We start from the raw sequence: 144,179 nt of genomic DNA, 5'->3' as shown, positions 1-144,179 counted from the left end.
GCTTCGGTGCACGTCGTGTTGTAGTAATTTGGCCAAGTCCTGCAGTGGTGATGTAATAGAGTTTAGTTTTACCTGATGCTTTACTGTGTTCTTTTGGGATGATTGCACTTAAGCTTAGACAGAGTCTAGCTGAGGGAGGTAGCAGTTCTTAGTCTTTGGCATGCTTTTGTGTTGCGCTGGGCTGTTTTGCTCCTGGAGGGAGGTGGTGTTTCAGTAGACTTAAACCCCTGGTTGCTGGGGTGCTCAGTAGTAGTTTTTTAGGTGCGTTGTGATGGGTGTTGTTATGTTTCATGTACCTGAACACTGGTTCATTTGATGCAATGGAACCGGGGAGGATGTCTTCCTGAGAATCTAAAAAAAAAGGTGATCTTTCCGGAAGTTAAAGGTTCACATATATATCATCTTGTGATCAAATAGCTGAATACAAATAAATTGCGAACATATATGATATATTTATGATTTTTCATATTCTTCATTTTTGAAAAGATATTATTATAACATATATTTGTGTGGCAATTTATGCAATTTTCTAAGTTAATATTTAAAGTAGATATTATTTATGGCTTCTATACCATTTAACATTGCAAACTATGCAATTATTTATTAAATTGCTAAATATATTTTTATTAAAACTACCGATAAATTTTTGGTGCGACATACCCATTGCTAAATTTCTAGGTCCACCACCTTACGGGCTAGCGTGTATACGGGCGTGGAACTTAATTATGGATGGCATGCAGGGCTGTCTCTTGCATATATTCCATAGCGGTACAGGCAGAAACAAACTCCTCTTTCCTTTTGACGCAGATGGAATTGGAAAGCTCCACGCGATGCCTTAGGAACTGCCGTGATCGATGCGAACTCTACCCGTGATGTGTATGGAATTTCCCTCTCCCGCCGGCTGTTGTGTCGGACTTGAGTTCGTTACCGAGTATAATTGATAGGTCCGGTCCACTATATATATACGTGTTGTATATAACCCTTCAGAATCTTATATATATGAGAAGGCTTGAGAAGATAGGTCATACTAATTGTGCTTTGCGTATGTGCCGCTGCTTGGATCGCTCTCGGCCAAAACCCAAGAGTATCCCGATTCAAATCGATGGAGGATTCCGCCCGCGCTATCTCGGCGACGTATCTCCAGGATGATCAGGTCGACGAGGCTGAGGCCCAGGCTGAGTGTTGCTTGGATCTAGGCACGTTCTGCGAGCAGGTCCGCGTGCAGATGGAAAAGGTTGAACTGAGTTTGGTCTCCGCAGACACAGAACAAGAGAAACGGAGGCAAATTTCCCGGTTGCAATCCATCGTCGGTACAATCACGCACTTCTGTGCAGCCTACACGGAGACGGTGGAGGTGGCAAAGACCAAGGAGATGGATAGAGAGGAGAAAGTAGAAGGAGAATCGGTGATGAGCAGCCACAAATTCTCCACGGCGACAAAGGAGATGGAGCAAGAGACGAGCGTCACTGTACGAGTCCGGGAAGACGCGGCGACTAACCGAGAAAAACTAGCCACGGATACGTTGTCCAAGTCCGAGCATAGCGACGATGACGAGTACTCCTACGAGGAGGCGGCGTTCGCTCGCTTCCGTGCGGGATGGGAGCGTGCACACGGTGACAACAAAAGCATCTTCGAAGACCTCAGTGAGTAAACATGCATGCACACATCTTCTTTGCTTTTCTTAATTAGTAAATGTAACCTGTAACGCACAATCTCTCTGAATTCGAAGATAAAAACAAGCAGGAATACATAAAATCCGAAAATTAAAATGACACATAATAAGAAGGTGAAAACAAACATGCATGGTTTTGCATTTAGCATTGCCGGGCTTTGCCGTGTACCGCAAGATCACGGCGAAGGGTGCCCGGAACACGGCAAAGAGTACACGTCATAGATTCCTACGATAAAGGTTTCTTTGCCGTGTGTTTTAGATACGGACATGGCAACAGTTTTTGTAGACATTGCCATGATTAGATCTTTGTTGTGTGTTTTCTCCCCCAACAGGCATGACAGAGAAGCGCTTTGCCGTGTTCCGCGGTATCTGACGCATGGCAATGTGTGATTTTTTCATGTAGTGTAGCACTTGTTTTATACTCGCTGATCATGAATACCCAAGCTCAGAAAAACCGTTACAAGAATAGTTCCTGACATGCTTCTGCGTACCATCACGGTACAAGGACTGTTCGAACAATTGTTGTTACAAGGATGCAGAGATCGTATAAAAACTCATCACTTATTAGAGAAAAAGAGCATATATTAATATCGCGGAGATAAAAAAGCCCATCACTTGTGAGAAGGAGATACAGGATAGAGAATTGGGAGAGAGAGAGAAAGAAGATGTAGGGAGGAATCAGGCTGGGTTTGGGGCTGCATGCAATCGTGCGAGGGGATGCTTGTAATTACAAAAAATAGTGAGGCGCTCATCGTTGAAGCTATATGAACCTTTGGATTCACATGGTTTCACGGCATAGAACAAATGTTTCTTCCTTTGCATGTCGTTTAGAATTACTCACAAGTGAGTAGGTTAACTTTAGTGTAGCTATTAGTTTGCTTTTATAACACATCCATGCTAATTCCCTACTTAATTGGTGCTACATATATTGCATGCAGCGTTAATTAGTCCTATGCTGTTTACACACTGCACGCCGGGATTCATGCCAATAGATGCTGTCATTCCCAAGACCGTGCAGGTATGCTCCATCAAAATTACTGACTTGAAACACTTCAACTGGCCCCTACAAGTGTACGGCGTGGTTGCTGCCCGAGATGCTGTGGATCAGCGTCGCAACCCCATATTTCTTTGTCCAAGGGATGACTGCCAAATCCTAAGCGAATCGGTATGTTATACAACTCTTACTATACTATTCAGTTTTTCTCTTTCTTTCAATGATATCCTGTAATGAAATTTATCATGATCATGATTGCAGTATCCGTTTTTGCACCTGACTGGCCCAGTCCGTGCCATTGTGTCCGAGGAACCAGTTGACATCGAAATCCAGTTGGTAGTGAAGGGCACAACAGCAGCTGAAGATAGGGCATTGATCAGCTATGCATTCTTGTATGAAGGTAATAACGGTGGTGCTAGGGTGCGTACCAGCACCATTGAGAAGTACTCCTGCACACTTGAGTTGTGTACTCAACAGGTTATCCGTTCTGTTCAAGCCATCATTTTCGGTCTTCGCATTGTTGATGTGAACTCGATGCCTGAGTATGGTTTCAAGGTCCTCTGCTCAACACGGACTCAAAGCATCAATGAGCCTCCGGAAGTTGTGTTGTTTGATTCGAAAGTCGGAAGAAAGTATGCAATGAAAAATGGTTTTCTCAATCTGTCAAGGCAAGTCGTTTCTGTAGAGATGCGTGGGAAGTTGAAGCTAACTGTTCAAGCTTATTCAGAGTCTGGAGACGTTGCTGCAGAGTCTCATGTTCTGGTGGACCCCAAGAGATGCAACACAACTCATCATGAACTGCATTTTGGAGGCTTGAAGGTTGACTTCACGGTTGCATGGTCTTTACTGGTTGACGATGAGGACGCGATATTGATCAATGGGATGGCCGACCCCTTTTCATTGTTGCCCCCAATGCACCCCTCTATTGCTAGTTTACTGAAGTAGATAGTTAGTAAATTCTACTTTATGGATTACCATATATAACGTACTTTGTTATTCCTCCGGGGTATTGGTTCGAGCTAATTACACCGGAAGTACACCATCTTGTAGCTAATGTGATAGTTTGGTCCAACAACTTGCAAACTGTGAGACCGCCGTCCAGCAAGTTTCGAAATTCGTGATGGTTTGGTCCTGGCTAATCAGAAGGCGACGCGTGGATGCCAGCTGGCCAATGGAAACGCACGCTGCTGGGCCAGGTGGTTTTTGTCGCGCGTGGATGGTTTTGCACTTAGCCCCCCGGTCGGCCCGAACCATCGCCGATGCCCCCGCCCCTGCGCTGATTTAGGCAGCTTCCTTGTTCTTCTCCGCGCCGTCCAGCTTTGCTCCCTGTCGTCTCCGCGCCGCCGTGAGAAACTGTCGCGCTGCCGTCACTCCGCCGGAGCTGCGCGAGCGGATGTGGAACGAGGATCCACCTCCCTACGGTATGCTATTCCTCGAGTCCCTCCTCTGTCTCCCTGTGCCTTGTATTCGCCGCCTGTACCGTAGCGCCCGTCGACGCCATGGATTCGGAGGTCCGTCAAATCCATCGTCGACTTATTGCGTCATGGGCCCCGTAGAAGCACCATCGTCGACTTGTTCAAGAGCAGTTGATAGGAGTCAAATCCGTGGGTTGCATTGGCCATTTGTAGCCGAGTTTTTGCGGAAGAACATGGCATTGTTTTCGTTCAATATGAGAATCAAAAGCACCATTGCTGCATATTGTGTGTTGTTTAGCTTAGTTTAACCCCTGTGCATGGAGTAGAATCAAAAAGTTTCAAAATTATGTTCGTTTGTATATTCCTTAACTCTGAATTTTATGACTGCAAGTGTTACATGCTCTATCTGATTGTATTTGTTTGCCAATCTTTGTGTGTGCATGAGATAGCATTAATTTATCATTGTTTGATTTTCAGTGGTGCATAATGTAACTGGTTCAGGGTACTTCACTTTAGAAGTATGCCACAATGGATTTTTCTGTGGATTGGGAGAAAGGTTGCAGTATGTTGATGATACAGTTTCAGTGTTTGATTATCTTAGTGCTCATAGTTGGTCCAACTTAGTACTTGATGAAATTCTGGGAATGCTTGGCTGTTTGAGGGATCATAAAGTACATGTGTATTGGTTGTTTCCTGGAAAAAATCTGAAAGATGGTTTGCTACCAATTGTCAGTGATGCAGACATGAATGAGATGAGGAATGCAGCTGCTACTGATAACACTCTGGTGATATTTGTGGATCACACAAATTTTCTTGGAACTATTAGGGCTGAGATTGTGAGGCAAAATATTGCAAGAGCAGCAATCACAAGACCAGCTCCAACAGTTGCTAGTCCAACTCCATCAGTTGCTAGACCAGCTTCATCTGGTGCAAGACCTGCTCTATCTGAAGCATCACTTGTAGCTGTTGAGACAATTGAGCAAGAAACTGTGGCTGATTTGGATGATGACTCTGACAGTGGAAGTGACTTTGAGATATATGACAGTGACTATGATGCAGAGGAAGGAGATGATGATCTGTTCATTGATAATGTTGACAGCAGTGTGAATGACAACAATGAGAGAGTTGTGTTTGTACAAACTGAAAATAAAGATGCACTAGATGATAGAGACCTCCATTTGGTAGATGATGAAAGGCAGCAGCTGCAGCTAAAGTTTAAGGAATTCAATCCAGAGGTTGACATGGATTCTCTTGTATTTAAAATAGGGATGAAGTTTGCAGACATAGAGGAGGTTAGACAAGCAGTCAATGCATACAGCATCAGGAACAGAGTGAAGATAAGGAAAATAAAAAATAACAGAGCAAGAGTTCATGCAGTTTGTGATGAAGGGTGTCCATGGTTTCTCAAGGTTGGCACTGATTTTCAGAGATCAGGTGGTTTTGTGGTAACTGCTTATGAAGATGAGCACAGGTGTGAGAGAGTCTATGAAATGAGGGCACTTACTGCTAGGTTTCTATACAAGAAGTTCATTGATGAATTCAGGGACAACCAAAAAATGGATCTGCAAACATTTGCTGCTAAGGTGCAAAGAGAGTTCAACATGTGCCCTGACAGGTGAAAGCTTGGAAGAGCAAGAAAAGAAGCTCTGCTGGAAATCCATGGCAATGAGGAAGCACAATTCAGTGTACTAAGGGATTATGGCCAAGAGCTAAAGAGAGCTAATCCAGGAAGCACATTCTTTCTATCAACTAATTCTGTCAAAGATCCAAGCAGTGGCATTGTCAAGGAACATTTGGCAACAATGTATTGGTCTTATGATGGCTGCAAAAGAGGTTTTCTCAGTGGATGCAGGACACTAATTTGCATTGATGGTTGCCACATTAAGACAAGGTACAAGGGAGTACTGTTAACTGCAGTTGGCATTGACCCAAATGTCTGCATTTTCCCCATTGCTATGGGCATGGTTGAGGTAGAATGCACAAGTGCATGGGAGTGGTTTCTGACAACCTTGAGGGATGATTTGAACATTAGTAACACATCTTGTTGGACTATAATGAGTGATAGGCAGAAGGGATTGATTAATGCAGTTCAGAAGGTTTTCCCTGATGCTGAGCATAGATTCTGTGTTAGGCATATGATTCAAAATTTCCAGAAGGCAGGCCAAGAGGAGAGACACTTAAGAATGACATGTGGGCAATTGCTAGATCAACCAACATTGCAAAATGGCAAGCAAATATGGACAAACTGAAAGTGGACAGTGAGGAAGCATATGAGTGGGTAGAAGAACTTCAACCAAACACTTGGATCAAGGCATTTTTCTCAGATTTTTGCAAGTGTGACATGCTGCTGAATAACCACTCTGAAGTTTTCAACAGCTATATATTGGCAGCTAGAGAAAATCCTGTGTTGTCAATGCTTGACATGCTTTTCCACAAGCAGATGCAGAGAAACTTGTCCAAATAGATGGATGCAGCAAAATGGCATGGAAGGATCTGTCCTAAAATTAAGAAGAAAATGGACAAGTTAACTGAATGGAGTTTGAACTGCATTGTTAAAGCAGCAGGAAATCAACTATTCTCTGTCCAATCTCATGAGCTGGAAAGAAGTTACTGTGTTGACCTGAAGGGGAAAACATGTGATTGTAGAAGATGGCAATTAATAGGTATACCATGTCATCATGCCATTGCTTGTTGCAGAACAGATAGGAAAAATCTTGAAACCCTTGTGCACAGTTGTTACACTGTTGATACATACAAGAGAGCATATAGCTTCAACTTGGTCCCACTTAGAGGAAGAGTATTCTGGGAAAAAGTCAGTGCACCAGTTGTGCATCCACCTCTATTCACAAAGGTTATGGGTAGACCCAAGAAAAACAGAAGAAAGGCACCAGAAGAGAAGATGAAAAATGGAGTAAAAGTATTTACCAAAACTGGTGTGACAATCCATTGCTCTATGGGAAAGCTGATCATAACAAGAGAGGGCACCTGAAATTTGTGCAAGATAAAGTGCAACAACAACAGGATGGAATTATCCAGGAAGATGAAGACTATGACATCCCAGAAATTATCCAGGTTAGGAACAACAACACACTTTATTGCATAACACAATTACAGAACACACTTTATTACACATGCTTATACAAGCTACAGTCTACTTCTTCCCTGCCTTCTTGACCTTCCTGAACCATTTCTTCACTGCCTTCCTCACCTTGCAAAGCACAATGGAAGCAGTAACTTCCTTTTCTATTGTTGGAGGAACAAGTGCATGCAGGTACTGCCCATCCAGTGCCCTCTCCAGTTGTTCAAGTGGAAGGAAGTCATCTGAACAAATGTTCTAGTTCCTTGCCTCCCTAGGATGCATGCCATGCACTCTTCTTGGCAGCTCAGACATTTCTGGCTGTTCAGGTCGACAAGCCCTTCTAATTTGACCTGGAAAGCTTGGAGTTGGCAAAGCCATGACTTGTGTTCTGACCACACACTCACCAAGCTTCTCCAAAGCAACAACAGCTTCCTGCTCCCTAGCACTTCTAGTCCTAGCATGTGCTAACTCCCACTCCCTAGCACTTCTCCTATGGTAGATGATACGTCTCCGACGTATCGATAATTTCTTATGTTCCATGCCACATTATTGATGATATCTACATGTTTTATGCATACTTTATGTCATATTTATGCATTTTCCGGCACTAACCTATTAACGAGATGCCGAAGAGCCGATTCTTGTTTCTGCTGTTTTTGGTTTCAGAAATCCTAGTAAGGAAATATTCTCAGAATTGGACGAAATCAACGCCCAGGGGCCTATTTTCACACGAAGCTTCCAGAAGACCGAAGGAGTCGCGAAGTGGGGCCACGAGGTGGCCAAACAGTAGGGCAGCGCGGCCTGGCCCTTGGCCGCGCCGGCCTGTTGTGTGGGGCCCTCGTGTGGCCCCCTGACCTATCTCCTCCGCCTACTTATAGCCTTCGTCGCGAAACCCCCAGTACCGAGAGCCACGATACGGAAAACCTTCCAGAGACGCCGCCGCCGCCAATCCCATCTCGGGGGATTCAGGAGATCGCCTCCGGCACCCTGCCGGAGAGGGGAATCATCTCCCGGAGGACTCTTCACCGCCATGGTCGCCTCCGGAGTGATGAGTGAGTAGTTCACCCCTGGACTATGGGTCCATAGCAGTAGCTAGATGGTCGTCTGATACGTCTCCGACGTATCGATAATTTCTTGTGTTCCATGCCACATTATTGATGATATCTACATGTTTTATGCACACTTTATGTCATATTCGTGCATTTTCTGGAACTAACCTATTAACAAGATGCCGAAGAGCCAGTTGCTGTTTTCTGCTGTTTTTGGTTTCAGAAATCCTAGTAACGAAATATTCTCGGAATTGGACGAAATCAACGCCCAGGGTCCTATTTTGCCACGAAGCTTCCAGAAGACCGAAGAGGAGACGAAGTGGGGCCACGAGGTGGCCACACCATAGGGCGGCGCGGCCTGGCCCTTGGCCGCGCCGACCTGTAGTGTGGGGCCCTCGTGTGGCCCCCTGACCTGCCCTTCCGCCTACTTAAAGCCTCCGTCGCGAAACCCCCAGTACCGAGAGCCACGATACGGAAAACCTTCCAGAGACGCCGCCGCCGCCAATCCCATCTCGGGGGATTCAGGAGATCGCCTCCGGCACCCTGCCGGAGAGGGGATTCATCTCCCGGAGGACTCTACGCCGCCATGGTCGCCTCCGGAGTGATGAGTGAGTAGTCTACCCCTGCACTATGGGTCCATAGCAGTAGCTAGATGGTTGTCTTCTCCCCATTGTGCTTCATTGTCCGATGAATAGAGAATACTTGTTATGTTGATTATCAAAGTTATGTCTATGTGTTGTTTATGATCTTGCATGCTCTCCGTTATTAGTAGATGCTCTGGCCAAGTTGATGCTAGTAACTCCAAGAGGGAGTATTTATGCTCGATAGTGGGTTCATGTCTCCGTGAATCTGGAGGAGTGACAAGAACCTCTAAGGTTATGGATGTGATGTTGCCACTAGGGATAAAACATTGGTGCTATGTTTGAGGATGTAGTCACTGATTACATTACGCGCAATACTTAATGCAATTGTCTGTTGTTAGCAACTTAATACTGGAGGGGGTTCGGATGATAACCTGAAGGTGGACTTTTTAGGCATAGATGCATGCTGGATAGCGGTCTATGTACTTTGTCGTAATGCCCAATTAAATCTCACAATACTCATCATAATATGTACGTGCATGGTTATGCCCTCTTTATTTGTCAATTGCCCAACTGTAATTTGTTCACCCAACATGATATTTATCTTATGGGAGAGACACCTCTAGTGAACTGTGGACCCCGGTCCAATTCTCTATACTGAAATACAATCTACTGCAATACTGTTTTACTGTTCTCTGCAAACAATCATCTTCCACATAATACGGTTAATCCTTTGTTACAGCAAGCCGATGAGATTGACAACCTCACTGTTTCGTTGGGGCAAAGTACTTTGGTTGTGTTGTGCAGGTTCCACGTTGGCGCCGGAATCTCTGGTGTTGCGCCGCACTACATCCCGCCGCCATCAACCTTCAACGTGCTTCTTGACTCCTACTGGTTTGATTAAACCTTGGTTTCTTACTGAGGGAAACTTGCCGCTGTGCGCATCACACCTTCCTCTTGGGGTTCCCAACGGACGTGTCAACCACACGCATCAAGCAAATTTCTGGCGCCGTTGCCGGGGAGATCAAGACACGCTGCAAGAGGAGTCTCCACTTCCCAATCTCTTTACTTTGTTTTTGTCTTGCTTTATTTTATTTACTACTTTGTTTGCTGCACTAAATCAAAATACAAAAAATTAGTTGCTAGTTTTACTTTATTTGCTATCTTGTTTGCTATATCAAAAACACAAAAAAATTAGTTACTTGCATTTACTTATTTCATCATGTTTCCTTTCAATTTTACTGTAATAGATATACCGGTTGGACAAGGGTCTATAATTGGAAGAGATAATATAGAAGAATTTTTCACCCATGTTAGTATGCATGAAGACCTTAAAGATATACCCCTTGCAAAAGCTGTCCCTACTTATGAAGATGCCTCTGTTTGTTTGGTACGCATGATGGAGGCTAGATTTATTAGTCTCAACCCCATGATACAACATATGTTTCTTACACTTTCTGATATGGAGAGGGGAGAGAAGAGAGATTTCGTTCTAAAAGTCCTAGTGCGAGAATTTGAGGATATAGCCAAAGAAGCTAGAAAAGTTTTTAGTAAGCATGAAAGGCTTGGTATGATCACCGATTTTAAAAGAATACTTGAAAAGATGGATATGGATAGAATTAAGCACACTAATAATGTTAATGATGGTGGGGAGATTAAAGCACCAATACCTTGTAAGCTCCTAGCAATGCATGAAGCTCTAGATGATAATTATGCTTGGCTTGTTCCTGAAAATTTGTTTGATGAGAGTAGCAAGCCCAAGACTAATGAAAAGGGAGCCTCTGAAACTTATGTATCCAAAATACAATGCATGGTTGAGAAAACTCCGAACCCCGCAGTTGATGCTTCGTCTCTTGATAATACTTGATATACACTTTCTGCGCCTAGCTGAAAGGCGTTAAACAAAAGCGCTTATGGGAGACAACCCATGATTTTACTACAGTACTTTTATTTTATATTTGAGTCTTGGAAGTTGTTACTACTGTAGAAACCTCTCCTTATCTTAGTTTTGTGCATTGTTGTGCCAAGTAAAGTCGTTGATAGTAAGGTTCATGCTAGATTTGGATTACTGCGCAGAAACAGATTTCTTTGCTGTCACGAATCTGGGCCTAATTCTCTGTAGGTAACTCAGAAAATTATGCCAATTTACGTGAGTGATCCTCAGTTATGTACGCAACTTTCATTCAATTTGAGCATTTTCATTTGAGCAAGTCTGGTGCCTCTTAGAAATTCGTCTTTACGAACTGTTCTGTTTTGACAGATTCTGTCTTTTATTTCGCATTGCCTGTTTTGCTATGCTTGATGGATTTTTCGATTCCATTAACTTTCAGTAGCTTTGTGCAATGTCCAGAAGTGTAAAGAATGATTGTGTTACCTCTGAACATGTAAATTTTGATTGTGCACTAACCCTCTAATGAGTTGTTTTGAGTTTGGTGTGGAGGAAGTTTTCAAGGATCAAGAGAGGAGGATGATAAAATATGATCAAGGAGAGTAAAAGCTCTAAGCTTGGGGATGCCCCGGTGGTTCACCCCTGCATATTTCAAGAATACTCAAGCGTCTAAACTTGGGGATGCCCAAGGCATCCCCTTCTTCATCGACAACATTATCAGGTTCCTCTAGTGAAACTATATTTTTATTCCATCACATCTTATGTACTTTGCTTGGAGCGTCGGTTTGTTTTTGTTTTTGTTTTTGTTTGAATAAAATGGATCCTAGCATTCATTTGTGGGAGAGAGACACGCTCCGCTGTTGCATATGGACAAATATGACCTTAGGCTTTACTCATAATGTTCATGGCGAAGGTTGAATCTTCTTCGTTAAATTGTTATATGGTTGGAAACGGGAAATGCTACATGTAGTAATTGCTAAAATGTCTTGGATAATGTGATACTTGGCAATTGTTGTGCTCATGTTTAAGCTCTTGCATCATATACTTTGCACCTATTAATGAAGAAATACATAGAGCTTGCTAAAATTTGGTTTGCATAATTGGTCTCTCTAAGGTCTAGATAATTTCTAGTAAAGAGTTTGAACAACAAGGAAGACGGTGTAGAGTCTTATAATATTTACAATATGTCTTTTATGTGAGTTTTGCTGCACCGGTTCGTCCTTGTGTTTGTTTCAAATAGCCTTGCTAGCCTAAGCCTTGTATCGAGAGGGAATACTTCTCATGCATCCAAAATCCTTGAGCCAACCACTATGCCATTTGTGTCCACCATACCTACCTACTACATGGTATTTCTCCGCCATTCCAAAGTAAATTGCTTGAGTGCTACCTTTAAACAATTCAAAATTTATTACCTCTGATTTGTGTCAATGTTTTATAGCTCATGAGGAAGTATGTGGTGTTTATCTTTCAATCTTGTTGGGCAACTTTCACCAATGGACTAGTGGCTTCATCCGCATATCCACTAATTTTGCAAAAAGAGCTGGCAATGGGATTCCCAGTCCCAAATTAATTAACAAAAATAGACACTCCTCCATGGTATGTGATTGTTGGACGGCACCCGAAGGATTCGGTTAGCCATGGCTTGAGAAAGCAAAGGTGGGGAGGAGTGTCATCATAATAAAACTAAAATAAAAAGGCACTCCTTCATGGTATGAGATTGTTGGCAGGCACCCGAGGATTCGGTTAGCCATGGTTTGTGAAAGAAAGGTTGGAAGGAGTGCCACACAAAAATAAAATAAAATGGGAGCCGCTCTTTGAAGGTTTGTCTAGCAAGGGGGTTAGAGTGCCCACTACCATTCGTTGACAACAACAAACACCTCTCAAAACTTTACTTTTATGGTCTCTATATGTTTTCAAAAATCAAAGCTCTAGCACAAATATAGCAATCGATGCTTTCCTCTTTGAAGGACCGTTCTTTTACTTTTATGTTGAGTCAGTTCACCTATTTCTCTACATCTCAAGAAGCAAACACTTGTGTGAACTGTGCATTGATTCCTACATACTTGCATATTGCACTTGTTATATTGCTTTGCATTGACAACTATCCATGAGATATGCATGTTACAAGTTCAAAGCAACCGCTGAAACTTAATCTTCCTTTGTGTTGCTTCAATGCCCTTACTTTGAATTATTGCTTTATGAGTTAACTCTTATGCAAGACTTATTGATGCTTGTCTTGAAGTACTATTCATAAAAAGTCTTTGCTATATGATTCATTTGTTTACTCATTGCATTATCATTGTTTTGATCGCTGCATTCATTACATGTGCTTACAATAGTATGATCAAGGTTATGATGGCATGTCACTCCAGAAATTATCTTTGTTATCGTTTACCTGCTCGGGACGAGCAGAAACTAAGCTTGGGGATGTTGATACGTCTCCGATGTATCGATAATTTCTTATGTTCCATGCCACATTATTGATGATATCTACATGTTTTATGCATACTTTATGTCATATTTATGCATTTTCCGGCACTAACCTATTAACGAGATGCCGAAGAGCCAGTTGATGTTTTCTGCTGTTTTTGGTTTCAGAAATCCTAGTAAGGAAATATTCTCGGAATTGGACGAAATCAACGCCCAGGGGCCTATTTTCACACGAAGCTTCCAGAAGACCGAAGGAGTCACGAAGTGGGGCCACGAGGTGGCCAAACAGTAGGGCGGCGCGGCCTGGCCCTTGGCCGCGCCGGCCTGTTGTGTGGGGCCCTCGTGTGGCCCCCTGACCTATCTCCTCCGCCTACTTATAGCCTTCGTCGCGAAACCCCCAATACCGAGAGCCACGATACGGAAAACCTTCCAGAGACGCCGCCGCCGCCAATCCCATCTCGGGGGATTCAGGAGATCGCCTCCGGCACCCTGCCGGAGAGGGGAATCATCTCCCGGAGGACTCTTCACCGCCATGGTCGCCTCCGGAGTGATGAGTGAGTAGTTCACCCCTGGACTATGGGTCCATAGCAGTAGCTAGATGGTCGTCTTCTCCTAATTGTGCTTCATTGTCGGATCTTGTGAGCTGCCTAACATGATCAAGACCATCTATCTGTAATGCTATATGTTGTGTTTGTTGGGATCCGATGGATAGAGAATACTATGCTATGTTGATTATCAATCTATTACGTATGTGTTGTTTATGATCTTGCATGCTCTCCGTTATTAGTAGAGGCTCTGGCCAAGTTTTTACTCTTAACTCCAAGAGGGAGTATTTATGCTCGATAGTGGGTTCATGCCTCCATTAAATCTGGGACAGTGACAGAAAGTTCTAAGGTTGTGGATGTGCTGTTGCCACTAGGGATAAAACATCGATGCTATGTCCGAGGATGTAGTTATTGATTACATTACGCACCATACTTAATGCAATTGTCTGTTGTTTGCAACTTAATACTGGAAGGGGTTCGGATGATAACCTGAAGGTGGACTTTTTAGGCATAGATGCATGCTGGATAGCGGTCTATGTACTTTGTCGTAATGCCCAATTAAATCTCACAATACTCATCATATCATGTATGTGCATTGTCATGCCCTCTCTATTTGTCAATTGCCCAACTGTAATTTGTTCACCCAACATGCTTATTCTTGTGGGAGAGACACCACTAGTGAACTGTGGACCCCGGTCCATTCTTTTAATCGAATACAATCTACTGCAATACTTGTTCTACTGTTTTCTGCAAACAATCATCATCCACACTATACATCTAATCCTTTGTTACAGCAAGCCGGTGAGATTGACAACCTCACTGTTTCGTTGGGGCAAAGTACTTTGGTTGTGTTGTGCAGGTTCCACGTTGGCGCCGGAATCCCTGGTGTTGCGTCGCACTACATCTCGCCGCCATCAACCTTCAACGTGCTTCTTGGCTCCTACTGGTTCGATAAACCTTGGTTTCTTACTGAGGAAAAACTTGCCGTTGTACGCATCACACCTTCCTCTTGGGGTTCCCAACGGACGCGTGCTGTACGCGTATCAGTAGACTATGTCATTAGGTTGTGTACTGCTAACAGTCGACCTTCTCCTATGGTACACTATGTCTTCTGTGGTATCCATTGCTTGTATTGCTAACAACACATCAGCAGGTGCTATTTATATGGAAACTAGGTAGGTAGAAAACAACCAAATTCACAAGTTAACAGTAACATTGGCAGGAGATTCACTTTAAAATCACCCTTGTGTCATTTCATGGTCATTCACTTGGTTGTCATTGCATAGTCATTCAGCAGGTTGGCCTTGCATGCTTTTTATGGTTCCTAGGTTGCCTTTGCCAAGCTCTTACCATTTTGTCTTAATCTCTGCAGAGCATATTCCCCCAAGCACTTGACCCACGACTAGACCCTTCCAATACACTGGACAACATGGTGTATATGATGGGCCAAGAGGTATACAAATTAATTTTCTGCAACTGTCTCCAGTGAATAATTCATGACAGTTAATTAACTGTAAAATGGAAAATGCAGGCAGCAAACAATGTACCACCTGCTAGAGTGCAACAACCACTACCAGAGAGTGCTTTTGTGGTAGAAGCTAGAGAAAGCATCCCTGTAGGAAGGCACAATTTAACTACAGCAACAAGAAGAGGAAGAGCAGCAACTGCAACAAGGGGAAGGGGTGCATCAACTCAGCAAGAAAGAGGAAGAGGAAGGGGGAGAAGTGCTGACACAGGAAGAGCAACAAGTGGAAGGGGAACATCAACTGATGAACAAAGAGGAAGAGGAAGGGGGAGATCTACATGTGCTACCAGAAAAAGATTAGCTGAAGCAAGCACAAGTGGAACTGCACACCAAGTTGCCAGAGGAAGATCAAGAAGAGGCTATGCAACAGGCCTTGGCAGTGTGTACTACATGTGTTTTGGTGATGACAGGATTGACCTCAATGCATTTCCAGACTTGAATGAAGAAATCAGTGCAGATGACAATGCACATGAGATGCCATTGAGTCAAAATGCACCATCCACAGCTGACAACTAGCAGCACATGACATTGCTTCATTTATGCACTGAACAATGCATGAGATGAACTTGTTTTCTGGTTATTTACTGAACAATGCATATGACATTGCTTCATTTATGTACTGAACAATGCATGACAAGTTGATTTGGTAGACAGTACTGTAATTGAATGAACACAATTTGAGTAAGCAGCCAACCTCAAGGAAATTTTATTTCATCATATAAACAGTACAAGTTGACTCAATGAAAGCCCTTCATCAAAGCAGAAAGAACATACAAGGCTACACAACTAGCTACAATTATGAGAAACAAGAACTCTCTCCTATCTCTACTTCTAAGCTCCTCCCTATGTTCTATTTGCATAGCCTTCTTCCCTGCCTTCCTCTTCCTTACTTCATCCTCTAATTCATTCAATCTCATTAAAAGGAGCATATTTTCTTCCTCAATTTCCCTCACATTCAACCTTCTATGCTGCACCTGGTTTACATCTTCTATTTTATCCTACAAAACAACAATTTGCTCTAGATTTTCAGACAACAAGTGAGATAAATTGCAAGGAAATTGCCCAAAACAGAGCAATGCAGATGATTCACGGCGAACAGAGAGAAATTACCAGCGTCCTTGTGCTCGACGGCGTCCTCCTCGGCGATGCCTGGTAGTACACGACGGAGGTCTCCTTCCACTCCTCCTCCGCCCACGTGCTTCCGCCACCGCCACCGCCGGCATCGACGGCCGACGCGCCCCCTATCGGCGCCATCGCCTCCGGTGACCTTGCAGACAACTCCCCCTCTCCGCCTCCAAGCGCTCCCTCGCCCAGCCTCCGCCACTACGCCACCCAACACTACGTCGCGATGGCCGTGCAAATCGCCGCCGCCGTCGCCGTCTACGACCTAGGGTTGGGGACGAAATAGAGAAGCAACAGGGGATGGACCAAAACACGGTGCAACAATTTCCCAGGGGGTATTAGCAAAACCATGCACGCGCGACAAAAACCACCTGGCCATCCACGCGTCGCCTTCTGATTGGCCAGGACCAAACCATCACGCAATTCCAAAGATCCTGGACGGCGGTCTCACGGTTCGCAAGTTGTTGGACCAAACTATCACATTACGTACAAGATGGTGTACTTCCGGTGTAATTAGCTCTTCCTATCCTATCTAGTGTACTATGGGCAGTACCATTTGTAATGTTACCATTAGTGATGGTAAAAATAAGAGCAGTTTCATTCATCTGTCAAACTCTATAGAATGGAAAAAATGGAAATAGTGATTATAAGTACATATCTTGATGATGTTGGTGCCAAACAAAGGTTGACCAAACAGTGAAAAAAATGTAACCATGTCTCCATTCCTATTTGATCTTGCATGTGAAGCAGCTACGTTCATTCATCATACATTTTTCATTTGGATTGTGGGAGACATGACACTCATTCATCATCATCGATGGATGAACATAATTCTATCTCTATAGTTTATATTTCAAGAGGGCGGACCAACCATAGAGCCGTTATAATTATTACTTAGTCGGCGACAATCAGACGGGTATTCCACGCCGAAATACAGTGGCCGCAAATAACTTTGTTTGAATTATGAACAAGCCACCAATTATGTCCAAATTATATGTAATCCACATTTATCACCGATGTAAGCTGCTAGCCTGCTGTATGCATATTTGCGCTCCCCAGCTACGATTACCATTTTAGAGCACAGCATGGTACATGTCGAGCTGCATAAAGCAAAGGCAATATACTGAGTCGTGCATGTGGGCTGCACTGACTGAAATAGGCAAACCTATCATATCTTGCGTTTTATGGAGCAAATCATGGAGATAGGAAACGGTCGTCCGGTTGGGTGACTCTGTCCCATGGTACTACTACTCACATGCATCACTGTGAAGCAAAAGGTGGAGACTGAAATGAGGATGGAATGGTGAAAAGATGCAGCATATGGATCTATATTCATGTTAAGTTTCGCTGAAAATCTATATATTTTATGTCATGTGAACACATGATAAAAAAAAATATTGTTATTTCATGGAAGGACTTTGCGAACACATAAAACATAAAATATATGTGCGAATTTTTTTCATTTTTTTAATATTTTATACTAAGTTAAAAATTTATTTCAAATACTAGAAATATATGCTCCGGGTGCCAAAATAATAAGTAAAAAAGAGCAACGTCCGCTCCAGCTGCTGTGTGCCTGCCAGGCCCACACTCCACCATATATTCTCACCACCTTCCCCAGCAGACGCACTACTCGATCCGCTCCCCTCCCATAACCATGGCTAAGAAGCTCATCCCCTTCCTCCTCACGCTCGCCCTCGTTGCCGCCAGCGCCAGCACCGAGCGCGCCGACGCCTGGGACGACGACCTGCCTCAGCGACAGGATGCCATGGCGGAGGCCGTCAAGGTCTTCTCCGGCTACAACCCGGCGAGCACCGACCCCGAGGCGCTCAAGCGGGCGGTGGCCACGGTGAACGGCGCGATGGCGCCGCTGCGGCCCATCTTCAAGGCCATCAGCAAGATGCCCGTGAGCACCGCCGCCGAAGTCCGCGCAAAGGAGGAGGCGCGCGCCGCGGCGAACGAGCTGCTCACGCGCCACCTCGGCCAGCTGCTGCCCGGCGGATCCGTCAAGATCAGCAACGAGCTGTAGCTTTGCATCATGCTGGTTTCCAAGTAGTAGATTGTTGGCTCAGGGCCTATGCATTTAGTTTCCCTAATTATGCCGCTTGTTCGTGGTCGGCCGAGGATGTAAGCGCGCGCTAGCTATTCCTCTGTGTTCGTTGTTATCCTTTGTTCTTCTGTCTTCAGTTAATGGATCTACAATTAGGTTTCTTTTCCTACGGCACTACTTGAGATGCTTAAATCAATTGAGTTGCTCAAGGAGATTCGAACATTGTGGTTTTACCATCAAAGCCGCTATGCTTTCGACTGATCTGTAGCATTATTGTACTGTATAGATCCTACGATTTCTTGCGGAGAGATAAGATCGATGCATTATCGAATACACATCCCAGTCTCGCACATAAATTAACAATTTCTAAATTCGAACCGCCATTTTGTTAGGTCCGGTGACGGAAATCCCGGTAACGGCAACAATGCTTCCACTAATCTATAATATCTACTCTAAATAGGAGCAACCCACTAAGTTGATTTCTCTCAACATGCAAGTATGCCACCTCATTGAGCATCTCAACCAATCCTGGTATGGCATGTGTGGCCAAATCTGCCACATCACCGAAATAACTATCCCACTTTGATTTTTCTCTCTCAATGGTGAGGCCCCGTCACCACATGTTTATTTATTTCTTTAGCCCTTCGTCTCCAAGTAGTCCACCTGATTTTTTGCTCGCTCCTCCAAAATCAATTCCCACTTCCCACACTCCTCAGCTGCTGCGGTGCTCCTTTAAACATCGTCTCTTACTATTCCTATGCTTCATACCATAAATATTGCTCTTTCTGAAAATGCCAGCGGTCCAATTTGAGTAAACCTTAGCAGCGATTAGACCAGACACCGATGGTGGCCATGGCTGCTAATGCGCAGGGACGAGAGGCAGAAAGCTGGAAGAACAGGGGGGCATCATCTTTGTCCTTGGCGGTTGGTACCACTGTTCTCCATTCATGCGCAACCAAGGCGGGTGTTGACCTCTGATTCCATCTACTTCTCCATCTTCATTACGCTCTCTATTTTCTCTGCGAGGGCTAGCATGACTGGCGGCTGACTTGAAGCTTCATTCCTCTTTCAAGTATATAGGTCAGTTTTTATCTTCTACGTAGCTGCGCGGAATGTCACATGCTTTAGCATGGTCCAAGGAATTCCACAGGAGGAGATGCAGATTTGCCCTAAGCTACCGTATGCGCCTTGCACTTTTTCGGGTTTCGTGGCTGCAGGTTAGATCGCGCAAGAAGTCTATCAGCGAGGGTCTTTTCTTTCGCTTCTCCGTGCTAATTCCGATCTGTGTAGTGTTCAGTTGATCTATGATTAACCAATCTTGTCTCATACTTTTAGCTTGCCAGGTGCTTGATAAAATTCTAATGTGAATTCACTTGCCTTCGTGCATTAAAATATTAAGATAAATGTTGCCCTTGACGTGGGCATTCGTGCATGTGCGTCCATAATAAATGCATTGCTCCCCTTGATGCAGGTTTTCTTTTCATCGTTGCAGTTGCAGGTCACGCGGTCGAAAGAGAAAATTTGAAAAAGTAACCAGCTACTGTACCTGCTATTGCGTACAACCATTGATTCTTTGAAATCAGCCCTAAAGCTGCCTCGACAATAGGTCTAGAAATAGTTTTCTTTTTACTCATGTTTCTGCTCAGCTCTAATGTGTAAAGCTATCCATTTTTTGTCCTTTCATTTGTCTCTTTTCTAAAATGCAGTTTGATGTGTTTTTACGGCACTTCATTTCACTAAAAAGGGTCCAGCTGCAACGCGCTGGGTTTCATCTAGTTCACATAATGAACCAAACTAATGGAAAAACATCGCCAAACTTGCCATCTCGCCCAACATAATTTCGCGCGGCTCAAATTCACCAAGAGGCACTTAATTTGTTGACAAGAACCTTGCATCTGATATGGGAGACGAGGCTCGTGAGGGGAGGAGCAGAGCAGGCGCGAGAGTGGATACAGTGATGGGGCTAGCTTGGTAGGTTGTATGTACGTGTCGACCTCTCATCTTTTGCACTGACACACTGTACCATCGTATCGTCGTCACAAAAATAAAACCGAATCATATACTGACGCACTGACGATTTGGAAACTACGCCCCGGACAGGGTTGGATTGCACAACCGCCTTCTTCTAGTTCGTACTCTTGAACAAAATATCTCGTGGATTACGAAATTTCGCTTTAGAGTCCCATGAAGCGCTTTATATTTTCGATATTTAAAACCACGATTTCAATGTTTCAAACAATTCTAAAAGAAATTCTAGACATGGATAATGCATGATATACTCTATACTACATACAAAATTTAAACCCGGATACCATATATTCTGGGCATAAACAAAATGAAAAAATATGATAGATTTTAGAGGTTCAAATTGTTTGTACTATTCACCACTTTGGATGTCAGATTTTTATCAGTTTTTGCAGCCCAAAATACATGGTATTTTTTAGTGTTGCTAGATTAATTTATTTCCACAGCTAGAGTTATTTACTCACCACCTCCTTTATCAAATACAACAAAGTTATTTGCCTACTTTTTAAAACTTGAAATCATCATTTTTGAACAGTTCAAAAAAAAACTCGGTATCGCTCGTGATCCAAAAATCCGCACCCGATGGATTATTGCTATATAGCTTCCTCCTATCGTCCCTAGCTACTGTTTGGATTATTTCAGGACATAGGCAAGACTTGACCTGATGTATCCCGAGAGCCAATAATACTATCCCTCCAAGGATGCACACACGGGCAGCTCTAGAGGGCACGGACCCCGTATGAATAAGCCCCCAAGTCCGGAACCCCTAGCTGCCGCCTTTGGCGCGTTGTGGTAGCGGTGCCCTGCCACGGAAGGTGCGGGGAGAGGAGAGCACGCCCCTTTGCTCCTTCCGGGCGCACAGAGATGGAAAAATGGGGGATGGCATGGTGAAAGAATCCAGCCTATCTGGCTAGCCAGGCGAGGTGGTGTTGAGCTGCCAAGTGCCTAGACCGTTGGTGGTGGAGGCGATTGCAGGTTTGTGCAACGAAGCCAGGCTAGATCTAGCCTTGGGGGCCCAATTTGGGTGCAATGGCCCTATCTAGGCATAGCATGCACTACGACATACGTGACATTAGAAGACGCTCATTCGGTGATGATCCAGCTAAAAAAACATCATAATCGAATAATCGTTATATAATGTCTTGTAGTGAGGTCCTTACCATCGCAAAGATGGAGCAGTCCTATGATACATCAACATGGCCTGGATGATGACGACATGGTGTGACTTCGGCCATGCACTATCATCATGTGCCAAGGCGTTGCCAGTGGTGGTAGGTGTGGCAAACTGGCAACGTCAGGGACACTCTGGTGCTGCTCCGCCAATGTGTGGTGCGCTGGCTGGTAGGCATGGTCGGACGTGGAAACGAGGGCAGTGTAACGGTAATGACCACTGACTGGGTTTTCCAGCTTCAGCGGGTGAGGTTACCGGAGAAAGGCACACTGTAGGCTTTTATGGAGCCATTGCCGGCAGACGTGCCCTTATTGGAGGCGTCTACGGAGCATCCCTCTGATAAGTGCATTTTTAGCATGTTTTTACATCATTATTTTATCAAGATATGATTGAGTAGTGTTAGAATTTTTGTATTTCACCGCGCTACCATGCCCTTTTATGCTTGTCTACACAGGATCTCAAAAATAATAAGTTAATAATGATATATCAATGAAAACTATCATTTTCTGGCATATTGACGTGAAAGAAATCATTATTGCAATTAATCATGCACCTGGGCGAAAGAACAATGTGAGGACAACTTCCAGTGGTTTTAACGGACATCGGTACGGTCAAGGCCCGCATGTACTACCTTCCAGAAGCACCGCCTCATCAAATACTTTCACCCCGAGATCAGACACACACAGCTCCACAAAACAGAGAAACACCACCCCAGATCAGATCTCAAGAAGGAACTTGGACAAGACAAGATCTGGGCTGCTACGTGGATCCTTGGAGGACAAGGCATCATCCCCTTCATCATCATCAACCGATGCACCTTCACCATCATCATTCTCGGACCATAGTTGTAATATTGATTGCCATTGTGGATTTGTATTCGAATTCGTTTCATTTCTTTAATTCCCTCCATAAGATTATGATAATGTTCTTGATTGTCTCCATATGTGAGTAGTCCTATTAGTTCATGGGGAGATGGAGAAACCCTAGCATGAATATGAGATGAATCTATGATGATCTATGGTTTTAAGTATTAATGTGTGTTTGTTTTCTCTCTTGATATTATGTGTTGTGCACCATGTAATATATGGCTTATGGTCTTGAGAAGGGAACTACTCTTTGAAGTGCGGTAAAGTGAATGGCGGAAAGTGATACTACCGTATCGGCGCTATAAGACATGAATAAGGGGGGTAAGAGGGATTCACATTTTTTAAAGCTTATATCGATAACCGCGGGGTAAACCCCTTAATAGCAATAGTCAATATGTGGCTTGCAGATGGCTAGCTACTTTGGTTATTTAGAGATGCGATGACCGATGGCTTTCTGGGTGCATGATACGTCACAAGCGTATCTATTTTTGATGCTCCATGATTATTTTACACCAATTGCTATGTGTTTTGTTTACACTTCATGGCATTTTTATGCATTTTCGGGAACTGACCTATTAACAAGATGCCACAGTGCCAGCTCATGTTTTCTGTTGTTTCTGTATTTCAGAAAAGTTATACAGGAAATATTCTCGGATTGGACGAACCAAAATCCAAACCTTCTATTTTTCTCAACACGAAGACGGAGTCCAGAGCAGAGACGGAGCAGGGCCATGAGGCGGCCGCACCATGCCTAGGCACGAACACCCCTCGGACGTCCACCGACCTCACCCTTTCGCCTATAAATCGACATCCTCGGTAAAACCCCAGAGACCCGAGCCTCCATCCACGAAAAGTTCCGCCGCCACCAGCGTCAACCCTAGTTCGGGAGAGTTTTGAAGCTCTTCCCGGCACCCTGCCGGAGAGGGATATCATCATCGGAGGCCGCTTCATCACCATGCCCGCCTCCGAAGTGATGTGTGAGTAGTTCATCCCTGGACTACGGGTCCATAGCAGTAGATGGTTGTCTTCTCCTCCTTATGCCTCATGTTTAGATCTTGTGAGATGCCTATCATGATCAAGATCATCCTTATGTAATGCTACATGTTGTGTTTGCTGGGATCCAACGAATATTGAATATTATGATTGAGATTGATTATGATATGTTGTATATGTTATTTGTGATCTTGCATGCTCTCCGTTGCTAGTAGATGCTCTGGCCAAGTATGTGCTTGTGACTCCAAGAGGGAGTATTTATGGTCGATAGTGGGTTCATGCCCTAGTAATCTGGGAGAGTGACAATAACTTCTAAGGTTGTAGATGTGCTATTGCTACTAGGGAGAAAACAACAATGCTTTATCCAAGGATAATTCTATTGTTTACTTTACACACTTTACTTAATGCAATAATATGTTGCTTGCAACTTAATACTGAAAGGGGTGCAGATGCTAACCTGAAGGTGGATTATTATTCATATATGTAGTTGGATTACAGTTTATGAATCATGTTGTAATGCCCAAATGAATCTCATAGTAATCATATTGTCATGTATGGTCTTTATTCTGTCAATTTCCCATCTGTAATTTGTTTACCCAGCATGTTATCTATCTTTATGGAGAGATACCTCTAGTGAATAATGGACCCCGGTCCTTTCTTTTACACTGATAAACCATCTACTGTAAACACATGTTATGTTTCTTTACTACAAGCATTGTTCTCTTTTCATTGCAAACAAACATCTCTTTCCACATTATACATCTAATCTTTTGTTTTCAGCAAAACTGGTGAGATTGACAACCTCACTATAAGTTGGGGTAAAGTATTGTGGTTGTGTTGTGTGCAGGTTCCACGTTGTTGCTGGCATCGGTAGTGCGCCCTGCCAACGTCAGCTAGCAACAACCTTCAGAAGTGATTTCTTTTTCCTACTGATCGATTAAACCTTGGTTTCTTACTGAGAGAAAACTTGCTGTTGTGCTCATCATACCTTCCTCTTGGGGTTTCCCAAATGTGTGCTCTGCACAACATCAAGCTATTTTCCGGCGCCGTTGCCGGGGAGAAAGAGGATTTCTGCAAGGGGAGTCTCTTATATCCAATCTCTTTACTTTGTTATTTAATTGCTTAGTTTATTCCATGCTCACCTCCCATGTTGATATTTCTTGTTTTTCACTAGTTAGGCTTAATGGAAAATAAGAACAAAATTAGAGAGCGTTATAGTATTTATCTTGAGTAGGCTATGAAGTGTTTGAAGAGAAAATTAAAAAACATATGGAACTTTATTTGCATGCTAATATCAATGTTATTACCATTATTGCTAATTCTATGGAAAAGTCTAAGCTTGGGGAAGCTAGTTTTTATGAAAATGATATTTTTAGTTCCCCAACTTTAGAGGAGAAATTTTGCTATGATGATTACAATGATGAATATGATATTTTTAGTCCACCTACTATTGAGGATAAAATTAATTATGATTACAATATGTCTCCTATATCTGATGATTATGGTGATGATAATAATAATGATAGCTATTTTGTTGAATTTGCTCCCAGTACAATTAATAAGAATGACTATGCTTATATGGGAAGTAATAATTATTTTATTCATGTGCCTCGTGAGAAGAATGTTCTATGTGATATTTATATTTTTGAGTTTGTTCATGATGCTACTGAAAATTATTATGAGAGAGTAAAATATGGTTGTTGGATTTTTCATGTTACTAAAATACCTCTCTTTTATTGAAAGTTTCCAAGTTGCTTTTGTTTTACCTACACATGCTTGTTACTATGTGCTTATTTTTCTTACAAGATTCCTATGCTTAGGAAGTGGGTTAGGATTAAATATGTTTCTTATTTTCTCCTTGATGCTTCTTCACTTCAAAATATTTTATTTAAGCTATTTTGTGGCGCCTATCTGAAAGGCGTTAAAGAAAAGCACTCTTGGGAGATAACCCATGTTTTATTTCTGTGATTTTTCTTTTGTTGAGTCTCGGAAGTTGTTACCTCTGTAACAACCTCTCCCTATCCTTTTTATTTCGTTTTTGCCAAGAATAAGCTCTAATAGGAAGAAGGTAAGATTTGGGAAAGTTGTTGTCCTGAAATAGATTCTTTGCTGTCACTAAAAACATTATTACTCCTAGCCAGAACGCCGTATTGAGCTAGCAATTTTTGAGCATATGCACCGGGTTATTATCTAACTTTCATTAGTTTTACACTTTTCGATTCGAGCAATAGAGGATTTTAAAAACGATCTTTACATGTTGTTCTATTTTGATAGATTTCTGCCACTATTTGCATTTGCCTCTTAATCTCTTTCTTTTTAGTTCTTTTGAGAGAAAGAGCTTTTAAAAGAATTTGCTACAGTAGCTAATGTTTTAATGGATGTTTGACTTATGTTAGAACTGAACCAAAATGGATTTTTTCTTTTGATTGCACTAATGTTGCTAATGAAGATTGTGTGAACTTTTGTACGAAGGAAGTTTTCAGGTGTAGGGAGAGAGCAATGATGTGATAAGATGAAGAATGGACAAAAGTTCAAGCTTGGGAATTCATTGCGTTGATTCATTCCGAACACAATGCTCTCAACAGAGGTACGACATCGAGATGCCGCCATTGCATTGATTCATTACGAACCTAAGCTTTCGTCCGGAGACATCACCAGATCAAAGCGGGAATGGGGGAGTGCTGACACACTCGACGACGCCTCCAAGGAGGGGAACGACGCCCGCAGGCGCTGTCGCCGCTGGCACCGAGAGAAGTCGGGCTGGACTTTCATCTGTGTTGACGAACACCGTGCACACCACCCGCCTGACTGAGCCTGCCGATCTTGTCGTCCACACCGCCGCGTCGCAGCCCTATGTCCTCGTCGCCATAGCCCGGTGGACCACCGGCTTCCAGCACAACGAGGAAGCGCAAACTCCACCACCAACCCAGCGAAGAACCACGGCAGCCCACCATCATCACGCCAAGCCGTTCGCACATGACCGTCAGGCCACTCCTGGCTGACCGCCATACCGGCCCTGGTGACCTAGATCGGGCCCAAGAGGGCCAGATCTGGCCCCTGCGCCTCCGGTCCACCCTCCTCGTCGGCGCCACCGGTTGGGCGCTGATGTCTACGGGAGCTTCTATTCTTGTAGACAGTGTTGGGCCTCCAAGAGCAGAGGTTTGTAGAACAGCAGCAAGTTTCCCTTAAGTGGATCACCCAAGGTTTATCGATCTCAGGGAGGAAGAGGTCAAAGATATCCCTCTCATGCAACCCTGCAACCACAAAGCAAGAAGTCTCTTGTGTCCCCAACACACCTAATAGGTGCACTAGTTCGGCGAAGAGATAGTGAAATACAGGTGGTATGAATAAATATAAGCAGTAGCAATGGCACCAGAAAAGTGCTTTGCTGTCCAGGACTGGCGTGTGGTTGATGGTGGTAATATTGCGGACAGTACAGATGCAGTAGAACAGTAAACAAGCAGCAATAGCAGTATTTAGGAACAAGGCCTAGGGATCATACTTTCACTAGTGGACACTCTCAACATTGATCACATAAATAAATAGATAGATGCTAGACTCTACACCCTCTTGTTGGATGATGAACATCACTAATTGTGTAGGATTGCACGAACCCTCAATGCCGGAGTTAACAAGCTCCACAATATTCGATATTCATGTTTAAATAACCTTAGAGTGCAAGATAGATCAACATAACCAAATAGATCACATCAATACCATCATAGTAATAGTTAACTTCATAATCTACAAGAGATCACAATCATAAACTACGCCAAGTACTACATGATGCACACACTGCCACCTTTACACCATGCAGGAGGAATAGAGTACTTTAATAACATCACTAGAGTAGCACATAGATGAATAGTGATACAAAACTCATATGAATCAGGCAGCTCATGAGATCATTGTATTGAAGTACATAGGAGAGAGATTAACCACATAGCTACCGGTACAGCCCCGAGCCTCGATGGAGAACTACTCCCTCCTCATGGGAGACAGCAGCGTTGATGAAGATGGCGGTGGTGTCGATGGAGAAGCCTTCCGGGGGCACTTCCCCGTCCCGGCGGCGTGCCGGAACAGAGACTCATGTCCCCCAGATCTTGGCTTCGCGATGGCGGCGACTCTGGAAGGTTTCTCGTACCGTGGCTTTTCCGTATCGAGGTTTTAGGTCGAGGGGGCTTAAATAGGCGAAGAGGCGGCGTCAGAAGGTCAACGAGGCGACGACACCACAGGGGGGCGCGGGCCACCCCTGGGCCGCGCCGGCCTATCACCTGGGGGGCCTGTGTCCCCTCTCTGGCGGCTCTCGGGTGTTCTGGATGCTTTCGGGGATTCTAAGATGCTGGGCGTTGATTTCGTCCGATTCCGAGAATATTTCCTTACTAGGATTTCTGAAACCAAAAACAGCAGAAAACAGCAACTAGCCCTTCGGCATCTCGTCAATATGTTAGTTCCGGAAAACGCATAAAAACGATATAAAGTGTGCATCAAACATGTAGATATCATCAATAATGTGGCATGGAACATAAGAAATTATCGATACGTCGGAGACGTATCAGCATCCCAAGCTTAGTTTCTGCTCGTCCCGAGTAGGTAAACGATAACAAAGATAATTTCTGGAGTGACATGCCATCATAATCTTGATCATACTATTGTAAGCACATGAGCTGAGATCAAATCATTCAAAGCAAGTATCTATATTGATATAAGAGATGATAATGCAAGAGTTAAACAAGCTAGAAGTTTTCATGAACTATTGCTTTAAAGACATGAAACCGTACAAAGTTCATTAAGGATGTGTTAAGTATTCAGCGTAGAAGTTCTATCCTTCATTCCAAGCATCAAGTAAATTTTCACAACATAAGAAGGATTCAGTCAAGTAAACATAAACATGAACATCATGAATCAACTGTTTTGAAGTCTACTCAGCCGGTGAGCGCAAGCATTTGGTATTAGCACCAGGATGTTATGGCATAAAGAATGTTAATGGGGGTTTGGAAGGCCAAATGGAAGAAAGGCTTGCAAAGCTATAAGTGACCATTAGACAAGAGGAAGCCTTATGATCGAAGCTATGCAAGGAGTAGTGATTGCCATGCAACGGATGCACATAGAGCTATATGTGTATGAAAGCTCTCCAATGGAACTAGTGGGGGTGCATCCAACTTGGTTGCTCACGAAGACATAGAGCACTTTTGAGGAGGCTCATCATTGGAATATACAACCCAAGTTCTATAGTGTAAATTCCCCACATAGTTATACTAATAAAGCATGAAAACTCTCTCATATGAAGTGTAGGTGCTAAACATGAGCACAAATAATGACTATGAATAATGCGGGTGCTAAAACATGAGCACAAGTGTGGATAAAAGATAGTAATGCTGCCCCCTTTTTCTTTATTCTTTTTTTTCTTCTCTCTTTTTTTCTTTTTTTCTTTTTTTTCTATTCTTTTTTTCTTTCTTTTCTTTTTCTCTTTTTGATGGCCTCCATGGCTCTTTTCACTTTTAGGGGCAACATCCTAATATGACAACACACTTTTTGGTACAAATAACTCATAATGAATGAAACATGATGTATGAAACTGTATGCCTCTGCCAGTGTAGCAGGATGTGCAATGATCTAGCGTAACATGGGTAAACCACACATCAGCTGTATATAATCATGCAAAGCAATATATAAATAATAAATGACAACATGGCATGTAATGTAAAATGGAAGTTGCATGGCAATATATCTCGGAACAGCTATGGAAATACTGTGGTAGGTAGGTATGGTGGCTGTTTTGAGGAGATGTATGGGCTTATGAGTAGGAGAACAAGAGAAAGTCCTCCCACGGGTTTGGATGTACTGGCGAAGTATGCACAATTCTCAATGTGAGCAAAAGGCAATGCACAGTACTGAAGAGGCTAGCAAATTTGGATGGTGGAAGTGCCAAAAACCGTAGCTTAACATTAGTCAAAAAGAACTCACAAGCTTATTGCAAACATCTAGCAGGTTCAACATTAAGAGCATGATTAAAATTTACTCCAAGGAGGGCCGTTCACGGTGGCACAAGTACCCCGCTAGCTCCCTCGACCTTCAGCACAACTTAGTTATTACGATGAACTCTCAGACATGGAAAGCTATCAAGTCCAACTACACCTTCAAGTATATAAATAGAGTTTGTAGTACGGCACAAGCTTAAAGACAACAATCCACTACTCATTTTAACTTATTTATTCAGCAAGCCTCACCACCTAAATACCTCAAAACATTTGCAAGGAATCAAATCATCAAAGCTCAATGATCTACAAGTATTTTATTATACACTACCACATGCAACATTTCCCGTTTCCAACCATACAGCAATTTAACGAAGAAGATTCAACCTTCGCCATGAATATTATGAGTAAAGCCTAAGGACATATTTGTCCATATGCAACAGCGGAGCGTGTCTCTCTCCCACACAATGAATGCTAGGATCCATTTTATTCAAACAAAACAAAAACAAAAACAAACAGATGCTCCAAGCAAAGTACATAAGATGTGATGGAATAAAAATATAGTTTCACTAGAGGAACCTGATAATGTTGTCGATGAAGAAGGGGATGCCCAAGGCATCCCCAAGCTTAGACGCTTGAGTCTTCTTGAAATATGCAGGGGTGAAACACTGGGGTATCCCCAAGCTTAGAGCTTTCACTCTCCTTGATCATATTGTATCATCTCCCTCTCTTGATCCTTGAAAACTTCCTCCACACCAAACTCAAAACAACTCATTAGAGGGTTAGTGCACAATCAAAATTCACATGTTCAGAGGTGACATAATCATTCTTAACACTTCTGGACATTGCACAAAGCTACTGAAAGTTAATGGAATCGAAAAATCCATCAAGCATAGCAAAACAGGCAATGCGAAATAAAAGGCAGAATCTGTCAAAACAGAACAGTCCGTAAAGACGAATTTTATTGAGGCACCAGACTTGCTCAAATGAAAATGCTCAAATTGAATGAAAGTTGCGTACATATCTGAGGATCACTCACGTAAATTGGCATAATTTTCTGAGTTACCTACAGAGAATTAGGCCCAGATTCGTGACAGCAAGAAATCTGTTTCTGCGCAGTAATCCAAATCTAGTATGAACCTTACTATCAAAGACTTTACTTAGCACAACAATGCAACAAAACTAAGATAAGGAGAGGTTGCTACAGTAGTAATAACTTCCAAGACTCAAATATAAATAAAATGTACTGTAGTAAAATAAACACATGGGTTATCTCCCAAGAAGTGCTTTCTTTATAGCCATTAAGATGGGCTCAGCAATTTTAATGATGCACTCGCAAGAAATAGTATTTGAAGCAAAAAGAGAGCATCAAGAGGCAAATAAGAAACACTTTTAAGTCTAACATGCTTCCTATGCATAGGAATCTTGTAAATAAACAAGTTCATGAATAGCAAAGTAACAAGCATAGGAAGATAAAACAAGTGTAGCTTCAAAAATTTCAGCACATAGAGAGGTGTTTTAGTAACATGAAAATTTCTACAACCATATTTTCCTCTCTCATAATAATATCCAGTGGCATCATGAGCAAAATCAACAATATAACTATCACATAAAGCATTCTTATCATGAGTCTCATGCATAAAATTATTACTCTCCACATAAGCATAATCAATTTTAGTAGTTGTAGTGGGAGCAAATTCAACAAAGTAGCTATCATCAAATATAGGAGGCATATTGTAATCATAATCAAATTTATCCTCCATAACAGGTGTTAACAAAAGACTACTATCATTATAATCATCATATATAGGAGGCAAAGTATCATCAAAGTAAATTTTCTCCTCGATGCTTGGGGGACTAAAAAGATCATGCTCATCAAAACCAGCTTCCCCAAGCTTAGAATTTTCCATATCATTAGCAACAATGGTGTTCAAAGTGTTCATACTAATATGTTCCATGGGTTTTTTAATTTTCGGATCAAACCATCCATGTCTTAACTCGGGAAATAGAATAAGAAGCTCATTGTTGTCCATTATGCCTTACTAGTGTAAATAAGAAACAAAAAGATGCAATTGCAGGATCTAAAGGAAATAGCTTCGAGCACAAACACAATGGCGCCAGAAAAGTACTGTTACCTGGAACCGGAGTATGAGTGCCTTTTACCTTTCCTCCCCGGCAACGGCACCAGAAAAGTGCTTGATGTCTACGGGAGCTTCTATTCTTGTAGACAGTGTTGGGCCTCCAAGAGCAGAGGTTTGTAGAACAGCAGCAAGTTTCCCTTAAGTGGATCACCCAAGGTTTATCGATCTCAGGGAGGAAGAGGTCAAAGATATCCCTCTCATGCAACCCTGCAACCACAAAGCAAGAAGTCTCTTGTGTCCCCAACACACCTAATAGGTGCACTAGTTCGGCGAAGAGATAGTGAAATACAGGTGGTATGAATAAATATAAGCAGTAGCAATGGCACTAGAAAAGTGATTTGCTGTCCAGGACTGGCGTGTGGTTGATGGTGGTAATATTGCGGACAGTACAGATGCAGTAGAACAGTAAACAAGCAGCAATAGCAGTATTTAGAAACAAGGCCTAGGGATCATACTTTCACTAGTGGACACTCTCAACATTGATCACATAAATAAATAGATAGATGCTAGACTCTACACCCTCTTGTTGGATGATGAACACCACTAATTGTGTAGGATTACACGAACACTCAATGCCGAAGTTAACAAGCTCTACAATATTCGATATTCATGTTTAAATAACCTTAGAGTGCAAGATAGATCAACATAACCAAATAGATCACATCAATACCATCATAGTAATAGTTAACTTCATAATCTACAAGAGATCACAATCATAAACTACGCCAAGTACTACATGATGCACACACTGCCACCTTTACACCATGCAGGAGGAATAGAGTACTTTAATAACATCACTAGAGTAACACATAGATGAATAGTGATACAAAACTCATATGAATCTCAATCATGTAAGGCAGCTCATGAGATCATTGTATTGAAGTACATAGGAGAGAGATTAACCATATAGCTACTGGTACAGCCCCGAGCCTCGATGGAGAACTACTCCCTCCTCATGGGAGACAGCAGCGTTGATGAAGATGGCGGTGGTGTCGATGGAGAAGCCTTCCGGGGGCACTTCCCCGTCCCGGCGGCGTGCCGGAACAGAGACTCCTGTCCCCCAGATCTTGGCTTCGCAATGGCGGCGACTCTGGAAGGTTTCTCGTACCGTGGCTTTTCCGTATTGAGGTTTTCGGTCGAGGGGGCTTAAATAGGCGAAGAGGCGGCGTCAGAAGGTCAACGAGGCGACGACACCACAGGGGGGCGCGGGCCACCCCTGGGCCGCGCCGGCCTATCACCTGGGGGGCCTGTGTCCCCTCTCTGGCGGCTCTCGGGTGTTCTGGATGCTTCCGGGGATTCTAAGATTCTGGGCGTTGATTTCGTCCGATTCCGAGAATATTTCCTTACTAGGATTTCTGAAACCAAAAACAGCAGAAAACAGCAACTGGCCCTTCGGCATCTCGTCAATAGGTTAGTTCCGGAAAACGCATAAAAACGATATAAAGTGTGCATCAAACATGTAGATATCATCAATAATATGGCATGGAACATAAGAAATTATCGATACGTCGGAGACGTATCAGGCGCCGCCGCACATCTTCAGCCCTGAGGCGGCCGGCCGCAGGCCAGGAGCTCCTCTGGCCGCGCTCCACTCCGCCGCCGCCTGCAGGGCCTTGGACCCACGTCACGCGCTCGACCCCAACCCGCGCCGGCCTTCGCACGTCGCCTCCGTTGCTAGGACCTCCACCGGGCACCTTCATCCCTCCGCGCCTCCCTGTCGTAGGCCGGCGAGCCACTCCACCTCCGCGCGCCTCCGCACGCAAGCCTCCGCGCCGCCCTGGAGACGTCCCCCTCCGCACGAAGGGAGCCCGTCGGGGCGCGCCGACCTCACCCGCCGCCTTTGACAGCCCGGCTGGGCCGCCGCCACCGCCGCCGGCGGCAGCAGCGGCTAGGAAGATGGCTTTTTGGGGGTGGTTGGCTAGGGTTTCGTGGGTGCTCCGGAGACGCCCGCGCGAGCGGCCCGGGAGCGTTTTTACAATGTACAACTGAATTCACGCAAAGGTAAGCATGGTTTCCAGCAAATTATAATACTAATTGATTAACATATACAGTCAACGCGCGTGCATGTTTATTTTGCAGTTGAGAAAACCGACGAATTTTCTGCCATGCCACCTTTGTCGTCCCCTACGCTACTTCGTCCCCACACAAGCAACCTGCTTCGCTTCCGGCTCCGGCAATTGATCCGATCCACAAAGCCCGCATCCCATGATCGAGTCTCCCAGAAGAATCCATCTCCGCGTCCCACACGAACCCGCCCACGTACGCCGATTAGCACCACAAGTACACTTTGCCGGTTAACTACCTCGTCCTCGGCAGTGGCCATGGCGCCAGCGGCAAAACGGCAGCTCGTGTGCTGGTGCTTGGTTGCGGCCGTGGCGGTAGCGGCGGCGCAGCAGGGCAGGTTCACGACGGTGAACTTCCCCAAGTTCCAGAAGCGGAGGTACCAGGCCACCTGCACCGAGAACAAGGGCCCGTCCTGCTACGTCGGCTGCCCGAAGCAGTGCCCCGACAAGTGCCTCGCCATGTGCAAATACTGCCTCACCTTCTGCAGTACGTGTACCATCTTCTCATCTTCAGTTTTTCTCCTGCCATTCGGTTGATGCATGGTAGATCTCCATTCATAGACGTTTATACACACACACATCTGACATACTATCTCGATCGGTTGGTTTAATTGTGTGATTGTGTCTGATTCATATACATGTATGTAGTGTGCGACCTGTTCCCGGGCACGTCGTGCGGAGACCCGCGCTTCACGGGTGGCGACGGCAACACCTTCTATTTCCACGGTGAGAGGGACCAGGACTTCTGCATTGTCTCGGACGCCGATCGACCTCCACATCAAAGCGCACTTCATCGCACTACAGGAATGGCGCGATACGCTGAGGACCTTTTATACGCCGACGGCCAAAAGTCGGGGCCCTCGGCGTATGGCCTAGCCTGGCCAGCCTCCTCATCCGACCCTCGACGTAGCGCGGCCGTCGGCGTAGCGAGGTCTACGCCAAGGGCAGCTCTCGGCATATCTTTGGCCCTAGGCGTAGACAGGGCTACGCCGGCGGCCACCCTCGGCGTAGCCATTTTTCAAATTTTTCTAATTTTGTAAAAATCATAACTAATTCATATGATGTCGGAAAAATGTGTATGAGGTATCAAAATGTTCAGAAAAACATCATCTATCCGTTTTTGTAAAAATCATGCATATTTGAATCATGTACAGTACCATGTTAATATAAAAACAATTCAATCACTTTCTTATATGTCCTCAGGTTCCCGTTTTAGCCAGATGGCAATTTAAACGAAGTCAAAAAATCTCGTGGAGCCGCATGGCATCATTTTATGTGTCCTAGTAACCACTCCAAAAGATGGAATTGGGATACGCCAATTATTTTGGAAAATCCTTCACAAACAGGGCTATCACGTCCGGATTTCTATGACTTTTAGGGCAAATGAGTAGGAAACGGCCCGTGATACCACATAGTTTGTCGGAACGAGGACATATTTGGCACGTGCGTGGTACCTGGGATGGGAAGCAAGCCTCCGGGAGCGGATTTCCAATCCGACCCATGGGTGATGGTTTTTTCATTTTCAGGGTGCCAAAACGGGTTTTTTTTGTGAAGCAGCTACATGGGACGCATTTTAGTATTACGCGAGACCTCCGCGTAGTGGTAGGACACCGCCTCCGCACCATATATCACATGTCATATGTACGCGCTAGCTACCTGGGAATCCATGCGGCTTCATGCGGTGTCCCACCGAATTCGCTGGATAGTGACATGATTTGAACTAGGGATACAATTTCTGTCGCTCAATAAATTCTGGAAAAATTGTTTTTAGGTCTATGACATATCACTTTATGTGCGATTTTTTTTCCGTTTAGCGCGATGGTAAACGGGGGCACCAGCGCGTCCGGTACGGCCATACCGCATCTTCGTGCCGTTTTGGCCAAATGGCAATTTAAACGAAGTCAGAAAATCCCACGGAGCCGCATGACGTCATTTTATGTGTCCTAGTAACCACTCCAAAAGTCGGAATTAGGATACGGCAATTATTTTGGAAAACCCTTCACAAACAAGGCTATCACGTCCGGAGTTCTATGGCTTTTAGAGCAAATGAGTAGGAAACGGCCCGTGACACCACATAGTTTGTCGGAACGAGACCATATTTGGCAGGTGCGTGGTCCCTGGGATGGGAAGCAAGGTCCCGGGAGAGAATTTCCAATCCGACCTATGGGTGATGGTTTTTTCATTTCCGGGGTGCCAAAACGGGTTTTTTTTTGTGAAGTAGCTACATGGGACGCATTTTAGTATTACGCGAGACCTCCGCGTAGTGGTAGGACACTGCCTCCTCACCATATATCACATGCCATATGTACGCGCTAGCTATCTGGGAATCCTTACGGCTTTCTGCGGTGTCCCGCCGAATCCACTGGAAAGTGACCGGATTTGAACTAGGGCTACACTTTCTATCGCTCAATAAATTCCGGGAAAAATGTTTTTAGGTCTATAACATATCACTTTATGTGCGAATTTTTTTACGTTTAGCGCGATGGTAAACGGGTGCACCAGCGCGCCCGGTACGGCCTTACCGCATCTCCGTGGGGGCCCGTTTTGGCCAAATGGCAATTTAAACGAAGTCAGAAAATCCCGCGGAGCCGCATGACGTCATTTTATGTGTCCTAGTAACCACTCCAAAAGTCGTAATTAGGATACGATAATTATTTTGGAAAACCCTTCACAAAAAGAGCTATCACGTCCGGAGTTCTATGGCTTTTAGGGCAAATGAGTAGGAAACGGCCCATGACACCGCATAGTTTTTCCGAACGTGGCCATATTTGGCACGTGCGTGGTCCCTAGGATGGGAAGCAAGGCCCCGGGAGCGGATTTCCAATCCGACCCATGGGCGATGGTTTTTCATTTTCGAGGTGCTAAAACGTTTTTTTTTTTCTGAAGCAGCTACATGGGGCGTATTTTAGTATTGCGCGAGACCTCAACGTAATGGTAGGACACCGTCTCCGCACCATATATCACATGCCATATCTACGCGCTAGCTATCTGGAAATCCCTGCGGCTTCCTGCGGTGTCCCGCCAAATCCGGTGGAAATTGACCGAATTTGAACTAGGGGTACACTTTCTATCGCTCAATAAATTCCGCAAAAAAAAATTTAGGTCTATAACACATCACTTTATGTGCTAATTTTTGTCCGTTTAGCGTGTTGGCAAACGGTGCACCAGCCCGCCCGATACGACCGTTTCGCATCTCCCGAGGGGGCCGTTTTGGCCACATGGCAAATTGGGCGTCATATTTGGATTTCTCTAATTTTTAGGTTAAAATGATGATATGGATGTTATATTTAGATTCCTCTCATTTTTCTGATCAATTTAGACATATTATTTGTGGAATTTCGATTTTCCGATTTAAAGATATTAATTGTTCCATATTAAATAGAAAAAAGACCAAAAAATAAAATCATTTTATTGTTATTTGAATTCAATATTATTAATCATTGTTACTTATATATTCATTATTTTTTTACTTAAGTAATTGTTTGGAATTCAAAAATAATGAGTTGTGACATCACGGTTCAAGGGTTAATAGGGTTGATAGGCTATTATTATTAGCAAGGTGTCAATTATTTAAGGGAAGCTCATCCGAATGGAACCAAGAAGTTAAGCGTGCTGAGGTTGGAGTAGTGTGAGGATGGGTGACCGACTGGGAAGTTTAGCCATGATTATAATATAACCTAAGATTAATTGTACTTAGAGTTAAAAGTGTATGGGTGAAAGATAAACAAGTAAAAAAGGGAAAAAAGGAAAAAAAATGGTGTAAAAAAATTAAAATTTTAGAAAAATTAAAACTCTATGCCGAGGGCTTTGCCGTCGGCATATAGATTTTTTTTATTTTTTTTCGATTTTTTTTTTGAAAAAAAGAAAATTCAAATTTGTAAAATTTGTGTGCCGATGGTTTTGCCGTCGGCGTGGCGTGCTACGCCGAGGGCCGGGCTACGCCGCCGGCAATATTGTCTATGCCGAGGGACCTAAACGCCGACGCCATACGCCGAGGGCTGCCGTCGGCGTAGCCTACGCCGAGGGCCAGACGTGGCTACGCCGAGGGCAGCTAGCCGTCGGCGTATGCGTCCATTCCTGTAGTGTCGGCAACCGCAACTCGGACACGAAGCGTGACTTCACGTGGGTGCAGGCCCTCGGCGTCACCTTCGCCGAAGGGCACCGCCTCTACATAGGCGCCGAGAAGGCTGTCAAGTGGGATGAGGAGGAGGACCATGTCCAGATCGCTGTCGATGGCGAGCCTGTGGAGGTGGAGGCCGCCAAGAACGCGCGGTGGGTCTCTAACGCCGTGCGGGGACTCTCCGTCACCCGCATTAGCACGGTGAACACCATCGTCGTGGATCTTGACGGTGTGTTCAGCATCTCGGCCAATGCGGTGCCTATCACCAATGAGGACTCCCGGATCCATAACTATGGCAAGACTAGGAAGGATAGTCTCATGCACCTCGACCTTGGGTTCAAGTTCCACGCCCTCACCAAAGGCGTCGACTGTGTGCTCGGCCAAACATACCGTTCTGACTATGTCAGCAAAGTCAACGTCACGGCCAAGATGCCTATCGGGTGGCGCGCTCAAGTACCTCTCAACCGGCCTCTTCTCCACCGACTGTGTTGTCTCTCAGTTTCACGCGGCAGTCCCGCCATCATGGAGGCATTCACATCATAAACGCCATGGGAGTTTATTTTGATCTATACCGGAGTCATGAGGGAGAGAAATCGTCTAAGTCACATTTATAGGGTATGCGTGAATTCCATGCAATTATGGTCGAAATAAGTTTTCGAGAGTTGATGCATGGTTAAGTCAAAAAAAAAAAAATTAGCAAGAAACCAATTGCATACTAGTATGTTTCAAGGAGTAGGAAGTGAAGTGATCCCTTCCAAATAAGTGAACGCAAAATTTTTGATTTAGAAAATCAATAATTTGTTGCAATAATATTCCTGTAAACGTTTAAGAGGCTACTAACAAATATTCCTGCATTTACAACTTTGTTCCATCAATTGTTTATCTTTCCATTTTGATCGTAGTTGGGCTTGTGCCTGAATGTGGCCGTACGAGACTCCGGCCCGGACACAAACGTTGACCTGTCATCACGACTGAACCTCCGCTGGGAATCCCTATTCATCGCGTATTGCGATCTGTATTTGGGACGCCGCACAGGGACGGAATTCCATGGGCCGGCCCACGACTAGCGATAAAGGTTGTTTTCCGGTTTTTCTTGCTTTGATCGCGTCATTGTCTGGTTTGTGGTCTTCTCCGGTTTTCCTTTTGAGGTCTTCTCCGGTTTTCCTTTTGAGGTCTTCTCCGGTTTTCCTTTTTACTGTACGATTTTCTTCCAGTTCTTAGTTTTTCTGATCGGTTTTCTTCTCTAGGTTTTCCATCTTTCTCTCTAATTTTTTTAATATAAACAATTACAAGACTAAACAATTTTTGAAATCTACACAATTTCAAGTTGAATATTTTTAAAGTTTGAACTTTTTCAAAGCTGAACGATTTTTAAATTAGAACAATTTTTTAATCTGAACATTTTTTCTAGTTTGAACATGTTTTTTCTAGTTCAAACATTTTTTTTAATTCGAAAATTTTCCAAATCTGAACAATTTTGTAGTTTAAACATTTTTCGAATTTGAAATTGTAACCATTGTTACTTCTCCAAATTTTGTAGTTTAAACACTTTTCGAATTCATTCGGCCTTTTATGCTTTTTTATTTCTCTAAACTTTAACCATTGTTCAAATTTTTAAAAATGTTCAAAATTTAAAAATGTTCAAATTCTAAAATTGTTCACAGTCAAAAGTTGTCAACTTTTAAAATGTTCAGTCTTCAAAAATGTTCACACTAAAAAATGTTTGGTTTCAAAATATTTAAAATTTTAATAAGTTCAAATTCAAAAAAAATCCAAATTCTAAAAATATTGGATTTTTTGAAAATAGCAGATTATTAAAACATTTTTTAAGAAAACTGGTTTTTTTTCATGTCCTGTATTATTGTTTTAGCCTGAAGCACTACGGAAACAAAAACGCCTCCGTGAATCACCTGTTTTTTCGCTGCCATGTTGCACAAGAGGTGTGGACTAAACTTGGGATTTATCATATAATTGAAGATGCAATGCAGTACGATAGAGAAGGTTCAGCTGTCCTGTCCTGGAACACTTACTCAAGAGAGAGGACCTCTTGGCCCCCGGGTATGATCTAATTAATCTGAAGGAACTTGTCTCTGTTGCTTGTTGGTACATGTGGTGGATGCGTCGACAACGAACCCATAATGAAGATATTCCCCCTCTGTTTAAATGTATACATTCTATTCTCTCCATAACATCAAATGCTGCCAGGGCTTGCAAAAAGGACGGGCTGAATCGGATGGATACTTGTCAAAACTTGAGCCGTGACATATTAAACTTAATGTGGATGCCTCCTTTTATCATGATTCACGTGCAGGTGTTGTCGGTGCGGTTCTACGGGACTATCAAGGAAGCTTCATTGTTGCTAATTGTTCATTCATACCGCATGTGGCGTCTGTTGCAATGGCTGAGGCAATTGCAATGAGGGAAGGTCTAGGCCTAGCTGCTACCATGGGTTGTAATGCGCTCATAGCCGAATCTGATTCAGTGGAGGTTATCGAAGCATGTACCGGAGAGGCAATGTGGTGGAGTGATTCTGCTGCTATCTAAGCAGATATAGTGGACGCAACAACCAACATTGATAAAGTTATCTTCAAGCACTGTTCGAGGGAGGAAAACAAAGTGGCCCATGACTTGGCTAAGTATAGTTTTTCTAGTAAACTTTCTTGTAAGTGGGTCGATGAGCCCCCTGGTTTCCTTTTGAACAATCTTGTAAACGATGCAACAATCCTGTAACAGAAAGGCAGCAAGTTTTTTACGCACTCTTTTCCTTACCAGGGGACCGAAGGGGACTGAAAGGTTTTTAATGAGGCGGCTTGCTGACGTAATATAGTATTTGTTTACATAAAAAAAAGCTCCGCTTAAACAGGCCGAGCCCATATGCCCATATGCCGATCATCCGCTCCGCTTAAAGCGGAGTATAGGCGTCCCCACCTCCGCCCGTAACCGAAACAAGCGGCCCATAACCAACCACGACGAGCAGACATGTCGCCGGCGACGGAGGAGACCGCGTCGCCGCCGACGAGGTGGTCTCCACCACCTCCACGCCTCCACCTCCTCCCATCCCAGTCTCCGCCCTCGATGCCCCCCTCCCGTCCCCGACCGTCGCGGTTCGCGCCGACCGGAGCAGGCTCATCGAGAGCTCCACCTACTTCCGCGCCCTCCTCGGAGGCAGCTTCAGGTCAGTACCCTCGAACTTTGAACCTCGTGGGCTGAGGTTTTATCCCATTTCGTGAGGAAGTGAGCTAGATTCCTCCGATGGCTGCAGTGAATCGGGCAGCGGATATGGAATTATTTATACAAAAAGGGTCATTTTGTGAGGAAGTGAGCTAGATTCCTCCGGTGGCTGCAGTGATGCCAGCTTTGTTGGGCTGACTTGAAGTGGATATGGAATTCTTTATACAAAAAGGGTCATTTTGTTTTCTGATGGTTATCTCTCTGGCATGCAAATCCTATGCAGGTACAGGTCATTTCCAGTAGACCGTTTGCTCGAATACCTTATGATCTTTTGTGCTCTACCATGAAATTGTAGGGATTCGTAGCATAGAAAACAAAAAATTCCTACCGCAAAAATGAATAAAGAGCCAAGATCTAATCTACAAGATGGTAGCAACGGGATGCGATCAACACACCCTCGATAATTGCTAAACGTTAACGAGGTTGTACGTGTGGTTGATATAGTCGATCACGTGCCGCTCTCAGGAGCGAGTAGAAGATCCCGCAGGTGCCGTGATCGGGCAACACCTCCGCACTCGATCACACGTACGGTGTTGATGAAGACGTCCTTCTCAGCGTTCCAGCGGGCAGCAGAAGTAGTAGATCCTCCTCGGAATCCCGACAGCACGACGGCGTGGTGACGGTGGTGGTGGAGATCTTCTGCAGGGCTTCGCCGTCGCCGTGCGGGCGATAGGTGGAGGAGGGGTGGCGCTAGAGTTTGGGAGAGGGGGTGGGGCGCCTGCCTTGGAGCCCTTGAGGTGGTGCGGCCAATCTTGTGGCCGGCCTCTCCCTTCTCCTCCTCTACATATAGGTGGAAAACCCTAGGTCCCAATCATACTCCCTCTAGGAGTCCTATTAGAAACTTGCCAAATACATAAAGTCCAAACCTAGTCAAAGAGGGACTCTCCCCCCTTTCCTTGTGGTGTGGCTGGCCATGATGGTGGAGTCCACCATGGACTCCACCTTCCCACCTAGTGGGTCGGCTAGGGCTGGTGGAGTCCCTCCGGGGCCCCACTTGCCTTAGTGAAATATTTCGGATGATTCTAGAACTTTCTAGAACCTTCCACAAATACATCGGACCATTCCCATATATGAATCTTATTCTCCGGACCATTCCGAAACTTCTCATGATGTCTTCGATCTCATCCGAGACTCCGAACAATATTCGAACTCCATTCCATATTCCATATCTACTTAAAACGACATCAAACCGTAAGTGTGTCACCCTACGGTTCGTGAAGTATGAAGACATGATCGAAAAACTTCTACGATTAATAACCAATAGCGGGACCTGGAGATCCATAATGGCTCCTACATATTCAACGATGACTTCGTGATCGAAAGAACCATTAACATACGATACCAATTCCCTTTGTCGCGCGATACTTTACTTATCCGAGGTTCGATCATCGGTATCTCTATACCTAGTTCAACCTCGTTACTGATAAGTACTCTTTACTCGTAGTGTGATATGACATCCCTTGTGACCTAGTCACATGCTTGCAAGCTAATTGGATGGCATTTCACCGAGAGGGCCCAGAGTATATATATCCGTCATTTGGATGGACAAATCTCACTCTTGATCCATGTGCTTCAACTCATACTTTCAGAACACTTACTGCCACCTTTATAACCACCCAATTACGAAGTGGTGCTTGATGTCATCAAAGTATCCAATCGGTGTATGTGATTAGCATGATCTCATGATCAAAGAGTTAGGTTACTATGTATCTTAAAGCTTGTAGCAAAACGACCTTAATGACTAGATCAAATGCTATGCTTACTATGGGTGTGTGTCCATCACATCATTCACCTAATGATTTTTTTCTATTAATAACATCCAATGTTCATGATCAGAAAACCATGATCATCTTATTAATCAACAAGCTAGTTTAACAAGAGGCATACTAGGGACTCTTTTATGTTTACAAAACATACAAGTATTATTATTTCCGGTTAATACTATTATAGCATGGGATATAAACATTTATCATAAACATAAAGATATAAATATAACCACTTTATTATTGCCTCTTGGGCATATCTCCAATAGTCTCACACTTTCACTAGAGTCAATAATCTAGATTACATGGTAATATACCTAACACCCATGACGCTCTGGTGTAGGTCATATTTTGCCCTAGGGAGATATTTAGTCAACGAATCTACCATATTTAGATATGTGTGTACTTTGCAAATTTTTATGTCACCATCTTTGACATACTCACGAATAGAATGAAAACGTAGCTTGATGTGCTTCAGCTTCTTGTGTGGCCTTGATTCATGTCCATTGGTTATGGCACCCATGTTGTCACAATAGATGGTCATTGCATCCAACGCACTAGGAACCACACCAAGCTCAGTAATGAACTCCTTCATCCATATTGCCTCTGATGAAGCCTCCGAAGCAGCTATGTACTCCGATTCAGTTGAAGATCGCCACAACGCTTTGCTTGGCACTCCTCCAGCTCACTGATGCACCATTTAAAATACATACGTATCCAGATTGTGACTTTGAGTCATCCTGATCGGTGTTCCAATTAGCATCGGTGTAACTATTTACAACGAGCTCTTGATCACCTCCATATCGAAGAAACATATCCTTGGTCCTCTTTAAGTACTTCAGGATATTTTTTACCGCTATCCAGTGTTCCATTTCTAGATCACTTTGATATATGCTAGCCAAACTAACAGCTGATACGTCTCCGACGTATCGATAATTTCTTATGTTTCATGCCACATTATTGATGATATCTACATGTTTTATGCATACTTTATGTCATCTTTATGCATTTTCCGGAACTAACCTATTGACGAGATGCCGAAGTGCCAGTTCCTGTTTTCTGCTGTTTTTGGTTTCAGAAATCCTAGTAAGGAAATATTCTCGGAATCAGACGAAATCAACGCCCAGCATCTTAGGATTGCACGAAGCTTCCAGAACACCCAAGAGTCGCCAGAGAGGGGCCACAGGGGGCCCACACATGGGGCTGGCGCGGCCAGGATAGGGCCCGCGCCCCCCTATTGTGTGGCGGCTCCGTACCCCCTCCGACGTCGCCTCTTCGCCTATATAAAGGTCTCTGACCTAAAACATCGATACGGAAAAGCCACGGTACGAGAAACCTTCCAGAGCCGCCGCCATCGCGAAGCCAAGATCTGGGGGACAGGAGTCTCTGTTCCGGCACGCCACCGGGACGGGGAAGTGCCCCCGGAAGGCTTCTCCATCGACACCGCTGCCATCTCCACCGCCATCTTCATCACCGCTGTTGTCTCCCATGAGGAGGGAGTAGTTCTCCATCGAGGCTAAGGGATGTACCGGTAGCTATGTGGTTAATCTCTCTCCCTATGTACTTCAATACAATAATCTCATGAGCTACCTTACATGATTGAGATTCATATGATGATGCTTGTAATCTAGATGTCATTATGCTAGTCAAGTGGATTTTACTTATGTGATCTCCGGAGACTCCTTGTCCCACGTGTGTAAAGGTGACAGTGTGTGCACCGTGTGGGTCTCTTAGGCTATATTTCACAGAATACTTATTCACTGTTATGAATGGCATAGTGAAGTGCTTATTTATATCTCTTTATGATTGCAATGTGTTTTGTATCACAATTTATCTATGTGCTACTCTAGTGATGTTATTAAAGTAGTCTATTCCTCCTGCACGGTGTAATGGTGACAGTGTGTGCATCGTGTAGTACTTGGCGTAGGTTATGATTGTGATCTCTTGTAGATTATGAAGTTAACTATTGCTATGATAGTATTGATGTGATCTATTCCTCCTTTCGTAGCGTGAAGGTGACAGTGTGCATGCTATGTTAGTACTTGGTTTAGTTATGTTGATCTGTCGTGCACTCTAAGGTTATTTAAATATGAACATCAAATATTGTGGAGCTTGTTAACTCCGGCATTGAGGGTTCGTGTAATCCTACACAGTTAGTGGTGTTCATCATCCAACAAGAGAGTGTAGAGTCTAGCATCTATTTATTTATTCTGTTATATGATCAATGTTGAGAGTGTCCACTAGTGAAAGTATAATCCCTAGGCCTTGTTTCCAATACTGCAAACACCGCTTACTTACTGTTCTGCTACATGTTCGTTTACTGCATCTGTACTGTCCGCAATATTACCACCATCAACCACACGCCAGTCCTGGACAGCAAAGCACTTTTCTGGCACCGTTACTACTGCTCATACTTATTCATACCACTTGTATTTCACTATCTCTTCGCCGAACTAGTGCACCTATTAGGTGTGTTGGGGACACAAGAGACTTCTTGCTTTGTGGTTGCAGGGTTGCATGAGAGGGATATCTTTGACCTCTTCCTCCTTGAGATCGATAAACCTTGGGTGATCCACTTAAGGGAAACTTGCTGCTGTTCTACAAACCTCTGCTCTTGGAGGCCCAACACTGTCTACAAGAATAGAAGCACCCGTAGACATCAAGCACTTTTCTGGCGCCGTTGCCGGGGAGGAAAGGTAAAAGGTACTCACACTCCGGATCTCGGCAACTAAGCTATTTTCGCCGTTGTAAGTACTCGAAGCTATTTCCTTTAGATCCTGCAATTGCATCTTTTTGTTTCTTGTTTACACTAGTTAGGCATAATGGAAAACAACAAAAATATGAGAGATCTTTATGAACTTTATCTTGAATTAGGACATGATGTGTTTGAAGAGAGAATTAAAAAACCCATGGAACTTTATATGCATGCTAATGGGAATGTTATTAATATGAATGCTTTGAACACTATTGTTGCTAATGCTATGGAAAATTCTAAGCTTGGGGAAGCTGGTTTTGATGAGCATGATCTTTTTAGTCCCCCGGGCATGGAGGAGAAAATTTACTTTGATGATAATTTGCCTCCTATTTATGATGATTATAATGATAGTGGTCTTTTGGTGCCGCCTACTATGGAGAGTACATTTTATGATGATTATACTATGCCTCCTACATTTGATGATGAGAATAATAATGATAGCTACTTTGTTGAATTTGCTCCCACTATTACTAATAAAATTGATTATGCTTATGTGGAGAGTAATAATTTTATGCATGAGACTCATGATAAGAATGCTTTATGTGATAGTTATATTGTTGAGTTTGCTCATGATGCTACTGAAAGGTTATTATGAGAGAGGAAAATATGGTTGTAGAAAATTTCATGTTGCTAAAACACCTCTCTTTCTGCTGAAAATCTTGAAGCTGCACTTGTTTTATCTTTCTATGCTTGTTGCATTATGCTTCATGAACTTGTTTATTTACAAAACTCCTATGCATAGGAAGCATGTTAGGCTTAAATTTGTTTTATACTTGCTTCTTGATGCTCTCTTTTGCTTCAACTACTATTTCTTGCGAGTGCATCATTAAAACTGCTGAGCCCATCTTAATGGCTATAAAGAAAGAACTTCTTGGGAGATAACCCATGTGTTTATTTTACTACAGTACTTTTTTTTTATATTTGAGTCTTGGAAGTTGTTACTACTGTAGCAACCTCTCCTTATCTTAGTTTTGTTGCATTGTTGTGCCAAGTAAAGTCTTTGATAGTAAGGTTCATACTAGATTTGGATTACTGCGCAGAAACAGATTTCTTGCTGTCACGAATCTGGGCCTAATTCTCTGTAGGTAACTCAGAAAATTATGCCAATTTACGTGAGTGATCCTCAGATATGTACGCAACTTTCATTCAATTTGAGAATTTTCATTTGAGCAAGTCTGGTGCCTCTTAGAAATTCGTCTTTACGGACTGTTCTGTTTCGACAGATTCTGCCTTTTATTTCGCATTGCCTCTTTTGCTGTGTTGGATGGATTTCTTTATTCCATTAACCTCCAGTAGCTTTGAGCAATGTCCAGAAGTGTTAAGAATGATTGTGTCACCTCTGAACATGTGAATTTTTGATTATGCACTAACCCTCTAATGAGTTTGTTTCGAGTTTGGTGTGGAGGAAGTTTTCAAGGGTCAAGAGAGGAGGATGATACAATATGATCAAGAAGAGTGAAAGCTCTAAGCTTGGGGATGCCCCGGTGGTTCATCCCTGCATATTTCAAGAAGACTCAAGCATCTAAGCTTGGGGATGCCCAAGGCATCCCCTTCTTCATCGACAAATTATCAGGTTCCTTCTCTTGAAACTATATTATTATTCGGTCACATCTTATGTACTTTACTTGGAGCGTCTGTTTGTTTTTGTTTTTGTTTTTGTTTGAATAAATGCTTGTGTGGGAGAGAGACACGCTCCGCTGGTTCATATGAACACATGTGTTCTTAGCTTTTAATGTTCATGGCGAATGTTGAAACTGCTTCGTTAATTGTTATATGGTTGGAAACAGAAAATGCTACATGTGGTAATTGGTATGATGTCTTGAATAACTTGATACTTGGAAATTTTTGTGCTCATGTTTAAGCTCTTGCATCATATACTTTGCACCTATTAATGAAGAAATACATAGAGCTTGCTAAAATTTGGTTTGCATGATTGGTCTCTCTAAGGTCTAGATATTTTCTAGTATTGAGTTTGAGCAACAAGGAAGACGGTGTAGAGTCTTATAATGTTTAAAATATGTCTTTTATGTGAGTTTTGCTGCACCGCTTCATCCTTGTGTTTGTTTCAAATAGCCTTGCTAGCCTAAGCCTTGTATTGAGAGGGAATACTTCTCGTGCATCCAAATCCTTGAGCCAAACACTATGCCATTTGTGTCCACCATACCTACCTACTACATGGTATTTCTCCGCCATTCCAAAGTAAATTGCTTGAGTGCTACCTTTAAACAATTCAAAATTTATCACCTCTGATTTGTGTCAATGTTTTATAGCTCATGAGGAAGTATGTGGTGTTTATCTTTCAATCTTGTTGGGCAACTTTCACCAATGGACTAGTGGCTTCATCCGCTTATCCAATAATTTTGCAAAAAGAGCTGGCAATGGGATTCCCAGTCCCAAATTAATTAACAAAAATAGACACTCCTCCATGGTATGTGATTGTTGGACGGCACCCGAAGGATTCGGTTAGCCATGGCTTGAGAAAGCAAAGGTGGGGAGGAGTGTCATCTAAATAAAACTAAAATAAAAAGGCACTCCTTCATGGTATGAGATTGTTGGCAGGCACCCGAAGGATTCGGTTAGCCATGGTTTGTGAAAGAAAGGTTGGAAGGAGTGCCACCCAAAAATAAAAATAAAATGGGAGCCGCTCTTTGAAGGTTTGTCTGGCAAGGGGGTTAGAGTACCCGCTACAATTCGTTGACAACAACAAACACCTCTCAAAACTTTACTTTTATGCTCTCTATATGTTTTCAAAATCAAAGCTCTAGCACAAATATAGCAATCAATGCTTCCCTCTGCGAAGGGCCATTCTTTTACTTTTATGTTGAGTCAGTTCACCTATTTCTCTCCATCTCAAGAAGCAAACACTTGTGTGAACTGTGCATTGATTCCTACATACTTGCATATTGCACTTGTTATATTACCTTACATTGACAATATCCATGAGATATACATGTTATAAGTTGAAAGCAACCGCTGAAACTTAATCTTCCTTTGTGTTGCTTCAATACCTTTACTTTGAATTATTGCTTTATGAGTTAACTCTTATGCAAGACTTATTGATGCTTGTCTTGAAGTACTATTCATGAAAAGTCTTTGCTATATGATTCATTTGTTTACTCATTGCATTACCATTGTTTGGATCGCTGCATTCATTACATATGCTTACAATAGTATGATCAAGGTTATTTTGGCATGTCACTCCAGAAATTATCTTTGTTATCGTTTACCTGCTCGGGACGAGCAGAAACTAAGCTTGGGGATGCTGATACGTCTCCGACGTATCGATAATTTCTTATGTTCCATGCCACATTATTGATGATATCTACATGTTTTATGCATACTTTATGTCATATTTATGCATTTTCTGGAACTAACCTATTGATGAGATGCCGAAGTGCCAGTTCTTGTTTTCTGCTGTTTTTGGTTTCAGAAATCCTAGTAAGGAAATATTCTCGAAATCGGACGAAATCAACGCCCAGCATCTTAGGATTGCACGAAGCTTCCAGAACACCCGAGAGTCGCCAGAGAGGGGCCACAGGGGGCCCACACATGGGGCTGGCGCGGCCAGGCTAGGGCCCGCGCCCCCCTGTTGTGTGGCGGCTCCGTACCCCCTCCGATGCCGCCTCTTCGCCTATATAAAGGTCTCTGACCTAAAACATCGATACAGAAAAGCCACGGTACGAGAAACCTTCCAGAGCCGCCGCCATCGCGAAGCCAAGATCTGGGGGACAGGAGTCTCTGTTCCGGCACGCCGCCGGGACGGGGAAGTGCCCCCGGAAGGCTTCTCCATCGACACCGCTGCCATCTCCACCGCCATCTTCATCACCGCTGCTGTCTCCCATGAGGAGGGAGTAGTTCTCCATCGAGGCTAAGGGCTGTACCGGTAGCTATGTGGTTAATCTCTCTCCCTATGTACTTCAATACAATAATCTCATGAGCTGCCTTACATGATTGAGATTCATATGATGATGCTTGTAATCTAGATGTCATTATGCTAGTCAAGTGGATTTTACTTATGTGATCTCCGGAGACTCCTTGTCCCACGTGTGTAAAGGTGACAGTGTGTGCACCGTGTGGGTCTCTTAGGCTATATTTCACAGAATACTTATTCACTGTTATGAATGGCATAGTGAAGTGCTTATTTATATCTCTTTATGATTGCAATGTGTTTTGTATCACAATTTATCTATGTGCTACTCTAGTGATGTTAGTAAAGTAGTCTATTCCTCCTGCACGGTGTAATGGTGACAGTGTGTGCATTGTGTAGTACTTGTCATAGGTTATGATTGTGATCTCTTGTAGATTATGAAGTTAACTATTGCTATGATAGTATTGATATGATCTATTCCTCCTTTCGTAGCGTGAAGGTGACAGTGTGCATGCTATGTTAGTACTTGGTTTAGTTATGTTGATCTGTCGTGCACTCTAAAGTTATTTAAATATGAACATCGAATATTGTGGAGCTTGTTAACTCCGGCATTGAGGGTTCGTGTAATCCTACACAGTTAGTGGTGTTCATCATCCAACAAGAGAGTGTAGAGTCTAGCATCTATTTATTTATTCTGTTATGTGATCAATGTTGAGAGTGTCCACTAGTGAAAGTATAATCCCTAGGCCTTGTTTCCAATACTGCAAACACCGCTTACTTACTGTTCTGCTACATGTTCGTTTACTGCATCTGTACTGTCCGCAATATTACCACCATCAACCACACGCCAGTCCTGGACAGCAAAACACTTTTCTGGCACCGTTACTACTGCTCATACTTATTCATACCACTTGTATTTCACTATATCTTCGCTGAACTGGTGCACCTATTAGGTGTGTTGGGGACACAAGAGACTTCTTGCTTTGTGGTTGCAGGGTTGCATGAGAGGGATATCTTTGACCTCTTCCTCCCTGAGATCGATAAACCTTGGGTGATCCACTTAAGGGAAACTTGCTGCTGTTCTACAAACCTCTGCTCTTGGAGGCCCAACACTGTCTACAAGAATAGAAGCACCCGTAGACATCAACAGCATGTGCGATATCCGCTCTCGTACACAACATGGCATACATGATAGAAGCTATGGCCAAGGCATAGGGGATTTTGTTCATCCTTTCTCTTTCTTCTGTTGTAGCCGGACTTTGAGTTTTACTCAAGGTCTTACCTAGCAACATGAGCAAGAACCCTTTCTTGCTTTCATTCATTCTAAACTTCTTTAGAATCTTGTCCAGGTATGTACTCCGTGAAAGCCCTATTAAGCGTCTTGATCTATCTCTATAAATCTTGATGCCTAAAATATATGCTGCTTCGCCAAGGTCCTTCATTGAAAAACTTTTATTCAAAAATACTTTGACAGTACCAAGTAGTTCTATATCACTCCCAATAAAAAATATGCCATCCACATATAGTACTAGGAATGCTACAGAGCTCCCACTCACTTTCTTGTAAATACAAGCTTCTCCAAAGGTTTGTATAAATCCAAAGTCTTTGATCACCTTATCAAAATGTCAATTCCAACTACGGGATGCTTGCTTCAGTCCATAAATGGAGCGCTGAAGTTTGCATACCTTGTCAACATATTTAGGATCGACAACACCTTTGGGTTGTACCATGTACAACTCTTCCTCAATGTCTCCATTAAGGAACGTTGTTTTGACATCCATCTGCCAAATTTCATAATCGAAAAATGCAGCGATTGCTAACAAAATCCTCACAGACTTAAGCTTCGCTACCGGTGAGAAAGACTCACCGTAGTCAACTCCTTGAATTTGTCAGAATCCTTTCGCGACAAGTCGAGCTTTATAGACACTAACATTACCATCAGCGTTTTTTTTTTTTTGAAAATCCATTTGTTCTCAATGGCCTTGCTGCCATCAGGTAAGTCCACCAAAGTCCATACTTGCTTTTCATACATGGATCTCATTTTGGATTTCATGGGTTCTTCACATATGTTGGAATCTGGGCTCATCATTGCTTCTTTATATGTCTCAGGGTCATCCTTATTGTCCACCAACATGACATTCAGCGCGGGATCATACCAATCAGGAGTGGCATGAACCCTCATTGACCTGTGAGGTTCAGTAGCAACTTCATTCGAAGTTTCATGATCATTATCATTAGCTTCCTGTCTTATTGGTGCGGGCGGCACAAGAACATCTTCCGATGATGTGCTACTCTCAAGTCCGAGAGAAGGTTCAATAATCTCGTCGCGTTCTACTTTCCTTCCAGTCACATCTTTCGAGAGAAACTCTTTTCCAAGAAAGGATCCGTTGTTGGCAACGAAATTTTTACCTTCGGATCTATGAAAGAAGGTATACCCAATTATTTCTTTAGGGTATCCTATGAAGACGCATTTTTCCGCTTTGGATTCAAGCTTGTTAGGTTGTAACTTTTTTACATAAGCTTCGTAGCCCCAAACTTTAAGGAACGAAAACTTAGGTTTCTTATTAAACCACAATTCATACGGTGTCGTTCCAACGGATTTAGATGGTGCCCTATTTAAAGTGAATGCGGCTATCTCTAATGCATAACTCCAAAACGATAACGGTAAATTTGTAAGAGACATCATAGACTGAACCATATCTAAGAGAGTTCGATTACGATGCTCGGACACACCATTACGCTGTGGTGTTCCCGGCGGTGCCAACAGTGCAAGTATTTCACATTTCTTCAAATGCATGCCAAACACGTAACTCAGATATTCACCTCCGCGATTAAAACGCAGAAACTTAATCTTCTTGTTACGTTGATTTTCTACTTCACTTTGAAATTCCTTTAACTTCTCGAAAGTTTCGGATTGATGTTTCATAAATTAGATATACCCATATCTACTAAAATCATCAGTGAAAGTAAGAACATAACGATACAGTCATTGGACCGCACAGATCGGTAAGTATTCTTTCCAATAAGTCTGTAGCTCACTCCATTATACCAGAGAATGAAGTCTTAGTCATTTTCCCATTAGACATGCTTCCCATCTTTCAAGTAACTCAAAATCAAGTTATTCTAGAAGTCCATCGGAATGGAGTTTCTTCATGCGCTTCGCTCCAATGTGACCAAGACGACAATGCCACATGTATGTAGAATTATCATTCATTTTTAACCATTTAGCATTAATGTTATGAACATGTGTATCACTAATATCGAGATTTAACAAGAATAAAGCATTCTTCTCATGTGCATGACCATAAAAGATATTATTCATAAAAATTGAACAACCATTATTCTCAGACTTGAATGAATAACCGTCTTGCAATAAACAAGATCCAGATATAATATTCATGCTTAACACATGCACCAAATAACAATTATTCAGATTTAAAACTAATCCCGACGGTAATGAAGGGGGAGCGTGCCGACGGCGATCACATCAACCTTGGAGCCATTTCCAACGCGCATTGTCACCTCGTCCTTCGCTAGTTTTCATTTATTCTGCAGTTCTTGTTTCGAGTTACAAATATGAGCAACCGAACCAGTATCAAATACCCAGGCACTACTACGATTACTAGTAAGATACACATCAATAACATGTATATCAGATACTCCTTTTTCTTGATGTTGCCGTTCTTCAGATCTGTCAGGTACTTGGAGCAGTTCTGCTTCTAGTGTCCTTCACTCTTGAAGTAAAAGAACTCAATACCAGGCTTATGGCCAGCCTTAGGCTTCTTAGGAGGCGCAACAGCTTTCTTGCCACCCGTCTTGAATTTTCCCTTTTCCTTAGGCTTGCCCCGCTTCTTGAAACTGGTGGTCTTGTTGACCATCAACACTTGGTTCTCTTTCTTAATCTCCACTTCAGCACTTTTCAGCATTGAGAAGAGTCCAACGTCTTGTTCATGCATTGCATATTGTAGTTCATCACAAAGTTCTTGTAACTAGGTGGCAGTGATTGGAGGACACGATGAATTCCCAAAGCATTAGGAATCGTTATTCCTAAATCTTGGAGCTTCTTTGTGTGCCTAGACATTGTGAGCACGTGCTCGCTAACGGAGCATCCCTCTTCCATCTTACAGTTAAAGAACTGTTTAGAGGCTTCATAGCTTTTCACGGCCGCATGAGTTTCAAATATCATTTTGAGCTCATTGATAATATCACAAGGGTTGTGGTTCTCAAAACGCTTCTGAAGCTCTGACTCTAAATCATAGAGGATGGCACACTGCACTGTGGAATCTTGGTGCTTCCAAGTGAGGTAAACATTTTTAACCTCGTTGGGAGCATTTTCTGCAGGTGGGTCACTGATGTCTACGCACACTCCTTTTCCTGTAGACAGTGTTGGGCCTCCAAGAGCAGAGGTTTGTAGAACAGCAGCAAGTTTTCCCTTAAGTGGATCACCCAAGGTTTATCGAACTCAGGGAGGAAGAGGTCAAAAATATCCCTCTCATGCAACCCTGCAACCACAAAGCAAGAAGTCTCTTGTGTCCCCAACACACCTAATACACTTGTCAGATGTATAGGTGCACTAGTTCGGCGAAGAGATAGTGAAATACAGGTGGTATGAATATATATGAGCGAGTAACTAGCACTTAGAAAATAGCTTGATGCTACAACTCGCGTGTGGTTGATGGTGGTAATATTGCAGGCAGTACAGATGCAGTAGAACAGTAAACAAGCGATGATTGCAGTATTTAGGAACAAGGCCTAGGGATTATACTTTCACTAGTGGACACTCTCAACATTGATCACATAACAGAATAAATAGATAAATGTTATACTCTACACTCTCTTGTTGGATGATGAACACCACTAATTGTGTAGGATTACACGAACCCTCAATGCCGGAGTTAACAAGCTCCACAACATTCGATATTAATATTTAAATAACCTTAGAGTGCATGATAGATCAACACAACTATACCAAGTACTAACATAGCATGCACACTGTCACCTTCATACTATGAAAGGAGGAATAGATCACATCAATACCATCATAGTAATAGTTAACTTCATAATCTACAAGAGATCATAATCATAAACTACGCCAAGTACTACATGATGCACACACTGTCACCATTACATCATGCAGGAGGAATAGAGTACTTTAATAACATCACTAGAGTAGCACATAGAATAGTGATACAAAGCACATTGCAATCATAAAGGGATATAAATAAGCACTTCACTATGCTATTCATAACAGTGAATAAGTATTCTGTGAAATATAGCCTAAGAGACCCACATGGTGCACACACTGTCACCTTTACACACGTGGGACAAGGAGTCTCCGGAGATCACATAAGTAAAATCCACTTGAATAGCATAACGACATCTAGATTACAAGCTCATCATATGAATCTCAATCATGTAAGGCAGCTCGTGAGATTATTGTATTGAAGTACATAGGGAGAGAGATTAACCACATAGCTACCGGTACAGCCCCTTAGCCTCGAGGGAGAACTACTCCCTCCTCATGGGAGACAGCAGCGTTGATGAAGATGGCGGTGGAGATGGCAGCGGTGTCGATGGAGAAGCCTTCCGGGGGCACTTCCCCGTCCCGGCGGCGTGCCGGAACAGAGACTCCTGTCCCCCAGATCTTGGCTTCGCGATGGCGGCGGCTCTGGAAGGTTTCTCGTACCGTGGCTTTTCTGTATCGAAGATTTAGGTCAGGGACCTTTAAATAGGCGAAGAGGCGGAGTCGGAGGGTCGACGAGGCGGTGACACCACAGGGGGGCGCGGCCCACCCCCTGGCCGCGCCAGCCTGGTGTGTGGGGCCCCCAGGGCTCCCATCTGGTGGCTCTCGGGTGTTCTGGAAGCTTCGTGGAATTTTAAGACTCTGGGCGTTGATTTTGTCCAATTCCGAGAATATTTCCTTACTAGGATTTCTGAAACCAAAAACAGCAGAAAACAGGAACTGGCACTTCGGCATCTCGTCAATAGGTTAGTTCCGGAAAACGCATAAAATCATCATAAAGTGTGAACAAAACATGTAGGTAATGTCATAAAACAAGTATGGAACATAAGAAATTATCGATACGTTGGAGACGTATCAGCATCCCCAAGCTTAGTTCCTACTCGTCCTCGAGTAGGTAAACGATAACAAAGATAATTTCTGAAGTGGCATGCTACCAACATGATCTTAATCATACTATTGTAAAGCATATGAGACGAATGCAGCGATTCAAAGCAATGATAAAGACAATGATTAAACAACTGAATCATATAGCAAAGACTTTTCATGAATAGTACTTTCAAGACAAGCATCAATAAGTCTTGCATAAGAGTTAACTCATAAAGTAATAGATTCAAAGTAAAGGCATTGAAGCAACACAAAGGAAGATATAAGTTTCAGCGGTTGCTTTCAACTTGTAACATGTATATCTCATGGATATTGTCAACATAAAGTAAAATAATAAGTGCAATAAGCAAACATGTAAGAATCAATGCACAGTTAACACAAGTGTTTGCCTCTAAGATAGAAGGAAATGGGTAAAGTGACTCAACATGAAAGTAGAAGAATGGCCCTTCGCAGAGGGAAGCATTGATTGCTATATTTGTGCTAGAGCTTTTATTTTGAAAACAAGAAACAATTTTGTCAACGGTAGTAATAAAGCATATGTATTATGTAAATTATATCCTACAAGTTGCAAGCCTCATGCATAGTATACCAATAGTGCCCGCACCTTGTCCTAATTAGCTCGGATTACCTGGATTATCATTGCAATACATATGTTTTAACCAAGTATCACAAAGGGGTACCTCTATGCCGCCTGTACAAAGGTCTAAGGAGAAAGCTCGCATTGGATTTCTCGCTTTTGATTATTCTCAACTTAGACATCCATACCGGGACAACATAGACAACAGATAATGGACTCCTCTTTAATGCATAAGCATTTAGCAACAAATAATATTCTCACAAGAGATTGAGGATTGTTGTCCAAAACTGAAACTTCCACCATGGATCATGGCTTTAGTTAGCGGCCCAATGTTCTTCTCTAATAATATGCATGCTCAAACCATTCAACTCATGGTAAATCGCCCTTACTTCAGACAAGACGAACATGCATATCAACTCACATGATATTCAACAAAGGGTAGTTGATGGCGTCCCCAGGAACATGGTTATCGCTCAACAAGCAACTTATAGGAAATAAAATGCATAAGTACATATTCAATACCACAATAGTTTTTAGGCTATTTGTCCCATGAGCTATATATTGCAAAGGTAAAGAATAGAAATTTTAAAGGTAGCACTCAAGCAATTTACTTTGGAATGGCGGAGAAATACCATGTAGTAGGTAGGTATGGTGGACACAAGTGGCATAGTGTTTGGCTCAAGGATTTTGGATGCATGAGAAGTATTCCCTCTCGATGCAAGGTTTAGGCTAGCAAGGTTATTTGAAACAAACACAAGTATGAACCGGTACAGCAAAACTCACATAAAAGACATATTGCAAGCATTATAAGACTCTACACCGTCTTCCTTGTTGTTCGACCCTTACTAGAAAATATCTAGACCTTAGAGAGACCAATCATGCAAACCAAATTTAAGCAAGCTCTATGTATTTCTTCACTAATAGATGCAAGGTATATGATGCAAGAGCTTAAACATGAGCACAACAATTGCCAAGTATCAAGTTATTCAAGACATCATACCAATTACTACATGTAGCATTTCCCGTTTCCAACCATATAACAATGAACGAAGCAGTTTCAACCTTCGCCATGAACATTAAAAGCTAAGAACACATGTGTTCATACGAACCAGCGGAGCGTGTCTCTCTCCCACACAAGCATGAATTTATTCAAAAAAAACAAAAATAAAAACAAACAGACGCTCCAAGTAAAGTACATAAGATGTGACCGAATAAAAATATAGTTTCACGAGAAGTGACCTGATAATTTGCCGATGAAAAAGGGGATGCCTTGGGCATCCCCAAGCTTAGATGCTTGAGTCTTCTTGAAATATGCAGGGATGAACCACCGGGGCATCCCCAAGCTTAGACTTTTCACTCTTCTTGATCGTAGTATATCATCCTCCTCTCTTGACCCTTGAAAACTTCCTTCACACCAAACTCGAAACAAACTCATTAGAGGGTTAGTGCATAATCAAAAACTCACATGTTCAGAGGTGACACAATCATTCTTAACACTTCTGGACATTGCTCAAAGCTACTGGAAGTCAATGAAACAAAGAAATCCATCCCACATAGCAAAAGAGGCAATGCGAAATAAAAGGCAGAATCTATCAAAACAGAACAGTCCGTAAAGACGAATTTTAAAGAGGCACCAGACTTGCTCAAATGAAAATGCTCAAATTGAATGAAAGTTGCGTACATATCTGAGGATCACGCACAAAAATTGGCAGATTTTTCTGAGTTACCTACAGAGAACCCTGCCCAAATTCGTGATAGACGGAAATCTGTTTCTGCGCAGTAATCCAAATCTAGTATCAACCTTGCTATCAAAGACTTTACTTGGCACAACAATGCAATAAAACTAAGATAAGGAGAGGTTGCTACAGTAGTAAAAACTTCCAAGTCACAAATATAAAACAAAATTACTGTAGTAAAACAAACACGTGGGTTATCTCCCAAGAATTTCTTTCTTTATAGCTATTAAGATGGGCTCAGTAATTTTAATGATGCACTCCCAAGAAATAAGAGTTGAAAAAAAAGAGAGCATCAAGAAGCAAATTCAAAACACATTTAAGTCTAACCCACTTCCTATGCAAAGGAATATTGTACACAAATGAATTCATGAAGAACAAAGTGACAAGCATAAGAGGATAAAACACGAGTAACTTCAAGATTCTCAACATAAAGAGGGGAAACTTAATATTATTAAGATGCATATAACCATGTTTCCCTCTCTCATAATAACTTTCAGTAGCATCATTGATGAAATCCACAATATACCCATCACTTAAAACATTCTTATCATGGTTCATATGCATAGAAGTATCATTAATTTTGGCATAAGAAGAGTTCTTCTCATTAATAGTAATTGGAGCAAGATTATTATCAAGAATTTTAACATGGTAAACAAGTTGCATATTAAGGGAATTGTTTTTGGAAATCCAATCATAACTATGACAAGTTTCATAAGGATAGTTATAACCTATATCATAGCTTTCTTTATAATAATTATCAAAAATTGAAGGCATAGTGTCATCATAAGAAATAGAATAGTTATCTTTCACAGCATGTTCATCCATGACCATACCATCATTGTTGCAAGAAGAAGATGTATCAAACATGTAATGATCAGTAGCAAAAGGATTTTCAAACACCTCATCCCCAAGCTTAGAGCTTTCTATATCATTATGGGAGGAAGCATGGATAGTACTGATACTATGGCAATTATTAACATCATCATTTTCAGAATTAGTTTCCCAGAGATTTGCAATATCAAAAGTAGTGTGCTCTTTCAAATCATGATCACTAATGTAGGTAAAGGGCATAGGAAGATCATTGTACTCAGATTCATTATCATAATAATCATTAGGAGCAACATACTTACGGTTACCTAGCGTTATCTCATTCACGCGGGGATATGCCGTTACCTCTTTCTCCTTATTCTCCTTCTTCTTCTTCTTCTTCTTCTTCTTCTTCTTCTTCTTCTCTTCCTTCTCCTCGTTCCCTTCTTTAGGAGGAAGAGGCTTGAAGGGAGGCTTCTCCACATAACCTGATTTATTTCCAGAAACAATAGAAGAAACTTGGGAGGATTCCTCCTTTTCATTAATTAGTTCAAAACACACAGCGGTCCTATCATATTTTGGCAAGGTGTCATCTTCTAAAATATAAAATATTTTGTATGTAAGTATTTGTATGGCTATTATCAATGCAATAAGAAAAACACCCATGCAGGACATCATCAATATCAAGATCACTCATATGTAACAAAGAGATTTTTCTTGATAGCTCTTCACACCACAAAAAAAAAGTAAGTTCATCATGCTGATTAGGAGTAATTTCATCATCACAATACAAATTTGCAGCACTCATGGGGCTCAAATTATCATTGGAGGAGCATTGAAAATTAAAATGACCCACTCTATGGCAAAGTTCACAAATAAAAGGATAGAGGGCACAAACTTTTTTACCAAGATCATCTAGAGCCCTAAACCACTTTCTAGTTTTTTCATTAATATGATGGATACAATATTCATCTTTGATTTGATTAATTCCACAAGGTCTATGCATTCCACAAAAATTAACATGCTTATAGGAAATAACATTCTTAGGAATTTGAGCATGTTTATTGCAATAATTAACAACAATTTCATCCTTCATGCAAGCCTCTTTAAAAGGTTCATGATACTTAACAAAATTCTTCTTAGGCAATTCAAAATGAGAGGCAAAAGATTTATAAAGATTTGCAATAACTTGAGAGTTAAGACCATAGGTAGCACTCATATTTCGAAATTTACCAGTATCCATAAAAGTTTAAATGCATTCATAATCATAATTTATACCTGACTCTTTACCTTTGTCGTTCTCCCAATCTTCAGCATTCTCCTCAATCCGGTCAAGAAGATCCCACCTAGCTTCAACCTCCTTACTTGTGAAAGATCCCTCCGAACAGGCATCTAGCTAGATAGTCCTTGTGATGTCCTGAAAGCCTTGCATAAAAATTGTTAATAATAACATTACGGGGGAGCTCATGAATGGGACATTTGAGCATTAGTGACTTCAATCTCCCCCATGCTTGAGGAATACTCTCTCCATCACGAGGATAAAAGTTATAAATGTAATTCCTATCAATATGCACTTCATGAGGAGGATAAAATTTAGAATAAAAGAGAGATACAATTTCCTCCCAACCAAGAGAATGACTATTCTTCAGCAATTTATACCAATGTGCCGCTTTACCAGACAGCGAAATAGAGAATAGTTTCTTCATCACTTCATCCATAGAGATACCTGCACACTTGAATAACCCGCATAATTCATGCAAAAATAGTAAATGATCTCCAGGATGGACAGTTCCATCTCCTTCATAGCGGTTATCAATAACACGTTCAATAATTTTCATGGGTATCTCGAAAGCAGTACTTGCAGTTGGTGGATTTAAAATATCACAAGCATCATTAGAGTTATCGCATATGGGAGATAAAGCATTATCAGAGCAAATTTTCTCCCCTAAAGGTGGGAAGCTAAAAAGATCATAAAAACTAGCTTCCCCAAGCTTAGACTTCTCCATAGCATTAGTAGTGATTGCGTTCATACTAATAACATTGCTACTAGCATGCAAATGAAGTTCCATAGGTTCTTTAATTTTTGCATCACACAATTCATGTCTTAACTTAGGAAATAAATTAAAAAGCTCATAGTTGTTTTCCATTATGCCTTACTAGTGTAAAACAAGAAACAAAAAGATGCAATTGCAGGATCTAAAGGAAATAGCTTCGAGTACTTACAACGGCGCCGGAAAATAGCTTAGTAGCCGAGATCCGGAGTGTGAGTACCTTTTACCTTTCCTCCCCGGCAACGGCGTCAGAAAATAGCTTCATGTCTACGCACACTCCTTTTCCTGTAGACAGTGTTGGGCCTCCAAGAGCAGAGGTTTGTAGAACAGCAGCAAGTTTTGCCTTAAGTGGATCATCCAAGGTTTATCGAACTCAGGGAGGAAGAGGTCAAAGATATCCCTCTCATGCAACCCTGCAACCACAAAGCAAGAAGTCTCTTGTGTCCCCAACACACCTAATACACTTATCAGATGTATAGGTGCACTAGTTCGGCGAAGAGATAGTGAAATACAGGTGGTATGAATATATATGAGCAGTAGTAACGGCACCAGAAAATAGCTTGATGCTACAACTGGCGTGTGGTTGATGGTGGTAATATTGCAGGCAGTACATATGCACTAGAACAGTAAACAAGCGATGATTGCAGTATTTAGGAACAAGGCCTAGGGATTATACTTTCACTAGTGGACACTCTCAACATTGATCACATAACAGAATAAATAGATAAATGCTATACTCTACACTCTCTTGTTGGATGATGAACACCACTAATTGTGTAGGATTACACGAACCCTCAATGCCGGAGTTAACAAGCTCCACAACATTCGATATTCATATTTAAATAACCTTAGAGTGCATGATAGATCAACACAACTATACCAAGTACTAACATAGCATGCACACTGTCACCTTCATACTATGAAAGGAGGAATAGATCACATCAATACCATCATAGTAATAGTTAACTTCATAATCTACAAGAGATCATAATCATAAACTACGCCAAGTACTACATGATGCACACACTGTCACCATTACATCATGCAGGAGAAATAGAGTACTTTAATAACATCACTAGAGTAGCACATAGAATAGTGATACAAAGCACATTGCAATCATAAAGGGATATAAATAAGCACTTCACTATGCTATTCATAACAGTGAATAAGTATTCTGTGAAATATAGCCTAAGAGACCCACACGGTGCACACACTGTCACCTTTACACACGTGGGACAAGGAGTCTCCGGAGATCACATAAGTAAAATCCACTTGAATAGCATAACGACATCTAGATTACAAGCTCATCATATGAATCTCAATCATGTAAGGTAGCTCATGAGATTATTGTATTGAAGTACATAGGGAGAGAGATTAACCACATAGCTACCGGTACAGCCCCTTAGCCTCGAGGGAGAACTACTCCCTCCTCATGGGAGACAGCAGCGTTGATGAAGATGGCGGTGGAGATGGCAGCGGTTGATACGCGTACAGCACGCGTCCGTTGGGAACCCCAAGAGGAAGGTGTGATGCGTACAGCGGCAAGTTTTCCCTCAGTATGAAACCAATGTTTATCGAACCAGTAGGAGCCAAGAAGCACGTTGAAGGTTGATGGCGACGAGATGTAGTGCGGCGCAACACCAGGGATTCCGGCGCCAACGTGGAACCTGCACAACACAAACCAAGTACTTTGCCCCAACGAAACAGTGAGGTTGTCAATCTCACCGGCTTGCTGTAACAAAGGATTAGATGTATAGTGTGGATGATGATTGTTTGCAGAAAATAGTAGAACAAGTATTGCAGTAGATTGTATTTCAGTATAGAGAATTGGACCGGGGTCCACAGTTCACTAGAGGTGTCTCTCCCATAAGATAAACAGTATGTTGGGTGAACAAATTACAGTTGGGCAATTGACAAATAGAGAGGGCATGACCATGCACATACATATTATGATGAGTATAGTGAGATTTAATTGGGCATTACGACAAAGTACATAGACCGCTATCCAGCATGCATCTATGCCTAAAAAGTCCACCTTCAGGTTATCATCCGAACCCCCTCCAGTATTAAGTTGCTAACAATAGACAATTGCATTAAGTATTGCGCGTAATGTAATCAATAACTACATCCTCGGACATAGCATCAATGTTTTATCCCTAGTGGCAACAGCACATCCATAATCTTAGAGGTTTCTCTCACTCCCCCAGATTCACGGAGACATGAACCCACTATCGAGCATAAATACTCCCTCTTGGAGTTACTAGCATCAACTTGGCCAGAGCATCTACTAATAACGGAGAGCATGCAAGATCATAAACAACACATAGATATAAATTGATAATCAACATAACATGGTATTCTCTATTCATCGGATCCCAACAAACACAACATATAGAATTACAGATAGATGATCTTGATCATGTTCGGCACCTCACAAGACCCGACAATTAAGCACAATGAGGAGAAGACAACCATCTAGCTACTGCTATGGACCCATAGTCCAGGGGTAGACTACTCACACATCACTCCGGAGGCGACCATGGCGGCGTAGAGTCCTCCGGGAGATGATTCCCCTCTCCGGCAGGGTGCCGGAGGCGATCTCCTGAATCCCCCGAGATGGGATTGGCAGCGGTGGCGTCTCTGGAAGGTTTTCCGTATCGTGGCTCTCGGTACTGGGGGTTTCGCGACGAAGGCTATTTGTAGGCGGAAGGGTAGGTCAGGGGGCGTCGCGAGGGGCCCAGGGGACAGGACGGCGCGGCCAAGGGTGGGGCCGCGCCGCCCACCCTTCTGGCCACCTCGTGGCCCCACTTCGTTGACTCTTCGGTCTTCTGGAAGCTTCGTGGAAAAATAGGACCCTAGGCGTTGATTTCGTCCAATTCCGAGAATATTTCCTTACTAGGATTTCTGAAACCAAAAACAGCAGAAAACAGCAACTGGCACTTCGGCATCTTGTTAATAGGTTAGTTCCAGAAAATGCATAAATATGACATAAAGTGTGCATAAAACATGTAGATATCATCAATAATGTGGCATGGAACATAAGAAATTATCGATACGTCGGAGACGTATCAGCATCCCCAAGCTTAGTTTCTGCTCGTCCCGAGCAGGTAAACGATAAAAAAGATAATTTCTGGAGTGACATGCCATCGTAACCTTGATCATACTATTGTAAAGCATATGTGTTGAGATCAAATCATTCAAAGCAAGTATCTATATTGATATAAGAGATGATAATGCAAGAGTTAGACAAGCTAGAAGTTTTCATGAACTATTGCTTTAAAGACATGCAACCGTACAAAGTTCATTAAAGATGTATTAAGCATTCAACATAGAAGTTCTATCCTTCATTCCAAGCATCAAGTAAATTTTCACAACATAAGAAGGATTCAGTCAAGTAAACATAAACATGAACGTCATGAATCAACTGTTTCGAAGTCTACTCAACCGGTGAGCGCAAGCATTTGGTATTAGCACCAGGATGTTATGGCATAAAGAACGTTAATGGGGGTTTGGAAGGCCAAATGAAAGAAAGGCTTGCAAAGCTGTAAATGACCATTAGACAAGAGGAAGCCTTATGATCGAAGCTATGCAAGGAGTAGTGATTGCCATGCAACGGATGCACATAGAGCTATATGTGTATGAAAGCTCTCCAATGGAACTAGTGGGGGTGCATCCAACTTGGTTGCTCACGAAGACCTAGAGCACTTTTGAGGAGGCTCATCATTGGAATATACAACCCAAGTTCTATAGTGTAAATTCCCCACATAGTTATACTAGTAAAACATGAAAACTCTCTCATATGAATGTAGGTGCTAAACATGAGCACAAATGATGACTATGAATAATGCGGGTGCTAAAACATGAGCACAAGTGTGGATAAAAGATAGTAATGCTGCCCCCTTTTTCTTTATTCTCTTTTTTTTCCCTTTTTTTTTCTTTTTTTTCTTTCTTTTCATTTTTTTCTTTCTTCTTTTTTTTTCTTTTTGATGGCCTCCACGGCTCTTTTCATTTTTAGGGGCAACATCCTAATATGACAACACACTTCTTGGTACAAATAACTCATAATGAATGAAACATGATGTATGAAACTGTATGCCTCTGCCAATGTAGCAGGATGTGCAATGATCTAGCGTAACATGGGTAAACCACACATCAGCTGTATATGATCATGCAAAGCAATATATAAATAATAAATGACAACATGGCATGTAATGTAAAATGGATGTTGCATGGCAATATATCTCGGAACAGCTATGGAAATGCTGTGGTAGGTAGGTATGGTGGCTGTTTTGAGGAGATGTATGGGCTTATGTGTAGGAGAACAAGAGAAAGTTCTCCCACGGGTTTGGATGTACCGGCGAAGTATGCACAATTCTCAATGTGAGCAAAAGGCAATGCACAGTACCGAAGAGGCTAGCAAATTTGGATGGTGGAAGTGCCAAAAACCGTAGCTTAACATTAGTCAAAAAGAATTCACAAGCTTATTGCAAACAACTAGCAGGTTCATCATTAAGAGCATGATTAAAATTTACTCCAAGGAGGGCCGTTCACGGTGGCACAAGTACACCGCTAGCTCCCTCGACCTTCAGCACAACTTAGTTATTACGATGAACTCTCAGACATGGAAAGCTATCAAGTCCAACTACGCCTTCAACTATTTAAATAGAGTTTGTAGTACGGCACAAGCTTAAAGACAACAATCTACTACTAATTTTAACTTATTTATCCAGCAAACCTTACCATCTAAATACCTCAAAACATTTGCAAAGAATCAAGTTATCAAAGCTCAATGTTCTACAAGTATTTTATTATACACTACCACATGCAACATTTCCCGTTTCCAACCATACAACAATTTAACGAAGAAGAAACTTTCGCCATGAATACTATGAGTAAAGCCTAAGGACATATTTGTCCATATGCAACAGCGGAGCGTGTCTCTCTCCCACACAAAGAATGCTAGGATCCATTTTATTCAAACAAAACAAAAACAAAAACAAACCGACGCTCCAAGCAAAGCACATAAGATGTGACGGAATAAAAATATAGTCTCAGGGGAGGAACCTGATAATGTTGTCGATGAAGAAGGGGATGCCTTGGGCATCCCCAAGCTTAGACGCTTGAGTCTTCTTGATATATGCAGGGGTGAACCACCGGGGCATCCCCAAGCTTAGAGCTTTCACTCTCCTTGATCATGTTGTATCATCTCCCTCTCTTGATCCTTGAAAACTTCCTCCACACCAAACTCAAAACAACTCATTAGAGAGTTAGTGCACAATCAAAATATACATGTTCAGAGGTGACATAGTCATTCTTAACACTTCTGAACATTGCACAAAGCTACTGAAAGTCAATGGAATCGAAATATCCATCGAACATAACAAAACAGGCAATGCGAAATAAAAGGCAGAATCTGTCAAAACAGAACAGTTCGTAATGACGAATTTTATTGAGGCACCAGACTTGCTCAAATGAAAATGCTCAAATTGAATGAAAGTTGCGTACATATCTGAGGATCACTCACGTAAATTGGCATAATTTTCTGAGTTACCTACAGAGAATTTTGCCCAGATTCGTGACAGCAAAGAAATCTATTTCTGCGCAGTAATCCAAATCTAGTATGAACCTTAGTATCAACGACTTTACTTGGCACAACAATGCACAAAACTAAGATAAGGAGAGGTTGCTACAGTAGTAAACAACTTCCAAGACACAAAATAAAAACAAAATACTGTAGTAAAAACATGGGTTGTCTCCCATAAACGCTTTTTCTTTAACGCCTTTCAGCTAGGCGTAGAAAGTGTGCATCAAGTATTATCAAGAGATGAAGTGTCAACATCATTGATGGGGATACGCCCAAGGGGGCCCATCACCCAGCTCACTCGCCAGTTGAGAAGAGCGTAGGACAGCCCCAGTCGGCGGGCGACTGGGCCATGCGCCCTAGCGACTGAAGCCCGGAGCGACTGAAGCCTGGAGCGACTGGATCTGCAAAAGGCCCATGAAGCGTAGCGGCCCAAATAGCCTTATACCTGTAAACCCTAACTGGCTGCCTATATAAAGCCACCAGGGGCACCCCTTGAAGGGGGCATCTCATCATACATGTAATCTCTCATTAGACACAATCTCCCCCTCCGCCTCCGGCGGCTACCCCAAAGCAAGTCGCCTAACGCCGGCGACACTATGATCATAGTAGATTTCTAGCAGGACGTAGCGATCCTCCACCGAGGGGACGTGAACCTGGGTACATCGTGTGCCGACTCGTTTCCGGAATCTCCAACGCCGCCTTGCTCCATACCTCTCATGTGCTACCCCGTAGCATCTGCCGTGGTCAAAACCTCGACAGTGGCGCCCACCGTGGGGCATGCGGCGCTTGGAGTGGTGATCCGGGCGAGACTCATCGTCATCTTCACCGGCCAAATCAGGTAACAAACGGCAGCCAGATTGCATCTGCCTCTCGCCGAACGAGCACGGATTCGGCAGCGCTTTCCGTGGCGATCGGCGGCGCTCCCGGCACGCGCGGCTTGATCTGCCGCCTGCTGTGATGCGCGCGTTCCTGGAAGATTGCTGTTTTGGGGCGATCCAAATCTTCATCAAGCAGCGCCGCCGCGGGATCTAAAAGAAAGAGAAGAAAATGGAGTAGCTACACACCGACTACTCCACGTGATCTTGTCTCTTCTATGGAAAAGCTCAAACTACTACAATATCTCTTATGCATTGACTACTCTGCCAATCTATTATTTTATTTGGTACTAATTCATTGCCTGTTATTTCGATACATGCATTCACGGCACTCAACCGTGATACGCGCGTCTTCTGCGACCTAGCTGTCGGGGCTCGCCGCGCGAACGCGTCATGGCGGACTCGCCTCAACCGGGGACTCACGCCCAGCGTGGACTCCGCCCAACGTGGGCTCGGCGGCATGGACTCGTCGATCTCTCGCGGACTCGCTCAGCACGGATTCGCTCGACGGGGACTCGCTGTCTGCGACTCATCGCCACCGGCTCGCCATGCTCCGCAACTCATCATCACCGGATCGTCACGTTCGCCGACTCGCCCTCCGTCTATTCGCCGGGCGGCCACATCAACTCTGCCAATATTTGACAGCTAAGTTTGTTTATATTCATAAATGTTATATAAGTTTGAAACAAATTCACCTGTTGGTTCGATCTCCAAAGCCAACCACGCAGTCGCATACAACCCTTTTAGGGACTACATAACAATAATTAAGATCGGTTTCGGTTTTGTCTGCTGTTTATTCGCGTCTGTCGAAGTAGTGAGGTTGGGTACCAAAAGGTCAACTTTGTCTCCGGGTTCAACGGCTGGCATCGCGTCCCTGTTACCTGGCAAGCGTTTGATGCTGGAGGTCTACCTACTCATGAAAAGATACGCATAAACCTTTCATACCGCTAACTGATCCGTTTAACAATGCGTGTTTTATCTACAAGTCGCACGTATTTACAAGTGTTCAATATATTTCATAAATACACCTTATTGCAGTTGTACTTGTTTCTCTTTCTCAGCAAAACGGCCTGGTGTATTACTCGCCACTCGCCATGCTCGGGGACTTGGCGCGCTCCAGACAGCGCCACTCGTCGGTCGCCCGAGCTCGCCATCCGCCACGATCGGGGACTCGACGCGCTCCAGACAGTGCCGCTCGCCGGGGGATCCCTCAATTTCGTCGTCAACGCCATCGCCGAGATTGAAGACAAGAAAAGGTAGATCCAACTCACGAGCAGTACAGCCGCCGCGGCCGATTCGGCGAGCATGCGTATACGCGGAGCCAGTACACCGCAGGCGGGGCGAACGGCGAGTCGACCGGCTCACATATACATCGTTTGGAGAATTGCCTCGTTAGATGAGATCGGGTCGGAAACCTGGAAATTGCTTGTCTGCATACTCTCATGGATCGTCAAGTTGCCATCAAGTCCATATACAAAGCTTCAAAGAAGAAGAGAAGCACTCGATCATTGCATACAGCCATGCACGATTCATGAATTTTTTCTATTTAATCTAGTCTCATTCAATGATTATTCTACACATCAATTATTTTACCTGGATTTACTCATCCACATGATTACATGTCTATCTCGTATTGCATATTTCCTTTGGAGCATCGACCTGGAAATAATCAAGGGCTCGCCCCGGCCGTTGGCCGGAAGCTGCATACTTGGCTGCTCCGCTACGTACGCAGATGACCAGGCGCGGCTCGCCACAGCACAACTTTGTCTACCGCGTCGACCATGTTCGCCACAGCACGAGCGTCGCCGACTTGCTGTACTCAGGGACTTGGCACGCTCCCGACGACGCCGCTCGCTGGTCGCCGGTCGCCCGAGCTCGCCATCCGCCACGCTCGGGGACTCGGCGTGCTCCAGATAGCGCCGGTCGCCCGAGCTCGCCATCCACCATGCTCGGGGACTCGGCACGCTACAGACAGCGCCAGTCGTCCGACCTCGCCACTCTTCACGCTCGGGGACTCGGCGCGCTACAGACAGCGCTACTCGCCGATCGCTCGAGCTCGCCATCCGCCACGCTCGGGGACTCGGCGCGCTCTAGACAGCGCCGGTCGCCGGTCGCCCGAGCCCGCCATCCGCCACGCTCGGGGACTCGGCGTGCTCCAGATAGCGCCGGTCGCCCGAGCTCGCCATCCACCATGCTCGGGGACTCGGCGCGCTACAGACAGCGCCAGTCGCCCGACCTCGCCACTCTCCACGCTTGGGGACTCGGCGCGCTACAGACAGCGCTACTCGCCGATCGCCCGAGCTCGCCACTTGCCACGCTCAGGGACTCGGCGCGCTCCAGACAGCGCCGCTCGCCGGTCGCCCGAGCTCGCCATCCGCCACGCTCGGGGACTCGGCGCGCTACAGGCCAGTCGCCCGATCTCAACACTTGGCGCGCTGCATACGGCGCTACTCGCCGGTCGCCCGACCTCGCCGCTCGCCACGCTCGGGGACTCGGCGTGCTCCAGACAACGCCAGTCGCTGGTCGCCTGGGCTCGCCACTCGCCACAACGCGACTCAGTCCGCCGTGTCGACCTTGTCCACCGCGTCGACGCCGTTCGCCATGCCACCGGCTAAACGCCGCGCAACTCCGTCCGCCGTGTCGACCCCGTGTCCGCTGCGTCTACTGCGCCACAGCGCGCCTCAGTCCGCCGCGTTGAGCATGACTCCGCCGCGCCGACTTCGCTCCGTGCGACCCCTTCCACAGCGTCGACCCCGTGTCCGCTGCGTCCACTGCGCCACGGCGCGCCCTAGTCCGCCGCGTAGACCATGTCCGCCGCGTCGACTTCGCCAACTCCGAGTCGCCAAAGAGAGCTCTGCGCCATGCCGCGCACCTCACCACTAGGTGTCCTCTTCCTTCGGGATGAAATTTCAATTGCCGTCATCAACCTTTGGCAGAGAAGCCCGAACTGGCTAAGTAGTGCGAGCTCCGGCTCGACCACTGCGACGCCAGGGGAAGGACCTCCATTGGAGTCGCACGCTCGACTGGCCTTACGGGCCAAGATGACCGGCTCGGCTCTGCCTCCGAGCACCCATGTCCCTCTCTACCTTGGACAGAGCGACCTGAAAAGCTAAGTACTGCGCTAGCGAGGTCGCCACAGCGGCCCAACGTGTCCAGGAAAAACGCCGAGTACGGAGCCCTCCTTGGGGTCGCTAAGCGACTGGCCTCCCGGGCCACGAGATGCGACTCGCCTCCGCAGTCATCATGCAAACAAATCGCCCTCCTCTACCTTAGGCAGGTGACTTGAACGGCTAAGTACTTCGACCAGGGACCCCGCAAAACGGACCCGCGGCTCGCCAAGGAAAACACGCCAAATCAAGAACCCCTTTGGAGTCGCCACGCGACTGGCCCCACGGGCCACGACGAGAGGCACGCTATAAAAAACAGCGTCAAATAAACGCCACCCATGAGGCTGCTACTCGCGCTATATGACTACGTACTACGACTGGGGACGCCCGGCTCGGCAAGGAAAACAGTCAAGCGGTAGCCTTCATTGGCGACATGCATAAAATTACTTAGTCGCCACAGCGACATTGCTCATTACATTTTTACAAATTCAAGGCCCTAACACTGGCCCATACAAAAAAATTGTTTTATTTTTCTGCTGCAGGAACAGCACCAGCAGTGGCGACCTACTCGCCATCCTTGCCATCAGCATCGCCTGCACCTTCGCCACGCTCGGGGATTGGCCGGACGCCGGTCTCCGAGATTCGTCCTCGCCACGCTCGGGGACTGGCCGGACGCCGGTCTCCAGGATTCATCTTCGCCACGCTCGGGGACTGGCCGGCCGCCGGTCTCCGGGATTCGTCCTCGCCATGCTCGGGGACTCGCCAGTCGCCAGTCTCCCGGACTTGCCCTCGCCATGCTCGGGGACTCGCCGGTCCCCCGGACTCGCCAGCCTCGCCAGCCTCCGCGGGTCGCCACTCGCCATGCTCGGGGACTCGCCGGTCCGCCGAACTCGCCAGCCTCCGCGGGTCGCCACTCGCCATGCTCGGGGACTCGCCAGTCTCCCGGACTTGCCCTCGCCATGCTCGGGGACTCACCGGTCGCTGTTCTCCGCAGCTCGCCACTCGCTGTTCTCCGTGACTCGCCACTCGCTGCATTCGCGGACTAACTTCGCTTGGGCGACACGCCCAGATGTCAAGGAGAATAAGACTCAAGCCGCCTTCATCGAAGCCGACTCGAGCCTCGGGGACTACACCCACTGGATACACTGAGCGCATCTCCAGCGCAATGACATCTCGGCAATGAAGCCGGAAAAACTGCTCGGTGGCTCGACGTCGACCCTCGCTCCGAATTGCAGCCCGTCTCCTCCACCACGACAAATCCAAAGTGCGTCGGGGGTGCCGCATGTTTACATCAACAACTACAACATCAACTCCTATCATGTTCGAGCTCAGGGGCTCCGCGTCCACAATACCATGCTCGCTGTTGCACAGAACGCCCCAAAAGCACCGCGTCCACATCGGCACACTACAGCGTGGTCGCGCGTGCAGCGTCAAGCACAACACCGCTGCCTAGCACCACGCACGGGCAATGGCCTCCGTAAGTTCATCAGTTTCGTTTATTGACTTCGGAATCAGAGGCCGATCGGTAATGAGTTCCCCTACTATTTTATTCATTCATAACGTAACTTGATTGATCTCCACAAAGGTGTACTCGTCTCTTTATTTTCCTATTGACTGGAATACTACGGTCATGGATACTAACATCTTGTTACAACTCATCTGCATACGAGCGACCGAATGTTTGGGCGTACCAGCCCCAGCGCGGACTCATCAACGCCGACTGGTTCACGCCGACTGGCTCTCACCGACTGGCTCTCGCCGACTGGCCCTCACCGACTTGTTCATGCCGATTGTCCTACACCGACTGGCTCGCTTCGACCGCTTCCTGCTTCACGGTTATTTCCTCTGTTTCAGGAGCCCGTCGCCGATTCGCCACAGTCCATCGCCAAGCCTCTTTGTTCCTTGCCTCAAGCCCGCGTCGAATCCACGACGCGCTCGGGGACTACTGATGGGGATACGCCCAAGGGGGCCCATCACCCAGCTCACTCGCCAGTTGAGAAGAGCGTAGGACAGCCCCAGTCGGCGGGCGACTGGGCCATGCGCCCTAGCGACTGAAGCCCGGAGCGACTGAAGCCTGGAGCGACTGGATCTGCAAAAGGCCCATGAAGCGTAGCGGCCCAAATAGCCTTATACCTGTAAACCCTAACTGGCTGCCTATATAAAGCCACCAGGGGCACCCCTTGAAGGGGGCATCTCATCATACATGTAATCTCTCATTAGACACAATCTCCCCCTCCGCCTCCGGCGGCTACCCCAAAGCAAGTCGCCTAACGCCGGCGACACTATGATCATAGTAGATTTCTAGCAGGACGTAGCGATCCTCCACCGAGGGGACGTGAACCTGGGTACATCGTGTGCCGACTCGTTTTCGGAATCTCCAACGCCGCCTTGCTCCATACCTCTCATGTGCTACCCCGTAGCATCTGCCGTGGTCAAAACCTCGACAATCATAATTTGTTCTAATAATAGAATCAAAAGGTAACTTCATTCTCTTTCTAGGGAAGTGTTTCATACCTTTCTTGAGAGGAAATTGATATTTAATATTACCTTCCTTCATATCAATGATAGCACCAACAGTTCGAAGAAAAGGTCTTCCCAATATAATGGGACAAGATGCATTGCATTCAATATCCAAGACAACAAAATCAACGGGGACAAGGTTATTGTTAACGGTAATGCGAACATTATCAACTTTCCCCAAAGGTTTCTTTGTAGAATGATCAGCAAGATTAACATCCAAATGACAATTTTTCAGCGCTGGCAAGTCAAGCATATTATAAATTTTCTTAGACATAACAGAAATACTTGCACCAAGATCACATAAAGCATTACAATCAAAGTCATTGACCTTCATCTTAATGATGGGCTCCCAACCATCCTCGAGCTTCCTAGGAATAGAAGCTTCGCGTTCTAATTTCTCTTCTCTAGCTTTTATGAGAGCATTTGTAATATGTTTTGTGAAAGCCAAATTTATAGCACTAGCATTAGGACTCTTAGCAAGTTTTTGTAAGAACTTTATAACTTCAGAGATGTGGCAATCATCAAAATTCAAACCATTATAATCTAAAGCGATGGGATCATCATCCCCAATGTTGGAAAAAATTTCAGCAGTTTTATCACAGGCAGTTTCAGCAGTTTTAGCAGTTTCGGGCAGTTCTTCGCGCTTTGCATTAGAAGTGGAAACATTGCTAACACCAATTCTTTTATTAGTAATAGTAGGAGGTGCAGCAACTTGTGTAGCATTAGCATTACTAGTGGTGGTAATAGTCCAAACTTTAGCTATATTATCTTCTTTTTCATTTTCTTCTCTTTCCCATCTAGCCCGCAATTCGGCCATCAATCTTATATTCTCATTAATTCTAACTTGGATGGCATTTGCTGTAGTAACAATTTTATTATGATGATTTTCATTAGGCATAACTTTCGATTTCAAAAGATCAACATCAGCAACAAGACTATCGACTTTAGAAGCAAGTATATAAATTTTCCCAAGCTTTTCTTCAACAGATTTGTTAAAAGCAGTTTGTGTACTAATAAATTCCTTAAGCATGGCTTCAAGTCCAGGGGGTGTGTTCCTATTATTGTTGTAAGAATTCCCATAAGAATTACCATAGCCGTTGCCATTATTATAAGGATATGGCCTATAGTTGTTACTAGAATTGTTCCGGTAAGCATTGTTGTTGAAATTATTATTTTTAATGAAGTTTACATCAACATGTTCTTCTTGAGCAACTAATGAAGCTAACGGAACATTATTAGGATCAACATTAGTCCTATCATTCACAAGCATAGACATAATAGCATCAATCTTATCACTCAAGGAAGAGGTTTCTTCGACAGAATTTACCTTCTTACCTTGTGGAGCTCTTTCCGTGTGCCATTCAGAGTAGTTAATCATCATATTATCAAGAAGCTTTGTCGCCTCGCCAAGAGTGATGGACATAAAGGTACCTCCAGCAGCTGAATCCAATAGGTTCCGCGAAGAAAAATTTAATCCTACATAAAAGGTTTGGATGATCATCCAAGTAGTCAGTCCATGGGTTGGGCAATTTTTAACCAAAGATTTCATTCTTTCCCATGCTTGTGCAACATGCTCAGTATCCAATTGTTTAAAATTCATTATGCTACTCCTCAAAGATATAATTTTAGCAGGGGGATAATATCTACCAATAAAAGCATCCTTGCATTTAGTCCATGAATCAATACTATTCTTAGGCAGAAATAGCAACCAATCTTTAGCTCTTTCTCTTAATGAGAAAGGGAACAATTTTAATTTTATAATATCACCATCTACATCTTTATACTTTTGCATTTCACAAAGTTCAACAAAATTATTGAGATGGGCAGCAGCATCATCAGAACTAACACCAGAAAATTGCTCTCGCATAACAAGATTTAGTAAAGCAGGTTTAATTTCAAAGAATTCTGCTGTAGTAGCAGGTGGAGCAATGGGTGTGCATAAGAAATCATTATTATTTGTGGTTGTGAAGTCACACAACTTAGTATTTTCAGGAGTACCCATTTTAGCAACAGTAAATAAAGCAAACTAGATAAAGTAAATGCAAGTAACTAATTTTTGTGTGTTTTTAATATAGAGTGCAAGACAGTAAATAAAGTAAAACTAGCAACTAATTTTTTTTGTATTTTGATTTAGTGCAGCAAACAAAGTAGTAAATAAAACTAAGCAAGACAAAAACAAAGTAAAGAGATTGCGATGTGGAGACTCCCCTTGCAGCGTGTCTTGATCTCCCCGGCAACGGCGCCAGAAAAAGAGCTTGATACGCGTACAGCACGCGTCCGTTGGGAACCCCAAGAGGAATGTGTGATGCGTACAGCGGCAAGTTTTCCCTCAGTATGAAACCAAGGTTTATCGAACCAGTAGGAGCCAAGAAGCACGTTGAAGGTTGATGGCGGCGAGATGTAGTGCGGCGCAACACCAGGGATTCCGGCACCAACGTGGAACCTGCACAACACAAACCAAGTACTTTGCCCCAACGAAACAGTGAGGTTGTCAATCTCACCGGCTTGCTGTAACAAAGGATTAGATGTATAGTGTGGATGATGATTGTTTGCAGAAAACAGTAGAACAAGTATTGCAGTAGATTGTATTTCAGTATAGAGAATTGGACCGGGGTCCACACTTCACTAGAGGTGTCTCTCCCATAAGATAAACAGTATGTTGGGTGAACAAATTACAGTTGGGCAATTGACAAATAGAGAGAGCATGACCATGCACATACATATTATGATGAGTATAGTGAGATTTAATTGGGCATTACGACAAAGTACATAGACCGCTATCCAGCATGCATCTATGCCTAAAAAGTCCACCTTCAGGTTATCATCCGAACCCCCTCCAGTATTAAGTTGCTAACAACAGACAATTGCATTAAGTATTGCGCGTAATGTAATCAATAACTACATCCTCGAATATAGCATCAATGTTTTATCCCTAGTGGCAACAGCACATCCATAATCTTAGAGGTTTCTCTCACTCCCCCAGATTCACGGAGACATGAACCCACTATCGAGCATAAATACTCCCTCTTGGAGTTACTAGCATCAACTTGGCCAGAGCATCTACTAATAACGGAGAGCATGCAAGATCATAAACAACACATAGATATAAATTGATAATCAACATAACATGGTATTCTCTATTCATCGGATCCCAACAAACACAACATATAGAATTACAGATAGATGATCTTGATCATGTTCGGCACCTCACAAGACCCGACAATTAAGCACAATGAGGAGAAGACAACCATCTAGCTACTGCTATGGACCCATAGTCCAGGGGTAGACTACTCACACATCACTCCGGAGGCGACCATGGCGGCGTAGAGTCCTCCGGGAGATGATTCCCCTCTCCGGCAGGGTGTCGGAGGCGATCTCCTGAATCCCCCGAGATGGGATTGGCAGCGGCGGCGTCTCTGGAAGGTTTTTCGTATCGTGGCTCTCGGTACTGGGGGTTTCGCGACGAAGGCTATTTGTAGGCGGTAGGGTAGGTCAGGGGGCGTCGCGAGGGGCCCAGGGGACAGGTCGGCGTGGCCAAGGGTGGGGCCGCGCCGCCCACCCTCCTGGCCACCTCGTGGCCCCACTTCGTTGACTCTTCGGTCTTCTGGAAGCTTCGTGGCAAAATAGGACCCTGGGCGTTGATTTCGTCCAATTCCGAGAATATTTCCTTACTAGGATTTCTGAAACCAAAAACAGCAGAAAACAGCAACTGACAATTCGGCATCTTGTTAATAGGTTAGTTCCAGAAAATGCATAAATATGACATAAAGTGTGCATAAAACATGTAGATATCATCAATAATGTGGCATGGAACATAAGAAATTATCGATACGTCGGAGACGTATCAGCGGTGTCGATGGAGAAGCCTTCCGGGGGCACTTCCCCGTCCCGGCGGCGTGCCGGAACAGAGACTCCTGTCCCCCAGATCTTGGCTTCGCGATGGCGGCGGCTCTGGAAGGTTTCTCGTACCGTGGCTTTTCCGTATCGAAGATTTAGGTCAGGGACCTTTAAATAGCCGAAGAGGCGGAGTCGGAGGGTCGACGAGGCGGTGACACCACAGGGGGGCGCGGCCCACTCCCTGGCCGCGCCAGCCTGGTGTGTGGGGCCCCCAGGGCTCCCATCTGGTGGCTCTCGGGTGTTCTGGAAGCTTCGTGGAATTTTAAGACTCTGGGCGTTGATTTCGTCCAATTCCGAGAATATTTCCTTACTAGGATTTCTGAAACCAAAAACAGCAGAAAACAGGAACTGGCACTTCGGCATCTTGTCAATAGGTTAGTTCCGGAAAACGCATAAAATCATCATAAAGTGTGAACAAAACATGTAGGTAATGTCATAAAACAAGCATGGAACATAAGAAATTATCGATACGTTGGAGACGTATCAGTCACCCAGCGGTGCATCGAGCACATAGAGCAGTTGTCCAGCAGTGAGGACAATCCTCATATTACGAAACTAGTCCGTAAAGTTGCTTCCATTGTTTTTCAGCTTTTCTTTCTCTAGGGATGAATTAAAATTGATGGTAGAGGCCGCCATAATCTACAACATATTTGCAAAGAATTTAGACTAAGTTCATGATAAATTGATTTCAAATTTTAATTCTTTAAAGTAACTAGGTGAACTCCCACAAAACAACATCCCTCACGCTGACTTAGTGATTACATGAACCAAAATCCACTACACCAAGTTCGATCATCACGAGGGATGATGTAGCTTCAATGGCGAACAATCAACATTTTCATCATATCAATCATATGACTCATGCTCTACCTTTCGGTATTCCATGTTTCGAGGTCATGTCTGTACATGCTAAGATCGTCAAGTTAAACCTTAGTTTCTGCATGTGCAAAACTGGCTTGCACCCGTTGTATGCACACGTTGAATCTATCACACCCGATCATAACGTGATGCTTCGAAACAACGAGTCTTAAAAATGATGCTAACCAAGGACGAACATTTATTATCTTGAGTTTTAGTGAGAGGGACCATATTATAATGCTATCGTCGTGATCTAAGCAATACAAGATGCATAAAAAGGATTAACATCACATGCAATTCATAATGTGATATGATATGGCCCTTTGTCTTGCGCCTTTGATCTTCATCTCCAAAGCACGGGCATGCTCTCCATCATCTATGGGCATGATCTCCATCATTGTCGGCGAGGCGTCAAGGTCAATGGCGTCGTCTTCATGGTTGTCCACCACATGTAGCAACTATTACAACTACTTTGAAATAAAACTACAACATGATGCATTGAAACAAAATTAAAGACAACCATAAGGCTTATGTTGGTTGCCACAATACAATAAAGATCATCTCATGCATCAAATATAATCACAATCATATCATGGCCATATCACATCACATGCCCCTGCAAAAACAAGTTAGACGCTTCTACTTTTTGTTACATATTTTACGTGGCTTGGGGCTTTCGAGTAAGATCCGATCTACCTACGAACAAGAACCACAACGTTGATAAAAATTGTTGTTAAGCCACCAATTGTAAGTTGAATCTTAACTATGGTGAGAGAGACAAACACCCGCAAAGCCACTTGTGCAATACGAGTTGCACGTCGAGCGTGGAACAAATCTCATGAACGTGGTCATGTAAAGTTAGCCCGAGCCGCTTCATCCCACCATGCCGCAAGATGCAAAGTACACAAGAGAGAGGCGGTAACAAAAGAATCAACGCCCACAAAACCATTGTGTTATACTCGTGCAACCAATCAATGCATAAACCTGGCTCTGATACCACTGTAGAATTCGTAGTATAGAAAACATAAAAATTCCTATCGCTAGAACGAATAAAGAGCCAAGATCTAATCTACAAGATGGTAGCAACGGGATGGGATCAACGTACCCTCGAAGATCGCTAAGCGTTAACGAGGTTGTACGTGTGGTTGATGTAGTCGATCACTTGCCGCTCTCAAGAGCGAGTAGAAGATCCCGCCGGTGTCGCGATCGGGTAGCACCTCCGCACTCGGTCACACATACGGTATTGATGAAGACGTCCTTCTCCCTGTTCCAGCGTGCTGTGGAAGTAGTAGATCCTCCTCGAAATCCCAACAGCACGACGGCATGGTGATGGTGGTGGTGGAGATCTTCTGCAGGGCTTCGCCGTCCCTCTGCGAGAGATAGGTGGAGGAGGGGTGGCGCTAGGGTTTGGGAGGGGGTGGGGCGCCGGCCTTGGAGCCCTTGAGGTGGTGTGGCCAATGTTGTGGCCGGCCCCTCCCCTCTCCTCCTCTATATATAGGTGGAAAACCCTAGGTCCCAATCATAGCCCCTCTAGAGTCCTATTAGAAATTTGCCATAATACATAACGTCAAAACCTAGTCAGAGAGGGACTCTCCCCCTTTCCTTGTGGTGTGGCCAGCCATGATGGTGGAGTCCACCATGGACTCCACCTTACCACCTAGTGGGTCGGCTAGGGCTGGGACTCCACTTGCCTTAGTGAAATATTTCAGATGATTCTAGAACTTTCTAAAACCTTCCATAAATACACCAGACCATTCCCAAACTTGGAATTTTACTTCCCATATATGAATCTTATTCTCTGGACCATTTCAAAACTCCTCGTAATGTCCTGGATCTCATCCGACACCCCCGAACAATATTTGATCTCCATTCCATATTCCATATCTACTTAAAACGATATCAATCTTAAGTGTGTCACCTTATGGTTCGTTAACTATGCAGATATGATCGAGACACTTCTTCGATTAATAACCAATATCGGGACCTGAAGATCCATAATGGCTCCTACATATTCAACGATGACTTCGTGATTGAAAGAACCATTAACATATGCTACCGATTCCCTTTGCCACGTGATACTTTACTTATCCGAGGTTCGATCAGCGGTATCTCTATACCTAGTTCAACCTCGTTACCGATAAATACTCTTTACTCGTACTGTGATATGATATCCCTTGTGACCTAGTCACATGCTTGCAAGCTAATTGGATGGCATTCCACCGAGAGGGCCCAGAGTATATCTATCTGTCATTTGGATGGACAAATCCCACTCTTGATCCATGTGCTTCAACTCATACTTTCAGAACACTTATGCCACCTTTATAACCACCCAATTATGAAGTGGTGCTTGATGTCATCAAAGTATCCAATCGGTCTAAGTGATTAGCATGATCTCATGGTCGAAGGATTATGTTACTATGTATCTTAAAGCTTGTAGCAAAACAAACTTAATGACTAGATCAAATGCTATGCTTACTATGGGTGTGTGTCCATCACATCATTCACCTAATGATATGATCTTGTTATTAATAACATCGAATGCTTATGATCAGAAAACCATGATCATCTTATTAATCAACAAGCTAGTTTAACAAGAGGCTTACTAGGGACTCTTTTATGTTTACAAAACACACAAGTATTATTGTTTCTGGTTAATACTATTATAGCATGAGATGTAAATATTTATCATAAACACAAAGATATAATAATAACCACTTTATTATTACCTCTTGGGTATATCGCCAACATGAATGGCCACACTTGACTATGAATAGGTTTGTTTATATGTATTTCTGGCGTTTTCCTATGACCAAATTGATGTGATTTCCCCTCTGCGCGGAGAATGATTTCCTGACCGTTTGCAGCGAAAAGCAATTATGTGAAGTAATTTTATTTTGGCTTTCCACAAGGATTTGACCATACGAACAATTGGTCCCCAACTCAGCAGATAGCCAACTCTTTCTTCTTAGCAAGGTATGCTTTTATGCAACCTATTTAGATGCATATTACCTGCTACGATGATTTCTGTATGTTAGTTTGTCATGTTCATTTACATATATAATTCTGTTTTAACTTTTTCTGCAGGTTAGGGTATGCCTTCTACCTTTGGGGTGTGCGACAGGTATACCTTCTTGGTTTGGAGCACTTTTGTTATGAACTTGTCATTTTTCTTACATTTCTCTATTGTATACATCTCCCATACTTCTCTTCCAGTTATAATGTCCTGACTCTTCAATCCTACTTTAGGGATAAAAAGAAACTGGGTTGAATTCGGGAACAGTGCGGTATGTATGATTCTTAATCTTCTCAAGGACAATTTGCAAGTGAATAGTTATCGTATTCGAATAACATAATATTTTAAGGTTTTCCTCAAAGCCACTTCTGTAGCAGTATAACTCCTATGTTAATTTTGAATCTTCCTGAATTCATGGACCTTCAAAATGCTTGTTTTGACCTTGCTTCCTTGAAAAATTGTTACACCAACTCTTAGACTGAGCAACCATTCACAAACTGAATGTAACCTCTTCACAAACTTACATATTTGAATGACTCCCTTGTTTTTAATTTAATATGATCAACTGTTGGAGAAGAGAACAAGTTATATTATGATATCGTTCAATGCGTAGTATTCATCATAGGTTACTTTCAAAAATCTTTCAGGTCGAATAAATCTACTTACAAAATGCATATGCTCCCATATTTTTTTGTTTTGAAAGTTGGAATCATCTTATCCTCCATTGCAATTTACTTTGGTGTTGCATTCCGTGGAGATGACCATACACTACTTTTGAAAAAGCACTTTGTTTGCAGAAAATTGTACTTTCAGGATGTCCCTAGTTAACTACCGAATTCTTGTACATATCTGTGCTCCCCACTTATCTGGATGCTATATTTAAGAGAAGGTTAGCTAGTTCGTATAGCCAAGGTTACTCTGAAAGTTTTTCAGAACTGGTGAAGAAGGCTAAAACCGTCTCATTTTGAAATGTACACATGTTGGATCTCTCGAAATTTCCAAATGTACATTTTGGTGCAGCAATTGACTGGCTGACGTTGGCATTTCCAGAACTGAGAACATTCCGAGCTTTCCATTGTTTGCTCTTTCAGTTTGAAGATTTGCAGTGCATGTTACTGACATGTCCATGGATTAAATAAGTTGATTTGCCAAGACGAGGGCAAGGGAAGTGGAGCTCAAAGAGAAAGAATTAGAGCTCATTGCATCGGTAATGGCCAAAGAGGTGGAGCTGAAGGAGAGAGAAGTTGAGCTGCAACGCCAAGCTGAGGACCACATGATCATGACCGCCGACTTGACCGCCATGAACAAGGTGAAGAGAGCTTGGTTCGAGAAGAGGTAGAAGAAGATCCTAGACCATACAAATTGAGTTGACAATCTCAATTTGTAATTTTTATATTTGTTCCTTATTCAAACTATGACACATTTCGTTTCCTTGGCCATGCTACATTTTATTTGATATTATTCTATATATTTAAGATGTTATTTATAAATCTGTGTGGCCAAATGGTCCATTTCCCAAAGAATTAGACCATATATTGACTGTGTTAGCCAAATAGGTGGCCGCTGCGTTGGGTGCACCGCGCAACTCAAAGCCCCGGGCGGACGCCGACCACTGTTCGCGTGTCCGCACGCCCACGCGCCCGTTTGCATCATGCCGTTGGAGATGGCATTACAGTGGCAAAATTTTCATTTCCTCTGTCAAGTGATGGACACTTTTTCCACCTCTTGAGTTCTGTACTTACCTTGAATTAATTTACTCTGCAAGATGAGGGATGATTGTAAAGAAACTAAGAGTGCGGCAAAGACGAAAAAGACGGTGTACGAAAAGATGTTTATACGACGCTATTCAAAAGCAGCTCAACAAGCCTCTACACACGAAATAAAGCGTGTCCACACGATAAAATAGACGTCTCTACATGTATTTTGTGTTATAGGATATGACAAACTTTATATGGCTACGGTTACCATCATTGTCATATGTTTGAGGACCGTAGCTCAAGTACACCTTAGGACGTGGGCAATCCCTATTCCCCGCTCAGAGCGGGAGCGATTCGCTCCTGCTTGAGACGGGTGGGCTGGCCCATTAGCACCTACCTTGTTTGGTTTCCCTTTTTTTTTTTGGCTTTCCCATGTTTTTGCGGTTCTGGTTTTTTCTTTTCGATTTTTGCTGGTTTTGCTGATTTCGAAATTTGTTCAGATTTTTTATTGTTCTAATTTTAAAAATGTTCATATTATAAAATTGTTTAAATTCGTAATTTGTTGAAATGTTCACTTTTCAAATTTGTTTAGTTGTAAAAAATGTCCAGTTTTAAAATTTTTCCTTTTTAAAAAATAATTTAAAAAATTGTTTGGCTTCTTAAAAGTATTTAAAATGGTTCACAAACAAAAAAAATAGGAAACAGAAAAAAGAAGAAAGAAAAAGACAAACGAAAAAATAGGGAGTACCTTTTGTTGGGCCGCGAACGGGAGGCCCATAGACTAGCTGCTTCAGGCGGGCTCGATGGTCGCTCCCGCTTAAAGCGGGCAATAGGAGCTCCCTAGGACGTGCCACCGAGCAGTAATACGCATATTTGAACTGAAGTTACACATGTCGGTACATTGAGCAAATAAGAGCATCTCCACCGGCGGCCTTGATAGCGGCCCCGATAGCGATTTGGGGGCCGGTGTCGTTTTTGGGCTCGCACCGGCGCGCCCCAAACGGCGCCGACCATTTTTCGAGCACAACAGAATCGCCGACATCCCCGTGCCGGCCCCTTGGCCAAGGGCGCGAATCGGGTGCGCAGACGCCTCGCGGAATGACGGTTTTCACTGGTGGCGGCGCCTTGTCAGCGAGAGGACGCGACGGTTCGCATCGGCCGCGACGCGGGAAGGTTGGTCGTCCACGTTTAATGGTCTCTCGCGCGGAAATTGAGGCGGCCACGAGGGCAGCGACTGGCCACGCGGCATCCAGTCGCCGTAAATGTGGGTAGTTGCCACCGCTATATAGTACGTACGCCGTCCACTACCGCCGCTCCATTCTCTCCTCTCATCTCCACCACCACCACTCCATTCTCTCCTCTCCACATCAAGATGTCGCGCCGTCTGACCACCTACTCGATGGTGGGCCTCAACGGCCGCGCGCTGCCTCCACCACCACCGCAGCCGCATGCCGACACAGAGAACAACTCCGACGAGGACGCAGACCCATGGTTCGCGGCGTGGCACGAGGCCTACGTCGCAGACGCGGAAGCAGAGGCGGCAGAGGAGGCAGCGCAGTCGGGCGAGCCGCCGCAGTCCCCCACCCACCCGAGCAGGCGACGACTTGCGTCGCTGAACGCGCAACGATACCAGCGGTTGAAGGAGGAGCAGCGCGAGTTCGTCAACGATGCGAACCTCGAGCACGTCCTCGAGATCTCGCGCCAGCGAGCGGCCGCAGAGGAGGCGGGACGCCGCTTCATGGAGGCGGAGCGACAGAAGCTCGTAGAGCTCAACGCTCATCGCCACTACGAGGCGTTCGCCCGCCAACAGGCGATGCGCGCCGAGATCGAAACTTCTCGGGAAAGGATGGAAGCGCGAGGACAACGCCGCCGACCAGCCCCTGCGACGCCGGCCGCCAAGCTCCACCGCTAGATGCGCGAAGCAAGGGAGGAGAAGCGGGCACGAACGCACGCGACAATGGCGAAGAACGATGACGATGCAGGGCCGTCGAGCGCCCCAACCGACGGCCAGTAGATCAGGATTAAGTTTAAAATTTAGTTATGTTTAAATTCGAGTTACTTTTGTATAAATTTTGTATAAATTTCCTATGAATTTAGGTTTTTAAATACTATTTTAAATTTCAAAATCTATCGAGGCTGACGTATAGGGGCACTGGTGTGGGAGCAGTATCCTCAAATAGAGGATGTTGTGCTGACGTTCCTTATACGGCAGTATCGACGACCCTAGCGGTGACTATTTAGAGCCGCCGATGGAGATGCTCTAATAGTTTCTTCGGCGTGTCACAACTCACAAATAGCAAATCTGTCCTTGCTATGCTCTGTCCACGATCGACTAACGTCACGGTTTCTCGTCGGCGAAGGCATTGAATGTGGATCTAGCGTTTCTCGTCGTGCCGGTGAGTACGTACGTGAACGATCGAGTCCGGACTCCAGACGCCGGTTCACGTGTAGCCGCGGTGAGCCATAAAGCATTGATGATTTTCCGATCGTGCCACTGGGACTGGATGCACGATGATGCAGACGAGCGGGTGCCGGCATCAGTGAATGTTGGACAGTCCGGCGAGCAAGCAATGGACCGGATGCGTATAGCACGAAAGGGATGTCGTCGGAAGGGGCAGCACGAAAAGGATGTCGTCGGAAGCAAGACAGGGAGCCTCCACCTCCCAAGCCGAGAATTCGTGCTTAAACTCGCCGGTCCATCACTTCCGCCTTTCTGAAGAAGAACAAAAGTACAGTACAAACTTAACCTGCCAACAGCCTCCAAGATCATATATACTCCTGGCTCTAGCATCTATTTTTAGAGAAATCCACCAATCTATTAATGATCAATAGTACAAAAAAAACTTTAAAAGTGTGAACCAAGCTGAGGTTGGGTGGTTAAGAGGATGATTGTACCCTTAACCCACCAAAGTTCAAATCTCGGATTTGATATCTATGTGTCTCATGAAGGCAGAATATTCATTCAGTGGAAGGCAGAGAAGACTTTATTATGATTTTGAGACGCATCCACCACCTCACCATATTGAGAAAGACACACCGCAAATATATAAAAAAGAAGAACTGAAAGCCTCCCACCGACGAGGGCATGTGGTTAGCTGCACCTTCAAGACCATCGGAGACGAGACAGATGAGTAGGGTCGCTACAAAAACGATGAAACTTTAGATTGGTTTTTCTAGATGGCCTCTTCTCTATTCGGTACTACCTCTTCTAGGGATTATAAGTCCCCCAGTATCCCTAGGTTGTAAATTTAACTAACGTAATAAAAAAAATATTACAAAACATATATCATTAGAATAGTTGAATGTTCTACTTTCCAATCACATAATTTTATATTGTATAACTCATGTTACGTTGATTAAATTGACAACCTAGAGAAATACGTGTCGGACTTATAATCTCTAACGGATGTAGGAACTTTGGTTTTAGCTTCAGGTGTGCGTGTTCTGTTTTGGGAATCTACAGAGATCCTCTCGGGAAGTTGTACGTACGTTCTTGCATAAATAAACCATCTGAAGCGGGCACGTCCTCTTTTCTAGCAGAGCTAATTACACTTGTAGTCCAACAACTTGTCTATCATGTGATGATTTGGTCCTACATCTTGCAAAGTGTGAAGCCACAGTCCTACAACTTGTAATCCATGTGAAGATTTGGTCCTCAATAAATCAGAGGATGACACGTGGCGTTACAGTTTTTGCAGAAAGACCCCCAAATTTTTTTTAACTTGCACATGTAAGCTTGGGTGCAGTCTTACATGTGGGACCAACCTGTCAGTCTAACGAAACAAATAAAATTAATACGTGCTATCTGGGAGATCGAACTCGCGAGCTGCTGCTTGGGTAAAGTCATCCTTGCCGCTACACCATGCAATGTTTTTGTTCAATGTCTAGGACGTACTTCTATTATATACAGATTACATTAATGTTTCCCTCTTTTGACAAGCCATGATGAATCTGGGGAAATAAGGTGGAGCACTCAGGTGTTACGCATCATGATATTTAAAAAAATCGGAAACTTCTATTTACATGTTTCAAAAAAAAGTTTAAATAATTTACACCCGTACATATCACCTTGACACTTGTGCAATTTTTTTTTAAATTAAAACCATATGTCACGTACACAAAAAAAGGGAAACTGGTAATTTGTTATATTGTCAACAGTTTACGTCCACTGCTTATATTGCTAACCGTGTATTTTTTTTTTTGAGAAACACAGTACAAACTCAGGCGCTCATATACACGCGCATACACTCACCTCTATGAACGCACACACGCACACCCTACCCCTATGAGCACCTCCAGAAGACTGAGCCGGCGGATTGGATCTTGAAATTGACGAAATCACCACAGGCGCCTCGTTGTCGACGAGAATGTCGCCTCCCACTGAATGAATATTCCGCCTTTATGAGACACACAGATGTTAAACCTAGGATTTGAACTCTGGTGGGCTGGGGGTACAACCACTCTCCTAACCACGCAACCTATATATTTTATTTAAACTTGGCATGCATATACTTGCATACATTCTCTACACACATAATTTATGATATATTTTCATGCATTTGGAGCATTTTATTACAAGTTCTCTTGTTCCAAAATAACTATTTTTAAGTCAGCGATAAGGACCACTTTTTAGAAAAGAATTATATTTGTACGTAAAATACATGAGAATATGTCACTTATGAACTAGACATATTAATAACTATCTAGTATAACTTATTTCCAATTCAACCGAGAAATCGTCACGTCTTTGATATATTGTCTAAATGTATTTTAGGTCTTTTTATGTATTTCCTTTTTACTAGAACTCATGTAGTAAGTGAAATACATCCATACAGGAGAACATGGACGTGTAAAATTTCTGAAATCATTGGTAATATATTTCATTTTATAAATATATGGTAGATTCCAACTACAATAGTATGTTATATGATAGAGTATTTTGTGTTTAAATTTTAAGAGAGAAATTGAGTTTTACATACATGTAGTAAATAATATTTTCCTGAAGGTTGTATTCGTCTACTGTTTCGTCCTATTTAATAGTTTGTATTAGGACAAGTCTTCCTCAAATCAGAAAAGGGAGTGTGTGTTGTCAAGTTAATATATACGTGCCAAGTTTATGTTACCTACACACACAAAAATACACGGTTCGCAACATAAGCAGTGGACATAAACTGTTCACAATATAACAAAGTACCAGTTTCTCCTTTTTGTGTAGATGACATATGGCTGTAATTTTTAAAAAAATTGCACAAGTATCAAGGTGACATGTACGGGTGTAAATTATTTAAACTTTTTTCTAAAACATTTAATGTTTTCTTGGTTGATGTAGCTTATTTTTTGCCCAGCCACTTTCAGCCATGGATGGTAATCTAAAACTCTTTTTAATTTTGTACCTGGACTAGAGTTTCAAAATTGTGTTTGTTGTCTCTTTTGGCAGACGCCTGGTTTCAAAATTGTGTTTGTAGTCCTCAATGATGAATAATATAATATTCTCAAGTTGTACATAAACTTGCTGTGCGCTCTGGTGGTAGACGTCTGTGCGAGCTGACCCTCGGTTGTGAGTTCGAATCACCAGTACGCACAGTTTTTGTATTGTTTATTTCGGTCGCACTGACAGGTAGGACCCGCATTCAAGGTCACATGCGCCTGATAAAAATATTAAGGGTTTTTCTGCAAAAACTAGAATGCCACGTGTCAGCTTCTGGTTAATTGAGGACCAAATCTTCACACGATTTACAAGTTGTAGGACCATGGCTTCACAGTTTGCAAGATGTAGGACCAAATCATCACATTATAGACAAGTTGTTGGACTACTAGTGTAATTAGCTCTTTCTAGCACGACAACGTGATAGAAAACCTCGACCGCGCGCGACAACTGCACCGCACGGTCGCACCCACGTTGGGCAAGTTGGATCATATCATTTTCCGTTCCCTCCATGTTCCTTGCAAAGTGTCTCGATGCCGCTCCTTTTCTGTTTCAAGAAAAATGGAAAGTGGCAGGCACAACACACCCTTTGCCACTTTGCCGGCAAACAGCAGCCGCTTCCTGCTACAAAGAGGCAACACAAAGTCAAAAAGTCAGTCAAATGTTACAAAAAATATATACATGAGACCCCTGTCAACCTGCATAGAACACGGCAGTATTTTCCGAGCAATGATTGCGTGTTTTATTATCTTGGAAACTAATTAAAAAAATTAATTTTAGGAAATATGGAATACATTGCTGGATGATGATGAGTTGCCTCTTCTACTAGTCTACTAGTTTATCAAAAACCCGAAAATCAATATTCCGGCAAAATGGTTTGTCTCTTACCGACGGTTGCACCTTGACATGTCCGCACCCTAACCACGAGTTCAGAGTTAAATCCACTCCTTTCCTTCCTCTCTTGGCTATATATAAAACACATCCTTCCATCTAATATTTTCCGAGTCTCCACTTCTTCACCCCCATGTAGCTACGTCGCCACCCTCACGCCGATGGGCGGATCCACCCTCCCCGCATGAGCTTATCAGCAGTGCGACTCTTTTTTTTTACTTTATGTTTCTATATGTATAAATTTCTCCAAAAAAAATAGCGCCATAGACATGTTTGTCCAGACTTCTAGAAGTTTATGGGCCCGCCAGTTCTTATGTCTCTACCCTCTGGCCTAGACGCTTGCCGCCGTGTCTCACGTTGTAGTCCATTTTATTTACCATGTCTTGAGCTTGCTCTCGGGTCGAAGTGATGGAAGGAGGTGGTTGCACCGCCAAGCGTGAGTTTCCCCTCCTTTGTTCACACCGCCGCTCTTTCACTGGTGGACATGGATCTACCGGCGAATCCGGTATATATTAACAAGAAAAATCTGTATTATTACTTCCTTATTAAAACTGACGATTTCCACCGCATTAATTGCCTCATAAATAAATAAATTCATTACAAATCTCTAAGATCCCAATTCTGCAAGCAAGGAGTACAACTGATTGACTGACGATGAGCTGGCCAATGGGGAAGAAGCCAGTCCATGTCTAGCACAGCCACAGCTCAGCACACACAGGACTCCCAGAATATTCCGACCAAGGGAAACAAAGAAAAAAAAACGGCCCCGTCACCCACCGACACGCGGGCCCGGTCCGGCGCGCCCGACCGCGCCGGTCCCGAGTCCAAACTCACGGCTTTTTCCCGGCTATAAATCTTGGCCCTCGGCTCGATCTCTTTTTTTATCCCTTCCTCCACCTCTCCACTCCCCCACGCAGCAGCCCCCCACGCGCCGCCGCCCCTAGGGTTTCTCCCTCGCCGCAGAACCCTTGCCCCGCGCCGCCGCCGCCGCCGCAGCCATGAGCGACGGCAAGGACGCCTTCGACCTCTCCGCCCTCGGCGCCGCCGTCCCCAACGCCGCAGGTACGCTCGCTCGCTGCTCCGCCTCCCCGCTCTCGATGTTACTGTTGCCGGTCGGTGCCCCCTGCGGTGTCTTAGTGATTTCGGTGGTTCTCATGATGCAGAGCTCAGCGCCGAGGACAAGGCAAACCTCGTGGAGTCGATTAAGGTGAGGTTTCCCGAACCACTTCTGCGGGGGATTTGGGTGTTGTCCTCGTTCATTTTTTTGGGGGGCATGGGATTGGTTATGTGGTGGTGGAGTCGTGCTGACTCGGCCTCGCGCTTCTGCAGAACACGCTGCAGGGATTGGCGGCCCGGCACACGGACGTGCTCGAGAGCCTCGAGCCCAACGTCAGGAAGCGCGTCGAGGTGCTCAGGGAGATCCAGGTAAAACAGGGCTCCAAACTCTTCTACCGATTTGCCATGCTTCTGTGGTGGCACGAGTTTGCAGTAGGTGATTTGTGCCATCCGGGTCATTAACTGTGCCTAACCAAGTACGATTTCTGTGATTCTGATGCACTTGTGGAAACGGTACAGCATGGTGTGGTGGTGTGTACTAGTACATGATTAATTAAGATCCTGATTGAGCACGGACTGTGCTGAATATAGCTTTCACGGTAGCTTATTATAGTTGGCATTCCTACTTACATTCTACGGAAATGCCACCAGCTGTCTATGTCTGCGTTTGGTTATCATTCCAGTATGACTCATGATACAGTGCATGCTATTAGTGGTGTATATATAATCCATATATTTTTTTCCCCTTCAGCAACTGTCTTATCTCAACAATGAGATGTTGGGACTGGCGCATCATCATCGATATAATATTATCTTATCTTTTTTCTAATATGTTCATCAGTTTGCTTGAAGCTTTTGTTTTTAGAGTTCTTTATCCTGTCTGTTTGGATTTCCCCTTCTTCTTACTTTGTGGAAATTTTCTGACTACTTCGATGTGTCCTGGCTCTATCACTATCACCAATATATTTTCAGTTGAATGTATACTATAGTGTTATACAGATCATTCCCTCCCTGTGTAATCACCACTTAAATGCTTGATTTTTGTTGAAAGTCCAGTTCTATCTGATGGCGTGACTAACTTGCCTTTGTTCAACATTTGACAGAGCCAACACGATGAACTTGAGGCCAAGTTCTTCGAGGAGAGAGCTGCACTTGAAGCTAAATACCAGAAGATGTACGAACCACTCTACTCAAAGGTAAGCTACTACTAATGTTGGTCTACTGCTATCTTCTGCACTATGTCATTTTGCTGCTTTATCATGTTGACAAATCTACTTCTAATTTTCCTTTTTTTATTGTAAAACTCTCACCTGTACCATGAATTACAAACTGTGGACTTGTATATTCTAGAGAGAGTTGTTTGTATGTTGCATGGTTTATACAGTGCAGACTCCCATATCTAATATTTTCTATATCATATTTGATGTCGTATGCCATGTTCCATCTGATGGATTTCTTCACCTGCAAATTGACAGCGTTATGAAGTTGTCAATGGTGTGGTCGAGGTAGAAGGTGTAACTAAAGATGATTCAGGGGAAGCTGCTGCAGATCAGAAAGGTGAATATATGCTTTGCCTGTTCTAGGATCTTTCAGTATTTTCATACTGGGAAGGAACCCTAATAATAAATGATGAATATGTAAACTGTAACTGTCTTTGACCTTTTTCATAATGCTTCCCTGCAGAGGAAAAGGGTGTGCCAGATTTCTGGTTTAATGCAATGAAGAACCATGAAATCCTAGCTGAGGAGGTGAGTCCTTGCATGTTTTTGCAATAGAAGTTCCTTCCCCGAACTGTTGATCATTTCTGTTTGAACTTGTCTTTAGATCCATTTGCAAAATAATTCCATGGCATCTAATTAATGCTTTACATGTATCCAGATCCAAGAGAGGGACGAGGAAGCTCTCAAGTACCTGAAGGACATCAAATGGTACAGGATTAGTGAGCCAAAGGGTTTCAAGCTTGAGTTTCACTTCAACACTAACCCATTCTTCAAGAATGAAGTGCTTACAAAAACATATCACATGATCGATGAAGATGAGCCAATCCTAGAGAAAGCCATCGGGTAATTAATATTTCATCTAACGTGGAGTTGTAATTGTTTTTGGATGCATCCATGGTTTCAGTAACGTTTCTTTTTTTTGTCCTTTTTCCAGTACTGAAATTGAATGGTATCCTGGAAAGTGCTTGACACAAAAGGTGCTAAAAAAGAAGCCAAAGAAGGGGTCAAAGAACACAAAACCTATCACGAAAATTGAAAACTGCGAGAGCTTCTTCAATTTCTTCAGCCCACCTCAAGTTCCTGATGACGAGGAGGAAATTGATGAGGATACAGTAAGTTCCTTCTCCTGTATATGTCTGCTCTTATATTTGAAACTTGAGCATGGACATGACTCGTCACATTTCTATAGGCTGAGCAGCTGCAGAACCAAATGGAGCAAGATTACGATATTGGGTATGCATATTATTTTGTATGCTGTACCACAGAACTAGTTTTAATGCTGGTTCCCTGTTCTAAATGCTCTTTTTTTGCTTGCCAGATCTACCATCCGAGACAAGATTATTCCACATGCTGTTTCATGGTTCACCGGAGAGGCTGCTCAAGATGAGGATTTCGATGGCATGATGGATGATGATGAAGATGACGATGAAGAGGGTGATGAGGATGAAGATGAGGACGAGGATGATGAGGAAGATGAAGACGATGATGATGATGATGACGCTCCTAAGAAGGTATGGAATCCTTTTGATACTTGTTGTGTGCTCTTGTTATAACTTGAGTAGATTCAATCAATAGATCCTCATAGCTTGCCCTCTTTTCTTGATTTCAACAGAAGGGTGGTAGAGTTCCTGCTGGGGAAGGGCAGGGAGAGCGGCCCGCGGAGTGCAAGCAACAGTAGAGGTGCTTCATACATGACCTGTTTCCGAAGATAATTATTCTCGGTTGAAGAATGTTTGGTTCTCCTTGAGGCTGTGTTCCTTTGCTTGGTTAATTCTGTGGAGCCATTGGGGGGAATGCGTTGGTTTTGTGGAACCAGTGGGGGATTTCGTTCTTCGGGACATGGTATTGTACGCTGGTAGAGCCTTTCCATTGTTGTACTGGGTTGAAATGCTTTGTGCGCTGCTTGGAGTGATCAATGTTGCCAGTTTGGTATGTCATATTGCAAATACCATGGGCATACTCTAGTCTACTTGATTTTGCCGGGAAATTTTGATCTAGGTATCTTGTTTGGGTTATACATTGTTTTGAACTGGATCTTAGCTAGTAGCTTGTTATGCCATCACTGAATTTGCAGCTCAAACGAGTACTGTTTTCATCTGCTGTATGTGCATGCTTGACAGATTGGGTAAATACCATGTTAGATACCCAAAGACTTGCACTGTTTTAACGTTGCCTACGCTTGAGATATTGAACAAAGTAGCAGCATCCGTGAACGGAGGAGGTCGCATCTGTATGGGAGGAGACCACTTGAGGCAGCGCCCCATACCTTGGCCAAGTTTGCGTTGTCGGTGCGGCCTGAGAACTGAATGTCAATGCGGATGACGCGGAATATTTCCTGCTTAAGGTTCCAGATAGCAGAGTCTGTCTTTTCCACAAGCGCCACCTCCTGAATTTTTGCAAACCCCTGCATCAAGGCGTTGTTAATGAGAGCTCTTTGGCCGAGAGCTCTTTCTTGTACAAGTCTGGGGCCAGCGGGTTAGGAGCCATTCTGCTTAGAGCATCCCCACTCGTTGGCGCTCCCCACGCCCAAATCCGGTGAAGTTTTCGTTCGGATTGGAGGAAGATTTGGCCCAAATCCGGCGAAGTTTTCGTCCGGATTGGAGAAAGATTTGGCGTGGGGAGCGCCGAAGTTCCAGCCGTCCCCCCGGCAGGAAACCCCCAACCTCGACCATTTGACATGTTTCAAACAAATTTAACATAAAATTTAACAAGTTCGGCAACCAAGAGTACGAAACTTGCTGAAACAAATTCGGCAATAATCAGTACAATGTTTAACAAGTGCTGAAACAAATGAAGCACACAATTTCACAATTTTTCAAACAAATTAAGACAGACTAGTTGGCGTCGGCGTTGGCGTTGCCTCGGAGCCTCCATATGTGCTCCACCAGATCATCTTGCAGCAGCTGATGCATTGTAGAGTCTCGAATCTCCTGGCGCATAGCAAAGAAGGCGGCCCATGATGGAGGCACCTGGTGATTAGGCTGTGCAAGAGGACCCTCTCTCTCATATGGTGCTTCTTGCTCAGCCAGAGGAACCGGATGCTTTCGCTCATTTTCAATAATCATATTGTGTAGGCACACACAGCAGTTCATCACCTCCCACATCTGATCTTTGGACCAAGTCATAGCGGGGAACTGGACGACAGCAAATCTCTGCTGGAGGACACCAAATGCACGCTCGACGTCTTTTCGGCAAGCTTCTTGTTTCTTGACAAACTCGCAAAGTTTGGGGATGCTAGGGTTGGAGATAGTCTTCACAAATGTTGCCCACTTTGGATAGATACCGTCTGCAAGGTAGTATCCTTTGTTGTAGTGTCGACCATTGATCACATAGTCCACCGGGGGAGCATGACCCTCAACAAGTTTGGAAAAGACCGGGGAGCAGTTTAGGACGTTGATGTCATTATTGGATCCAGGCATGCCAAAGAAAGAGTGCCAAATCCAGAGATCATGGGTAGCCACTGCTTCAAGTATCACATTGCAGCCTTTTTTTGTGACCCTTGTACATTCCCTGCCACGCAAACGGACACTTCTTCCATTGCCAATGCATGCAGTCAATGCTTCCAAGCATCCCTGGAAAACCCCTAGCTTCATTTGTTGCAAGGATCCTCTGAGTGTCTTCGACAGTGGGTGATCTCAAGTAATAGTCCCCGAACACTGCTATGACGGCCCTGCAGAATCGGTAGAAACAATCAAGGGCGGTGGACTCCGCCATCCGAAGATAGTCATCTGCAGTATCACCGGGAGCTCCATACGCCAGCATCCTCGTAGCCACTGTGCACTTCTGCATTGACGAAAATCCAACCAAACCAGTGCAATCCTCCTTGCATCCGGAAAACACTCTCACTGTGCAATGGATTGTCGGCGAAGTAGTCGGCGTACAACATGCAGTAGCCCTCCATTCGCTGTCTCGGCTTGCACTTCCGGCGACCTGGTGCCGACCCACCACGTCGACCAGTTGCCAGTCCGGCGTACATGCTTGCCAAGCAACCGAGGATCATCATGTGCTCGTCGTCTTGGGCGGCTGCTGCCATCTCTTCTTGCATAAGCTCGACGAACATCTGCTCCTCCTCTTCGTCCGAGTCCATGGCCGGCGAGGCAAATGGACGAACACCTGACGGGCGTGGTCGAGGCAACCCGAGCCGCGAGCGACGAGGAGCAGGCCAAAGTCGGAAAACAGGCCGGCGGGAAGAGCAGCCAGATAGGCCGTCGTCCAAAGACGGCGGAATATAGGCAGGTGGGGAAGGAGGGGCGGCGGAATCTGGGCAACAAGCCGGCGGGGTGGTGCCGGCGGCGAGAGAGATACGAGGGGTGGGGGAGATTTTGAGCGACGTGGCGGTGGGGTTCGTGCGTCGAGTCACCGACAGATCGGGCCCTTCCCCGCTTTTCACTCGTCCGGAGTCCCCGAGCGCGCCCCGGGGGGCCGGGGATGGCGTGGGCTCGCCGGATGGATGAAGGGCCAAATCCGGACGAAAACGAGGAACCGGGGGCACGACTGGGCCGAATTTCGCCGTCCGGATGGGAAAAACGTCGCTCGGGGGCCTCGTCGGGGGGACGAGTGGAGATGCTCTTAGCCATCTGTCAGTCCAAACTGAGCCCTCGCGCCATCCCCAATCACTATTGTGGAGCAGGCGGCGAAGAGCAGCTTCTCTGACTCGTCACTAGGCGTTGCCATACCTTTCCAAGTCCCTCCCGAAGGCTTGAATATCCTCGGCCCCAAAGCCCTCCCATTCTTCGAGGAGAGCAAACTTGCTTCTAGTTTACAAGGCATTTTCCCCCGCTGGCTTCTTCCTCCACATTCCAAAGAAAACCTCTGGTCAACTTGTCAATCTTTTTGATGAGCCATTTGCCAGCTAGGAATATTGTTAAATGGTACTCCCTCTGTTCATAAATATAAGATGTTTCAAAATAAACTAGATACATACCATAGTGAGTGAATCTACACACTAAAAATATACTAGATACATACCGAAATAGATGAATATACAAAAACCTTAAACATTTTATATTAGTGAACGGATACACAACAATCAACGTGGTGACCGAGTTGACTAGAATCATCCTTGCTGAGCAATCCATTAGCTTCCCTTTCCAAATTTCAGTTTGTGTGCAGTACAAATTCTACAAGTATTATATGCCAAAGTATATGGTTGAGCATGTATAAATTATATCGTTGTATATTTATCTTGTGAGATACTTTGATCTCATATGTACTCTTACTAATTTTACAGGCATACTAAAGTTAAAATCATACTACCTTCGTCTCAGTTTAATAGGCGTACACGTAGTTTAAGAAATTGCTTTGAGCATTATTTTGGTCAATAAAATATGAAATATATGTCGCAAAAATTATATCATTGGAAAGCTTTTTTGCATACGAATATAATGATATAGATTTTGTAGACATAAAATTCATATTTTGTTTCTTAAAATTCATATTTTGTTGATTAAGAAGGCAACGCCTGGGTCTCCCATACCCCACATTACAAAACACAATTCGCATGTAAACAATACAGGAATTACTTCAGGGAAATGTATTCATGTAGCGTTCAAGAAAGCATTCAACGAAGGATGTACCTTGAACTTATATCTGAATACAAGTTCCAAGAACTCAAACTCATGTTCGTACCCTTTGAAGCCATCGGTTTCCACTTCTTCCAGCTCAGTCAAGAGGATTGTGTGGTTTTTCCAATCAGTGAGCTCACAAGGACAACCATCGTAGCAACATTCTCATCCCCCCCCGGTATATCGACCTGTAGCTTGTGCATGCGAAATAAGGCGAAGTTGATATCATAACCGTTGTTGTCACTCATGTTCCTCGAGATTCGGTCCGACGGAGCCCCATGTAAAAAATCTACGGCTATCATGTGTGTAAAAACAACAATGTTTTTGGTAATATTGCTGGTACTATTTAGATAAACTTATAAATCCATCATTACAAACCGCAGGATTATATGGACATAGTGTTAGGACTACACAATCTAGTCTATCAAAATTTTCAAAATAATTTTTAAAATATTAAATATTAGACTAGCAGATGTAATTAGTTTGCCTTCAAAGCATGATCTATTGCGAAGCTTCCAAATGGCCAATCAGATGGAAAAAATTACGACTAGCAGTTAGATAGTGAGACTCAAAAAAAAAAAAAAAGAATTGGGAGAAGGAAGCATGTCTGTTGGGAGCATTAGTGGCTTTGGCAACATGGCTCCAAACATATTCGGCAGCTGAGCAGGTGAAGGAAAGGTGGTGGATGGTTTCAATCTCATCACAGAATTGGCATTTAGTATTACCCACACAATTCCTTTTTATCATATTATCTTTAGTAGAAATGACATTAAGCTAGATCAACCAGAGCCAAATTTTAATTTTGAGTGAAATTTTGGCTTTCCAAAGGTGTTTGAAAGATCTGTCGTTCCCCACACTGCAAAGATGATTGAACATGAATTTGACACTGAACGATCCATATTTGATCCATTTCAAGGCAAGTGAATTATATGTCTGATTGGTTAGAGACATATAGCACAAAACACTGAGTAAGCCCCTCATCTGATCTTGCAAGTTACTAGGCAGTCACCACCTGAGGGTAAATCTCTACCCATTTCTAGTAGCCTCAGCCACTGTTAGATTTTGTTCATTACAAATGTCAAAGAGTTAGGAAATTTTTATTTTACAGGAGTAAAACCACACCAAGTGTCCCCTAGAAGTGGGTCCTGGAACCATCCCAACCTGCATTTTTCTGCTCCTGAGATACCTATCTTTGATGTGTTATGTAGCATATCAGACCAGAGAGCAGAGTTAGTTTGTTTACGTGCAAGAGTGCTAAACACAAGATAGCTAAGTACTATGGTTCATTGGTAGATGCTGCTGACCGTGTTGGATAGGGAAAGCTCAAGCGGACTCGTTCCCTTATCATTCTCGCCCTATAGGGTTGTATCGTCTATGGAGGCTCTTCAAGAATACTTATCCAATGTTTGACGATCTAGTAGAGGAGGTAATCACTAACACGAATCTAGTGGTCGACGAGCTGGGGGAGGAGAGGAGATGCTACGGGGCAAAGCGAGGAGGAGGGGTGAGCTGGTGCTGCGAGGCGGGGCGGGGAGGCAAGGTGTCTCAGGACCTCAAGTCGTTCTTTACCAAACACGACAAATCTTTCCGTGCATAGGAGGTTTCGTTGAATTCACGCAATTCCCTGCTATGTGATTCGTGATGCAAAGTTTCATTGTTCATCGTGTTTCGGTAATCTCAATCAGTATTAGCATGGAACACAACTGAGTGATTTCGTGCACCAAAGAAAGTTATAAATGCCATCTCCCTGTGTTTGTACACCTGCTCACTTTAAACAACGGCCCTCATGACTCGATACCATTTTATTATCAAAGATAGCATTGCAACCAGATGTAAGATAAACACACCAAATTCAACAAATTAATTGACGTACGCCATAGTTGATCGCACATTCCTAATTAAAAATCACAACTGCGACACTATTTCCATTCCTTTATTTTTTTCTCGGAAATTATATTGGTTAAATGTGCCCGCAATAGCTCATTGGCGCAATGCAGAAGATAAATTGCCATTCTAGTTTTACCGTGGACCCAAAAATTTAACTTTTTATTTTTTCGCAAAAAGAAAAATCACCGTCGTTGCCTACATCGGTTGGCTTACATCCCATTGCGCTAGGTGCTGGAATCAGCACTTCATGCGACATTCATGTCTTTTTTTTTTTGAAAAATAAGGAGCCCGGCGCGATGCATCTGAACCATCTGCTCTAGCAACGGATGACCGGATGACAACTTTCGATTTTCCCCAAAACAAATTTTTTTTTGTTAGACCCACCATTGCTTTTACAATGTCAGCTTTGTGGACCGTTGCGCGGCATTGCTCCCGCGCAAATGTCCCCGTAATATTTTTTTTACATGGAACAAAACTATGTCATTTCTATTCTTTTATCTTGATCTCACGTGTTATTAGACTAAAAAATGGGGCATGGTAGCGTGACACAAAAGTTGGCAATTTTTTTTGAAGTGAAACTTGTGCAAATATTTGACTTGGGCTCGGCCTGAGAAACGGACAGATTATATGCCTGACGGAGCTGCGCCTGGACAATGCAATCAATGCCACAAATAACCCGGCGAAGGATCTAGTGACGCTTTCCTTGAACATAGCGAGTTTAAAGGCAATAGTATTTACCGGGGTTACATCTACCGTGCACTCTTTGCTTTGAGATTGGTGAGCCTTTTAACATTTGTTTAATATAAAACTAATAATTAAAATATAAATAAAACTAAAGTGATACATGAAAAATATTGTGAAACAGTCTAATAAAAGTGAAACTGATGATATCATTGCTGACGTCATTACGGTTTATTTCGCAAAATATTCGTGTTTCAGTTATATTTTAATTATATTTCAAATGTGTTTCATAATTTTTGTGAAAGAATTGGTCAGCACATGGCTCACGTCATTGCTGACGTCAATCCGGTAGGTGCAGTTGTCTGTAAAACCAGGTTTTGGCGCTTTCCTTCTCTAACCTCTCCTCTGAGAGCGGCGATTTTACAGGCGCCGGTAGGTGTCGGCGTCCTATTGACCGTCCAACATCGCTTTAAGAGACGCGCCCCATTCTCGGTTCTATTCCCGTTTCTTTTCTTCCTGTTTTCATACATGAGGCCGAATTAACGAATACGCGAAGATACGCCTCACGCATACTACCGTGACAGGCGACACCCTAGACCCACGCTCCGGATGCGAACCGGCGGCATGCACAGGCAGTAAGGGTATGGCCTCCTCGACGGAGCAGTACTTCGAGGGCTCGAGGTCATTTGCAGCTCGTTCCCATGGCCATGTTCTACTAGAAGTATCAAAATCCAGTAGTCTTATAGAAAAAGTGAACAAACTGAAATAAATTAGTGACATCCCAACCAAGAACCGCATAAGTTCCTGATAGTACCAAAAAAGTTCAACCTGTTTATGTCAACTGCGTATAGATTACACATACTGTACTTCATAGCTGTTTCATAAAGAAGTATGTTAGTTTTTTCACAAAACTTAACTATGATCCAATCTGGAAGAAACAAAGAAGTAAACAAGAAGAAATGGACACTCCATGTGGAATATTGGAGTGACCTTAGGGCTGTTGTAATGAAGTCGAAGATGTCCCACCGTAAGCACGAGGGGTGATGTTCGGTGACGCTGCTTGCCCCGGTGGTGTACTTCTCTGTTTGTGCCGCCCCTAGCCTTTCTGGCGATCTTTATGTCTAGTGGTGCTTTTGCTGATGTAAAGGTTTTCGCCCGGTTTTCCTTCAATAAACTGAGCAGTTTCGGTCTCTGTGCATTTCTTCTAATGCAATGAACACAGCAGTTCTCCTGCTGTTATTCAAAAAAAAAAAGTGGAATATTCAAAGAAAAATACCACCAAGTTAAAGTGGTAAAGGCCCAAGTTCCGGTTCAGTGGGTAAACGGCATAATGCTTCGTTCTCCTTAAACTGTACGAGAGCTCGACATTGTCTAATGGCGCTGCAGTACAACGATTGGGTTCACATGAACCCAATGAAATGTCTAAATTGTTTATTATTATAGTCTCTATCATGTGTGTTAGTGAAAGATTGCACAGTAATAAAGTTAACTGAACCCAATGAGCAAAAGCTCTAGCTTCGCCACTGGCCGTCAGAGTAATCTTCCCGTACGAGAGCTTACCAGGTACCAGTGAAATACAAACCGGCATGGGCCACCACAAGAGAAGAGCTGTCGCAGCCTGATTCGCGGGAAGGACTCGGCGTCGGTAAAAACAAGTTTTCGCCTCTCCTCTGTCCTCACATAAATCTCGTTTCCCTCCCTTAAACCCTGGTGGATCCAATTCGTTTCCCGCTCACCCCCATGGATCTCCACAGTGGCGGCGAGCGGCCAACCAAGCGCCCCTCCACCGGCGGCAGCGACGAAGATCGGCTCACCTCGCTTCCCGACGACCTCCTCCGCCTCATCCTCCGCGGCCTCCCCTCCACCGCCGACGCCGCCCAGACCAGCCTGCTCTCCCGCCGCTGAGTCTGCCTCTGGGCCGGCATCCCGGAGATCTGGTTCCGCGGCCCCGTCGTTCCCGGCCGAGTCCACGCCGCCCTCGCCGCGTACGCCGCCCATGCCGGCCCGCCAATCCTCGCGCTCTCGATCGTCACCCACGCGCCGGTGGACGAGGAGGCCGTGGGCATCATTGAGCTGCCCTGCTTGGAGAACGCGACCAAGATCCAGATGCGCCTGGGATGTCTTGGCCTCGCGCCGCCGGACTCCGGAGTCTTCGCCAGGCTCGAAACGCTGCTTCTGAACAACGTCCGGTCCCACGGCGAGCGCGAGCTCAGCGAGGCAGTCTCGTCGCCGCGCTGCCCGTCCCTGCGACGGCTCACTGTCCGCGGCGCTCGGGGCCTGCGTAACCTGCTCATCTGGTCCGAGTCCTTGGTGGCGCTGATGCTGGCGCACCCGCGGGGTTTGCGGCGGCTCATGGTCGTAGCGCCTGTGCTCCACAGCTTCTATTTCTCCGCCCACAGGGAAATGGAGAAGCTCGCTGCCAGAATCAGTGCCCCAAAGTTGGAGAAACTCAAGTGGGCAGGCCGATTTCAGCCGAGCTTCATCCAGAGGGCACGTCTCCAAGAACTCGACACCAACTTCATTGTTTACGGACGTGATGGTTTTATCAGTCCGCATCATCTGAGGCTCTTTCGGCACTTTGAAGCCGTCTCTCTTCACCTCCTAGTGACGCAGCCTGATAAAGTGAGTGCACTATCCCCTCATGCAAAATCATGTTTTCAACTTAACATACTAGCAAGCAGCACGGTATGGGTAGTTCTAACAATATTTTCGAGCACCCTGGGGTATATATGCAAACTTTATTTTCATCGGCCAATAGAATGCGCTTGCTAAATGATGATAAAATGAGTTCCAGTGTTGGCGCTGCAAGGCTGGTTGTTCCCATATCCATTGGTGGAATTAGAGAGATCTATGATGCTTAATTATTTTTGTAGGTCTAGATTATAAAGGTGCAAAATTATAAAAATAGTTTTTTGGACAGAGGTATTTTCTAATTTATGCAACACTACATTTGCATTTAAAGGAACTAAAATCACGTAAAAAGTTTCGCGCCCTTTTATAAATTGAGGATACGCCCAGCAGTGCTTAATGATTTACATATAAACAAGATGGCTTCTGCTTTCGGAGTAGAGACCTAAGAGGGCTTTCAGTATTAAACAAGGCTTGCACATAACTAGTCATTTGTTTTGAAATCAATATGGTGCTGGTTTCACACCATATTGTGATATATGATCTTTTCTTTTGGACTAACTAAAAGCTCAATTTGGCAGAACGTTAACTCTTATGAGTACTTGATGGATGGCATAAGTTTCCTTCCTCACGTTAAGAACTTGTGGCTATCCTTTGTGCCTAGAGCACATGCTTTTGGAGCTACTATGTTTCATTTGCTAAGGTTGTGTGCTGGTATACGAAGTTTGAAACTCAAGTTAATACATCGGGAGGTAAAATTCGTACCCTTTTTATTCAGTATGGTTGGTACCACATCAACGGGTTAATTGACGAGGAATATGTGCTCTGAAATTTCAGGGTGAATGCCCATTGGATTGTACTTGTGATCAGCGAAATGGCTGGAAATCAGAGAATATCTCCTTGAATCTTCTTGAAGAAGCAAAAATCAGTGGCATCAAAGGAGTGGAACATGAAGTTGTGTTTCTTAAGCAACTATTCAGATGGGCGACAGCTTTACAAAAGATGACTATAACATTTGATCCATTGGTCGCTGTGAGTGACAACTTGTGTGAGGAGATAGTCAGCTTCTCTCGCTCCGAAACATGCGTGGAGATCTACATACATCGGAATGGGGGAAGGGTGTTGTTTGCACCAGTGGTCTAAGATGGCAAATTTAGTTATGACTGTAATTTGCTGTGCTAGTTATGTGGTTTAAGATTGTGCCTGAGTGAGTACCCTACAACTAATTGAAACTGCAGCTGCAAAATCAAACCCCTACTTCTCCGAACTTGGATAACTTTGGGTTGATGTGGCCTATTACTTATTTGATGTTGTTTTTCATGGATGATAGTGATGTTTGGTTGCATGTTTGGCTAAGTGTGATCAGCAGATGTTTATGTTGTTTTTGCGGTTCCACTGACTTTTACATTGGTCTCTCGTATAGTTTGTTTTCTTCTCTTGATGTGTCTGACGTATCAGCTGTTGGCCAGTTGCCATAGCAACAGTTGCTGGCATGTTCTGTAATTCATGTGAACTAGTTGAGTGTCCGTGATTCTGGCCACACTCTTACGAAGTCCTTAATTCATGTGAACTTTGTTCTTTGTAATCTGAATATTTCTGGAAAATCCTTGTATGAAACATATCTTGAGCCCACTCATGCTTCACGGGACTTCGATGTGTTCTCTTGGGCGATGACGTTGTTTAGGTTCTTTCCCGCTTTGAATGGGACCCTTTGATGAATAACTCTAGGAAACAGCAGGTGGTTCTCAGAGGGTGAAGCCAAATGTCCTACACATCATCTCCAGTGTAGTACATCTTGACTGTTTTGACAGGTTATCAAACAAATAGATCATCGAACAAGAAGAACATGAGTGGGAGTTGGCTCTCGCAACTCCATAGGACGACTGATGACCCACAAGTATAAGGGGTGTATCGTAGTATTTTCGATAAGTAAGAATGTCGATCCCAACGAGTAGCAGAAGGTGTTGACAAGCAGTTTCGATGAAGGATTCACTGTAAATGCTCACAGACAAGTATTCAGGGGGTTTTGATGTAGCAGTTGAATAAAGTACGAGTAAGTAAAGTGCGAGAGTAACAATTGCAGCGAGTGGCCCAATCCTTTTTAGCACAAAGGACAAGCTGGTTTGTTTACTTATAATGACCAAACGTTCTTGAGGACACACGGGATTTTAGTCTAGTGCTTTCGCTACATATGGCTAATTAATCTTCATTGTTTTGATAAGTGTTGTGTGGGTGAACCTATGCTAATGCACCGCCCTTCCTAGGACTAATACATACTTGTGATTATACCCCTTGCAAGCATCCGCAACTACAAGAAAGTAATTAAGATAAATCTAACCACAGCCTTAAACTCTGAGATCCTGCTATCCCTCCTGCATCGATATACCAACGGGGGTTCAGGTTTCTGTCACTCCGGCAACCCCGCAATTAGCAAACGAGTACAAGATGTATTCCCCTAGGACCATAAAGGTGAAGTATCATGTAGTCGACGTTCACATGACACCACTAGAAGAATAACACCACAACTTAAATATCATAACATTGAATATTACTCAACCATACTTCACTACTAACATTTAGACTTCACCCATGTCCTCAAGAACTAAACGAACTACTCACGAGACATCATATGGAACATGATCAGAGGTAATATGATGATGAATAACAATCTGAACATAAACCTTGGTTCAATGGTTTCACTCAATAGCATCAATAACAAGTAGAAATCAATACCGGGAGAGTTTCCCCTATCAAACAATCAAGATCCAACCCAAATTGTTACAGCGGTGACGATGTGCAGCGGTGGAGACGGCGGTGATGATGATGTAGATGATGACGATGGTGATGGAGATGATGTCCAGCTCGATGACGGTGACGATGGCGTCGATTTCCCCCTCCGGGAGGGAATTTCCCCGGCGGATCTCAGCCTGCCGGAGAGCTCTTTTCTCTCTGGTGTTCTCCGCCCCGCAGAGGCGGCTGTGACTCTTCGCGACTATCCCCCGGAGTTTAGGTTTTTGGGACGAAGAAATACGCGAAGGAGAGGAGGCCAGAGGGGGCTGTGGGCCCCCTCCCCACAAGGCGGCGCGGCTAGGCCTTGGCCCGCGCCAGCCTGTGAGGTGGGCCCACGGCAGCCCTCCTCGGCTCCCCCTTCTGGCTCCCTTCGTCTTCTGGAAAAATAGGATTTTTCATATAAATTCCGTCAATTGTTGATCTTCCGAAATATTACATTCTGACGGTGCTTTTTCCAGCAGAATCCTGACTCCGGTGCGCGATCCTCCAATAATCATGAAACATGCAAAATAGATGAAATAACATAAGTATCATCTCCAAATATGAAATATATCAATGAATAACAGCAAATTATGATACAAAATAGTGATGCAAAATGAACGTATCAACGACGCATGGTCCGAGGAGACTCCTGAGCCTCCTCATCAGGAGGATTTGGAGGAGATACATGTGCCTCCACAAGCGGAGTGGTACGAGCCAGCACCACCTCAGCATGAATTGCATGATCCTGTGCCGCCTCGGCATGATTGGCACTAGCCAAACACCGACTTAGCAGGAGTGGCATGCACCGCCTGCACCAAATGCCTGGGGGTTCGCACCTGCCGCATCCGACTACCATCCTAGGGAAGGATCTTCGTCCCAATTGGGAAATAAAGGTGCTTCTTCACAGTGGGGGCAGCCAGGGCCCTACTACAATGATGGATCACACGGTTGGGGTCCAGGCTCTGACTATCCCAGCTACTAGTTTCACCCCAAGCTTGGGAGAGTATGTGTTCTTCACCTCTTCTCCATTGCATGATATCATGCTAGTTTTATTTCAGTTTTGTTGCATTGTAGTTTTTGTTTAATTCACCATTTGAAAAACCCAAAAAGATTTCCGCTTTCTAGTTTCTGCATTTTTTTTTTCTTTCAAACAAAAACCTCGAAAACCCAAAAAGATTTCCGCTTTCTAGTTTTTGGTTCTGCTTTCTTTTCAAACAAATATCTCAAAAAGAAAACAGATTTATTTTGTTACTTTTGCATGCTTCTTGCACCTTTGTTTTGTTTACAACTTCAAAACTTCAAAAACACAAAAATATTTTTTTTTGCTTCGAAAAGAGAAAAAGGAGTTGTAGATTTCTGCATGCTAGTCTTCACCATTTGATTTTTTACATCACATCGCGTAACTCTGATTGAGCTGATTTTTCTATAGCAGCTTTAACTTTTCATTCACTACACACACAAAAATTAGCAAAAATTACTAGGATGTTTAAGTGGGGAAAATTTCGAATGCACAACTACTAGAATTTATTGGTAGATTTTGTTTTTCACCACTAAAAGTGACTAGTTGAATTTGCTATTGGTCCAAAATGAATGCTTTACTTCTATATGGATCCCAGCCACATGATACATCTTATTGAGATCATATTTTTAAGGTTTCTGTAAGGGTATATTGCCCCTATGTGTGATTTTGGTAATTAATGACAACCCCTATGGACTAATGTTTTCATTGAGTTTATATGAAGGAATTTTTCATAGGTACTACTTGTATTCCATGTGTTGGATTGAAGTATCGATGCCATGAAGTTAAAGATATACCTTGTGTATTGGCATCAAGATCATCGATTTGAAGATATATGTGTGATATGATCAAGAAGAAGAAATGAAGATGGAGTTCTGATGCTGGCACGCAGTTAACGAGCCCGTTGGGAACCCCAAGAGGAAGGTGTGATGCGTACAGCGGCAAGTTTCCCCTCAGTAAGAAACCAAGGTTTATCGAACCAGTAGGAGCCAAGAAGCACGTTGAAGGTTGATGGCGGCGGAGTGTAGTGCGGCGCAACACCAGGGATTCTGGCGCCAACGTGGAACCTGCACAACACAACCAGTACTTTGTCCCAACGTAACAGTGAGGTTGTCAATCTCACCGGCTTGCTGTAACAAAGGATTAGATGTATAGTGTGGATGATGATGTTTGCAGAAAACAGTAGAACGAGTATTGCAGTAGATTGTATTCGATGTAAAGAATGGACCGGGGTCCACAGTTCACTAGAGGTGTCTCTCCCATAAGAATAAGCATGTTGGGTGAACAAATTACAGTTGGGCAATTGACAATGACCATGCACATACATGTTATGATGAGTAGTGTGAGATTTAATTGGGCATTACGACAAAGTACATAGACCGCTATCCAGCATGCATCTATGCCTAAAAAGTCCACCTTCATGTTATCATCCGAACCCTCCAAACATTAAGTTGCAAACAACAGACAATTGCATTAAGTATGGTGCGTAATGTAATCAATAAATATATCCTTAGACATAGCATTGATGTTTTATCCCTAGTGGCAACAGCACATCCATAACCTTAGAACTTTCTATCACTGTCCCAGATTTAATGGAGGCATGAACCCACTATCGAGCATAAATACTCCTTCTTGGAGTTACAAGCAAAAACTTGGCCAGAGCCTCTACTAGCAACGGAGAGCATGCAAGATCATAAACAACACATAGATGATAGATTGATAATCAACATAGCATAGTATTCCATATTCATCATATCCCAACAAACGCAACATGTAGCATTACAGATAGATGATCTTGATCATGTTAGGCAGCTCACAAGATCCAACAATGATAGCACAATTAGGAGAAGACGACCATCTAGCTACTGCTATGGACCCATAGTCCAGGGGTGAACTACTCACACATCACTCCGGAGGCGACCATGGCGGTGAAGAGTCCTCCGGGAGATGATTCCCCTCTCAGCAGGTGCCGGAGGCGATCTCCGAATCCCCCGAGATGGGATTGGTGGCGGCGGCGTCTCCGGAAGGTTTTCCGTATCGTGGCTCTCGCATCGGATTTATTATCGACGAAGGCTTAAGTAGGAGGAAGGGTAGGTCGGGGGCGCCACGAGGGCCCCACATGCCAGGCCGCGCGCCAAGACTGGGCCGCGCCGCCCTGTTGTGTGGGCGCCTCGTCGCCCCACTTCGTTTCCTCTCCGGACTTCTGGAAGCTTCGTGGAAAAATAAGATCCTGGGCGTTGATTTCGTCCAATTCCGAAAATATTTCCTTACTAGGATTTCTGAAACCAAAAACAGCAGAAAACAGCAACTGGCTCTTCGGCATCTCGTTAATAGGTTAGTGCTCGAAAATGCATAAATATGACATAAATTATGTATAAAATATGTGTGTATCATCATAAAAGTAGCATGGAACATAAGAAATTATCGATACGTTGGAGACGTATCAGCATCCCCAAGCTTAGTTCCTACTCGTCCCGAGTAGGTGAACGATAATAAAGATAATTTCTGAAGTGACATGCCATCATAATCTTGATCAATACTATTGTAAGCACATGTAATGAATGCAGCGATTCGAAGCAATGTAGATGCAATGAGTAAACAATTGAATCATATAGCAAAGACTTTTCATGAATAGTACTTTCAAGACAAGCATCAATAAGTCTTGCATAAGAGTTAACTCATAAAGCAATACATTCAAAGTAAAGGTATTGAAGCAACACAAAGGAAGATTAAGTTTCAGCGGTTGCTTTCAACTTGTAACATGTATATCTCATGGATATTGTCAACATAAAGTAATATAATAAGTGCAATATGCAAGTATGTAAGTATCAATGCACAATTCACACAAGTGTTTGCTTCTTGAGATGGGAGGAAATGGGTGAACTGACTCAACATAAAAGTAGAAGAAAGGCCCTTCGCAGAGGGAAGCATTGATTGCTATGTTTGTGCTAGAGCTTTTATTTTGAAAACAAGAAACAATTTTGTCAACGGTAGTAATAAAGCATATGTGTTATGCAAATTATATCCTACAAGTTGCAAGCCTCATGCATAGTATACCAATAGTGCCGGCACCTTGTCCTAATTAGCTCGGATTACCTGGATTATCACCGCAATACATATGTTTTAACCAAGTATCAGAAAGGGGTACCTCTATGCCGCCTGTACAAAGGTCTAAGGAGAAAGCTCGCATTGGATTTCTCGCTTTTGATTATTCTCAACTTAGACATCCATACCGGGACAACATAGACAACAGATAATGGACTCCTCTTTAATGCATAAGCATTTAGCAACAATTAATATTCTCATATGAGATTGAGGATAGTTGTCCAAAACTGAAACTTCCACCATGGATCATGGCGCCCAATGTTCTTCTCTAACAATATGCATGCTCAAACCATTCAACTCATGGTAAATCGCCCTTACTTCAGACAAGACGAACATGCATAGCAACTCACATGATATTCAACAAAGTGTTGTTGGCGTCCCCAGGAACATGGTTATCGCTCAACAAGCAACTTAATAAGAAATAAGATACATAAGTACATATTCAATACCACAATAGTTTTTAGGCTATTTGTCCCATGAGCTATATATTGCAAAGATAAAGGATAGAAATTTTAAAGGTAGCACTCAAGCAATTTACTTTGGAATGGCGGAGAAATACCATGTAGTAGGTAGGTATGGTGGACACAAGTGGCATAGTGTTTGGCTCAAGGATTTTGGATGTATGAGAAGTATTCCCTCTCAATACAAGGCTTAGGCTAGCAAGGTTGTTTGAAACAAACACAAGTATGAACCGGTACAGCAAAACTCACATAAAAGACATATTGTAAGCATTATAAGACTCTACACCGTCCTCCTTGTTGTTCGACCCTTACTAGAAAATATCTAGACCTTAGAGAGACCAATCATGCAAACCAAATTTTAGCAAGCTCTATGTATTTCTTCACTAATAGGTGCAAAGTATATGATGCAAGAGCTTAAACATGAGCACAAAAATTGCCAAGTATCACATTATTCAAGTTATTATACCAATTACCACATGTGGCATTTCCCGTTACCAACCATATAACAATTTAATGAAGCAGTTCAACCTTCGCCATGAATATTATGAGTAAAGCCTAAGGACATATTTGTCCATATGCAACAGCGGAGCGTGTCTCTCTCCCACACAATGAATGCTAGGATCCAACTTTATTCAAACAAAACAAAAACAAAAACATACAGACGCTCCAAGCAAAGTACATAAGATGTGATGGAATAAAAATATAGTTTCACTAGAGGAACCTGATAATGTTGTCGATGAAGAAGGGGATGCCTTGGGCATCCCCAAGCTTAGATGCTCGAGTCTTCTTGAAATATGCAGGGGTGAACCACCGGGGCATCCTGATGCGTGTGGTTGACACGTCCATTGGGAACCCCAAGAGGAAGGTGTGATGCGCACAGCGGCAAGTTTCCCTCAGTAAGAAACCAAGGTTTAATCGAACCAGTATGAGTCAAGAAGCACGTTGAAGGTTGATGGCGGCGGGATGTAGTGCGGCGCAACACCAGGGATTCCGGCGCCAACGTGGAACCTGCACAACACAACCAAAGTACTTTGCCCCAACGAAACAGTGAGGTTGTCAATCTCACCGGCTTGCTGTAACAAAGGATTAACCGTATTGTGTGGAAGATGATTGTTTGCAGAAAACAGTAGAACAAGTATTGCAGTAGATTGTATTTCAGTATAGAGAATTGGACCGGGGTCCACAGTTCACTAGAGGTGTCTCTCCCATAAGATAAAAAGCATGTTGGGTGAACAAATTACAGTTGGGCAATTGACAAATAAAGAGGGCATGACCATGCACATACATATTATGATGAGTATAGTGAGATTTAATTGGGCATTACGACAAAGTACATAGACCGCCATCCAGCATGCATCTATGCCTAAAAAGTCCACCTTCAAAGTTATCATCCGAACCCCCTCCGCATTAAGTTGCTAACAACAGACAATTGCATTAAGTATTGCGCGTAATGTAATCAGTAACTACATCCTTGAACATAGCACTAATGTTTTATCCCTAGTGGCAACAGCACATCCACAACCTTAGAACTTTCTCACTTGTCCCAGATATCAATGGAGGCATGAACCCACTATCGAGCATAAATACTCCCTCTTGGAGTCACAAGCATCTACTTGGCCAGAGCATCTACTAGTAACGGAGAGCATGCAAGATCATAAACAACACATAGACATAACTTTGATAATCAACATAACAAGTATTCTCTATTCATCGGATCCCAACAAACGCAACATATAGAATTACAGATAGATGATCTTGATCATGTTAGGCAGCTCACAAGATCCGACAATTAAGCACAATGGGGAGAAGACAACCATCTAGCTACTGATATGGACCCATAGTCCAGGGGTAGACTACTCACACATCACTCCGGAGGCGACCATGGCGGCGTAGAGTCCTCCGGGAGATGATTCCCCTCTCCGGCAGGTGCCGGAGGCGATCTCCCTGGATCCCCGAGATGGGATCGGCGGCGGCGTCGTCTCTGGAAGGTTTTCCGTATCGTGGCTCTCGGTACTGGGGGTTTCGCGACGGAGGCTTTAAGTAGGCGGAAGGGCAGGTCAGGGGGCCACACGAGGGCCCCACACCACAGGGCCGCGCGGCCAAGGGGGGGGCCGCGCCGCCCTAGGGTTTGGGCACCTCGTGGCCCCACTTCGTCTCCTCTTCGGTCTTCTGGAAGCTTCGTGGCAAAATAGGACCCTGGGCGTTGATTTCGTCCAATTCCGAGAATATGTCCTTACTAGGATTTCTGAAACCAAAAACAGCAGAAAACAAAGAATCGGCACTTCAAAGATCTTGTTAATAGGTTAGTTCCAGAAAATGCACGAATGTGACATAAAGTGTGCATAAAACATGTAGATAACATCAATAATGTGGCATGGAACATAAGAAATTATCGATACGTCGGAGACGTATCAGCATCCCCAAGCTTAGTTCTGCTCGTCCCGAGCAGGTAAAACGATAACACAGATAATTTCTGGAGTGACATGCCATCATAACCTTGATCATACTATTTGTAAAGCATATGTAGTGAATGCAGCGATCAAAACAATGTATATGACATGAGTAAACAAGTGAATCATAAAGCAAAGACTTTTCATGAATAGCACTTCAAGACAAGCATCAATAAGTCTTGCATAAGAGTTAACTCATAAAGCAATAATTCAAAGTAAAGGTATTGAAGCAACACAAAGGAAGATTAAGTTTCAGCGGTTGCTTTCAACTTGTAACATGTGTATCTCATGGATATTGTCAACATAGAGTAATATAATAAGTGCAATATGCAAGTATGTAGGAATCAATGCACAGTTCACACAAGTGTTTGCTTCTTGAGGTGGAGAGAAATAGGTGAACTGACTCAACAATGAAAGTAAAAGAATGGTCCTCCATAGAGGAAAAGCATCGATTGCTATATTTGTGCTAGAGCTTTGATTTTGAAAACATGAAACAATTTTGTCAACGGTAGTAATAAAGCATATGTATCATGTAAATTATATCTTATAAGTGGCAAGCCTCATGCATAGTATACTAATAGTGCCCGCACCTTGTCCTAATTAGCTTGTACTACCGGATCATCACAATGCACATGTTTTAACCAAGTGTCACAAAGGGGTACCTCTATGCCGCCTGTACAAAGGTCTAAGGAGAAAGCTCGCATTGGATTTCTCGCTATTGATTATTCTCAACTTAGACATCCATACCGGGACAACATAGACAACAGATAATGGACTCCTCTTTTATGCATAAGCATGTAACAACAATTAATAATTTTCTCATATGAGATTGAGGATATATGTCCAAAACTGAAACTTCCACCATGGATCATGGCTTTAGTTAGCGGCCCAATGTTCTTCTCTAACAATATGCATGCTTAACCATAAGGTGGTAGATCTCTCTTACTTCAGACAAGACGAACATGCATAGCAACTCACATGAAATTCAACAAAGAGTAGTTGATGGCGTCCCCAAAGGAACATGGTTATCGCACAACAAGCAACTTAATAAGAGATAAAGTGCATAATTACATATTCAATACCACAATAGTTTTTAAGCTATTTGTCCCATGAGCTATATATTGCAAAGGTGAATGATGGAATTTTAAAGGTAGCACTCAAGCAATTTACTTTGGAATGGCGTAAAATACCATGTAGTAGGTAGGTATGGTGGACACAAATGGCATAGTGGTTGGCTCAAGGATTTTGGATGCATGAGAAGTATTCCCTCTCGATACAAGGTTTAGGCTAGCAAGGCTTATTTGAAACAAACACAAGGATGAACCGGTGCAGCAAAACTCACATAAAAGACATATTGTAAACATTATAAGACTCTACACCGTCTTCCTTGTTGTTCAAACTCAATACTAGAAATTATCTAGACCTTAGAGAAACCAAATATGCAAACCAAATTTTAGCATGCTCTATGTATTTCTTCATTAATGGGTGCAAAGCATATGATGCAAGAGCTTAAACATGAGCACAACAATTGCCAAGTATCACATTACCCAAGACATTTATAGCAATTACTACATGTATCATTTTCCAATTCCAACCATATAACAATTTAACGAAGAAGAAACTTCGCCATGAATACTATGAGTAGAGCCTAAGGACATACTTGTCCATATGCTACAGCGGAGCGTGTCTCTCTCCCATAAAGTGAATGCTAGGATCCATTTTATTCAAACAAAACAAAAAACAAAAACAAACCGACGCTCCAAGAAAAGCACATAAGATGTGATGGAATAAAAATATAGTTTCAGGGGAGGAACCTGATAATGTTGTCGATGAAGAAGGGGATGCCTTGGGCATCCCCAAGCTTAGACGCTTGAGTCTTCTTAGAATATGCAGGGGTGAACCACCGGGGCATCCCCAAGCTTAGAGCTTTCACTCTCCTTGATCATGTTGCATCATACTCCTCTCTTGATCCTTGAAAACTTCCTCCACACCAAACTTAGAACAACTCATTAGAGGGTTAGCGACAATAAAAATTAACATGTTCAGAGGTGACACAATCATTCTTAACACTTCTGGACATTGCATAAAGCTACTGGACATTAATGGATCAAAGAAATTCATCCAACATAGCAAAAGAGGCAATGCGAAATAAAAGGCAGAATCTGTCAAAACAGAACAGTTCGTATTGACGAATTTTATCGAGGCACCAGACTTGCTCAAATGAAAATGCTAAAATTGAATGAAAGTTGCGTACATATCTGAGGATCACTCACGTAAATTGGCATAATTTTCTGAGTTACCTACAGAGAAAACAGCCCAGATTCGTGACAGCAAAGAAATCGGTTTCTGTGCAGTAATCCAAATCTAGTATGAACTTTTCTATCAACGACTTTTCTTGGCACAACAAAACACTAAACTAAGATAAGGAGAGGTTGCTACAGTAGTAAACAACTTCCAAGACACAAAATAAAAACAAAGTACTGTAGGTAAAAACATGGGTTGTCTCCCATAAGCGCTTTTCTTTAACGCCTTTCAGCTAGGCGCAGAAAGTGTGTATCAAGTATTATCAAGAGACGAAGTGTCAACATCATAATTTGTTCTAATAATAGAATCAAAAGGTAACTTCATTCTCTTTCTAGGGAAGTGTTCCATACCTTTCTTGAGAGGAAATTGATATTTTATATTACCTTCCTTCATATCAATGATAGCACCAACAGTTCGAAGAAAAGGTCTTCCCAATATAATGGGACAAGATGCATTGCATTCAATATCCAAGACAACAAAATCAACGGGGACAAGGTTATTGTTAACGGTAATGCGAACATTATCAACTTTCCCCAAAGGTTTCTTTGTAGAATGATCAGCAAGATTAACATCCAAATAACAATTTTTCAGCGGTGGCAAGTCAAGCATATTATAAATTTTCTTAGGCATAACGGAAATACTTGCACCAAGATCACATAAAGCATTACAATCAAAATCTTTAACCTTCATCTTAATGATGGGCTCCCAACCATCCTCTAGCTTTTTAGGAATAGAGGCTTCGCTCTCTAGTTTCTCTTCTCTAGCTTTTATGAGAGCATTTGTAATATGTTGCGTGAAAGCCAAATTTATAGCACTAGCATTAGGACTTTCAGCAAGTTTTTGCAAGAACTTTATAACTTTAGAGATGTGGCAATCATCAAAATTCAAACCATTATAATCTAAAGCAATGGGATCATCATCCCCAATGTTGGAAAAAATTTCAGCAGTTTTATCACAGGCAGTTTCAGCAGTTTTAGCAGTTTCAAGTAGTTTCTCGCGCTTTGCATTAGAAGTGGAAAATTGCTAACACCAATTCTTTTATTATTAATAGTAGGAGGTGCAGCAACATGTGTAGCATTAGCATTACTAGTGGTGGTAATAGTCCAAACTTTAGCTACATTCTTTTCTTTAGCTAGTTTTTCATTTTCTTCTCTATCCCACCTAGCACGCAGTTCAGCCATCAATCTTATATTCTCATTAATTCTAACTTGGATGGCATTTGCTGTAGTAACAATTTTATTATGATGATTTTCATTAGGCATAACTTTCGATTTCAAAAGATCAACATCAGCAGCAAGACTATCGACTTTAGAAGCAAGTATATCAATTTTCCCAAGCTTTTCTTCAACAGATTTGTTAAAGGCAGTTTGTGTACTAATAAATTCTTTAAGCATGGCTTCAAGTCCAGGGGGTGAACTCCTATTATTGTTGTAAGAATTCCCATAAGAATTAGCATAACCGTTACCATTATTATAAGGATATGGCCTATAGTTGTTACTAGAATTGTTCCGGTAAGCATTGTTGTTGAAATTATTATTTTTAATGAAGTTCACATCAACATGTTCTTCTTGTGCAACCAATGAAGCTAATGGAACATTATTAGGATCAATATTAGTCCTATCATTCACAAGCATAGACATAATAGCATCAATCTTATCACTCAAGGAAGAGGTTTCTTCGACAGAATTTACCTTCTTACCTTGTGGAGCTCTTTCCGTGTGCCATTCAGAGTAATTGATCATCATATTATCAAGAAGCTTTGTTGCTTCACCAAGAGTGATGGACATAAAGGTACCTCCAGCAGCTGAATCCAATAAATTCCGCGAAGAAAAATTTAGTCCTGCATAGAAGGTTTGGATGATCATCCAAGTAGTCAGTCCATGGGTTGGGCAATTTTTAACCAGAGATTTCATTCTTTCCCAAGCTTGAGCAACATGTTTAGTATCTAATTGTTTAAAATTCATTATGCTACTCCTCAAAGATATAATTTTAGCAGGGGGATAATATCTACCAATAAAAGCATCCTTGCATTTAGTCCATGAATCAATACTATTCTTAGGCAGAGATAGCAACCAATCTTTAGCTCTTCCTCTTAATGAGAAAGGGAACAATTTTAGTTTAATAATGTCACCATCTACATCTTTATATTTTTGCATTTCACATAATTCAACAAAATTATTAAGATGGGCGGCAGCATCATCAGAACTAACACCAGAAAATTGCTCTCGCATAACAAGATTCAGTAAAGCAGGTTTAATTTCAAAGAATTCTGCTATAGTAGCAGGTGGAGCAATAGGTGTGCATAAGAAATCATTATTATTTGTGGTTGTGAAGTCACACAACTTAGTATTTTCAGGGTTGGCCATTTTAGCAACAGTAAATAAAACAAACTAGATAAATTAAATGCAAGTAACTAATTTTTTTGTGTTTTTGATATAGCAAACAAGATAACAAATAAAGTAAAACTAGCAACTAATTTTTTTGTATTTTGATTTAGTGCAGCAAACAAAGTAGTAAATAAAACTAAGCAAGACAAAAACAAAGTAAAGAGATTGAGAAGTGGAGACTCCCCCTGCAGCGTGTCTTGATCTCCCCGGCAACGGCGCCAGAAATTTGCTTGATGCGTGTGGTTGACACGTCCGTTGGGAACCCCAAGAGGAAGGTGTGATGCGCATAGCGGCAAGTTTCCCTCAGTAAGAAACCAAGGTTTAATCGAACCAGTAGGAGTCAAGAAGCACGTTGAAGGTTGATGGCGGCGGGATGTAGTGCGGCGCAACACCAGGGATTCCGGCGCCAACGTGGAACCTGCACAACACAACCAAAGTACTTTGCCCCAATGAAACAGTGAGGTTGTCAATCTCACCGGCTTGCTGTAACAAAGGATTAACCGTATTGTGTGGAAGATGATTGTTTGCAGAAAACAGTAGAACAAGTATTGCAGTAGATTGTATTTCAGTATAGAGAATTGGACCGGGGTCCACAGTTCACTAGAGGTGTCTCTCCCATAAGATAAAAAGCATGTTGGGTGAACAAATTACAGTTGGGCAATTGACAAATAAAGAGGGCATGACCATGCACATACATATTATGATGAGTATAGTGAGATTTAATTGGGCATTACGACAAAGTACATAGACCGCCATCCAGCATGCATCTATGCCTAAAAAGTCCACCTTCAGGTTATCATCCGAACCCCCTCCAGTATTAAGTTGCTAACAACAGACAATTGCATTAAGTATTGCGCGTAATGTAATCAGTAACTACATCCTTGAACATAGCACTAATGTTTTATCCCTAGTGGCAACAGCACATCCACAACCTTAGAACTTTCTGTCACTGTCCCAGATATCAATGGAGGCATGAACCCACTATCGAGCATAAATACTCCCTCTTGGAGTCACAAGCATCTACTTGGCCAGAGCATCTACTAGTAACGGAGAGCATGCAAGATCATAAACAACACATAGACATAACTTTGATAATCAACATAACAAGTATTCTCTATTCATCGGATCCCAACAAACGCAACATATAGAATTACAGATAGATGATCTTGATCATGTTAGGCAGCTCACAAGATCCGACAATTAAGCACAATGGGGAGAAGACAACCATCTAGCTACTGCTATGGACCCATAGTCCAGGGGTAGACTACTCACACATCACTCCGGAGGCGACCATGGCGGCGTAGAGTCCTCCGGGAGATGATTCCCCTCTCCGGCAGGGTGCCGGAGGCGATCTCCTGGATCCCCCGAGATGGGATCGGCGGCGGCGGCGTCTCTGGAAGGTTTTCCGTATCGTGGCTCTCGGTACTGGGGGTTTCGCGACGGAGGCTTTAAGTAGGCGGAAGGGCAGGTCAGGGGGCCACACGAGGGCCCCACACCACAGGGCCGCGCGGCCAAGGGGGGGGGCCGCGCCGCCGTAGCGTTTGGGCACCTCGTGGCCCCACTTCGTCTCCTCTTCGGTCTTCTGGAAGCTTCGTGGCAAAATAGGACCCTGGGCGTTGATTTCGTCCAATTCCGAGAATATTTCCTTACTAGGATTTCTGAAACCAAAAACAGCAGAAAACAAAGAATCGGCACTTCGGCATCTTGTTAATAGGTTAGTTCCAGAAAATGCACGAATGTGACATAAAGTGTGCATAAAACATGTAGATAACATCAATAATGTGGCATGGAACATAAGAAATTATCGATACGTCGGAGACGTATCACATCCCCAAGCTTAGAGCTTTCACTCTCCTTGATCATATTGTATCATCCTCCTCTCTTGATCCTTGAAAACTTCCTCCACACCAAACTCAAAACAACTCATTAGAGGGTTAGTGCATAATCAAAATTCACATGTTCAGAGGTGACATAATCATTCTTAACACTTCTGGACATTGCACAAAGCTACTGAAAGTTAATGGAACAAAGAAATCCATCAAGCATAGCAAAACAGGCAATGTGAAATAAAAGGCAGAATCTGTCAAAACAAAACAGTCCGTAAAGACGAATTTCTAAGAGGCAGCAGACTTGCTCAAATGAAAATGCTCAAATTGAATGAAAGTTTAGTACATATTTGAGGATCACTCACGTAAATTTGCAGAATTTTTTGAGTTACCTACAGATAATTCAGCCCAGATTCGTGACAGCAAGAAATCTGTTTCTGCGCAGTAATCCAAATCTAGTATGAACCTTACTATCAAAGACTTTACTTGACACAACAATGCAACAAAACTAAGATAAGGAGAGGTTTCTACAGTAGTAACAACTTCCAAGACTCAAATATAAAACAAAAGTGCAGTAGTAAAATCATGGGTTGTCTCCCATAAGCGCTTTTCTTTAACGCCTTTCAGCTAGGCGCAGAAAGTGTGTATCAAGTATTATCAAGAGGTGATGCATCTACAGCGGGGTTTGGAGTTTTCTCAACCATGTATTGTATTTTGTATACGTAAGTTTCAGAGGCTCCCTTTTCATTAGTCTTAGGCTTGCTATTCTCATCAAACAAATTTTCAGGGACAAGCCAAGCATAATTATCATCTAGAGCTTCATGCATTCCTAGGAGCTTGCAAGGTATTGGTGCTTTAATTTCCCCACCATCATTAACATTATTAGTGTACCTTATTCTATCCATGTCCATCTTTTCAAGTGTTCTTTTAAAATCGGTGAACATACCAAGCCTCTTATGCTTAATAAAAACTTTTCTAGCTTCTTTAGCTATATCTTTAAATTCTCTATCAAGGACTTTTAAGACAAAATCCCTCTTTTCTCCCCTCTCCATATCAGAAAGTGTAAGAAACATGTATTGTATCATGGGATTGAGACTAATAAATCTATTTTCCAACATGTGTACTAAACAGGCAGAGGCACTTTCATAAGTAGGGGCAGCTTTTAATAGTGGTATATCTTCAAAATCTTCATCCATGCTAACATGGGTGAAAAATGCTTCTATATTATCTCTTCCAATGATAGACCCTTCTCCCACATGTATATATTTTAAAGTAAAATTAGGAGGAAACATGATGAAATAAGTAAAGTAAATGCAAGTAACTAATTTTTTTGTGTTTTTAATATGGAGAACAAGATAGTAAATAAAGTAAAACTAGCAACTAATTTTTTTTTTGTGTTTTGTTTTAGTGCAGCAAACAAAGAAGTAAATAAAATAAAGCAAGACAAAAACAAAATAAAGAGATTGGAGGTGGAGACTCCCCTTGCAGCGTGTCTTGATCTCCCCGGCAACGGCGCCAGAAAAAGTCTTGATGCTGGCACACAGTTAACGAGCCCGTTGGGAACCCCAAGAGGAAGGTGTAATGCGTACAGCGGCAAGTTTTCCCTCAGTAAGAAACCAAGGTTTATCGAACCAGTAGGAGCCAAGAAGCACGTTGAAGGTTGATGGCGGCGGAGTGTAGTGCGGTGCAACACCAAGGATTCCGGCGCCAACGTGGAACCTGCACAACACAACCAAAGTACTTTGTCCCAACGTAACAGTGAGGTTGTCAATCTCACCGGCTTTCTGTAACAAAGGATTAGATGTATAGTGTGGATGATGATGTTTGCAGAAAATAGTAGAACGAGTATTGCAGTAGATTGTATTCGATGTAAAGAATGGACCGGGGTCCACAGTTCACTAGAGGTGTCTCTCCCATAAGAATAAGCATGTTGGGTGAACAAATTACAGTTGGGCAATTGACAAATAAAGAGGGCATGACCATGCACATACATGTTATGATGAGTAGTGTGAGATTTAATTGGGCATTACGACAAAGTACATAGACCGCTATCCAACATGCATCTATGCCTAAAAAGTCCACCTTCAGGTTATCATCCGAACCCCCTCCAGTATTAAGTTGCAAACAACAGACAATTGCATTAAGTATGGTGCGTAATGTAATCAATAAATATATCCTTAGACATAGCATTGATGTTTTATCCCTAGTGGCAACAGCACATCCAAAATCTTAGAACTTTATGTCACTGTCCCAGATTTAATGGAGGCATGAACCCACTATCGAGCATAAATACTCCCTCTTGGAGTTACAAGCAAAAACTTGGCCAGAGCCTCTACTAGCAACGGAGAGCATGCAAGATCATAAACAACACATAGATGATAGATTGATAATCAACATAGCATAGTATTCCATATTCATCAGATCCCAACAAACGCAACATGTAGCATTACAGATAGATTTTCTTGATCATGTTAGGCAGCTCACAAGATCCAACAATGATAGCACAATTAGGAGAAGACGACCATCTAGCTACTGCTATGGACCCATAGTCCAGGGGTGAACTACTCACACATCACTCCGGAGGCGACCATGGCGGTGAAGAGTCCTCCGGGAGATGATTCCCCTCTCCGGCAGGGTGCCGGAGGCGATCTCCTGAATCCCCCGAGATGGGATTGGCGGCGGTGGCGTCTCTGGAAGGTTTTCCGTATCGTGGCTCTCGGTACTGGAGTTATTATCGACGAAGGCTTAAGTAGGCGGAAGGGTAGGTCAGGGGGCGCCACGAGGGCCCCACATGCCAGGGCCGCGCGGCCAGCACCTGGGCCGCGCCGCCCTGTTGTGTGGGCGCCTCGTCGCCCCACTTCGTTTCCTCTCCGGACTTCTGGAAGCTTCGTGGAAAAATAAGATCCTGGGCGTTGATTTCGTCCAATTCCGAGAATATTTCCTTACTAGGATTTCTGAAACCAAAAACAGCAGAAAACAACAACTGGCTCTTCGGCATCTCGTTAATAGGTTAGTACCGGAAAATGCATAAATATGACATAAAGTATGTATAAAACATGTGTGTATCATCATAAAAGTAGCATGGAACATAAGAAATTATCGATACGTTGGAGACGTATCAAGTTCCTATATGGAACTCAATATTAGCCATGCTCTAGCTTATGTCATAAGCAACGAATGATCAAGATCTTGAGTGCTTGATTCCAAATGAAGAATTCAAGTTATGGCTTTAAGTCGGTGTCATGATAGTCTCATAAGTTGAGCTATGGTTGACTAAGATTTAGAGCATGCAAACAAATGAAGAATTCTCTATACACCTCAAGATAGTATGATAGAGCATGAGAAGGTACAAGGTTGACCAATACAAAGAGTGAAGAATAGATTCAAGTTTGGTCAACACATGAAGCATGAAGAACGTGCCACGAGAAGTCATGTGGTATGGTAAGTCGTGTTAATCATGCTTTATGAACTAACCCATCATATATGTTCCCTTTTGTTGTCTATGTGGGTTAGGTATCTTTCCATGGGCATGCATCAAAAGTGAGATATCATATAGCCCATGAGAGGATGACATCAAGTGGTGATCGTCATCAAGGTCGAGTTGGACAAGTTCAAGATGAGCATCTCAAGTGGATCACATGCTTGAAGCTTGCCGTCCATTTGGTGATAATGGACATGTGAAGATGTGCATCAATGGTGCTTTCCCATCATGGTGTATGGGGGAGCATTTGTGAGTCTTCACGAAGCAATGATGATCAAGTTGAGGCATTCCGTCTTGAGTGGAGCTTGAAGAGTTATCATCAAGATCAAGCGGGATGCGCAAGGCAAAGGTATGGCCTTGATAGGTTTTCCTTTTACCGGTCTCAAGGTGGTTGATGGGAGACCGGATTATAGGATAGATAGCCGCACTATTAAGAGGGGCTTTCGGTTGGGTAACTTGATCACATCGTTTTAGGGAGCTCAATCCTTTGCATACTTTGCATGTCCCTATTGCTTCTTGGTGTTTCTCTGTGTGAGGTTCTTGAGCTTGTTGCTAGCTTTACAACAAGCCCAAGTTCATCGAAAACGGAATCCGCATGCATTTTGTTGGGTTCTATTTGTCGTTATCTTTCCAACAAAATGGGTTTCATGTCGATCGGAGTTCGGGAGCATTTTTTGTTTAAAATGAAGAAAACATGTTCTGCCCCTGGCCGGTCTGTGGTCCGGTCGGACCGGCCGTGGCACCGGGCGATCCGGTTCCGACCGGCCACTGGACCGGTGCCAACCGGGCACTGTCCAGGGGCCTTTTCCCGTCGTCCGGTTGCTTCCCGGTCGGTGGCCCGGTTTGGACCGGACGGTCCGGTCACAGTCCCGGTCAGAACGGGTTCTGCGCCGGACCGCCCGGTCCCAGACCCGGTTGACCGGCCTCCTTGACAGCTGACTCAGCCCAACTTTTCCCCAACGGTTATATTTGCTCTTGGGCTATAAATAGCCCTTCTTCCACCTTGGGCTGGAAAAGTTCTTCCCCTTTCTTCACCTCCATTGTTGCTATTCGAAGAACTACCTTCCTCTCTTGATTCCCCCCATGATTCTTGCTCATTCTTGAGGGATCTAAGAGAGGAGATCTAGATCTACAATCCCCACCAATCCATTTCTCCTCTAAGTGAGGGGAACTCTTTAGATCTAGATCTTGGAGTCATTTGTTGATTTATCCTTTGTTCTTCCTCTCTAATCTCATCCTAGCATTTGTTGCTTTGGTGGGATTTGAGTGTGAAGGATTTGAACACCTCTAGTGTTCTTGCTTTGCATCATTGCATAGTGTTGAGCTCTCCACCACGATTAGTTTGAGTGAGAGACCGTGAGCTTGTTACTCTTGGAGGGAGACCTCCTAGTTGGCTTGGCGGTTGGTGCTCCGGTGATCTCTTCAAGGAAGATTGTGAAGAGGCCCGGGCTTCTCCTTCGTGGATCTTGTGAAGTGGTTGTGGAGCTTGCCATCTCCGGAGTGGAGGAAAAGCTAACCATAAGGAAAGGGCCATTATCCTTCGTGGGTGTGGCTCGGAGAATAGGGTGAGCCTTCGTGGCGCGGGGAATCCTTCGTGGGACCTCCACTCCTCCAAACGTGACGTACCTTCTTGCAAAGGAAGGGAACACGGGAATACATCCTCGTCTCCGTGTGCCTCGGTTATTTCTATACCCGAGCTCTCTTTCCTTGTGATACTCATCGTGCTTGAAGTACATATATCTTGCTATCACTTGTGCTACATATATCTTGTGCCTATCTTGCTTAGCTCTAGTTGTTATTGTTACACTTAGTTGAGCTTAGCATATTTAGGGTTTGTGCTTGTAAACTAAACGTTCGTTTAATTCCGCATTCTAACAAGACAAATCCGCAAGAGTTTTTTAAACGCCTATTCACCCCCCTCTAGGCGACATCTCGTCCTTTCAATTGGTATCAGAGCAGGGTCTCTCCTTGTTTAAGGCTTCACCGCCTTGAGAGCAAAGATGTCGGCTAGTAATATAGTGCACAATGACACAATTATCTTTAATGGCACAAATTATCTTTTGTGGAGAAATTGCTTGCTTTGTAATCTTCGGACCTTGTGTCCAAATTAAATATAGAGCGATTTCTAGATGTAGGTTTTCTCCTCCGATGGATCCTCAAAATCTATCTTTAGAGGATGAGAAAAACTTACATCTTGAAGCTCAAGTATCTAATGAGCTTTTATTCTCCTTGAGACCAGATTTTCGTAGGTTCTTGATATATATAAAGCGAAAGTCGTCTCATGAGGTGTGGATCAAGCTTAAAGAAATGTTTGGTCGATCCATTTCTCATTTGGTAGGTGGTGTCTCTGAGGAGCTCCCTTCCCCTTCACATCATGAAGAGCTCCAAGTTGCTTCCACCTCCGGCCGTGATGAGTTCTCATCTTCTTCCACTTCACCAACGTGTAGAAAGACACGAGGTAATGATATTGTGAGTGGTGAGGAAAATTGCAATGTTGATATTGTGCTCAATAGTGATGATTCTTCATCTATATCTCATTGCAATGTTTCCTCTTTGGACTTGAACACATATAGCACTAAAAATGATCTACATGCTTGTGTTGATAGTCCTTGCATATCATGTGTAAGTTGCTTACATATATCTCATGATGATATGCTTGCCTTGTCTTGCTCCCATGGTCAAAATGCTTCTATTTCCTCTAGTTGTTTGTTGACTAACAATGTAGAGGAAACCGAACAATCTATGGATCAAGACATGATTTCAAAAGGGGATTCAAGAATATCTTCATCTTCATCCTTCGGTATGCACATGTGCCTTATGGCAAATGGATCAAAGGTATCTCCTACTTTGACTCCTAACACATCCTCTAACGATGAGAGTGATGATGATGATAATGATGAAGAGTATAATACTTTTTTGCATGATATGGGGATGGTATATGCTTCTCTTCATGGTAATAAAGAAGATCGTGCTAATCTCGAACACTCTATGGAAACCTTAAATAAATACAAGGAAACCATAGTGGAGTTGGAGTCCCATGTTGAAAATGGGAGAATGAGATTCAATCTCCTCAAGCAAGAGCTAAAAGATGAGAAGCATACTAATTTTATGCTCACACAAAAAATTGAATCCTATAAGCTTGAAAATGAAAAAACTATTGATGATGCTTGTGCTACTAACTCTACTTCTTGTGAAGCATCTACCTTAGAGGAGAATGTTGAGCTAAGGGCTCAACTTGAGTTGCTAACTAGCAATTATAGAGAATTGGAAGAAAGTCATAAAAAGCTCTCGGGCTCTCATAATGATCTTCTAATTTCCTATGATGGGCTAAAGTTATCTCATGAGGTAAGTATCACTAAAGTAGTATCTTGTGAGCCTCATGTGGACAGTAGCACAATCTCAACTCAAAATGCTATTTTGCCATGTGCTAGTCCTAGTAATCCATCTAGTCAAACTAGTGATACACCTTGTGTTGGATTACTTGCTTTGCCTTGTTGCTCTAACAATGAAGCTTGTACTTCCTATAGTACTTGCATTTCTACTAACCATGTAGAGGAAATAAAAGAGCTCGAGGCCCAAGTCCTTTCTTTGAAGAAAGACTTGGAAAAGCGTCATGAAGGGAAATACGTACTTGACAAGATGTTGAGTATGCAACAATCCCCCAATGACAAGAGTGGACTTGGATTCAACTCCAATAACAAGAACAAGTCCAAGAGCAAGAGCAACAAGAAGAAGGGCCAAGACAAAGTCAAGGATTCGGCCAAAATTGTTTGCTTGAAGTGCAAAGTTGAAGGGCACCATATTAGATCATGCCCATAGAAGAAGAAGAAGAAGCACTTAAGTGAGAAACAACAAGGGAAACGGCCACAAGGTCAAGGTCAAGCTCAAGCTCGACCTCAAGTTGAAGATAGGCCACTTCCCAAAAAGAATCAAGATAATGTTCCCCAAGAGAAGAAATCAATAAAGAAGAAAAGGGGGAACACTTGCTACTTATGTCGTGTGAAGGGGAATCTTGCTTCTTCATGCTTAGGTGGTACCTTATCTAACCCTATAATTGTTAATGATGATTATTCTCTAGGGAAGGATAAGGATGGCAATGTGTTTGCCAAGTTTGTTGGAACTCAAAGTGGTTTCAAGAAAAGAACCATTTGGGTTGCCAAGCCTATTGTGACTAACCTCTTAGGACCCAACTTGGTTGGGGACCAACAAGCTCAAATTTGATCAACAAGTGTATGTGGAGGGCATTGGATACTTGTCTACTTCATGAAGAATTAAGGGATCTTCATATATTATATTTTGACCAAGCCAAGTCGTATGGAGTATCATCTATATCTTATATCCAATGTTTCTCTTTGCTGTAACTTATACTTCAACTCATCATATTTATTGTAAGTTACTTGCCCCTTTGCATGTTTGGTTTTGTACTAAATATGTGTTTGTATGTGTTGTGTCTTACTTGCCTATCTTGTGTATTCAAGTATGTTTGTTTGACTTATCATATACTTGTGTATTGTTGTGAGCCTAATGCATCTTGATGACATCTTATATGGCTCTCTTTGAGTGATTAATGGAACATCCCATTTTGGGGGAGTGATATGCCTTGTGCATCTCTCTCTCTCTCTTTAAAAAATGTGTGTACATGGGTACCACCACTTAGTATTGATATTGCAAGATTATCTAGTCACTATACGGTGTGTCATACTCATGAGAAATTCAAATTCTAATGTCCACTAATCATCTCTAGTCGAATTTTAATTGCCTCTTGATTAGAAGAAATGTTTTATCACATTATGGTGGAGTAATATGTTTTGTACATATCACAAGCCTAGAAAATGTGAACATATGAGGTTATGCCACTTAGAGTTGATACTCTTAATTATCTTGTTCCTAGGTGGCATGTTTGCTCAAACAAGCTCCATTTTTATTAAAAATCTTTATTACTCATCTTATGGGTTCTTGTTTGAGTAAGAAATTCTTGGTGCGGTTTTTTCTCAAATACATATCTCTATATCTTATTTGGGACACCGTTTGCTTCAAGTTATTCTAATTATTGCCATGCGTGATTGTTTGACTAGTTGAAGCTATCAAGAATCTTCATCCGTGCATAGTGCTTAATTCTATATACCTATCATATGCCTTTTCACTAGTAGGAAAACCCTTATAGGCGGAGCTTAGTTCTGTGGCGCACCACGAAAAATGCGCCACAGAAACTTTTTTTTGTGGCGCACCAGGCAAGGTGCGCCACAAAAATAGCTTAATTTTGTGGCGCACCAAAGAACCGTGCGCCACAAAAACTTGGTGGGCCCCACCAGCTGACACCCCCAATCATTGGTTTTACTATTTCTATGGCGCACGTACCACGGTGCGCCACAAAAATAAGATATTCTGTGGCGCACGGACACAGTGCGCCACAAAAATAAGCTATTCTGTGGCGCAGCTTGGCTCGTGCGCCACAGAAATAAGGTATTCTGTGGCGCATTTGTTCAGGTGCGCCACAGAATTAGCGAACCAGATATACAAAAGTGAGCCAACCTCCCACCTACCACACTACACAAGCCATTCTTCTTCCTCCATCTAGCTCGTCCCCCCCTTCTCTCTCATACCATTTTGACTCTACTTTTCACTTGCTTGGGTATTTATTGCACTTACTTTGGTTGATACTTAATTGGAGTTGAGGAGAAGGCTCTCCATACTCTCTCCTCCTCTCGAACTCATCGATCGCGGTCTCGTCTCGGTATCGAATCTAGAAGGTGAGTAGTTGGAGGAGACATACATATGCTTGGAGGAGACATGCATATGCTTGTAGATCTTGTGTGGCCGTCGTGTGTATGGATGCTTGTTGCAGGTGAAGCGCTTGTGTGTGCCGGTGTGGTGCATGGATGTTTTCCGAAATGTTGATTCATTTCCGTTTCGGCAAGTTTTGCACTACCCATATGTCCTACTTTGAGGAGAGGTCATGCCGAATTTTTCCGCTCCATGTAATACCTTGAGGAGAGGTACGGCCCATGCATGTGTGTGCATTTGGTGCGGTTCTAATTTCCTGTTCTATGTATACCATTTGCAGGCAAGCATGGTCCTTTCGATGAGTTCCGCTCGAATCTCTAGATACAAGATAGACGCGAAGGAGGACATGATTCGGAACAATAGGCGCCAGATAAGATGTCCGTGTCGATCATGCAAACTCGAGCGCTGGATCAACCCTGATTCCGGACAACTGGAGGAGCACCTGCCGAGGCGCGGTTTCATGCAAGACAACCAGGTGCGGCCGGCCCCATCAAATGGTGCGCATGAAGACCATGTCGAGCGAGATGACTATCATCATGAAGAAGACTATCATCATGCCGACGGGGACTATCATCATGAAGAAGAAGTCGGCGGAGAAGATCATCATGAAGAAGAAGATGCCGGCGGAGAACATCATCATGATGAAGAAGACGATTCCGGCGCGACCCCGCTAATTTCGGCCTTGCGGGACTCTCATGTTCAAGATCTTCTCCTCCAGGAGACGAGCAACGATAGAGTTGCAGCTAGAGAGAGAGCCAAGATGTCGCAAATGGAGAAAGACGGGATGACTCCGATCTTTCCTGGGTGTCGTCCGCAGGATACGCGCTTGCATGTAACGCTTGATTACCTGCAGATGAAGACGCAGAACAAGTGGACCGATTCCAGCTTCAAGAAGAACTTAAAATTCTGGCACGATCGTCTCCCGGAGGGGAACACATTGCCAAGTAGTACCGAGGAGGCCAAGAAAGTCGTGTGTCCCCTTGACCTACCGCACGAAAAATACCCCGCCTGCATTAATGATTGTGTGATTTATAGGTGCGAGTACAAGGACAGAACCACATGTCCGGTGTGTGGCCACGGACGGTACAAGGTTGGGAACAAGAAGGTACCTCGAAAGGTGGTATGGTACTTTCCTATCACTCCCCGTCTGCAGCGGTATTTCGTGGACCCTAAGGAAGCAAAGCTCATGCAATGGCACGCGGAAAGGCAGAAGCCCGAAGAAGATCCGGAGATGGGCTATATGCTGACACACCCTTCGTACGCCGGGATGCTGGCAAGCATTGGACATCGCCTTCCCTAGGTTCGGGGCGACGCAAGGAACATCAGGCCGGGTATGAGCACCGATGGACTCAATCCGTTCGGCAACCAGAGTAGCACGCATAGCACCTGGCCTGTGTTTGTATGGCCTTACAACCTACCCCCGTGGCTGTGCACCAAGCAAAGGTACATACACCTGAGTATTCTCATTCAGGGGCCGAAACAACCAGGTGTCGACATGCATTTGTATCTCGGGCTGCTGAAAGAGGAGTTAGACACGTTGTGGAAGACGCCACCCCATACGTGGGACGCCTACACTAGAACTTATTTCGATATGAGAGCCGCGTTGATCACGACGGTCACGGACTATCCTGGTTACGCATATGTATCTGCCCAGGTGGGCCACGGATTCAACGGCTGTGTGAAGTGCATGGACGATACCCCGCATCTACAACTACCAAGGGATCCCGGGTCCTCGAAAACCGTCTACCCAGGTGCTCGAAGGTGGCTTCGCTTGGATCACCCGTGGAGAAAACGCGGTGATCTGTTCAATGGTAAAGATGAGCCCGATGGACCCCCACGCCCGAGGAGCGGCGCAGAAATCGATGATCTTCTGAAAAATTGGAAGGAGTGCCCAGCGCCGGGAAAGAAGCGACCGAAGCGAGCCGCTGCTCGGTGTATGGAAAGCGAGGTCTGTTTTCCACGACTTGGAGTACCGGGAAGGTCCTCCACACGCCCCACAGCCTCGATGTCATGCACATTACGAAGAACGTTACCGAGAGTCCGCTGGCACTCTTTGCAACTCGTAAAAGTCCAAGGATGGACCGAAAGCAAGATACGATCTTAAACATTTTGGCATCAGGAAAGATCTTCAAGCCCCGATATCGATGATGATGATGATGATGATGATGATCGGACGGAAGGGACTCAACGTCTCCGTAAAAGGGCTAAGAAGAACGCGGTGCAGCTTCCCGCTGCTCAGCTTCACAACGAGTCCGGAGGAGCTCGAGCAGTTTTTCAGGTGCCTCCTAGGAGTGAAAGTTCCTCACGGTTACTCGGGGAATATAAGCAGATATCTGGACGTAGCGAAGAAGAGGTTCACCGGGATGAAGTCTCACGATTGCCACGTGCTAATGACGCAGATACTTCCCGTTGCGATCCGAGGCATAATGGACGAGCACGTTCGTGATACGCTGTTTGGCCTATGCAACTTTTTTGACGTTATCACCAGGAAGTCGATCGGCGTGAGGCAGCTCAAGATGCTACAGGATGAGATCGTGGTGATACTATGTGAGCTCGAGATTTACTTCCCGCCGCATTCTCGTGATATATGCGTCCATCTCCTTCTCCATGTCATCGAAGACATCAAGCACCTCGGCCCAACGTTCCTCCACAACATGATGCCTTTCGAAAGGCAGTAACGGTGTCATGAAAGGATACGTTCGCAATAGGGCCCGCCCGCACGCAAGCATGGCCAAGGGGTTTCTAACCTACGAGTGCATCTCCTTCGCTGCATTATCTAAGCACCGAGGACGACGAGGATCATGTTGGTCTACTCCCCCAGACGCACCTCGGAGGCTCGCTGGAGTCGGTCACCGCGAGGGCTACCGCTCACCCATGCTCGGCATTGAAAATCGACGCGACGACTTTGACAGGGCTCACCGGGTCGCGCTACAACACTTAAAACTGACCGAACCTTTCGTGCAAGAGCACAAAAGCATGGTCGAGCAGAATTACATCGATATGGGCCGGCCGAGGAAGATGGGAGACGTAACCAAAAAGCACAACTCCAGCTTCACGCGTTGGTTCAAGCAAACTCAACTGGTTGAAGCACAGAGAAATACGCCTTCTACCGAAGATGAAAAACTCATATACACCTTATCACAGGGACCCGCGCATAACGTAAGGACCTATCAGGGGTACGACATCAACGGTTACAGATTCTACACCGAGGAAAAGGACAGAAATAGTGAAAATCAAAACTCAGGAGTAACTATGCTGTCATACGCCGATGACGAGACTAATGTCAAGGAAAGATTTTTTGGAAGGATCGAGGAGATATGGGAGCTCAATTACTGTGGAGAGACGGTGCCAATGTTTCGTGTGAGATGGGCCAAGAAGGTCGAAAAATAAGGCCGATATTTCACAACCATGGTTATACCTGATGCAAAATCGAAGAACGCATCTGCGAAAAATGAGCCATGGGTACTCGGTAGCCAAGTTGACCAATGCTTCTTCATCACCGATCCGTCGAGGCCTAGCCGTGTTGTCGTGAGGAGGGGCAAGAGGAGCATCATAGGAATGCAAGGAGACGCCAACGAGGAAGACTTGGACAAGAACGGTGACCCGAAGATGGAGGAGGAATTCGACAGGCACTTCGACATGCCTACTACTAGTAAAGTAAGAAGGAAGACCTCCCTACCCTCTAAAGGTTGTCCGTTCACGCGAAGAAATCTCAAGGTGGCCGGCATAAAGTATTCAACCGCCAACAACCGAAAGGGCAAGAAGATTGCGAAGAGACGCTAGAGCTCGGAGCCGGGACGAAGAAGATCTTTTTTTGGTGTATGTGTGTGTGACAAGTACATGCATGTGTGTGTGAGAGAGACAAGAACATGTGTGTGTGAGACAAGTAATTTGTAATTGAAAATCTCTAGTAATTATTATTAAATGTTGTGTTGTTTCTTGAAAATGTAACAAGAACATTTTTAAAAAGGGAAAAAAGTAGGGGCAACCAGGGTTCGAACCTGGGTTACCCAAGCCTACCAGTGGGCTTAACCACTGGGCTAATGCTGTGTTTCTGACAGAACACAGCATTAGCCCAGTTTGTTTACAAGTCAGTAAATTTTCGTGGCGCACCTAGTATCGCATGCGCCATAGAATTCCTTAATTCTGTGGCGCATGTCCCGCTTGGCGCGCCACGTAATTAAGGAATTCTATGGCGCATGCACAGCTAGGTGCGCCACAGCTCATCGACTTGGTGAAATGAGCGGTTCGCTCTTCCCCCCATCTCTCTCTTCCCCATTCGTATCCGCGTGACGAACCCTAGCTTCCACCGCCGCCTAGCACTCGCCACCGCCGCCTAGCACCACCGAGCAGGAGGAAGAGGAGGAGGAGGAGGAGGACCACCCCGCCCACGCTGCGAGCAGGAGGAGGAGGAGGACCACCCCGCCCACGCCGCGAGCAGGAGGAGGAGGACCACCCCGCCCGCGCGCGCCGGGAGCAGCAGGAGGAGGAGGACCATCGCCTGCGCTCGCCATCACCGCCTAGCGCCGCCGTCGGTGAGATCCCTCCCTCTCCCCTGTGCCTCCCTCCCTCTCCCCTGTGCCCCGGCCCCTCCCTCTCCCCTATGCCTCCCTCCCTCTCCCCTATGCCTCTCAATTTGGTTCTCAATTTGCTTAATTTCTTGCTGGTGATGTAGTTAATTTTGATTGAGCAATTGACAATGTTGCATATAATTTTGCTGGTTAGTATGAATTTCTTGCTGGTCAGTATGAATTTTGATGTAGTGCTGCTGTAGCTTGTGTGGACATTCAATTTATGAATTTTGATGTGTTAGTCAAATAGAAATTTGATGGTCAGTATGAATTTTGATTTAGATAGATGATAAGAATTTTGACAATGTTTAAAAGAGGGTTAACAGAGAGTCAGTATGAATTACTGGAACTATTTATTGATGAACTGTGTATTCATAATGATTCAATTTGTTTGCATAGAATTAATGGATGCCAAGTAATTGTTGGTAAATATCCATTATAATCTGAATCTTAGAAGATTATGATGATTGATGCTTTGGTTAGGGTTCATTGGAGTTCATAGTCTCTGTTTGCAAATTGAAATGCTTTAGGGTTCATTGGAGTTCATAGTCTCTGTTTGCAAATTGAAATGCTATTAATGCCTAATGCAAATGCAAATGAAAATACCTAATGCTACTTGCAAATGAAGTAGGTTGTCAACACCCGGATTTTTAAGTCCAGATGCCTATTATGTCATTCATCGCAATCCCAGGAATATTGTTTTTGCGAGACATAATAGATTAATATCACAACACATCATTTATTACAACGCATAATTGTCTTACAACAAAGGATCACATGATCCAGTCTCATTACAATACTAGATGATCCATTGATCAATTACAAAACACATAGCGGAAGCGAAGTAGCGTAGCGGTCGTGGTCCATCTGTTCCACAGGCAACTGTTGACGTCAGGAGTGATCCTAGTTGTCGTGGACGTCCTGCTGTCCTTCTTCCGGGTTCTGGTACTCCTCTTCATAGTCTGGCCATTTGAATAGCCAGGGACAAAGCCATGAGTACTTTAAAGTACTCGCAAACTAATACTAAGGTAAACACTATCAACTATAGAAGGGGATGCTAAGCTCTAGTTTCATTTGCATAAAGCCAGTTTTATTTCATAAACACTTTAATAATCAAAAACCTTCATTAGCTCGACTAACTCAAGTGGGAACATTAGTGTCATTCCCACAACTCAGTTGTGATTCAAAGTCAAAGTCACCTTTCAATTCAAAATCACAAGTCACCCTTCACATGTCACATTTTTGAAAATGGTCTGATGACGGAACAGTATGGCCTTTCCAACCGTCCATAACCGTGGACGCGGCTATTCGAATAGATCTACACTCTGCAGAGGTCGTACACTTGTGCCACAACATTTGCAATAATCCGTCAGGGTTAACTGGCCCTGATTTACCACACTCCGTGTGCGGACTACCAACCATAACCTTTCACTTACATATCCTAGTATAGGCATCTCTCCCCATGAGCTTGGCCTCCCAGTGAAGACAAACTGTCAGCCTGGGAACTGCACAGGGCTTGGGCCGGACATTCACCTCATTTCACGTCATATCACATCACTTCACATTTGTAGAGGCAGCCTCCAGCATAACCCCGATGACGCTTGTTTAGAGGGAACCCATACTAAGATACATAAACTTCTAGTTAAGCCCTACCCATATCAGGTATTGTGGGGGTACTTGCAAAATTGGAATGGTATCGCATCCAAACCCAACCATCAGTTTTTGTAAAATTCACCAAGTCATTCACCAGTCATATTCACCTTCAAAATCTTTCAATAGAATGACTCATCATTCCAAGGTTTTCAAAGTCTTTTCATTTCACAAGTTCCCATCTAGAGTAGTCAATTTTGATATTGAGCACTAGCAACTAGTCCTGAGGGATGCTAAATATCTTGGAGCTTGCTAGGCTAATTTTGATACTCTTGTAGTACTCTATTTCTAGACCAAAGTTAACTATAAAAGCAAGTTATAAATAATCAAAAACCAAAGCTTGTAAGAATAAAACTGGGAAATAGGATCATAAGCATAAAGTAAAAAGTAGTGGTGAGTGTGCCTTGCTCTAGTAGAGCTTTGCACTTTGCAAGACTATTAGCTTGCAAGGGTGTTAGCTTGCATTGGTAATAGCTTTCAAAATAACATAGCTTGCATTGGTAATAGCATGCAAGAATACTAGCTTGCCTTGAGTGGTGTACTGATCAAAGTGGTCTTCCTCTTCCTGGAAGTAGACTTCCTCCTCCTCTTGATACTCCTCGGTACTAGCATCTAAAATACGAATACGAGGATACAATCACCAAACAATTCATTGGCTATTCCAAACATCACATATATTCACACAAACTATTCTATTCACACAATTAATACAATTTGGTGCATTGGTGGTTTTGCTTTGAGGAAGAATAATTTCCTCTCATTTTATATGTAAAAGAAAGTTTCCATATAGTTCTTGAGGAATAATTTCCTCTCATTGAATCTTCTTTAAGATTTAATTTCTCAAATCATCACACATGAATTTAGGTTGACCTAAGTCAACCATTCATCATCATCATTTGAGAAGATGATTTAAATGAGGTAGGGATACCTCATACCATTTAATAGTGCCTATTAGATTTAAATCTCCAAGTATTTCATGTGAGAGTATTTGACCAGGGGTTCAAACTTCATATGAAAATACTTGGGACAAGATTTAAATGAAGTGAGACACCTCATATAATTTACACAAGTAAGCTAGCATCACTCATTACTATTAAGTGGGTAAATGTGTTGTTTTCTTATTTAGGAAAATAATTTCCTCTCATACTAAATGAGGTGTTACTTTTAATTACTTAGAGAAATGACTTCTTCTCATTGCCTTATTAAGATTTAATTTCTCTTATGCATAATAGGTGACCTAGGTTGACCAAAGTCAACCTCTTCACACTTATCATTTGAGAAAATGATTTAAATGAGGTGCCATACCTCATGCAATTTAATACCAACATAGTAATGATTTAATATCATCAACAATTCATGTGAGACCTAAATGACCAGAGTCTCAACCTCAATTTGAATTGTTCATGACAAGATTTAAATGAGAGAAACACTCCCATAAGATTTAATAATTTGTTGGAACAATTTAAAAAGCTACTATGAGAAGATTTAATATTTTCAAACAAGAACCTATGGGTCATTAATACATGTGTCATCAACTCTCATTGAATCACTTGGATTAAAGATTTAAATGAGATGATACACCTCATACTATTTAAATACTATTTTTGAAAAAGTTTAAATGAGCTAGAAATGGCCGGATAGCCATTATTTGAGTTTAGCCCAAGATCATATGAAACAACTATAGTATTTTATTACATAATAAATTAGACAACATCAAATGTGATTTTTGAGAGGTGGAACCACCTCAAAATAGTTTATGGTTGATTTTTAAGATTTATTTGAAGTTTGAAAAGTTACTGATTTGTTATTTTTACTATTCAAATTCTACAACATATTTTGATTTGAATCCAGTGTGGTTGGATGGGGCCTTTCATGAGCTTTCTAAAACATTTTGATTTGCAAAAATTGAGTTTGTAGAATTTGAGCTATTCAATTTATAGGATAGACCAGTATTGATTTTCCAAACTAAAAGAATTAATTGAATTCAAAAACTGGGCCAGCGCGGGAAAACGAAATGGGCTTCACAGGGGTTAAACGGGCCAGCCCAGCTGAGCTGCCACGCGGGCGAGAGAGGCCTGACGGCGGGGTCCACTGTCAGCCAGTGCTTCCCCAGCCCGAAGCGGTACGCGATGAGGGCCGTCGGATTAGAGAGGCGATCGGCGGCTGAGGATCGTCCTCATCCTCGACGAGGCTCACCGGAGACCAAACCCTACCGGCGGCCAGACTAGGGGGTCGGGGAGCTACCTGGAGGCGGGCGAGCGTCGGCGAGGTGGGCGGAGGTCGTGGAAGACGGTGGTGAAGCTCCTGGCACCAACCGCGGCTCCAATGGGGGCTCCAGTCGCGGCGAGGTAGCAGGGGTGTTGGCGGAGCTCCGGCAAGCGATTCGAGGGCTACGGCCTAAATTGGTGGGCGGCGTTGCTCGAGGGGAGGTAGTGAGGTGAGGGAGGAAGGTTGGCGTTCTCAATTTGATCGGAGGGAGCCTCTATTTATAGGGCGAGGGGGTGCTGCGGGGTGCCGGGAAGGGTCGACGACGAGCTCGTCGTTCCAGGGTAGTGAAGGGGCAAGTGAGGGGCCCTGGGCGTTGGCGACGTTCAGGCGAGGCTGACGGGCATCGTGGCGAGGACAGGGAAGGAGTGGTCGCGTCGTCCTCTTCCTCGCGTCATGGCAGTACGGTGGCGGAAGGTCGTGGACGATGGCGTCGGCTACAGCGGTTCTGCGGCGAAATGGCGTTGTCTGGGAGGTTGCAGGGTCCACGGCGAGCAAGTGGGTGAAAGGAGTGATCGAGGGGAAGTGTGAGGCGACGGGGCGACGAAGCGCTCTGGCGTGCTCCGGGGCGTCACCATGCGCGTCCTGTCGCGCGTGGGCGCTTCTGGGCGCGTCTGGGCACGTCCGTTCCTGGGCAGTGTGGTCACCGTCTCGGTCAAGGGCGTGCAGGGTCAGCCTCAGGAGGGTCAGGGGAGGTCAGCTGACAAGGTGAGGGGAGATGGATGGGAGAGGAGGAAGGGATGGCATGGTGGGTGACAAGAGGCCGGCATGGTTGGGTTTTTGGTCATGGTGACCAAGGCAAGGGCAGGCAAGTGGCTTGGATGGTGTCCAGAGGGGTAGTGGTGTCACAGAGCAGCAGGGGAGGGCCAGGGTTGGACTTGGTCTTCCCAAATTTCCAGCATGGGCAACATTCCACACCCTGCCTGCAAGGTGTTCGAGATAATGCCCGCAAGAAAGTTTTTGTCAAATTTTGGAAAATCCTTTGGTGGATCTCATTCATATAATATTTGAAGTAGATTGGTGGTGGTGGTGGTCATTTTGGTGAAGGTTTGCAAGAATTCAAAAAGTGGCTCATCTTCTCTTTAATTCAAAGTCTCCACTTGGCAATTCTCTACTGGTCAACCTGGTCAACTTCAGCAGGGATGGTCAACATGGAAGTTGTTGACCTTGACATGGTCTTGGATGACATGGTCATAGTTGACCAAGTTTGGTTGAAGAAAAGTCAAATGCAGGGGTGTAAAGTAGGGAAGATTTTATAAATGGATCACATGACCATTATCACATGTATGTGAGTTTTGAATTTTCCTTTGATTTGATTCTTGTTTCTTTGATGCAAATGTGTTTGTTTATCATATATAAGTATTCTACAAGCAAGAGATCAAGCAATGGTGGCCTTGGTTGAAGATTTGCAATTTTGGCTAAGTGTATGTGAGTGAATTTTGGGGATTTTCTCCCTATTTGATTTCTCTTCATTTGAATTGACTTTGGCTGACTCTAATGTGATTCTTATTGGTTTAGAAACATTTTCAAACCATTGAAACTAATTAAAAGGGTCTTGGTCAAAGATTTGCAAAAATGGCCATAACACATAAGAGGTGATGTGTTAAGTTTTATTATTTTTGAAAAGGGTTCACCTTGCTTCACTTGGGCATGGGTTAGGGTCAATTTAGTGTTATATTAGGTTGAGAGATGGTTTCACACCATTTGGTCAAGGTTTAAAGCCATAGGTCAAAGTTTGGTGAAATGGCTATGTGGCACATATGCTTCTATGCATATGTTTAATTTGATTTTTGATTTGAGTGTTCTTGGCCCATTTGATGTTGTTGAGTGTTGAAATGGTATATGGAAGTGATCCATCCATTCACAACAAGTCTTAGGGTCAAACTTCTCAAATTCACAAATTTGCACTTTTCTCACATATGCCTCTATGGCATTTTTAGTTTCTTTTTATTTTCTTTGGAAACCACTTGGAATTGGTTTGATAGGTACTAGGTAAGGTGTAAGAAGGTTTTCCAAACCTCTAAGCAAAGTAGAAAGGCTTAGGGTAAAATTTTAGAAAAATAGCCATAGGCACATATACCTTTTTCTTATTTAATTCTCTTTTTATTTCATTTTAACTAGGGTGGTGAGAAGAGGGGTGAGGTTTAGGGTTTTGTGGGGTTCTCAAAGGTTCACCACCATTTAGCATAATTAAATAAAGGTAGGGTTCAAGATTTACCTATTAGGGCTATATGTCCCCATAGGTCTTTTATTTTATTTTGTGTTTCTCAAAATATATCCAAAATGAATTTTGGAGAAGATTAGGGTTTAAGGTTTTTCTTATTTGAATTATTTTTCTTGTATTTTATTTGATTGGTTATCTTCACTTGATCACTTTGGGGTTTTAGGGTTTAGCACATAAGCATAATAACACTCATCATGGCAAAACACAAGATTTAAACAAGGTCTATATGTATCAATCTTATTTTAATAAAAGTTTTTGTTGGTTCCAAAATTTGGAACTAGGGAAAATTCAATTTGTTTGTTTTGAAATTTTTGGGTTGTTACAAACCCTTCCCCCTTAAACAAATCTCGTCCCGAGATTTTAAGAAAAGTTAGGTTCCTAAGAGAGATTGAGCATTTTAATAACAGGAGGACATACTTGGCATTGTCTGGGGTGCTTCCTGAGCTTCAGTGGCAGTCATGTGGTAGAAACGTCCGTTGTTGTTGTTCTGGTTCCTTCTTCCAGCAAAGCGGCGCTGTTGTTGAGCAGGTGCTGCGGTATTGGCGGCAATCCTGGCAAGCTTCTTGGGGCACTCCTTGGAGAAGTGACCCACAACTCCACATTCATAGCAGTTGACGGTGGACTTGTCTTTGGGGTTGACGGGGGTAGCATTGCTTCCAGTCCTTGGGGCAGTATTGGGGTTGTTGTTGTTTCCATTGTTGTTGCTGTTGTTGGGGCGGTTGTTGTTGTTGTTGTTGTTCCCTCCGTGCTTCGGGGGTCCTCCGTTGTTGTTGGTGTAGTTGGGGCGATAATTCTGGGCAGGGGGCTTGTTGTATCTTGGGGTGAATCCTCCAGAGGAGTTATTTCGATACTTCTGGTTATGGTGGGGTCCACTCTGGTTCATCATTCTTCTCTTGCGGTTTTCGTTGGCCTGATGCAGCTTTCCTTCCATCTGTATGGCTGAGTCTACCAGGGCTTCTAAGTCAGCGAACGGAATGTTCACTAACACAGTTTGCATCTCGTCGTGCAGTCCGTTCAGAAATCTTTCCTTTCTCTTCTCATTGGTATCGGTCTCATCCGGGGCGTACCTTGACAGAGTAAGAAACCTGTCGCGGTATTCCACCACGGACATCCTTCCTTGCTTGAGTTCACGGAACTCGTCTCTCATCTTTTTGATCAGTCCTTGGGGCACATGGTACTTGCTAAACTTCAGCTTGAAGTCTTCCCAGGTCATCATCTGTCCTGCATTCATGGCACGGGTGCTGGTCCACCAAGCTCTGGCTGGTCCTGCTAAGTAGTGCGTGGCAAACAGCACTTTCTCTGCGGCTTCAACTTGCGCAACTTCGAGGTTGTTCTCCATTGTTTGGAGCCAGTCATCAGCATCGAGGGGCTCTTCAGTATTGTTGAACACCGGAGGGTTGGTGTGCTGAAAGTTCTTCAGCTTCGATCCAGGGTGATCGTGGTTTCCATGGCCTTGATTGTTCTGAGCTATCTGTTGCAGTGCAGCAATGTTGGCTTGGCGCTCAGCTCGTTCAGCTTGCCTATCCTCCAGCATGGTTTGCAACATCTGCATCATGGCGTCTTGGTTGGTGCTGCGGGTTGGTGGGGCCATCTGAACATGGATGTAGATGATAAGATAAGAGGGAATTTTCTATGGTTTGTTTTGTTAAGTTTAAAAGTTCATAAAATTGAAAACTTGAGTAGTGTTGCGGGGGTAAAAACCAACAACACTTTTTCATTCATACCAAGCATCATACATTACAAATCTAACACACCGTTGGTTTGAAGAACCATTCATCGCTCTACGATACAAGGGGGATCCTGATACAACTCACACCTACTTAAGTGCTTGGGTGATACTACTCTTCAGGGGGGGTTTCTTCGTCTTCACGGGTGAGGTGCTTGGCGAGAGGCGAGGGCGTTGTCCAAATCCCTGCGGGTTTTGTACTGCCTGAAATCCTGAGGTGCTTCATAGGGGTTCATCTTTGGTTGTGGTGGGGGCATGGTCATTGATCTTCCCATGGAGTCATGTCTTGGGTAGTAAATGAAGCGAGTGTTCTTGATCTTGTCCTCATTTTGTCCACACAGACGGGAAATTGCTTCTTGCATAGCTTTGTCTAGTCCTTCCTTCCAAGTGTTTCCCGTTACAGAAAACCATATGGTTTCCCATACTGGGGCATCAAGCTTCCTTCGTAGATCAGTAGAAACGTCCCACCGAGGTGGTTCTCCTAACTGAGCTTTGAGGGGTATTCCGAAGAACTCGGGATACGGATGTCCCAGATAGTCCACCAGTTGCTTCAATTCCTTTTCGAAACTTTTGTCGTCTCCGGATCCAAGCTTATAGGACTCCCATTGGTACTTCATCTGTGAGCAAAGAGGAGGAGTAAATTTAGAGAAGTATTCAAGTGTGCAAAATTTTAGATAGTGCTACAAAGAAAGTAGAGTATGAATTTCTCATTTTGAAAAAGATTTCAAGGATAAGAGTGAGAATAAGTTTTTCACAATTATTCACTTCTTTGGTTTTTGAAACTAAGTTTTGCAGACGTCCATTCTAACTAGGGTCTCCTAAGGTCAAACAATGGCTCTGATACCAACTTGTCAACACCCGGATTTTTAAGTCCAGATGCCTATTATGTCATTCATCGCAATCCCAGGAATATTGTTTTTGCGAGACATAATAGATTAATATCACAACACATCATTTATTACAACGCATAATTGTCTTACAACAAAGGATCACATGATCCAGTCTCATTACAATACTAGATGATCCATTGATCAATTACAAAACACATAGCGGAAGCGAAGTAGCGTAGCGGTCGTGGTCCATCTGTTCCACAGGCAACTGTTGACGTCAGGAGTGATCCTAGTTGTCGTGGACGTCCTGCTGTCCTTCTTCCGGGTTCTGGTACTCCTCTTCATAGTCTGGCCATTTGAATAGCCAGGGACAAAGCCATGAGTACTTTAAAGTACTCGCAAACTAATACTAAGGTAAACACTATCAACTATAGAAGGGGATGCTAAGCTCTAGTTTCATTTGCATAAAGCCAGTTTTATTTCATAAACACTTTAATAATCAAAAACCTTCATTAGCTCGACTAACTCAAGTGGGAACATTAGTGTCATTCCCACAACTCAGTTGTGATTCAAAGTCAAAGTCACCTTTCAATTCAAAATCACAAGTCACCCTTCACATGTCACATTTTTGAAAATGGTCTGATGACGGAACAGTATGGCCTTTCCAACCGTCCATAACCGTGGACGCGGCTATTCGAATAGATCTACACTCTGCAGAGGTCGTACACTTGTGCCACAACATTTGCAATAATCCGTCGGGTTAATCGGCCCTGATTTACCACACTCCGTGTGCGGACTACCAACCATAACCTTTCACTTACATATCCTAGTATAGGCATCTCTCCCCATGAGCTTGGCCTCCCAGTGAAGACAAACTGTCAGCCTGGGAACTGCACAGGGCTTGGGCCGGACATTCACCTCATTTCACGTCATATCACATCACTTCACATTTGTAGAGGCAGCCTCCAGCATAACCCCGATGACGCTTGTTTAGAGGGAACCCATACTAAGATACATAAACTTCTAGTTAAGCCCTACCCATATCAGGTATTGTGGGGGTACTTGCAAAATTGGAATGGTATCGCATCCAAACCCAACCATCAGTTTTTGTAAAATTCACCAAGTCATTCACCAGTCATATTCACCTTCAAAATCTTTCAATAGAATGACTCATCATTCCAAGGTTTTCAAAGTCTTTTCATTTCACAAGTTCCCATCTAGAGTAGTCAATTTTGATATTGAGCACTAGCAACTAGTCCTGAGGGATGCTAAATATCTTGGAGCTTGCTAGGCTAATTTTGATACTCTTGTAGTACTCTATTTCTAGACCAAAGTTAACTATAAAAGCAAGTTATAAATAATCAAAAACCAAAGCTTGTAAGAATAAAACTGGGAAATAGGATCATAAGCATAAAGTAAAAAGTAGTGGTGAGTGTGCCTTGCTCTAGTAGAGCTTTGCACTTTGCAAGACTATTAGCTTGCAAGGGTGTTAGCTTGCATTGGTAATAGCTTTCAAAATAACATAGCTTGCATTGGTAATAGCATGCAAGAATACTAGCTTGCCTTGAGTGGTGTACTGATCAAAGTGGTCTTCCTCTTCCTGGAAGTAGACTTCCTCCTCCTCTTGATACTCCTCGGTACTAGCGTCTAAAATACGAATACGAGGATACAATCACCAAACAATTCATTGGCTATTCCAAACATCACATATATTCACACAAACTATTCTATTCACACAATTAATACAATTTGGTGCATTGGTGGTTTTGCTTTGAGGAAGAATAATTTCCTCTCATTTTATATGTAAAAGAAAGTTTCCATATAGTTCTTGAGGAATAATTTCCTCTCATTGAATCTTCTTTAAGATTTAATTTCTCAAATCATCACACATGAATTTAGGTTGACCTAAGTCAACCATTCATCATCATCATTTGAGAAGATGATTTAAATGAGGTAGGGATACCTCATACCATTTAATAGTGCCTATTAGATTTAAATCTCCAAGTATTTCATGTGAGAGTATTTGACCAGGGGTTCAAACTTCATATGAAAATACTTGGGACAAGATTTAAATGAAGTGAGACACCTCATATAATTTACACAAGTAAGCTAGCATCACTCATTACTATTAAGTGGGTAAATGTGTTGTTTTCTTATTTAGGAAAATAATTTCCTCTCATACTAAATGAGGTGTTACTTTTAATTACTTAGAGAAATGACTTCTTCTCATTGCCTTATTAAGATTTAATTTCTCTTATGCATAATAGGTGACCTAGGTTGACCAAAGTCAACCTCTTCACACTTATCATTTGAGAAAATGATTTAAATGAGGTGCCATACCTCATGCAATTTAATACCAACATAGTAATGATTTAATATCATCAACAATTCATGTGAGACCTAAATGACCAGAGTCTCAACCTCAATTTGAATTGTTCATGACAAGATTTAAATGAGAGAAACACTCCCATAAGATTTAATAATTTGTTGGAACAATTTAAAAAGCTACTATGAGAAGATTTAATATTTTCAAACAAGAACCTATGGGTCATTAATACATGTGTCATCAACTCTCATTGAATCACTTGGATTAAAGATTTAAATGAGATGATACACCTCATACTATTTAAATACTATTTTTGAAAAAGTTTAAATGAGCTAGAAATGGCCGGATAGCCATTATTTGAGTTTAGCCCAAGATCATATGAAACAACTATAGTATTTTATTACATAATAAATTAGACAACATCAAATGTGATTTTTGAGAGGTGGAACCACCTCAAAATAGTTTATGGTTGATTTTTAAGATTTATTTGAAGTTTGAAAAGTTACTGATTTGTTATTTTTACTATTCAAATTCTACAACATATTTTGATTTGAATCCAGTGTGGTTGGATGGGGCCTTTCATGAGCTTTCTAAAACATTTTGATTTGCAAAAATTGAGTTTGTAGAATTTGAGCTATTCAATTTATAGGATAGACCAGTATTGATTTTCCAAACTAAAAGAATTAATTGAATTCAAAAACTGGGCCAGCGCGGGAAAACGAAATGGGCTTCACAGGGGTTAAACGGGCCAGCCCAGCTGAGCTGCCACGCGGGCGAGAGAGGCCTGACGGCGGGGTCCACTGTCAGCCAGTGCTTCCCCAGCCCGAAGCGGTACGCGATGAGGGCCGTCGGATTAGAGAGGCGATCGGCGGCTGAGGATCGTCCTCATCCTCGACGAGGCTCACCGGAGACCAAACCCTACCGGCGGCCAGACTAGGGGGTCGGGGAGCTACCTGGAGGCGGGCGAGCGTCGGCGAGGTGGGCGGAGGTCGTGGAAGACGGTGGTGAAGCTCCTGGCACCAACCGCGGCTCCAATGGGGGCTCCAGTCGCCGGCGAGGTAGCAGGGGTGTTGGCGGAGCTCCGGCAAGCGATTCGAGGGCTACGGCCTAAATTGGTGGGCGGCGTTGCTCGAGGGGAGGTAGTGAGGTGAGGGAGGAAGGTTGGCGTTCTCAATTTGATCGGAGGGAGCCTCTATTTATAGGGCGAGGGGGTGCTGCGGGGTGCCGGGAAGGGTCGACGACGAGCTCGTCGTTCCAGGGTAGTGAAGGGGCAAGTGAGGGGCCCTGGGCGTTGGCGACGTTCAGGCGAGGCTGACGGGCATCGTGGCGAGGACAGGGAAGGAGTGGTCGCGTCGTCCTCTTCCTCGCGTCATGGCAGTACGGTGGCGGAAGGTCGTGGACGATGGCGTCGGCTACAGCGGTTCTGCGGCGAAATGGCGTTGTCTGGGAGGTTGCAGGGTCCACGGCGAGCAAG

At 43.6% G+C, this 144,179-nt stretch overlaps 3 protein-coding genes and 1 pseudogene across 3 annotated transcripts; all 4 read left to right on the top strand.

Moving 5' to 3' along the window:
* The first annotated feature begins 17,907 nt into the window (after window positions 1-17,907).
* Window positions 17,908-18,517, top strand: LOC139835314 (uncharacterized). Its single transcript, XM_071825188.1, has one exon. The coding sequence runs from the start codon at window positions 17,958-17,960 to the stop codon at window positions 18,327-18,329; it is 372 nt and encodes a 123-aa protein (XP_071681289.1). The 5' UTR covers window positions 17,908-17,957; the 3' UTR covers window positions 18,330-18,517.
* A 15,328-nt stretch (window positions 18,518-33,845) lies between these two features.
* On the top strand, window positions 33,846-71,337 carry LOC127337236 (uncharacterized; annotated as a pseudogene).
* Window positions 71,338-89,371: 18,034 nt separating this feature from the next.
* Window positions 89,372-92,734, top strand: LOC127324854 (nucleosome assembly protein 1;2). The gene is made up of 11 exons (XM_051352265.2): window positions 89,372-89,551; window positions 89,653-89,696; window positions 89,819-89,914; window positions 90,649-90,741; window positions 91,021-91,102; window positions 91,229-91,293; window positions 91,424-91,608; window positions 91,700-91,877; window positions 91,955-91,998; window positions 92,084-92,276; window positions 92,378-92,734. Exons 1-11 carry the CDS (start codon window positions 89,488-89,490, stop codon window positions 92,441-92,443), a joined length of 1,110 nt encoding a protein of 369 aa, XP_051208225.1. The 5' UTR covers window positions 89,372-89,487; the 3' UTR covers window positions 92,444-92,734.
* Window positions 92,735-100,808: 8,074 nt separating this feature from the next.
* LOC139834944 (uncharacterized) lies at window positions 100,809-102,736 on the top strand. The gene is made up of 4 exons (XM_071824869.1): window positions 100,809-101,519; window positions 102,107-102,277; window positions 102,363-102,557; window positions 102,722-102,736. The coding sequence occupies exons 1-4, from the start codon at window positions 101,004-101,006 to the stop codon at window positions 102,734-102,736; spliced, it is 897 nt and encodes a 298-aa protein (XP_071680970.1). The 5' UTR covers window positions 100,809-101,003.
* Window positions 102,737-144,179: the final 41,443 nt, after the last annotated feature.

Source organism: Lolium perenne, chromosome 1 (genome assembly GCF_019359855.2).
Source record: "Lolium perenne isolate Kyuss_39 chromosome 1, Kyuss_2.0, whole genome shotgun sequence".
Classification (NCBI taxonomy): Eukaryota; Viridiplantae; Streptophyta; class Magnoliopsida; order Poales; family Poaceae; genus Lolium; species Lolium perenne.
This window is presented reverse-complemented; position numbering and strand designations above follow the sequence as displayed.

Bases quoted from the DNA above. Each gene is read 5' to 3' on its own strand.
- LOC139835314 (XM_071825188.1), top strand. From the start codon at position 17,958: ATGGCTAAGAAGCTCATCCCCTTCCTCCTCACGCTCGCCCTCGTTGCC.
- LOC127324854 (XM_051352265.2), top strand. From the start codon at position 89,488: ATGAGCGACGGCAAGGACGCCTTCGACCTCTCCGCCCTCGGCGCCGCC. The intron at 91,103-91,228 runs GTGAATATATGC...GCTTCCCTGCAG, and splicing joins AGCTGCTGCAGATCAGAAAG to AGGAAAAGGGTGTGCCAGAT. The intron at 92,277-92,377 runs GTATGGAATCCT...TGATTTCAACAG, and splicing joins ATGATGACGCTCCTAAGAAG to AAGGGTGGTAGAGTTCCTGC.
- LOC139834944 (XM_071824869.1), top strand. From the start codon at position 101,004: ATGCGCCTGGGATGTCTTGGCCTCGCGCCGCCGGACTCCGGAGTCTTC. The intron at 101,520-102,106 runs GTGAGTGCACTA...TCAATTTGGCAG, and splicing joins TAGTGACGCAGCCTGATAAA to AACGTTAACTCTTATGAGTA. The intron at 102,278-102,362 runs GTAAAATTCGTA...CTGAAATTTCAG, and splicing joins TCAAGTTAATACATCGGGAG to GGTGAATGCCCATTGGATTG.